General features: G+C 46.3%; 2 protein-coding genes across 3 annotated transcripts; both read right to left on the minus strand.

Moving 5' to 3' along the window:
• Window positions 1-26,668: 26,668 nt before the first annotated feature.
• On the minus strand, window positions 26,669-36,236 carry GNAT1 (G protein subunit alpha transducin 1). Its single transcript, XM_051977066.1, has 8 exons — window positions 36,131-36,236; window positions 32,176-32,218; window positions 31,802-31,943; window positions 30,855-31,012; window positions 29,560-29,688; window positions 28,605-28,734; window positions 27,920-28,073; window positions 26,669-26,859 (listed from the first exon to the last, which is right to left on the minus strand). Exons 1-8 carry the CDS (start codon window positions 36,234-36,236, stop codon window positions 26,669-26,671), a joined length of 1,053 nt encoding a protein of 350 aa, XP_051833026.1.
• Window positions 36,237-46,756: 10,520 nt separating this feature from the next.
• On the minus strand, window positions 46,757-107,618 carry SEMA3F (semaphorin 3F). 2 transcript variants are annotated; one of them, XM_051986207.1, is made up of 19 exons: window positions 107,537-107,618; window positions 100,423-100,583; window positions 60,975-61,135; window positions 60,480-60,542; window positions 59,971-60,090; window positions 58,841-58,936; window positions 56,023-56,116; window positions 54,182-54,301; window positions 53,943-54,082; window positions 53,662-53,776; window positions 53,493-53,562; window positions 53,248-53,392; window positions 52,491-52,713; window positions 50,721-50,809; window positions 50,086-50,127; window positions 48,990-49,147; window positions 48,688-48,755; window positions 47,839-47,972; window positions 46,757-47,363 (listed from the first exon to the last, which is right to left on the minus strand). In XM_051986207.1, exons 2-19 carry the CDS (start codon window positions 100,544-100,546, stop codon window positions 46,929-46,931), a joined length of 2,397 nt encoding a protein of 798 aa, XP_051842167.1. In that variant the 5' UTR covers window positions 100,547-100,583; window positions 107,537-107,618; the 3' UTR covers window positions 46,757-46,928. The 2 variants fall into 2 exon arrangements, with proteins under 2 accessions (XP_051842167.1, XP_051842175.1); XM_051986215.1 differs by lacking the exon at window positions 58,841-58,936 and having other exon boundaries at window positions 46,758-47,363.
• Between the last annotated feature and the right edge of the window lie 35,831 nt (window positions 107,619-143,449).

The raw sequence follows: 143,449 nt of genomic DNA on the forward strand, positions 1-143,449 counted from the left end.
CCCTTGCAGATCTGAGTTTCTGAAAAGTTTTCAGAGTCTGTGTGGGTGGTGGGACTGGCTTAGAATCCTATGTTTCCTCCTCCATGCTCCTGTAGTCAGGGTACCCAGAAAATGGTTTGCCGGTCCTCTTGGCCCCCTTCCTTCATCACCAGACAGGAGATGATTCCAAACATCAGGAAATACAAAACAGATCTATATTGACTTAGAAAGGTGTTATTTGATTAGGACTTGTTTTCTGGAGGGAAAATGAAGGTTGAGATGGGGGAGAGATTTTTGTTCTGCCTCTGACTGATGACACCATATGTTTGATTTCCCTGAGTTGACCAGGAACTGTGTGAGTTGGGAAAATCCCATCCCCTTTCTGGGCCCTCATCTACAAAAGGAAGAGACTGGACGTGATGGACTTTAAAGCATCGAACATGGTAGGGATGGGGGAGAGGCAAAGGGAGGATGGGGAAGTCCTTGGTGAAACCCTTTCTGCAGATGGAATAGTTTCTGGACCAGTGTTGCTGTAGTAGAGAGCAGTAATGGGTGGGACATCCCACACCACACCGTGCCCTGGCCGCCACCTGCAGAGCCTCCCAGTTCCAAATGCCAAAGGTCAGGTACCACAGTTGGGCTCCAGCTGAATGACTGGGACCTCATAGAAACACCCTGTACCCTCCCCCATCCTGAAGGGAGGGTTCTGGGGATAAGAATAAGGGTGGGGCCACTGTGGCCTTGACTATATGGGGATTGGGGAGTAAGGGGAGCCTCTATCCACTGTTCTTTTCCTGAGAAGTTATTTAAATCTTCAAGCTACTAGACATGTTCCTTTAACAGGCAAACTGGGGCCCTACACTTGACATTAGGAAGGCAAATTTTGTGTTGGACAATTATTAGCCATCAGACTTAGAGAGGGTCATTTAACCATATTGCCTCAGTTTCCTCAGCAGCCAAATGAGGTAGAAGGTTGGACTCGATGGCATCTAGGATGTTTTCCACCTCCAAATCTATTATCCTTTTAGTACCTTGTGACCCTCTCTGGGCCTTAATTCCTCATTCATAAAATGAAGGGGGTGTATATGATAGTCTCTACCTTGAGAGCCTCCAGCTTTGTGGTCCTATGGTGCATGAGCCACCTAGGAAACAGGAATCAGGAAAGAGCCAGGAATAAAAACAAAACCTGTTTCAGGATCTGGATTTTTATCATGTTGGTACCTGTCACATTTGGTGGAACTTTGTAAGTTTTAGTACATAGTTTTCTTAAATCGTCACAGCCAACTTAGCGATGGAGCCCTCAGGAATCAGTTAGGCTAGCCCTCAGATGACAGATGTGCATCATCTCTGATGGCATGGTCAAGATGGAGAATCTTTCTGCCTAAGAAGGGCCCACCAAAGTTTGTCTTTAAAAATTGGTTTCTGCTTATTTTGGAAAAAAAACATTCCAAAGAGGTAACAGTATGATCCTGAACTTGAGAAAGATAGCTCAAGGCAACAGAGTTCAAAAGGTAACTGACTGCAAGACTTCAGGCCTCAGGAAGGCTTCACTATGGGTTATCACCATGGGTCTCCCTTTCCTTGGACTGACCCTACTATGGTGAGGAATATATTAGTACTGAGAAAGGTGATCACCTCAAAAAACGCAGAATTTCTTGATCTTCAAGGAATACATTTTAAGAAGGTCTCTTCCTCATCAATCAGAAATGTAATAAATCATCTCATACCTGGGGTAGATGGAAAGGAGCTCTCAGTTAGAAGCCAAGCTAAGAGTATTACCAAGAGCCCCCACAAGAGGATCGCTTCCTGATGGCGTCAGAAGAACTAAAAAGTCCAAGAAAAGGGAAACTGTGAGCAGAGGTGAGAGTTTATGGCATTGATCAGAAGGACCATTTCCTTTTGGGATCTCTTTCCCAAGGAATGCTTTAGGGAGTAAGGAGAAGCATCTCCTGTGAAGACATAATCTTCAAGAATCCAGGGTTTGAAAAGCTTCTGCACAAACAAAATTAATGCACCTAGGATAAGAAGAGAAGAGGTCAAATAGGGGGAAATCATTGCATCTAATTTCTTAGATAATGATCTGACAATGAACAGAAATATCTAAAATGAAAGTTCATTCCCCAAAAGTTAGGTGATAAAAGGAGATCAACAAGCAGTTCTCAAAAGAAGAATTATATTAAAACTGTAAGGAGGAAGAATTCCCAAATCAATAATATTAATAAGAGAATGCGCAACAAAATAACACTAATGTTTTATCTTATACTCAGAAAAATTGACAAAGCTAACAAGGGATGAGAATATTTCACAACAACTCAAATGAAAAAATAGAAAGTTAAAGTGATTTGGCCTTGGTGAAATGATTGTCTTGGTTCCAGAATTTATGTCAAAGAGCCCAAGTATTCATGTTAGAGCAGTATCTATACCCATTCTCCTGTCCTTGTGGTCCCAAGATTAGATGAAAGAGCTAATATCCAGCCAAGGTGTGTTCCATTTCAGAGTCTTTCCAGATCAAGCTGAAATGAGATAAATCCAAGCTCTACCTTACATAGCACAGGAAGATTTTAGGGTTTTTTGGTTGGGTTTTTTTTTTGGAACTTGGATGCATATATTGGTGTTCCTTTCTCCCCCCATCTCCTCCAATCTAAGCAGCAAGCTGCCCTATGAGAAAGGGATATTGGTCTGTTTAGCTGCTAACCCTCCCCCATGCTCTAGGAATTACCCTTATGCTGAATTCTATGTTGGATATAGAGCCCTAATGGAGTCTTGGACTGACCCTTGCTACTAAGGTAACCTGGATGAAGGCAGACAGAGGGCCTGTCTTAAGTCTTTTTCTTATTATAACCTTTAAAGTTTTCTTAATGATTGGAGCTATTTAAAAATGAATTCAGCTAGAGACTTCTGGAAGCCAAGATGGCAGAGTAAACAGTAAATTGCTATAACTCTCCCATATTTACCTCCAAAAAAACATAAAAACAGCATCCCAAAATAAATTCTGGAATAGCAGAACCAGCAAAAAGATGGGGTGAAACAATCTATTAATCCAAGAAACTTGGAAGATCAGCCAGCAAGGTCTGTCTCACTCAGGGAAAATGGGAGAACAGTCCAGGGCCAGAAGTATCCACCAAGTCCCGCCTCAGCAAACTAGCAGGAGATCTTGAGCTCCTGTACAGTGGAGCAGGCAAACACCAACAACAGGACCCTTTTATGTGCCTCATCATGGCCAGGGGGATTGGCAAACTCTAGCTCTGAGAACCACCAAGTGCTTCCACATAGCCCCAGGCAAACAGGCATCCTCTAGCTGCTAGATCTCCATTTGCTTTAGCATATCCTGGGGCAGACAGGCAATAGCCAGTGGTCAGAGCACTATGTGCTTTGGTATATCTCTGGGAAATGCAGAAACACCTCAATAGTCTTAGTATACTCCAAATACCATCTTTACAACCCCAGCTCAACACCAGGTAAGCTGCCGACCCCTACAGCCTCCAGCAATGTCAGTCATCTCAGCACAGCACCAGACACAAGGGTCTCCCATGGACCTCAGGGCAATATCAATGCAGCACTAGGTAAACATTTAGGGCCTGCAGCTCTTGACACAAGAAGCCTAAGACAGTGACCCTTCCACCCTGGGAGCAGAGCTCAAATTTAAAAGAAAAGAAAAAGGTCAAAAAAGATAAGCAACCCCCCCCACAAATAAAATCTAACCACAGAAAATTATGAATGGCGATTATGATGCTGACAGGGAAGATCAAAACACAAACTCAGAAGAGGACAACAATGTCAAAACACCTATGGGCAAAACCCCAAAGAAAAATGGGAAGTGGTTTTAAATTTAGAAAGAACTCATGGAAGAACTCAAAAAGGAATTTAAAAGTTATATAAGAAAGGAAGAAGAAAAATTGGGAAAAGAAATGAAAGTTGATACAAGAGAATTATTTTTAAAAGAGTCAACAGTTTGGAAAAAGAAAACAACTGCTTAAAAAGTAGAAATGGTCAGATGTAAAAGGAGACACAAAAATCTACTGACAAAAACAACTTAACAAATACAATTAGCCAAATAGAAAAGAAAGTACAAAAGTTAATTACGGAAAATTATAATTATAATATATAGAATTATATATGGAATATATAGAATTATAATTGGGGGTAAGGACAGCTAGGTGGCAAAGTAGATAGAGCACCAGCCCTGAAGTCAGGAGGATCTGAGTTCAAATTTGACCTCAGATACTTAACACTTCCTAGCTGTGTGACCCTGGCAAGTCACTTAACCCAATTGCTTAAGCAAAAACAAACAAAAAGAGAATTTTAATTGGGCAAGTGGAAGCTAATGAGTCTATGAGACAAAAACAACTGACCTGGAAAATAGATCCAGGAGATCTATTTTCTCAGAATGTCAGAATCATTAAACTGTCTAAAAGCCATAGTCAAAAGGAGGACTTGGACAGCATCTTTCAAGAAATTATCAAGAAAACTGTCCTGATATCCCAAAACCAGAGAGCAAAATAAGCATTGAAAGAATTCACTCATCACCTCAGTAAAGAGATCCCCAAATAAAAACTCCAAGGAATATTATAACCAGATATAGCCAACAGAACCATCAGATCAAGAAAAAAATACTATAAGTGGACAGAAAGAAACATTTCAAATATTGGAAGTGCAATCAGGATTACCCAAGTATAGGGGCAGCAAGATGGTACAATGAATAGAGTATGGGCCCTGGAATCAGGAAGAACCTATGTTCAAATCTAACCTCAACACTTAATAGTTGTGCAACCTTAGGAAAATCATTTACCCCCATCAGGTTCAAAAAATACATACATTTATCATACTGTATATACCACACAAGTTGCTTTGTGATCAACTAAGAAAGACTTGGTTCTTCTCAGTGGTTCAGAAATCCAAAGCAATCCCTATAGACTTTGGAGAAAAAATGCCATTTGCATCAAAAAAAAAAAAAAAAAAAAAAAAAAGAACTAAGGAGACTGAATTTAAATCAACACATGCTATGTTCACTATGTTTCTGTTTTTTGGTTTTTGGTTTTTTTTTTTTAATCCCTTCCATGGTTCTTCCCTTTTGCTCTGATTTTGCTCTCCCAACATGACTCATAAAGTTAAATGTATTAAAAAATGAATAAATTTACCAGAAAAAAAGAGATTACCCAGGACTTAGCAGCTACAACATTAAAAAAATTAAAAGAATGGAATATCCTAGAACATGATATTCCAGAAGGCAAAGGAGCTAGGACTATAACCAAGAATCTACCTAGTGAAATAAGCATAATACTCCAAAGGGAAAAAATGTTCATTCAATGAAATAAAAAAATTTCAAGTTTTCATAAGGAGAAAACAGAATTAAACCAAAAATTTGGTCTCCCATATCAAAATGCAAGAGAAGCCTAAACTGATTAAAAAAAAAAAAGGAAAATAAAATATAATAGATTCAATGGAGCTAAATTATTTATATTCATACATGGGAAGATGATACTTGTAGTTCTTAAAAATTATATCACTAATAATACACCTAAAAGAAATATACATAGACAGAGGATATGGATATAAGGTGAATTTGAGGGAGTGATATGAAAATAAATTAAAGGACAAGAAAGAGGAGTACACTGGGTGCAGAAGAAAGAGAGCAGTAGAATGGGGTAAATTATTTTACTTGGAGAGACACAAGAGATGTATTACAGTGAAGAAGAAGATAGAAGAGTGAGTTATGAGCATCAATTGACCCTTACTTTCAGCAGTATTGACTCAAAGAGGGAATAATATATACAATAAATTGAATATAGAAATCTATTTTACCAGAGAGGAAAACAGGAAAGGAAGAAATTAAGTAAAAGCAGTGGGGCTGGGAGTGTAAGGATTGGAGAGAACTGACAGAAGAAAGGGCAGCCCAGGGGAGGTAGTTGACAGAAGCAAAATAGAAGCAAATGGTGAGGAAGCAAGGAGTGAAAGGAGAGAGAGGACACATAGGAGGGAAAAATAGGATGGAAGGAAATACACAGTAATCATAATTGTAAATGGAAATGGGATGAACTCTCCCATAAAATGGAAACAGATAGCAGAGTGAATCATGATCCAGAATTCTACAATATGTTGTTTACAAGAAATTCACTTGAAGCAGAGATACTCAAGAGTAAAGAGTAAAGGGACTAAAGCAGAATCTATAATGCCTTAGCTGAAGTTAAAAAAAAAAAACACCCAGGGATACCAATTCTGATCTCAGAAAAAGCAAAGCAGAAATAGACCTAATTAAAAGATATAGGGAAGTAAAGTATATCTTGTTAAAAGGTACAACAGACAATGAAGCAATATCAATACTAAACATATGCTCCAAGTGGTATAGCATCAAAATTCTTAAAGGAGAAGTTAAGTGAGTTACAGGCTCATGACCAAATATGAGATAGAGAACATTACAAAATGTAAAAAAATTGTTTTGATTATATTAAGTTTAAAAGCTTTTGCACAAATTAAACCAATACAACCAAGATTAGAAAGAAAGCAGAAAGCTGGAAAACAATCTTTATAGAAAGTATCTGTGATAAAGGCCTCAGTTCTCAAAAATATATAGAAAGAACTGAGTCAAATTTATAAGAATACAAACCATTCCCCAATTGATCAATACTCAAAGGATAGGAACAAGCAGTTTTCATATGAAGAAAGCAAAGCTATCTAAAGGCATATGAAGAAATGCTCTAATTTTTGAGTAGACTTTCAAATGAAAAACCTCAGAAGTACCACCTCATACCTATCAGATTGGTTAATTGACAAAAAAGGAAAATGATAAATGTTGGACAAGATGTGGGAAAATTGGACACGAATGCAACTAAATGTTGGTAGAATTATAAAGTGAATTTGGAACTATGCCCAGAGGGCAACCAAACTGTTCATACTCGTAGATCCAGCAATACCAGATATCAAATCTATCTCCCAAAGAAAACATTAAAAAGGAGAAGCACTTACATGTGCAAACATATTATTAACAGTTCTTTTTGTTGTAGCAAAATAATGAAAATCGAGGGGATGGCTATTAATTAGGGAATGGTCAACTGAACAAGCTGTGCTATATGAATGGAATACTTATTGTTCTATAAGAAATGATGAACAAGGAAATTTCAGAAAATCCTGGAAAGACTTGTGTGAACTGATACAAAGTGAATGAGCAGAAGCAGGAAAACATTGTATACAGTATCCACACCATTGTGTGATGATCAACTATGAATGATTCAGCTCTTCTCAGCAACTCTATGATCCAAGGCAAGTATAGAGAACTCATGAAGAAAAATGCTATCCACATCCAGATAAGGAACTGATGGACTCAGAATGCAAAGAGAAACACACTTTTTTTTCATGTATAACATTCTTTTTGTGTGTGTTTTATCCTTTTGATCTGTTTCTTCTTTCACAACTGTGACTAATATAGAAGTATATAGCACAAACATGATCAAATCATTTTCCATTTTATGAAGAGAGGAGAGAAGAGAAAAAGGGAGAAAAATTTGAAACTCAAAATCTTGTATAAATAAATGCTAAAAATTGTCTTGACGTATAATTGGGGAAAAACACTATTAAAGTAAAAAAAGAAAAGAAAAGAAAAGAAATTGCTACAGCCATTTCCTCCAGCAACTACCACCCTGATCAGCCTAGCAGTCATATTTCATTGAGGCAAGACTCTTCACTAATAAAAAAAATTATGATTTGCTGAAGGCTCAGGTTATGAGTTAGTATTTTTTAGCATGAAATTATTATTTTTTAATTTTTTCTTTTTTAATTAAAGCTTTTTATTTTCAAAATATATACATGGATAATTTTCAACATTCACCCTTACAAAACCTTGTGTTCTAATTTTTCCCTCTCTCCCCCATCCCTTCCCCTAGATGGTAAGTGATCCAAGGTGTTAAACATGTGCAGTTCTTCCATATATATTTCCAAAAATATCATTCTGCACAAGAAAAATCAGCTCAAAAAGGATAAAAAGAAATGAGAAAGAAAACAAAATGCAAGCAAACAACAAAAAAGAATGAAAATGCTATGTTGGGGTACATAGTCGATTCCCATTGTCCTCTCCCTAGGTGCAAATGGCTTTCTTCATCACAAGGCCATTGGAAGTGGCTTTGATCATCTCATTGTTGATGAGAGCCATGTCCATCAGAAATGATTATCTCCCCACCTTTGCTAGCCTCATCTTATCTTTTGGCAGACAACCTTGTCTCCTACTTCACTGAGAACACTGAAGTTCATTGGGTTATGAGCTTCTTATTCCCACTCCTTCATACCTAGAATGCCCTTCATATCTTTACCTGTTCTCTCTGCCTTTGCTCTGGTCCAGAGGATGAGATGACACTTCTCTTTGACCAAACTAACACTTGTGCTCCCATCTCCTTCAGGAGATTACCCCATCTATCATGGCTTAAGCTTCTTTCTCACTTTCAATTTCTTCTTATCTTTTGTTTTTCCCTACTGTATCACCCCTCCCCCCCATTCTTAAAAACAGCATCTTTTAACCTTTTCAATTCCTACACTATCATTCTGAAACCTGACTCTTGAGCAGGCCTAATTTGCCTAATGTGGAGCCTGGGTGGGGGGGTGGCGGGGAGGGTGATAGGGGATACCATACTGTGTGAGTGGACTAGCCTTTGATTGGCTTACCTGCATCTTTAAAAGTGGATAAGACTCCTCTGAAAGACTCCTAGTCCATACCATGAACTGAACCAAGTGAAAGGTGAGGGATTCATCCTTTCTCTGCTTACCTCTCTTATATCCCAACTCCAAGAAATGAATCCAGGGGTACTTATTCCTATTTTGTGTTGTTGTCCTGGAGATATTGTCAAAAGACCAGAGTTCCACCTTGGATCCAGGATTTCAGGTGAGGTCATACAGTAGCTAGCTTGGCACTGGAGCCCTTAAAACCAGGAAATGGGTGGTACAAGAGTGAAGGGGAATTATGTCTCCCATGTTTTGGGGAGTATATTTGTATTTTTGTGATTATGTTGTTTGGAAGCAAATACACTCCTTTCTTAAAACATCACTGTATTACACTCCTATATTTCTACTACTCAACTCTACTCTACCTCTACTTCATTACTAGTTGATCACTCCTCCACATTCCCACTCTACACAATCAAAGGTTAACTTCTTAATCGCTAAATCTCAGTTGATATCCCATGAGATCTTCCTGCAGTATTTGACATTACCCCTCCCCTCTCCCCACCCATATCTTGAAAATATGTCTTCCTACTAACACTGCTCTCTCCTGGTTCTTTCCACTTGTCTGTTCTTTCTTGGCCTCAGTCAATTAGTCAATAAGCATTTATTAAGTTCTAATCAGGTATCAAGCACTATGCAAAATATTAGGGACACATGGGACCTGGGCTCAAAGAGTACATATTTTAACAGAGGAAACAAAATGCAAAAATTTGCAGAATCCTGGTTCATCAGCCCCCTAAAGATGAATGTCTCTAATACTGTTTTGGCTTTCTTTTTTTCTTTATGCTATTTCTTTTTTTATTGAAGATTTTTATTTTCAAAACATATTTTCACCATTGACCTTTGAAAAAACTTGTGTTCCAATTTTCCCCTCTTCCCCCAATCTCTCCCCTATATGGCAAATAATCCAATATATGCTAAACACGATAAAAATATGTGTAAATACAATATAGGCACACATATTTCCACAATTATCATGATGCACAAGAAGAATCACATCAAAAAGGGAAAAAATGAGAAAGAAAATAAAATTCAAGCAAACAACAACAAAAAGAGTGAAAATACTATATTATGATCCACTCAGTTCCCACAGTCCTCTCTCTGGGTGTAGATGGCTCTCTTCATCACAAGATCATTGGAATTGGCCTGAATCATCTCATTGTTGAGAAGAGCCATATCCATCAGAATTGATCATTTTATAATCTTTCCTGTTGCTGTGTACAATGAAATCCTGTTCTGCTCATTTCACTTATCATCAGTTCATGTGAGTCTCTCCAGGCCTCTCTACAATCATCCTGCTGATTGTTTCTTATAGAACAATAATATTCCAAAACATTCATGTACCACAATTTACCCAACCATCCTCCAATTGATGGGCATCCATTCAATTTCCAGTTTCTAGCCACTACAAACAGGGCTGCCACAAACATTTTTGCACATGTGGGTCCCTTTCCCTCCTTCAATATTTCTTTGGGACATAAGCCCAGTAGTAACACTGCTGGATCAAAGGGTATGCACAATTTGATAGCCTTTTGAGTTCTATGTTGTTTGTTAATTATTCCATCGATTTTACTATAGATTCAGGGAACTCAGGAAACTCAGGGAACTCAGGGAAGAATTTATCCTAAATCTCTATATCCAGCACCAATTTGTGAATTGAATTCTAATGCCATCTCAACAGCTGCCTGTTAGACATCTCCAACTGTCTTGCCAGTTCAATATCAAGTTCAGCATATCAGTATCAAATTCTATATATTAAAAACTGAACTATTTCATCTACCCTCCCCAAATCTGCCTCTCCTCTCAATTTCTCTGTCTAATAATATCACTATTATGTTCCCAGTCATTCACTCAGCCTAAAACCTTGGAATCCTCCTTAATTCTAACACTGTTTGATATCCTCACCCCCATATCCAACTAATTGCCAAATCTTTTTAATTCTTCCTCTACACAATTCTTACATCTATTCTCTTCCCTCCATTCACACTTCTACCATCCTCTTTCAAGTCTTTATCACTTCTCCTTTGGACTGTTGAAGCAGCTTCCTAAATTGGTCTCTCTGCCTTCAGTACCTTGCAAGTCATCCTTGAAATAGCTGCTAAATTAATATTTTTAAGACATAGCTCTGACCATGTGATTCTCTTTAAGATTTTCAGTGGCTCCCACAGCCTGTAGGATAAACTATAAATTCTTTAGCCTGGAATTAAAGATACTCCATAATCGGGACTGCAATCTCTCCAGTTTTATTTCACTGAAATCTAGCACCAAAGGAGATTGCCCCTGAGCTGAATCTTGAAGGAAGCTGAGGATTCTAAAAGAGTGGGGGCAGATAAATCACAGTGATTCTAGAAACATCAGAAATCATAATATCATCTGAATTTAGCCCATTGAAAATTTTGTAATAAGAGTGATATGATCAGATATGTGCTTGAAAATAATTTATTTTGTCAGTTTCTTAGACAATAGGTCAGAGAGGGAAGAAACTGAAAGCAGGGGGACCAATTAGGAGGGTACTGCAATGCAATTAAGGCAAGAAGTGGTAAAGACCTGGATTGTATGAGAAGGAAAAAGACTTGGGAAATGCTATGGAGGTAGAAATGACAAGACACTTCAACTGACGGGGTATGGGAAGTAAGAGAAAGAAAGAATCAAAGATGAAGTTTTCAACCTAAGTTATTGGAAGATGAGTGGCTCTCCCCTGCCTCTACCAAAAATGAGGAATTCTGGAGGAAGAGCAGGTTTGAGGAATAAGACAGTGAGCTCCATTTTGAACATTCTAGAGTTTGAAATAATGGTAAAACTTTCAGGTAATTTGTAGTGTAGGGTGAGAGTTTCCAGAGAGCTGTTAGAACTGAATACATATTTTGGGAAGACATTAATAGAGATAACTGAATCAAGTGAAAACGAAAAGATCACCAAATGAAAGTAAATAAAAAGAGAAGAAGGGAGACATGAAGGAACAGAACAAAAAGGAAGAGAAGAAAAAAGTAGAGGAGGAGAGAGAGTTTCAGAGACAAAGAGAGACAGAGAATGGGAGGGAGGGAGAAAGGAGAGGAAATGGAAAAGAAGGGAGAAGAGAGAAAAGAGAGATAGGAGAGAAGGGATAAGAAGGGAAAAGGAGAGGAAGGGAGAGGAGAGGGAAAGAGAAAAGAAGGAAGACATAAGAGGAGAGGAGAGGAAAGAAGAGATGAGAGAAGAGAAAATAGGAAAGAGGAAGGAAAAGGAGAGAAGACAACAGATAAGGGGAGAAGAGAAGTCCTTGGTAGACAACTATAGTTAGGGGATTGGAAATGGATGATGATTTAGCAAAGAATGAGAAACAACTTTTATACAGATGGAAACAACCAGAAGAGAGTAGTATCATAATTGCTAAAGGAGAAAAAAGCATCCTATAGAAGTAAGTGTTTATAATGTCAAAAGTCACATAGAAGTCAAGTAGGATGTGGATAACTATAAAAAAGCCATTAATTAGGCTGACCAGTTAGAGAGTTTTCATCACCTTGGAGAGAGCAGTTTCAGTTGATCTGTAGGGGTAAAAGCTGGATTGAGTTTGAGAAGTGAATAGGAACTTAAGGAAGTGGAGGCAATGATTTTGATTGTGAAAGGAAAAGATATAGGATAGTAGCTTGAAAGGATGGCAAGATGGAGTGAAGGATTTTTTAAGGAATGGAAAAATCTAGGCATTAGTGGATGTGTAAGAAATAATTGCTCTTCCTGGACTATCCACTAAGCCATCTAGCTGTCCCTATTTTTTTCCTTAGAGAAGAGGAGCATGAAATAATAGGGAACTGGAATGGGAGAAGGGGGGTAACCTAGGAGGTCAGAAAGAACTGGATTCAAATATTGCTTAGACTTACTGGTTGTATAACTCAGAGCAAGACACTATCTACTCTGTGTCTCCATTGCTTGGTTTATAAAATGAAGGGGTTGAATTCATTCACCTCAAAGTCAAAATAGCTTTTTAGTCTCAATCCTCCTTTACATTTTTAAAAATCACATGGATTCTATCTACAAACATTTATCAATTAACATTTTATAAAAAATTATTTAATTCACTTCAAACAACAAAAATAAATTCATTATTTAACATAAATAACATAACATTGTTATGAAAATATGCATATTTTGAAAAAATTGCAAGAAAAGTAGCATTGTTTTACAAATTTTTTTCAAATATTTCAAGTCTGGCTTAATAGAAGTCAACCGTATTCTCATATCTGCTTCTACATTCAATCTGTTAGGTCTGGTTATTTTAAAGGGGAAAATTCCCAGATTTTTCCTACAGAATTTTAACCCATGATTATTTTGAAGTATGTGAAAAAAATCTACCTTCACACAAACATGTAGTTAGAAAAGGGAATTTTATAGCAAGCAAATTAGTCTTAGTATTGCTATGAAAATAGTCCTTGGACTCTATTTTTACAATAAATACAATAATAAGTAAAAAAGTGAAAAAAGAATAAATAATAGGGGTCCTCAAACCATGCTTTGAAAACCACAGGTAGAGCAGATGGAAGAAAGGACAAGGATCAGAAGATAAATATAAAAGGTATGCAAGAAGACTGTCAGTAGTGTTAAAGTTCAGAATGAGCTGGGGGTGATTAGCAAGAAAAACTAAGGACAAGCTAACCATTGGAGAAAAAGATGAGGACCAAAGAAAGGAGAAGACCTCAGCTCAGAGCAGATGGGATGGTGATAACTGGTGATCAAAAGAAGGTAGAAGAGATCAATTTTTATTGACTTCTCTTCTGCTTAAGGAGAATGACCTTGGACTAGAAAGGATAGAACAGAAGGAGTTCAGAGGGATTTAAAGCCTAATATAAAAGAGGAGATGGTAAGAGAGCCCTTAGCTACTCTGAATAAATTCAAGTCACCTGGCCCACATGACCTACACTCTTTTTTTTCTTTTCTTTATTTTTTATTATAGCTTTTTATTTACAAGATATATTCATGGGTAACTTTTCAGCATTGACAATTACAAAACCTTTTGTTCCAACTTTCCCCCTCCTTCCCCTCACTCCCTTCCTCCATCTGGCAGGTTAACTAATATATGTTAAATATATTAAAGTATATGTTAAATACAATATATGTATACATGTCCATACAGTTATTTGCTGCACAAGAAGAATTGGACTTTGAAATAGTGTACAACTAACCTGTGAAGAAAATAAAAAATGCAAGTGGACAAAAACAGAGAGATTGGAAATGCTATGTAGTTCAAACTCATTTCCCAGAGTTCTTTCACTGAGTGTATCTGGTTCAATTTATTACTGCAAATTACTGATTTGGTTCATCTCATTGTTGAAGAGAGCCACGTCCATCAGAATTGATCATCATATAGTATTGTTGTTGAAGTGTATAATGATCTCCTGGTTCTGCTCATTTCACTTTGCGTCAGTTCATGTAAGTCTCTTCAGGTCTTTCTGAAACTATCCTGCTGGTCATTTCTAACAGAACAATAATATTCCATAATATTCATACACCACAATTTGTTCAGCCATTCTCCAATTGATGGGCATCCACTCTGTTTCCAGTTTCTGGCCACTACGAAAAGGGCTGCTACTATTTGTTTTTGTTTTTTGTTTTTTATTTTAAAAACATTCCTATCAAAATACACAGTGAGCACAAATGTGAAAAAACATTTACAAGTTATTCTGATGAAAGTCTAGTTTCTCACATATGTAGAGGATTGAGTACATTTATAAAATACATAGAAATAAGATAGTCAAATCTTAGCCCAAAAATAGCCCAATTGATAGTCAAAGGATATGTGAATAGGCAGTTTTCAGGTGAAATAATAAAAACTATAGTTATATGAGAAAATTCTCTAAATAGCTAGTATTTAGAGAAATGCAAATTTTAAAAACTCAGATACCACCTACATCTAACAGTTTGGCTAACATGACAGAAAAGGAAAGTGGCAAATGTTGGAGGGGAAGTGGGAAAATTGAAGCATTAATACATTGCCAGTGGAGTTGTGACCTGATTTAATCATTCTATAGAGCAATTTGAAACTATGTCCCAAAGGCTAGAAAATCCACTCATACTCTATGACCCAGCAACAATATACTACCAAATTTATATCTAGAACTACATATACACAAATATTTATAAACACTGTTACTGTGGTGGCAAAGAATTGGAAATTGAGGGGATGCCCATCAATTGGCGAATAGCTGAACAAATTATAGTATATGATTGTGATGGAAAACTATTATACTAAAAGAAATGATGAATAGAAAAAAACCAAGGAACACATGAACTGATGCAAAATGAAATAAGTAGAACCAGAAGAACATAGTACACGATAAAAATAATACTTTACAATGATTAACTGTGAACGACTTAGCTATTCTCAGCAATATAATAATCTAGTATAATTCCAAAGGACTTATGATGAAAGATGCTATTCACATGCAAAGAAAAAATGGATAGAATCATACTTTAAAAAAAACTTTATTTTTCTTGTTTGTGTTTTTTGGCTAGTGTTTTTTTCATAACATGAATAATTTGGAGATTTTCAAGACTCTACATATATAACCTATATCAAATCACTTGTCTTCTCAATGAGAGAAATGAGGGAGAATTTGGAAGTAAAAATTTTTTCAAAAGAATGTTAAAATTGTTTTTACATGTAATTGGGAAAAATTAAATATTAAGTAAATAAAATTTTAAAATTAAAAAAAATCCTTATTTTTCTTTCTGGGCTGGCAGTGTAGGAAGGGGCCAATCACTATTCTGATTAGTTTTGACCTGCTCTGTTTCTAACTTGGGCCAATTTACCCTCAGTCAACCCTCCCAGGGGTTTACCATATTAATGCCAAATTTTGCTTATAATACAGTTTGTAATTTCCAAACTCAAGAAATCCACCAGCTTCAACTTCCCTGACAGCATGAATCAGGGCATAAATTGGCCTCCTGATTCTGCTCACTCCACTCTGAATCAGTTCATACAAGTCTTCTTAGAACCTATGCCTTTCATCATTTCTTTTAGTATAGCAGTATTCCATTACATTCCTATAGCATAAGTTGTGAGTACTCTCTTAGTTTCTAGTTCCTTGCTATGATACAAAGAGCTGCTACAAAAGATTTTCCTACATATAGGAGCTTTTCTTTTTCTTTAATCTTTTTGGGGTATAATCCCAGTAGTGAGTTAAAGGTTTTGCACAGCAACTTTTGGGGGATAGTTCCAAGTTGCTTTCCAGAATGGCTGGACCAGTTCACAGCTTTACCAATATCAAGGTATTCATTTTTGTGAAGCTTTCCCACAATACATCAGGTTCCTTTTTTTTTTGTCAACTTTGCTAATCTGAAAGGTATGAAGTAGAACTTCAGTCTTGTTTCAATTATTAGTGATTTAAAGTATTTTTTTCATATGGTTATAAATAGCTTAGAGTCTCCCCCTTAAAATGCCTATTTATATCCGTTGACCGTTTTACCAATTGGGCAATGGTACTTATAAATTGAACTAGTTTCTTATATATCTTGGAGATGAGACCTTTATCAGAAAAACTTGTGGCAAAGATTTTTTTCCAATTAAATATTTTCCTTCTAATCTTAGCTGCCCTGGATTTGTCTGGGCAATTTGTTTTGATTTTTATGTAATCAACATTTTATCTTCTGGCATCCTCTATATCCCTTGATTGGTCATGACCTCTCCTTAGATCTGAAAGATAATTTTTTCTTCACTCCTTTTATTTGGTTATGATGTGACCTTTTATATCTAGGTCATATATCTATTTGGAGCTATTCTTGCTATTGGGCCTGTTTCGATGAGTTTGGAAGCCTATGAAGCACAGGAGCAGTTCTACAATACTGGAGAAAAGAGAATGCCCTGATTTTTTAAAAATAGGAAGATAGACTCTCCAGTGACCTTGGCTGTGATCCCTGGGAGAATTCTAGAAGGGATTATTGAATAGATGAAAGGGAAGATGTAAGCAACAAACCAGGAGGGCTTCAGCAGAAAAAGTCCTACCTATCAGATGAACCCCATTTTCTCTGTTGTCACTGTACTAGATTGATAGATCAGGTGAATGTTATAGATGAAATTTACCAAGATATTAGCCAAGTGTTTGATAAATATTTGAAGATGGAAAGATGAGAACTAGATGATGGTATAATTAGACATTATAGAATAGCTATAGAATAGAATAGCTATTATTCCATAACAACTAGAAAGAAAGTCTTCAGTAGAGTACACAAGGAATCAGTCTTTATCTTGGGCTATTTACATTTCTTTTCAATTGTTTATATGAAGATATAAATGTTATACTTTAAAATTTTTCACATGATAGGAATCTAATGAGGTTTAAACAACATAGTAGATTATGATCTTGTGTCTTCTCCTTCTCCTCTTCCTTCACCATCTCCTTTCTTCTCCTCCTCCCTCCTACTCCTCATCCTCCAACTCTCTTCTCCTTCTCCTTATTTCTTTTCCTTCCTTCCTTCCTTCCTTCCTTCCTCCTTCCTTCCTTCCTTCCTCCTCCTCCTCCTCCTTCTCCTCCTCTTTCTTCTTCTTCTTTTTTTCTTTTTCTTCTTCTTCTTCTTCTTCTTCTTCTTCTTCTTCTTCTCTTCTTCTTCTTCTTCTTCTTCTTCTTCTTCTTCTTCTTCTTCTTCTTCTTCTTCTTCTTCTTCTTCTTCTTCTTCTTCTTTTTTCATGGTCATTGAGCCCCCTTTATTCCCCGAGCCTTCTACTGCACTCCTGATGAACTCAAGCAAAGTTTATAGCTTAGATGACTAGGAAGATGGTGGTGTCCTTAATGGTGCTAGGCAAGTTAAGAAAAGGGGAAGTTTTGTATGGAGCAGGGAGACAATGAGTTCAGTTTGGGACATATTGAATTTAAGAGGCAAATGGACACCCATTTCAAGATGTCTAGTAGTCATTTGGAGATGTGAGACTGGACATTAGAATTGTCTAGGTAGAACCCTAAGCATAAAGATGATCATCAGTCTATGGGGGTTAATTGAGATATACAAATTATAGTAGTGTAGAAGGAGAAGATAGGAAAAAGTAGCCAGAACCCTGAAGGATACAGTTCATAGTTAGTCTAGATGAAGATCCATCAAAAGAGATTGAGAAACAGCAATCGACAGGTAAAAAAAAAAAAAAGAAAAGAAAAGGGTAGTGTCATGAAAAAAGGACTACAGTAATATTTCAAAAAAAAGCATTGATTATGTTCTTATTAGATTCATATGAAGAATAAAGGATGATTCAACATAGGGAAAATGATTAATATAATTAATCATATTAAAACAATAAGATTGTATTATTAAAGACAGAAAAAGATTTTGAAAAAGCACAATATGTATTATGCTACCAAAAAAACCCTCCATGTCGCACAAGCAAAAAAACCCACCTTTTAAAAATATTAAAAAATATATAGAAAACCAAAAGATAGCACTTTATATCAGGGAGCAACACTAAAAGCGCTTAGTAAATACAGGAGTAAAGCAAGGGTTCCCTTTTCCCTGTCATTTGTCTTAGTTCTAGAAGTGCTAATGATAGTAGTAAGTGAAGAGTAAAAACTTAAAGGCATAAAACTAGTCAGAGTTTGGGTTAATTGCCTAAAGACACACAGCTAGGACATAACTAAGCCAGAATTCAAACTCAGCTTTTCCTGACTCCCACTCTAGCAGTTCACTCCACTTTGCCACTTTTTCTTTCTTTTTTTTTTTTTTTGCCAATGTTTTCTCTAGGGAAAAGAAGACTTGCTTTATAGTTGTCCTGTATACTCAAGTGATCATGAGGAAGGGTGGGATGCTCAGCCCATGGCATTGGATCTGGCTTCCTGGAGACTTACAACTGGCTGGCCCCTCTGGGCTTATCTTCTTGCTTTAGAAGTAATTTAGTTCAACAGCACCCCCTCGATTTATAGGAAACAGCCTGAGAGAGAAGAAGGCATATGAGTAAGTCGCGCAGCTACTGGAGACAGAACAGAAATTAGAACGTGCTTTCTATACAAAGCCACTTAAACAAGTTGTTTGGGGGTTTTTGTGAGGAGGAAGGAAGAATAGCTCTTTCTTGGCTCAAAAAAGGCTTTCCTCAATGTCCCTGACTTGCAATTATTCAGATTCATGAGAGCCTCAGTGGAAGGAGCAGCAGGAGGGTTCAAAACACTTTTGCCATTCTTCCTCCCCCTCCCCCCTGTTTTAGCATTAATTCCAGCATTAATGATGGTAAATACTATTAATGGTAATGACTTTTGGCTTAAGTAGGTCAGAAAGCCCAGCTTGGATCTGGGGTCAGATGGAATCAGAGAGGCTGCCACTGCTTGCTTCCTAGAGTCACAGTAGGGAGATGAGGGAGGAAGAGGCCTAACCTTGACCTCAACCCCACCTTCCCCCCTCCTCTGTCTTTTCTGACCATTCTTCACTTCTTAACTCAGTTCCCAGAAGTCCCTGTTCCTCACCTCCCAGAACACAGTCAGACACTCCTCCCCAGCCTGGTCCCCACTGAGCTCCTTCCTTCTCAGAGCATTAGAATTCCTGACATTCTCCCACCCCCCATCCCCTAAAAAATGTAAAAGAACTTTCCATGTTTTTCTCCCTTCCTCCCTCTCCCTCTTCGTTTCTCTATCTCTCTTTCTGCCTCTTTGTCTCTCTCTTTCTGCCTCTGTCTTTCTAGATCTCTCTGTCTCTCTGGTTCTGTCTCTGTCTCTTTCTGTGTCTCTGTCTCCTCACTGTCTTTGTTTCTGTCTCTGCATCTCTCCCTCTCTCTCTTTTTCCCTTTCTCTCCCTCTCCTTCTTTCTCCCTCTCCTGTCTTTTTGTCTCTCTGTCTCCTTCTTTCTCTCTGTCTGTCTCTCTGCTTGTCTGCCTTCCTGTCTATCTGTCAATATCTCTGTCTGTTTCTCTGTCTCTGTTTCTCTCTGTCTGTCTCTCTCTCTCTCTGTCTCTCTTTCTCTGTCTCTGTTTCTCTCTGTCTGTCTCTCTCTGTCTCTCTCTCTCTCTTTCTTCCTCTCCCTATCTTTCTTCTTCTGTCTGTCTCTGTCTCTGTCTCTCTCTCTCTCTCTCTCTCTCTTCTCTCTCTCTCTCTGTGTCTGTCTCTCTTTCTTCCTCTCCCTATCTTTCTTCTTCTGTCTGTCTCTGTCTCTGTCTCTGTCTCTCTCTCTCTCTCTGTCTCCCTCTTTCTCTCTGTCTGTCTCTCTCCCTGCCTGCCTGTTTATCTCTGTCTCTCTCTGTTTCTCTATCTCTGTCTCTGTCTGTTTGTTTATCTCTGTCTCTCTCTGTCTCTCTGTCTCTGTCTCTGTCTCCCTCTCTGTCTGTCCATCTGTCTCTTCCTCTTTTCCTTCTGCCCCCACTCTTTTTCTCTCTGTGTATCTGTCCTTCTCTCCTCAATGAGCCCTGAGCCTGTAGCTCACAAGAAGCAAAGCCGATCTGTCACATGGGCAAGGAACCAATGGTGCCCTTTTCTCTCTTCTCTCTCTCCCCTCCCTTCACCAGAGGCCATAGCTGGGAGGGAGGGCCCTTCATTGGGAGTTAGCAAGGTCAGGGCCTTGCCAAGGTTCTGCTTAATCTCTCTCATCAGCCTAGAGGCTCCTGGGCCCCTGGGGTTTCCGCTGGCAGGCTCCGGAGCCACCTGGAGTGTGGGAGTATGTGTACATCTATGAAGGTGACCTTGAGATCTGGCCTGGAGGAGCAGGGGGGTCCTGCCCCAAGGGGCCATGCCTGGCTAGGAGGGGATTGATACACTCAGGCCCATGGGAGGACAGTCTTCTCAACGTCTAGGGGCTCAAACTCTAACTTCTCCTTGTCCTCCTCCTCCCTTCCATCACCCACTAAGGAGCCTCACTTGACCCTCTGATGTTTCCCCTTTGATCCCACAGACCAGAGCACATAGGCTCCAGGGCTGTGAATCTGAAGTTACTTCCTCATTAGTGCCTAATTACATGGTGAGGACGCAGGAAGAGATGAGTGGGAAGCTGCTTTGAGTTTGTGACTCAGGCTGGTGTTGGAGATCAGGGTTCCAGGCCCTGTCCCCAACACTAGGGAAATCATTTACCACATCCATAGCAGCATTTAACCTGCAAGATCAAACCGAACCTCTGTTTGGCTGGAAAGCTCTTCCCCCTCTCCCCAGCCCAGTAGCACATTAATCTCTTTACCTCTGGGCCAGCCACACTGGCCCATGTGCTGGGTTCCCCAGGGTTCCATCTTCAGACTCCTGCTTTTGAACGGACCCCCATGCTTGGCAAGTTCTCCCTCTTGACCTTAAATTCTCTTCTGTGGCTCCCTTCAAGACTTAGCTCAAGGCCTCCAGGCCTCAGGACTTGCTAATGGCCTCTCCTCTGAGACTACTTCTCATTTGAGTGTAAAGATTTTCTATGAATCCAGTTATTTACATGTTGTCTTTACCACTAGAATGTAAGCTCTTTGAGGGCAGGAACTGGTTTTTTTTTTTTCCCTTTGTATCCCCAGTGCTTAGCTCAGAGCAGGAATGTGGTAAGTACTCGATAATATTTTTTGACTGTTTGTATGTACTGATTTTTGTATATTGACTCCTCATTTGGTTAGAATGTGAGCTCCTTGAAAGCGAGAATTATTCTTATTTTTCTTTATATTTCTGAAACTCAGAATAATTCCTGGCATATTATATGTGCTTAATAAGTGCCTCTTGATTGATTTCTTTTATCATGAGTGATTTGGAACAATATCCCATAGTCTCAATAGTAGATGATTTTTCTTTTGGGAATTGTTTTGTTCAAGGGGAAGCTCTGGAGTCAGGAGAACCTTAGTTCAAATCTGGCTTCAGATACTTGGCACTAACTCTGTGTTACAGATACTGTGGCACTAACTAACCTGGACAAGTTATTTAACCCTGGTTACCTTAAAGGAAAAAAAATGAACGAGCACTATTTGTTTATACCTTTGAGCCATGATAACATGACTTTTGGCTTTGTACATTTGGTTTTTTTGGTTGTGGTGTTTTGGTGGGACTTTTGAGGGGTTATGATTTTATCTATGTAGGGAATTCCTGGTAAGGAAAATCCCTCCTCCTCTGCAGTTCAACAAGTGCTCTGAAACTAAGATAGTTTTAGTCATGTGGGGTACTGAGAAATTAAATGACCCATGCAGAGTCACACTTAGTGATGTGACAGGAGTGGAAGTTGATATCAGGTCTTCCAGACTGGGAGAGTAGCTCTCTGTCCTTTGTTTATTCCACATCTGCCTCTTGATGGCTTGGATATCAGACTCTTAGGCCTGATATGTTGTGCAAAGAATCTTTGCTCCCTTTATTCTAGTTGAATTGATTTTGTTCTTACAAAGTCATTTTAATTTCATGAAATTTTGAAATAATCTATTTGTCTTTTATGATTATTTCTATTCCTACTGGAAACTGAATAGAAGCCCAACAATTGGAGAATGGCTGAATAAATTATGGTGTATGAATGTTATTGAATATTATTGTTCTGTATGATTATTTCTATTCCTCCTTTAAGAGCTCTTCCTTTCTCCATAGTTGAAAAAATATCTCAGTTGGTTCTCTTCTTCCTTTTTTTAACCACATCTGCAGAATAGAAATGTTACTTATATGACCTACTTCATAGGATTGTGAGGAGAGCATCTTATAAGGCATAAAGTGCTATGGAATTACAATTATTTAATATCATTAATGATGCTAATTATAGGAAAGGGGAGACCTTGAATGATCTAGGCAGTTGGCCCAATATTGGACTTCCTAAGAGATGGATGTGACCTGCTCCTCAAAAAAACCCATTATCCCATCAGCCCAAACCAAGCTTCTTTCTCCAGACTTCCTCATCTCCTTTGAGGGTACCACTATTTTTTCAATCACCAGGGTTTGAAGCCTTAGAGGCTTTCTCCCCTCTTCCCCTTCTCATTTTCACCTCATCCTTATATCTCATCAGTTGCCAAATCTCGTCCATTATACCCTTGGAATCAGCTCTCACATTCTTCCCCTTCTCGCCATTCGCAAGCCTCTCATCTACATTTTTTTTCAGGACCTCTCCTCAGACCCCCTCTCCTCATCTTCAATTATCCTCTACACTACTGGCCTCAAGCTCAAATAGAAACAGAAGCCACTTATTCACATCTACAGATTCCTATGGGATGTATTAGTTTTCAAATGTGACATTATCTATATTTTTATTTATTTTGTTAGATGTTTATTGTTGTTCAGTCATTTCAGTCATGTCCATGACTCCATTTGGAGTTTTCCTGATAAAGATACTGGAGTGGTTTGCCATTTCTTTCTCCAGCTCATTTTACAGACGGGGAAACTGAGGCAAATTGTGACTTACCCACAAAGCTAATAAGTGTATTTCATAATTACATTTTAATCCAAGTCCTTGCCCTCTGGAATGTTGCAGGAGAGCTGCTTGTTTGCCTCTGCTCTGTGAGGTTGCCAGAATAATCTTCCTATAGCACCAGTTTCACCATGGCACCTCTACCTCCATTTACCTCCACCTACCCCTCATGGCTCAATACCTCCTTGTTGCCTCTAGAATAAAATAGAGACCCCAGGGTAAGGCCCTTCATAGCCTCCTGCCTACTTCTCTACTTTCCTTCCCCCTCCTTGCTCCCTTCCATATTCCAGCCAAATTGGCAAATTGGTCACTCCCCAGCCTTGCCTTTGTAAGACCAGTGGGCCATTCTTCCCGACCTCACCTCTTGGAATTCCTAAGATGTCTTTATGTTTAGGCTAGCTGCCACTAGCAGTCATTTCTAATTCACTGAATCATTAAGATTCCCCTTCCCTTTCTTTCTTTACTCTCCCCATTATTGATGTTTCATCATGCTTCTCAAAATTCTCTCGTATTGATCTTTTTACACTGTTGTATCGGCTCATAGGATGCAAGATCCTTTAATATAGAGTACTTTCCCCTTTCCTTCTTGAGTCCCAATGCTAAGCAAAGTGCTTGCGGATAGTAGACACTTAATAAAATGACTTTTGGATTAGATTGAAATCTCAGAGCCGACTTGAGGGGGTCACCAAATCCAACCATCACATAACGTAGGACCTCGTCCTCTCTTACAGGTCCCCGACAACCTCTGCCACTGATAGCTCATGACTTCCCATGTCACCCATTCTGTCTTTGGGCATCTGGGGTTCACAAAAGGTAATTGTGTCTGTTCTCCTCTGACCCCAGTCTCTTCCTTACCCAGTCAGGAACCCACCCTTTTTCAAAGAGCAAGCCAGGTGCCAGATAGACTATTTATTGTTGATTGCTGAGAAGGAATGGTTTAGTCTCTGCTTCCATCTTATTTGGGTTTCTAACTGTGGTGTACTGTAGATTCCTCTACCTGTTTCCCCCCTTACAAGAGGTGCTCTGTGTAGGGAGCTCCCCTCGACATCTCCTGTTTCTTTGGTCTGCTGAGCTGGGCTCAATACAAACCTGGGGATGGACTGACAGGGGATTGAAGTAGAGGAGCTGGGGTTCCAGTCTTGCAGCACTAGATTTGGGTTTTCCAGAATAAAGATTGGTCTAGAAGGAGAGGGGACAGCTGTGGGACTGGGAGATTAGTTACTCAGGCTCTATTGGAGTAGGGAACTCACTTTCCTCCTTTCTCTATTCTAGTAGCAGAACGTCCTAACACTTAATGTGTGTGGAACTCGAGGCTCTTGTTTCCAGATCTGAATGGATCGATGGAAGCCAGTACTCTGCCCCAGCCCGCCCCTCAGGGCCCAGCGGCCATTGGCCAGGCCTTCTATCACAGGGCTTTGGTCCCAGGGATTGTCAACACTAACCCATCCTCCTACTCCTTTTCTGGTCCTTCACCCCTGCTCTGGCGCCTATCTGATGCCCCCATGATAGCTCTACTGGAACAAGCTGAGGCCCTGAGCGGGCCTTGATGTGAGGGCTTTGAGGGGGCAGAGGCCAGTTGGGAAGAACGGGGGGGGGGTCTTAAAAAAGAAAGTAGTTCCGACTCATTAGCTGCACCCATCCCTCTTGGGAACTCTCTTGACCACTTTGAACCCTAAAGAGTGGTCCAGAAAGAAGGGATCCTCTTAAACTCCTTATTTCTGACTCCCATGCCCCTGAAGTAGAGGCAGAAAGTGGGGTTTAGTTTGAACTAGGGAGTCGCAAAGATCTCATGCTTCCTCCCCCAGGATGCCCTTCTTTCAGGAGCTGGGGGATGAAGCCTTTCTACATTAGTTTGGGTTTGGGTTACCTGAAATTCCCTGGTGAGTGAAGGCCTTGGAGCTGGTCAATGCCCCTGCCAGGCCTGGGCACACCAGGTGCTAGTTCTCTCACATGGAGGTGACAGAGTGGGGTGGGAAAGGGGTGGGGCAGATTGTGTTCCTTTGGGAAGCTGGGGAGAGGAAGTTGAGTGCCCTCCCCCACAGAGTCGGCCCTAGGTGGAGGCCAGATTTGAAGGGCTATTGGTCCTAAGGGGAGGGTGGCACAGTTATGGCCTTGGGGATCCTGGAGGGAAAGAACCAGTTTTCCTCACCCTCTCCCTTCCCCCAGCACAAGGGTCTTTGTCTTAATCTGTAGGGTAGAGGCTGTGGACAAAGTTGAGTCACTCTGCTTCATTCCAACCAGCAGCCTGGCTAGGGCCGGCCTGTGTGGGGCTACGGGGACGGTGAGAGCAGAGCCGTGAAGGGCAGGACTGGGAGGGAGGGAAACCAGCATATCCTCCCCCCAATCTTGTCCCTGGGCTGGCTGGCTTGAGGGAGACTCAGCTGGGAGCCTGAGTTACGCTGTGTGACTGGGAGAAAGGGAAGGTGGGGCTTGGAACTGAGGAAGCAGTTAGAGGTAGTTCCCTGGAGCTGGGGTTTGGGGGGGGATAGAGAGAAGGTCCTTGATGGGCCTTTTCTGGGGTCTAAATCCCTTGGACAGTGGCTATAGGAATTTGTCTGCCTTGATGGACCAGTTGACTGCAGGAAGGGCTCCCCAGTCCCTCAATCCCATTTCAGCTCTTATTTCTCACTATTCTTTGAACAACACTATCTGGTTCTTGAAAGGCTGTCCTTAGGAAGACCTAGCTCCAGGATAGTCTAGAAGTCTGGTACCTGGTCTTTACTCTGCTAAACAGGAGGTCTTGATCAAGCTGGAGAAGAATTGGGGACTGAAAGATGGAGCCCCTGGGGTTCCCAATCCTTGGGGAATAAATGAGAGGTATGGAAAAGAAAATGGGAGGAAAAAAAGACATCAAATCAGAGGATTACCTATGGGACAGAGCAGACTCGGGGCCAGGAGAACTGGAATCAAATCCTGCCTCATATGTACTAACTGTGTCTCCTGCAAGTCTCTTGAGTTCAGTTTCTCTGAATGTAAAATGCAGATGATCATAAATTCACTACCTACCCCCAGAACTGGTGTGAGCAAAGTGCTTAATGCAACTCAGACTGAAATCTTAAAGAGCTATGGACATGGGAAATGCGGATTCCTAGACAGCCTAGCTGAGACCAAGATTCTGGCTTATCTATAGCTCTCCAGCACACTGCTCTGCACACAGTAGGTTCTCTGTGCACAATCCTGATGGAATGAATGAAGGAGCGCTGCAGGACACTTCCAAAAGCTAGGCAATCTGGGGAGGGAAAAAGGGAAAGAGTCAGGTGTGTGTGTGGGGGGGGTGGGTGGGGGGTGGGTGTGTGTGTGTGTGCACCCACCTATTGGGGGAATCTCCTGGCCCTGGGGTCCCATGATGGGGGTGGCCCTGGAAAGGGAGACACATGGGAACTAGGAAGCTGAGGGATGGAGTGGTCTGAGAGGGAGAATGAGGTCGAAGTCTGCGACCTAGTCCGAGGTCAGTATCCAGGGCAGGATCACGATGCAGGGGTGTGATCGAAGTCTGGATGGGGAAGGTGAAGACCAACTTACCCCTGACCCAGCTACGGAGAGGATGGAGCTAAGGTGGACAGGGGCGGGGCTTGTTGGGGAGGAGGATGGGCAGGTTGGGTCCAAGGTGGCGCCTGCGAAGAATTGGAACGAGGAGGGCGGGGAGGGCGGCGCGGGCAGGGGAGGGACATGAGGACCCGGACGGGGGCCAGCGCTGGTCGGGCTGGTCCTCACCGGCTCAGAAGAGGCCGCAGTCCTTCAGGTTCTCCTTGATGATAATGTCGGTGACCGCATCGAAGACGAACTTGACGTTCTGGGTATCTGTGGCGCACGTCATGTGCGAGTAGATCTCCTTCACGTCCCGCCGCATGTTCAGCTCCAGGAACTGTATCTTAATGTAGTTCCCCGCATCGTCGTAGGTGTTGGGGCCTGCGGGGATCCAAAAAGGGAAGGGGCCGGGCCTGCGGACTCTGACCGGGCTCAGCTTCTCGGCCCTCTCCTCCAGCCCCTCAGCACCCTGCCCCTACCTGGCCTACCCGACTAGGCTTAGGTCCCAGAGAGTTGGGGCGGGGAGGGAGTGAGGGGAAGGTGCCGGGCATGAGGAGGCAGAGTCGGGGATGGAGGATGCGCAAGGGCGATGCAATGTCGGGGGCGGGGGAGTAGGAGTCGGAGGCAGTAGTCAGGACAGGCTAAGGATAAAGAGTTAGTAATGGAGGATAGTAGTGTGTGAGTGTGAGTGTGAGAGTGTGTCTGTGTCTGTGTGAGTGTGTGTGTGAGTGTGAGAGTGTGTCTGTGTCTGTGTGAGTGTGTGTGAGTGTGTGTGAGAGTGTGTCTGTATCTGTGTGTGTGTGAGTGTGAGAGTGTGTCTGTGTCTGTGTGAGTGTGTGAGAGTGTGTGTGAGTGTGAGTGTGGGTCTGTGTGTGCGTGTGTGAGTGTGTGTGTGAGTGTGAGATTGTGTCTATGTGTGCGTGTGTGTGTGTTGAATGGTCAAAGACTGGCCCCGGAGAGAAGTAGGACTTGAAATGGTGCATGAGCGCTGGAGAGTGAGGGAAGGGGTCAGAATCAGAGGCTCAGGGAAAAAACTTGTTTCTGGGATGGAGGTGAGAGAGTTTGGGCGAGGGATGATTAAGGTCTGGGAGAAGGATGGGTTCAAGACGGAGGTTAAGAAGTGGGAATGAGGCTCTCCATTCAAAAACGGAAATGTCACAGCGCAGGTTCAGGAATCGGTAGGAGGCTTCCCCAGAAGAGCCCCATTGCCCCTAGAGAACACCTAGAGAGATGGCTACAACCTGGTGGGATTTGGGTGGGGACGGGCTGCCACCTAGTGGTCATTGTCGGAACCAAGGCTCCTGGAAGTGAGGAGGGAGGAGAGAGAGGGATCCCGGCAGATTGCGTAAGTTAGGAGCTCCGCCATGTCCCGGCTGCCCCGGCAGGGAGAGCGAGGCTAAGGGTTTGGCAATTGGGCAGGGCCAATGCGGGCTGCTCTCACCGTCATAGTCAGGAAAGCAGATGTTGAGGGGGGCCTTCTTAATCTTCTCTGTGAAGACGTCCTTCTTGTTAAGGAACAAGACAATGGAGGTCGTGGCAAAGTAACGGTGGTTACAGATGCTGTTGAACAGGTGGAGACTCTCGTGCATCCGGTTCTGGGGGCGGGAGCGGAGAGAAAGCAGAGCCATAACTAGGAATTTTGGAGCCGAGGGAAAATTCATTTGACAGGAAGAGGGAAAACCCTAAATCCTTGTGAGGGAAGAGAGCTGGGAACACTGGCCATTGTGGGTGGGTGGGGAGGCAGCTTTCCTTTTTCTAAGCAGGAGAAACGTCAAGATGTGCCCCATGGAAGCCATGCCGTGGGTTTCCAGGACAATCGTGCTGGGAGATAGGGGGGGTCCATGCCCCAGAGTCTGGTCTACTCCCTCCTGCTTGCCTGATGCGCAATCTCTGATTATCAGAGAGAGGGCACCAGATGAAGGGGCCATTAGGAGCATAGTTGTAGGTCCTGGAAGAAGGGCTTCGTGGCAAAGGGCCAAAGGTGAGGGACAGTGAAAGACCACGAGAGGCAGGGATGTCCAGCAGGGAAGAACACCCGGATACTACCCATTGACTGGACTCCCAAATCTTCTCCAAGGTTTCCCCCTTAGGCTACGGGCTTCTTTAAGATCAAAACTTATACCCACCACTTCATCATCTTCCACCAACACCATGTCGTAGGCGCTGAGAGCCGCAATGAAGATGATGCAGGTGACACCTTCGAAGCAGTGGATCCATTTTTTCCTCTCTGAGCGTTGGCCTCCCACATCAAACATTCTGCCAGAGAATAGAGCAACTCCTGGGACACCACCCCAAATCTCCTGACCCTAGACCCCCTCCATCTTCATCAGAGAAGGAAGGGATCTGACCCATCCCCCTTGGGGAAAAAAGCAAACAGTAACTATTTAGTGAACTCCAATTTTGTTTAAGAAATCTCAGCCTGGGACAGCTAGGTGGTGCTGTGGATAGAGCATGTAAAGGGCTGAAACTTTGAATAGGTGCACTGGAATCAGACAACCGAGCACATAAAGCTAATTACCGACTGGACAATATTCTATTGCCTTGAAAATGGCCCTTCTCACTATTCTGTGCTGGCTCAATCTTGTGGTGTATACAGATAATTGTAGGAGGGATTAGGGGGTGGAGTAAGACAAGCCAGGGTCACTTTGGAGGAGAACAAGGAGAAGGGAGGTTGGTGGTGAACCTCAGGAGGTTTGTCTGTCTCCTTTACTTCTCCCCCTAAAGACCAAGGACTTTTGCTAATCCTGACTCTGGCTGATCCTGAGGTCAACAGAGAGCTAATTCGGACTTCACAGAGCCCCAGCCCTGAAGTCAGGAGGACCTGAATTCAAACCTGACCTCAGACACTTCCTAGCTGTGTGAATTGCCTCAGCAAAAATAATAATAATAATAATAATAATAATAATAATAATAATAAAAATTAAAGAAAGGAGAATGAAGGGTTAGAGAGTGTTTTGATCTTAGAGAGGGTTGGATAACTAGGAAGGCGGGGGTGGAAGTTCAATGAAGAGAGGAAGGGCTCAGGAAAGGAACAGGGCCTCAGGAAGGGGGATGGAGGCTCAGTGAGTTTGGCCTCCTTACCTGAAGTGGAGGTCCTTGAAGGAGAACTGGGTCTCAATGATACCTGTTGTCTTGACTCGGGACCTCAGCACGTCCTGCTCTGTGGGCACGTAGCCAGGGGTCACCAGCCGCTCCAGGTCTGAGAGGTAGCTGATCAAAGGGTACAACCAGATGGGGTTGTGAGCAACTCCTAGAAACAGGTCTGGGAAATATTCTTGACTCTTCTTGGAGACTCAGAGGAGACTTCAGGGAAACAGCTGGGTAGAGGGATAGGGAATAGGAACTGGGCCTGTGATTTTACTGGTATTTGGAACTCCCTGGTGAGCAATGTATGGGTGGTATATGGGTATATGGGTAGTATCCTCTGAACAAGGAAGACCTGAGTTCATGGCCAACCCCTGAGGAGGTGTCTCCTCATACAGGGAGGGAGGAAAGATGGTCAGGGTGATTCCCAGGTAATGGAGCATGTCTCCAAAGGTTCCTTCCTGGGGCTCTTTCCCAGCAGTTATTGAAATGGCCCTCTCCCCCACCTACTCACCTAGATCCCTTCCCCTATTTTCTCGAGTCTCCCCTCCCTATAGCTCTGGCCCAGTCAGTTTTCTGCTTGGCAGCTTCAGGTGGTTTCCCTCTTGCCTAGGGCTCAGTGTGGCTCACACTCACCCTGCTCTTTATTTCCGGCACCTTTCCTTTTCTGGTGCCTTCCTTAGCTTCCCTTCCCCACCCACCTTCTTTCAAGGCCCATTCTCAGGTGTCATTTCCCCCTGAAATCTTTTCTAACCAACTCCCTTAAAAGTGAAAGGGATTTCCCACTAGCTTGCTCTGCCCAGCTCCCTCTTTTTCTGCTTTCTCTTAGCTATTTACATATACCTTGTATTCCTTTGTTTGACTGTCTCTGTCTCCCTCTCTGTGTGTCTGTCTGTCTCCCTATCTCTCTGTCTCCATGTGTGTGTCTGTGTGTGTTTCTTCATCTATCTGTTACTCTCCAACTCTGTCTCTCTTGTCTCTTCATCTGTCTCTTTTTCTGTCTCTCTCTCTACCTGTCTGCCTTTTTCTGTCTCTGTCGCTTTCTGTCTCTTTGTCTCTCTGTCTCTGTCTGTTTCTGTCTGTCTCTGTCTCTCTCCCTGTCTATCTCTCCAAGATATAACTGGGTCAGTGAAATGTAATCTTAGAGGGCAGGCACTAGCAGTGGGCATTGAATTGATTTGAGGCAGCAGCTAGACTTGAGCCTTGGGTTCCAGACCTGTGACATCCTTCTGTCTGGGGGAGCCCTAGCTTCTGTGCCTCTCATCTGGTCCCTGGGGTGCCTGAGAACTCACTATCCCGCAGAGTCGTTTAGCTGGTATTCAGAGGCTCGGTCAAAGCAGGCTTGGATGCCCGAGTCCTTCCACAGTCGTTGAATGATGTCGGACATCTCTTTGGGCATTGTGCCCTCCTCGATAGTGTCTGCCATATGCATTAGCTTCCTTGCATCATCCTGGGGGGTAATTAAGGTCATGGTCAATACATTCTGGGGTGGAGGTGGGGGGAAGACAGGGAAGGAGAGAATGAAAATCAAAGTATGGGGATGATAGAGCCAGGGGCAAGGATTAGAGGTGGGACAGGGAGTTAATGATAGAAACCCACTCATATAGACATATAGACTTCACTTGCTTAACTCAGTGATACTTGTCCTATCCTCCCTTTCTGAATGACCTTGCTCCAGAACTCTAGGTCCCAAGACTCCCAGACCAATCTCCACCTTGACTCGTGTATCCCTGCTTCCCTCCACTTCCCAGTATCCCTGCCCCCATACTCTCTGAGCAAGCCTATCCTGTCCTTTTCTGGGGTTCTTATCTGACTTATGGTCCTATCAATGTTCTTCCAAACCTCCTTGATCCATCTGGGTGACCAGATCAGAGGTCTCTGCATCCCCACAAGGGCATTTAACCCCCATCCTGCCATATTCATCCCCAGTGATCCAGGTCCTACTTATCTGACCAAGTTTCCCTGCTGGACACCTTTTTGAGTACCCAGGGCTCAGGACTCCCCCCATATTGGTAAAGTAAAAAGAATACTAAACTTGGGTATGGAACTGGATGTGTCCCCTCTCTCGAGACCTCAGTTTCCCCTCTGGAAAATGGAGGGCTGGTCTCAATGACCCCTATGGCCCCTTCTAAACCCCAAATTATGATTCTACTAGTTAAGTTCAAGGCTTCCAGTCTGTGAACTTCCACTAGTAACTCTATCTTGCCCATACCCTATGCCTGCTAATCCTGAGCCTTACTTGTCTGGCTGAGTCTCCGTACTGGATGTTGAGGGTTGTCATGGCTCGGACAATGGCTAGAATGGATTGTAGGGTGTTGCCATAAATGATGGCAATAAACTCTAGGCACTCCTCCAGGGAGTAACCATCTTGATGGATAATTCTGGGGACAACCAAGAAAGAGAAAGATCAGTAACAGGTTGGAGTCATGCTCAGTATGGAGGTGGGGAGGGGCAGGACAACGGGACAGGGGCTCTGGTTGTTGCTGGAGGTGGTTGTGGGAGCAGGATGGGGTACATGTGTCTGTGCAGACAGACCCGGCACATGTGGAGTCTTCCATTGTACCATCCATGGGGTAAGGAGGAGAGGGAAAGTATATAAAGAGAAACACTCACTTCATCTGCTTAACGATGGTGCTTTTTCCAGATTCACCAGCACCTAGAGACAGAAATACAAATGTACTGTGAACCTGAGGGCTTGCCCTCTCTGAGGACTGTGTTACCTGTATTGGATAACATCCCCAGTGCCGGGCACCCTCAGTGCTACTTGAGTGAATAAAGGCCTATGAATAAACTAATGGGCTGAATGGAGTTAAAAACACAATTGGAAAAAGAATGGTAAATGCTAGACCTTGAGACAAGAGCTGTCTCTTAAGATGAGCCATCTCCAAGAGTCCCATGGAACTCAAAGAGTATTCCTTCTCCAAGGGAAGGATATCCAGGGCACCACCCATCCTTCTATCCTCCCTCTAGGGAAGAATAGGACCTGGTGCTCCCCCATTTATCCCAATGGGTCAAGGTATGTAAGGTGGGATGTCTGAGCAAGGATCACCCTGAGAGGCTAAGAAGGAATTAACTTCTTTCTGGGTTGGGCCTTGGGATCCATGTAGATTGAATATATGGGGGCAGGGAAAGGAGGAAAGCAGGAATTAGAGAAAGAAAAAAAGAGACAGAAAGAGGGAGGGAGGGAGGAAAGGAGGAAGGAAGGAAGGAAGGAAGGAAGGAAGAAAGGAAGGAAGGAAGGAAGGAAGGAAGGAAGAAGGAAGGAAGGAAGAAGGAAGGAAGAAGGAAGGAAGGAAGGAAGGAAGAAAGGAAGGAAGGAAGGAAGAAAGGAAGGAAGGAAGGAAGAAAGGAAGGAAGGAAGGAAGAAAGGAAGAAAGAAAGAGAAAGAAAGATGGAAGGAAAAAAGAAAAGAGGAAACAAGGAAAAAAGAAAGATAAATAGATAGAGCATTTATTAAACTCTTAGTATATGTCAGATAGGATACTAACCCTAGAGTATAGAAATACAAGCAAAAAAAAATGTAGTTTATATCTTTACTTTTAAATTTTTAAAATCTTTATTTTTAGAGGCAATCATAGTTAAGTGACTTGCCCAGGATCACACAACTAGTATATAACTGAAGCTGAATTTGAACTCAAGTCCTCTCCAACTTCAGAGCTGGTACTCTATTCACTATGACCCCTAGCTGCCCCTGCCCTTATATTTTAATGGAATATTTTTTGAAAGGGCATGGGATGGGAGGGGGAATTGGGAAAGAGTTAATGGGATCAGGGATCAGGGATCTATCCCTGAACTTTCCCTTTGCCCCACAGAGTATTTTCTGCTATGGCCCTAAGGAAACACTGAGATTCCCCATTATTCACCTAGAGAGAGGCAGGTAAGTGATTTAGTAGCTAACCATTGGACTTGGAGTTAGGAAGAACTGAGTTACAATCTTAAATCATACTCATACTAGCTTTGTGACCCTGAGCAAATCATCTAACCTCTGCTTTAGTATCCTCATCTGTCAAATGGGGATAAGAAAAGCACCCACCTCCCAGTGTTGCTGTGAGGATAAATGAGATTATAATTGTAAAACTCTTACTTGAGTTTCTGGCACATAGTAAGTGCTACATAAATTTTAGCCATGATAATGATTAAAATCACTTTGCAAATCTTAATAATATTGTTGTTATTGTTTTTAATCCAAAATTCTATTGTACTAGACAGGAAAATTTTGGACAACCTCATTCAATTCCCATCTGTGGGCATTCCACCCAGCTGAGTGATGTCCTTGTGGCATTGAGAGGACCTTGGGTTCTCAGGGGCTATGCCAGGGGAAGGATAGCTCTAGCAATTTCTGCCACCACTAGGTGACAGACAGATCTTGCTATCCCAGACAAACCCTGCTAAGAAGGGAGAGGCTGATATGAGCAGGCTGGCCACTAAGTGATGAATTCTCTGGCCCTGGTGACCCATGAAACAATACAACAAACATGCTCTGGGAATGTGTGTGTGTATGAGCCAACCCTTTGTAACTTAATACCCACCGCGTTTTAAATGTCCTTGGGGAGTTGGGCTAGTTGAAGAGTCCTCAGGGGACCACAGTGAAATGAAGATCTGAGACTCCTAGGAGCTTAGGGCTGGAAGCGACCCTAAAGGTCTCCTTATGTTACTGAATTTGAGTGAAGGAAAGTGACTGCCTCAAGGTCACATGAAGATCAGGGACTGGGATCCCAAATCCAATTCTCTTCTCAATCCAGTAAGTCAATTCTTCTCTAAGATCTTGGCTAGCTCTGATATGAATTAGATTTGTTGTTTATTTTTCAGTCATATCCAACTATCTCATTTGGGGTTTTATTGGTAAAGATACTGGAATGATTTGCCATTTTCTTCTCCAGATCATTTTTCAGATACGGAAACTGAGGCAAACAGGGTTAAATGACTTGCCCAGAACCACACAGCCAGTCTGAAGCCAGAGTTGAACTTGGGAAGATGAGAAAGAACTGAGATGAAGCCCAATATTCTTTATCCACTGTACCACCTACCTGTCCTGGATTACATAGATGGGATTTGCATAGAGCGAACTGATTTTTATTCTTATTACAAAAGTATTCTTCAGTCTACAAAAAGATTCTCCCAGAGCTCCTTCTTTTACAGAGTGATATCCCAATGGTGCATTTAATTACTTATTTATAAACAGAAGACCAGAGAACTGTCAGGTTTTAAGACTTAGCCTTGTTACTCGATGTGTGACCTCTTGTAGTTCACTTAATCTCTCTGTGCCTCTCTAGCCTCTTATATAAAATTAAGAAGTTGGACTGGAAGGTCTTTTGGCTCTACTATGCTATGATTTTCAGGATTTCCTCACCTGTAAAATGGGGATGATAATCCCTGCCCTGAGTCCCACCTTGGATAGAAATGAGCCCCAATGGAATAGCCATCTGAACATGTTTTGTAAACTGAAATGTCCCATACAGGCATGGTAGCTTGGTATTACTGAATTATAAGCCTGATTTATGTTGAGGTCCTAAACTAAAAAGCCCCTTATTATTGTAGTATGTTACCTATATGTTGTCTCTAGATCCTGGGCTTTTTTTTTCTTGCTGGTGTGGGAAACTAGGAGATTCGATTTATCTCTAAATTATTTGAATGGTTGACTGACTTTCCCATGGTCACATAGCAGGGAAATATGAGAGGTGAAATCTGAATCCCATTATTCCCATTGCCAACCAAGTCTAGCACATTCGCCACAAACTCCTGTCCCCTTCCATTTTCCATATGCTAAAGACTTAATCCATGTTTATTGATTTGAATTAAGTTGAATAAAAATGGGAGTCTTAGAACACAGAAGAGGTGATCTAGGCTGACCCTTCTCACTATGCTATGAGGTCAAAGAGAGAAAGGGAGTTAACTGCCTACCATTCCAGTCTGTTAGTGATGGAATTAGCACTTGAACCCAGGTCTCCTTAATTTATATGCATTTTCAGGAGCTTGGAGATGACCTCAAGCAGAGCCCGTGGACCTCTCAGCACCCCCAGAGAAAACATCCAATCTTTGGGAGAAGAGCCAAGAATGTTAGGGACCATCAGATTAAAAGGGTACCTCTGCTTTCTCCATCTATTCATTTGTTGATTTAGTCAGTGAACATTTGGGGTTACCTGTTCCATACATAATCTTAAGGCTGAATTAGTCTACACTCACCAGATAGTATAAAGAGTAATTATTTTCTTTGCAAAATGCCCTCAGGCTAGAGGGAATGTAATTATCTTCTTTAGAAAAGCTTCTCTGCTTAGGGGCTATTATTCATTTTCCAAAAGGTTTTTCCCTTTCCAGAAAGAGTGCTTCAGAACTCCCATGTACAATATTGTACCTAAGGTTCAGTGGTCACCACGCTGTGTGGGTGTTCACCAATCATATAAAAGGAAGGGACCTCTGTAACTCCTGCCCAGTCTATCAGGAAAGGGACAGCATCCCTTGGCCCAGATTTCCTTTCCTTGCAATGGACTCATTTCTTCTCTATCATTACTGCCCATTCCCACTTCACCAGGTCTGTGGAAGATCCCTGCCCCAGGGCCCCTTCATTTACCCAGCAGAAGCAGCTTCACTGTCCTAGCATCTTTCTCAGCATCTTCCTTCAGTTTCTTTTCCAATTCCCTTGAATGTTTCTCCTCAGCACTGGCTCCAGCCCCCATCTTCCTGGCAGGGCTGGAGGGTGAGTGAAGGGTGGAAGGTGTGGACCAAACTCTTCAGGAGATGGGGACCTACAAACCTCGGGCTTAGCCCGAGGCCTCTGGCCCTCTTCCCTGAAACCCTCTCGGTCTTCGGAAGTTTGAGCACAGAGTGTTGGGGCCCTTCTACACCTCCTTCCCGCTGGGGACTGCTTAGCAGGATTTAGGGGCAAAGGGGCTGCTTGGGAACCAATCAGGGCCAAGGACAGGTGAATCCGGCTCAGGAGAGCCCTTGTCCCCTTCCTCCCCCAGACATAATCAGGCAATGCCCCTGTCCCCAATCCCTTACAAGCTGACTCTGTGCTTTCCCCCTTCCCTCCAATCTGGGGGCAACTTCCTTCTCAATCCTGGAGAGAGAAGAAGCTTTCCCCACTGACAGAGGGATTGTCTTTTTCCATTCATATCCTGAGCCTTTAGCATACTGCTTTATACATAATAAACGCTTAATAAGTGCTTTTCCCCCTTCATTTGTTAGGAGAAGCCAAAAATATCCTTGAACCTGGAGATTAGCTCCAGTTCTTTTTTTGGACCTCTCTGGAACCTTGTGGACGAAGGAACAAGGAAAAGCAATGCTTGAACAATGATCCCTCCCCCCCATCAACAACAGAACTCAAACTCCAAGACATCCAGGGATGAGGAGGCCCTGGGAGGAGTCTGTACCCCCTACCCTACATCTTCTCTTCCCTGTAGTGTTGGCAGACAGAGCCTTCCCCATTGCTCCAAGATGATGGACTTGGACCCCTTGCTCTTGGTCTCATTCCTGGGGATGAAGAGAAATGATTGGGGCTTGAATCCAAGGACACCAGATCCTGGGATGCCTTAGGTATAGGGGTAGAAGGGGAACATCTATGATAGAATGGCCGCAAATGAGAATGCAGTGATTATTTATTGTGCCCCTGAGTATGTGATTGGGTACGAGAGCCATGGCGGCATCTGTAATGTTATTGTATGTCTATATGTGGCTATATTTTGGTGTGTGCACATCTATTTGAATCTTCAGATATGCATGTCTCTGTGTGTGTGATTCACTAGCTCTAGAGTTTGTTAGGATTGGGTAGGAAAGAACCTACTGTGTGCCAGGCAGTGTTAATGCTTTATAAATATCATCTCATGGGGCATCTAGATGGTGTAGTGGATAGAGCACCAGCCCTGAAATCAGGAGGACCTGAGTTCAAATTTAGCCTCAGACTCTTAATACTTCCTAGCTGTGTGGCCCTGGACAAGTCACTGAACCCTAATTGCCTCAGCAAAAAACAAAAACAAAAAAAAACATACCTATATATATAAAATCTCATTTAATCCTCATAACAACATGGGAGCTAGGTGCTACAATATCCATTTTTCAAACTGAGAATACAGTAACTTGTCCAGGTCACATGGCTACTAAGTATCTCATGTGAACTCATATCTTCTTTTTATATATAATAGTTTTTTTTTATTTTTCCAAATACATGCAAAGATAGTTTTCAGCATTCACCGTTGCAAAATTTTGCGTTCCAAATTTTTCTCCCTCCCTCCCCTAGACTGTAAGTAATCCAAAATAGGTTAAATATCTGTAGTGTTTCTAAACATATTTTCACATTTATCATGCTGCTCAAGAAAATCATATCATAAAGGAAACAAATTAGAGGGGAAGAAAAGCAAGCAAACAACAACCACCACAAAAAGGTGAAAATACTATGTTATGATCCACATTCAGTCCCCACAGTTGTCTCTGGTTGCCTGAATCATCTCATTGTTGAAAAGACCCAAGTCCGTCACAGTTGATCATCCCATGACCCTCAGGTCAGCTATTCCAACCTGATTATTTTACAGAGCAGTAAACTGAGTCCCAGAGAGAGGAAATGCAGAACCACATTTTCTGAGCACCTCCTCTATAGGAGGTCTAGGCATTGCAGGGGAATACAAAATGCATAAGATTCCAGATCTGACTTCAGGAAATTGGAGTAAGTGGGAAGTGGCTGAGCCTCTGTAGACCTGAGTCCTGCCCTTTGGGAGCCCACACATAATCTGGAGAATAGTAGCTGGAAAGAATAGCCCAAATGCCATCTTCAGGAAGTTCCAATCTTGGGGAGGGGGGAATGTTACACAGAGAGAAATATTTCCATTGGTAGCTCCATGATCCTCCAGGATGGGCAGACTTTTAGCTAATCCAAACTGAGCCCCCCCACCCCACCCCACCCCCAGCCTTCTTATTCTGGGAAACTTCCATCTACGTTGTCCCCAGAATATCAAGGATCCACACAGTAAGTGGGAGGCTTCCTCTGGTTCTTTTAATATCTTGAGGGCTCAGCAGTTGGCCAGTCCATCTGGAGTCTCTCAGTCTTGATACATGCCTTTTTCCCAGAACACAAGTGTTAGGTATTTTCTTTAACCAACATTTCTCTGATTCAATTTTTCCCAACACAGCAAACATTTGACACACATCTCCTTCGTGCAGAGCACCATGTTAGGTGCAGGGGAGATCTGGAGTTGAGCTCAGATATGATCCCCACCCTCAGCGAGTTTGCAGTTTAATAGCAGGATATGACAAGTACACAAATTTAATACTTTGATGGACACTGATGAATGTGACCTCCTCACTGTGAATATTCCCACCAATGAGGCAGACCGAAACATTCTTGCCTTCTCATCCTGGGGACTCTTGTCTCCGTCCTCCCATTGAGGAAGGAGGAGAACGGAGGAGAACCCTTCTCCAGTTCTTTTGATGTTGTATACACACTGATGGAGTTGGCCATTGGTTCACAACCAGACCATCTTCTTTCCTGGTCACGTCTCTCTAGGGACATTATGTGGCAAAATTCTTGGCAATAAACAGATCTCGGACATGATGGTATGGCCAGCCCCTCTGTCTAAATGCGGCACGGCCCTTCCCTTTGCCTTTTGGCATGGTTGTCACTTGGATGCCCCCCAGATGGAGACATCCTAAGATTTTTGGAAGCCATAAAACACGATCATTTTGGCAGTAGTAACCAGGGATCATTGAAGGTCCCAGCGTTTTCCTAAATGGGATCTCGTCCCATCTCCTGCAGCTCAAGACAAGACTATAGGCTCACGTGCTTTAGAGCTAATGTCCGATTCCCTAGTTTTACAAAGGCCAGAAGGGAAGTGACTGGTGTAAGGTCACGTTGGAAATAATTGGCAAGGCTGGGACTCTAATGTGGATCCTCTGACTATATAAATCCATGTCTTGTTGTCATGACAGCGGGCTTTCTTCCAATCCTTTTTCTGTCACTGACATTGCCATGAAGCATGACCTTGAGCGAGCTTCTTCTCCATCTGTAAAATGAGAAGTTTGTGCTCATTCTTTAAGAGATGATGTTAGGCTAATTTCCCATCATCACCTACATGGACTTGCAATCTGGCCACTAGAGGGCACCAAGTGCTCAGAGACAGAGTGCTCTAGGAGGCTCCAGTTCAGGTGGAGGCCAGGCTAGCCTCAATTTCCACACTTATCCCACTTTTACCCTAGCAAAGTCGGCCATAAACTGAAATTTCGGAAAATCGAATCTTGCCTTTTTTCTGAAACTCATTGGAGAGATGCCCTCGTTTTCTTATTCTTCTCCCTTTCCCCTCATGCTTCCAGAGGGCTTTTCCTCCCATGTCTTGTTGGCTCATCCCAATAGCAGGCATTTATAATTAAGAAATCTGAGACTCTGAAGGGTTCATCATCCACAGCTAGAAAAGACAGAAGAAGACATCTAGCCTAACCTTCTCGTTTTACAAATAAGGAAACTCAAGTCCCAGAGAAAAGTTATTTATCCAAGGTCACAGGACCAAATAGGATTGGGATGCATCTCTGGGCCTTTTGGCTTTAAATTCTGGGTTCTTTCCCCAGAGTTCTCTGCTCGCCAGAGTTTCTAGGGTGGCAGAGAGGGCTTCCTGATTCTGTCCTTCCATCATCACTTCCAGCCCCACTCGCTCAGGTACATTGGGGATAAGTTTAGCTGGTACCACTCAGGAAGGCAATGTTAAGCTGGCTCTGACTAGAGCTTCATGATGGGTGGGGGACTGGAGCTTGGACGACAGCCTGGCAATGCCCATGAGCTCCCCCCCCCCAAGCACAACCCAAAGGAGGAAGGACACCAAGGCTCACTGACCCTCTAAAGCAGACGTTCTCAAACTTTTTAAAGAGGGGGCCAGTTCACTGTCCCTCAGACTGTTGGAGGGCCGGACTATAGTAAAAACAAAAACTTTGTTTTGTGGGCCTTTAAATAAAGACACTTCATAGCCCTGGGTGAGGGGGATAAACGTCCTCAGCTGCTTCATCTGGCCTGCGGGCGTAGTTTGAGGACCCCTGCATCTAATCCCTTTTCCCTTCAGTACTCTCAGCAAATATGTCTCTTCCCACCGCGGCCTCCAAATACATGCTCTGACTCTTCCTTGGGCTAAATCACCTCTATGTGCCTCAGTTTTCCTATCTGTAAAATGAGTAAGTTAGACTAGATGGTGTTTAAAGGGCTGAGAACCAGGCTTTAAATTTCTGCTGCCTGAGCAAATCCCTCAATATTCCCTAGCCTCAGTTTCCTTATCTGTAAAGTGAAGGAGTTAGAATAGGTAGAGTAACTTCCAAATCTCCAGTCCAGGCAGAGGCTCAGCTGAGTCCCTTCCATTTATACCAATGATCTTGGAATTCTAGTCTGACTTGACTGCCAAAGAGAGCTGGACACTAAAATGAAGTTTTGAGTCTTCTTCCATACTTCTTTAGGGAAGAAAGTTACCTTACATCGAGGCACGGTCCGAGAGTATCTTTTTCTGCTGAAAGTCTGCCCAGCCTCCAGAGAGCAGTTTCAATGGCCTTGCGTGCAGAACCTTCCCTGATCTCCCTCCGGCTCACTGCCTTTCCCATCAGACCTCACATAGCACTGGAGGCAAAAGCTTTGAACGCTCCTCCCCTTTTTATTTTTGGACCAGACTAGTGATTTCATTGATCAATGGGGACTTCTGGTGATAAACTTCGTTGACAATTTGGAGTCTCAGAGAGCTGCCTATGGCCCCTGTCTAGGGCAACCACAATCAGTGGGAACAAAGGGAAGACCTGTACCCAGCTTTTCCTTAGCCCAAAGACAGCTCCATCCACTATGCAAAGGAATGTCCCTTCACTACCTTTATTCTGTGCTCTTAGATGTCAGGATCTAGGTATAGCACTCATTATTTGTGTGGAAGGAAAGCTGGATTTGCCTTCCAATATTGTCTCTGGGGACGTCATTTTCCACATCTGGGCTTCAGTTTCCATTTTGAAATAAGATTGGACTCAACCCAACTTAAGGTTTCAAATCCCACGATATCTCCACCCCCTTTCCTAGATTACAAACTCTACCAGGTCAGAGATTATTCTACGTTTCTCTGAAATTTGTTGCTCTCTATGCTTAGCACAGGACAGCAAACAGTAGGGATTTAATAGAGGTTCACTTAAGTAAAATCTGGACTGTTTTACACACACACACACACACACACACACACATACACACCCCATCACCACCACCGCTGCTGCCCTGCTGCTGACTTCCTTCCTATGACCTGGTCATCCAAAACATTGCCTGGGAAGTGTCCCCAGCACCGGCTTCTCCTTGCCTCAGTCTCCAAAGAGTTCCTCCTGCCACTTCCAAGGCATCAATGATGGCCCTCTGCCTGAGGTGGTCCACTTCTCTGCTAGACTGGCACTGAAACATTTAGCTTCTCTGCCCTTCTTCGGGCCAGGGGTGGGGGTGGGAGCAAGTTAATGACTTACTGTAATGCATCAGTGCACATGGTGGGGGTGGGGGTGGGGAACAAACAGAGACAGAGACACAAAGAGTCAGAGAAAGAGAGAAAAGGAAGGAGGAAGGGAGGGAGAGATAGAGAGATAATGATGCACAAAAAGAGACAGAGATACATAGAAACAGAGAGGACAGAGAAAGACACAGAGAGAAACAGAGACAGAGAAAGTCACAGAGACAGAAAGAGGCACAGGCAGACAGAGATAAAGACAAGAGAGACAAACATACAGACATAGAACAGAGAGGCAGAGAAACACAAAGACAGCCATAGAAACAGAGAGAGACAGAGACAGGAAGAGACAGACAGGCATTCAGAGGGACAGAGATAAAGACACACAGAGAGACAAAGAGACAGACATAGAACAGAATGACAGAGGCGGAAAAACACACACAGAGACAGAAAGAGACAGGCATAGGCAGGCAGACAGATAAAGAGACAGAGAGACACAGAGAGCCAGAGAGAACAGAGACTGAGATAGACACAGGGAGACAGAGATAAAGACACACACACAGAGATTCAGAGACACACACAGAAACAGAGGAGAGAGAGATCAAGATACAGACATATACAGAGAGAGACAGACACACACACACAGAGACAGAGACAACATGCTGTCTTATAAAGGAGCCCCATAGAGACTTCTCCCAGGAACCAGTGGCCAGGGAGAGAGAAAGTTCAGAATAAGGAGCTGAGAACCTGGTGTCAGCACACCTCGATTTTGCATCTTGGCTCTGAACATCCCAGGTGTGAGACGCCGGGTATTTTGCTTCTTCCCTAGACTTCCCCTCTTCTGCTCATCTGATAAAGCCGATGAAAACAAATGCCCTACCCAGCCCCAGAGGGACCTGCCAGGTGAAACATTTTGTGAAGCTGAATCTGCCAAGCAGGAAAGCAGCCAGGTTAGGGAGGGAGACCAGAGTTCAAATTCTCCTGCTCCTCCTGGCTGTGATCCCAGGAGAATCAGGTCACTTAAATCTCACAATACTTTAGATATCTCTCTTAAGATGACTGATTAGATCTTCCTTTACGACATGACCCATGTGGAAGTGTGTTTAATATGATTATACATGTACCAATCTATATCAGATTGCTTGCTGTCTTGGGGAGGCGGGAAGGGAAAAAATTAGGGAGAAAAATTTTAGAACTCAAAATCTTATAAAAGTGAATGTTGGGGGGGAGGGAGGGAGAGCAGCTGGTTAGGATAGGGGTTAGAGCACCAGCCCTGAAGTCAGGAGGAGGACCTGAGTTCAAATGTAATCTCAGACATTTAACACTTCCTGGTTGTATGACCCTGGGCAAGTCACTTAACCCCAATTGCCTCAGCAAAAAAATAAAAAGTGAATGTTGAAAACGCTTTACATGTAATTGGAAAAATATTATTATATAGGAGGAAGAAATATACACATCTATAAGATTACTTAAAAAAAAAAAAAAGATGATCAGAGGAGTAAATACTGACCAGCATTGGTAAGAGGTCCCTACCACAATAAAACCAGAGACCCAGTCCTTAATCCTTTGCATTGTCCCCTATTGCATCTGCCATGTGAGTGTGCCATTTGTGTGGCTAAATAGACTGCTGTCTCAGTCTAAACCGACATGGGCAATGGCAAGTAGGATAAAGGATTTATTTTTAACCCAGTTCCTTCTGGGCCTGACTTATCTGGGAAAGATACTGGGAAACAGTGGGTGCAGAATAAAAACACCACGAAGGAAGCAAGTTTCATGATACAGTGGAAACAATATTGAATTAAGGGTCAGAGAACCCGGGTTCAAGTGCCAGCATTGCCACATACCAGTTGTTCAATAGGTGCACTGCCTTCTAGGCTCAGAGGCAAAATTGTGCTGGACAAAGATCCTTTCTGCAGCCTTCATTTTGGTTTGATCATTTGTTCAGAGTTTACCTATGCCGGGTGCTGGAAATAGAAAGAAAAACAAACAGTACCTGTCCTCAGGGAGCTCACACTTTGGGATGAATGAGCATCCAGGTTCGATTCGAAAGATTTCCAAGGAGGCAGCCCATTGCACCATGGGACAGCTCTAATCACTAGGAATTTTTTTTTAACTGAAATCTACATTTGCCACTTGAACCCAGCTCCAGGTTCTGTTCTCTGGGGCTGAGCAGAATAACCCTAATTCTTTTTTCATAAAGCAATCTTGCCACATAGCTAACCTGACCCCTTTAAATCTTATTTTCTTCAGACTAAAGTACTCCCTTAACTCAAGGGCGGTCGGTCTCTCTGGGTCTCGGTGCCCTCATCTATAAAAGTGGGGTTCCTGCCAGCTTTGAATTCTACTTTCCTAAATGTGAATTCTAAAATCCTCAAGGAAATGGAGGAGCAAGTTGCTTGAGTGGGAGGCGGGCCCCTGGACTCCCTTCTAAAGGTCCACAGGAGACCCCTTTGGTGTACCATTCACCCCAAGGTTGAGGCCTGATGGATGGAGAAATGCCAGCAGGGAGTCCCAGGGACTGGGTGGAGGAGGCTGAAAATACCACTTTGGACTTAGAATGGACAAGCCCTTCCTCAGACAATTTAACCCAATTCCATATAAGGAAAAAAGAGCTATTAGTTTCATCGAAGTGGGATGGGTGCCCTTGAATTCTACAGCACTGGAGGTCTTTAAGTGGATACTGGATGACCACTCATCGGGGAGGGGGGGGCTGCAGAGGGAGATAGCGGACAATCTGAGGATTGAACTCTGGAAGACTCCTCAAGAGTCCCGTCTAGAAGCATTTATTAATCATAAACTGGGTTCGGGGCACTGGGATAAGCACTGGAATACCAAGACAAACATGAAGCCAAATTGTAGGCCAGATCTTCATTGACAGATGGAGAAAGGGAGGCCCAGAGATTTTATCCACTTGCTCAGAGTCACATAGGTTCTACGTTGCAGAACAGAGCTCTATTTGTCCAATTCTCAAATGTAGTCATCACCTACATCCTGCCTCCTAAACCCCTACTGCTTTGGTACAGGTAAAATTGGGGGCAGCTAGGCAACATAGATTGCTGGGTCTACATGCAGGAAGATCCCTCTTCCCAAATTTAAATCTGGCACCAGATATGGCAAGTTTCTTTGCCAAGAAATCTCCCAAAATGGGGTTAGGAAGTGTCCGACACGACTGGAAAATGACCAATCAAGGTCACAAGTGAAGAATTTCCTGGCCTGAGCCAATGAAGGGACATTTTATAACAAGGAAAGTAGAACTTGGAGAGTAAGGGGCTTGCGCTGCAGGGTGGGAGCTCACCCATAGGGATATATTCATACACGTATGATCAGAGAACATGTGTAGCCATTGCCCCCGTTCCCACCAAGGAACACTCCAGAGTCTAGAATCAGAACCAGTGTTTATTAGCGCGATCCCATCCACAGGAACTTCCCTTGACCCCGTGGCTCAGGCCCCTTGTCTCCCATCTCCCCCCCTCCCCACAGTCTCCCTGTACAACTATTTACAGCCCCAGGGTGGCCCCCAAGGGAGGGGAGAAGGGGTTCTGATCTTCCATCCCAGTTCGTCTGGAGTTGCCCCCCCACCATGGCCACCGCCTTTGGGGCTGGGCTTCCCAGGAGAGAAGTATTTTTGTAGGGCAGGGAGATGGGGAAAGGCTGTGGCTGACAAATGCTGGCCCCAGCTAGTAACTGGATTCTCCAAGGCCCCCAGGTGGAAGGAGTCCAGAGGAGATGGCGGGCACCTGGGAGAGGGCCTGGCGTGGACTGCCCCTCTTTTCTCCTTCCCCCAATAAATAGAGAATAAATATCCTAAAATGCCCACTCTGCACCTTCCCACCAGCCCCTCTGCAAGACCCAGTCCTGGGCTCTCTGGGGCCGGCCCTCTGGCTCCCAAGCGTAAGAAGGGGCTCATCCCAGCATGGTCCAGGACCTCAGCCAGAGTGGGAGGCACAGACTCTTAAAACGCTCCCAGCTGCTCTCCTCTGCTCACTGCTCCCTCGTCCCTTCTCTTCGCATACGGTCCAGTCCTATGGCTTCCTCCTCTACCTCACCCTGGTCCCCTGCTCTCCTCTCCTGCCTAGAGATGCTCCTCCGGTTTCCTCTCAGACCAGGGGTCCCTCGTCCTGCTCAGGCCCAGACCCTGGCCTCCCCATTCCAGCCCCAGCCCACAACACCCACGCTGTATTGGCCAACCATCAGCCACCAGCCCCCTACCCTGACCCAGTCCATCCCTCCCTGTCTGTGTCCAGTCCTCCACCAGTCCCCAAAGTGGTTTGGCCCCTGCCTACCTGCCCAAGCCTGCTCTGCCCTGCCCTGCACGTGCTTATTCTGTGCCTGCTCCCATGAAACCTGCGCCCCAACCTGAGCTGGGGGAGGAGAGACGGACTCTCCATCCTCAGAAGTTCGGTCTCCCCAGTCCCACCACCCGTTTCCCGAGATGCCGGCCAGGGGCAGCTCTGGCTCTGGCCGCGGCCGGACCTTCCCCAAGCTTTTGGGTCTTCTCGCAGCGGACCGGTCCAGGGGATGTTCATCGGCTGGGGAGCCCGCCACCTTGGGTCCTAGTCCAGGCTTGCTCCCTTCGTGCAGACCAGGGCACCCAGTCCTTGTCCGAGGTCCTGACCCCACTGCCACAAGGAAGGACCAGGAAGGGGATGGTCCTGGGCTTCGGATCCCAAGGGTCTATGTAGGACTTACCAATAAATACTGATAAAAGGGATGTGGTGTGTGTGAGTGTGTGTGTGTGTGTGTGTGTGTGTGTGTGTGTGTGTGTGTGTATGTCTCTCTTTGTATATATATATAATATATATAGATATTTATATATATATCTTTTTATATTAAAATGGGACAGGGGGTAATGGCCTGGGGATGGGGGATGGTGGGAAAATAGAGATGTGATGAGATAGTTTCTGGCCCCCCAAGGTTTCAGGGGACGGGGCAGCAGCAATGGTGGTTTCATGTGTCCGGCTGGTGATTACGACGGTTTCGAGGCTTTTTCTGGTCCGGGAGCTCAGGGGTCTTGAGCCCCCCAGGGGCCTCTTTGTGGCTTGGGGGCGCATGGCGCCAGTATCCCTGACAGTACTGGTTGATGAGTCCCATTTCGGGCTGGGCCAGGAGCTGAGCCAGCTCCTGGTAGGGGGGCGTAGGGGACCTGAGGCCGGCTGTGGCAGGGTCAGCCCCAGGGGGCTGCAGGGCAGCCACGGCGGCGCCCGGCGGGAAGAGCACAGCATGAACGGCTTCTCGGCTGAGGACGTGCAGCTGGACACGAGTGACCACGTGCTTGAAGTTGTTCTCGGTGGCGGTACAAGTGTAGAGGCCGGCATCGCTCAGCTGAAGGGCCCGCAGCAGCAGGCCGGGCTCGGTCCGCAGCATGCGCTCCTCTGCTCGAAGCTGGAGGAACCCAGAGCGAGATCCTCAGGGGAACGGCCGGTGCTGCGGCCTCCTCCCCGGGGTTCCCGCCCTGACCTCGCCTTCCTTCTCTTTCCCCTTTTCTGAGGATTCTCACCTCCCCCCGGCCTTACAGGTCCACCCTAGCTCAGGCTCAGCCTTCCCTAAAAGGCCATGGGACAGCTTTGAGGGGAGATCTTAAAAGCCAGAGCTTTAACTTTAAGGAAGCTTCCTCATCTCTATCTTACACATTCGGAAAAATTGCCCAGGAATCCCCGGCTGCTCAACGCCAAACTGAAACCCAGCTCGCTGGTTTAGAGTTGGGCAGTGCCTTAGAGAACAGCTGGTCTAAACTCTTCCTTGGACTGGGGCAGGAGGGAGGGGCCCCAGCTGGGATTCCAAGACCAGGCTCTTTCCAGAGCACCCTATGGCTTCCGGGAGGCGGGGGCGCTTCTGGGGAGGGACCCCCTTGGCTCACCTCCTTTCTCCGGTCACTGGCATCTCTTTGGAAAAGCCACTTGATGGTGGCCTGAGGGGATCGGGGCTGGCACTCCAGGAAGGCGGCGCTGCCCTCAACCCCGTACTGCACCGACTCCACGGTGTTCTTATTGACTAGGAGGAAGAGCACCCAGGGCATTTCAGAATGCAGACTTACACCCTACGCATGCTTTCCATGTGTTTCTACATCACCTTTCTCCTGTCATTAAGAGCTTCCATAGGATATACCAAAAGAGGTGTCCCTTTTTTTCTGACATCAGGGCCCTCTATAATCCCTAGTCAGTCTCATCTCAGAAGCCCTCTTCTTCCTTCTGCTCCCATCACACCAGACTGTTCTCTTCCATCCAAAACGTGTTCTTCTGTCTCAGTGCCTTTGCTCAAGCTGCTTCCTATTCCACTTCCTCACCTGCTGAATTCCTAACCATCCTTTAGAAGCTAACTCAAACACCATTTTCTCTGGACGTGTGCCTTGACTCCTGGCCCCTTCCCCCGACTGTGGAATATTGTGAAGGATGTGAGATATTCAAAGGAAGTTAGAGCAGAAAAGACATTATAACTCATGGTTAAATGTCTTAATTTATAGGTGAGAGTGCTGAGGTTCAAGTCTCTGTGACTTTGCAACTGGCTTGCTCCAACTTAGTTTTTATTTCTTTAAATCAATAATCCTCTTCTACAGAAAGGAGTAAGTATCAAATAACAATAGCCTGCTATGACTTCCCAAAGACTTAAAATCATTATATTTGATAGTACGTAGAAGTTGGTTGACTAGAGGTAAAGTTTGTGTGTGTGTAGACGAATACAAAAACTTTACATTATATGCCATACTTACCATTGGAATTGAAACCTCTGCACTGACGAATGGGGTTGCCATGGCGGATGTCTTGGCGGCGGCTCCGTCTAGAGAAGAAAGGAAAGACTGACTGAAAGGAGTCCCGTCCACTCTACTTCCCCATCCTTCCTAGCATCCCTCTGACCCAGGGTGTTTAAGGGCTCCCCTCAACTCAGGGCCTCTGTTTCTTTCATAGACCGGTCCAGGGGCTCTCTGAGGACAAGAGTGTGGGCAGGGTGGGTTCCTGCTCAGACCAGGCTGGTGTCCCCGCTGTCCCCTGCCCGTCCCCCTCTGCCTCTTACCTTTTGGAGGAAGCCGAATACCGGGAGCAGAATTTGCCATCCCAGGCGCAGTAGGGGTCCCTGGCAAGGCAGCAGTCGGCACAGGCGGCCCCATAGGTGTGGCAGCGATGCAGGCCCAGGTGGGTTACGCCCACGGCAGAAGCCACATACAGTTGTTGCTGGGAAGGCACCAAGGGCTGGGTCAGAGTTCTGATCCCACCGGTGTCCCTCAGCATGTTAAGGACCTCTCTCTGTGGACGGGCCCCTGATCTCTTAGAGTCAGGAAAACCTGAATTCTACGTTTCAAACACTTTCTAGCTGGGAAAGTCACTTAAACCAGTTTGTCCCATTTCCTCAATTGCAAAATGGGAATAATAACCTCCCAAGATTGTTGTGAGAATGAAACACTTGTAAAAAGCTACAAAAATGCCAGCTCTTTCTCCTCCTAAATGCTATTATTCGGCCAGGATTATGGAAGAACCTTTCCTATGTTCAGTTTTCCTTTAATAATCCCATCTGCATACTACAAAGAGCATGGGACCTTTTATAGACCCAAGGTCAAGGTGGAAGTGGAGCATCTGTGTGACCTTGAACAACTCAAAGACCTCAGTTTCCTCACTTGTTGCAGTCCACAGTTTCTAAGGTCCCAGATCTGAGTACCCGTCCGGTCTCAAATTCTGCTGCCTCAAGTTTCCTCCACTGTTAATGAATGGGTGGAAGGATGCAAAGTCTCCCAAGGTCCCTGGCTCTAAGTCCATGATTGTATTATTCTTTTCCAGAGCTAAATCCCAGGAACTCATGACTTGCCAAGAAGCCCCCAGAGAGCACATGCACTAAGGAGTATTTCCCCAGCTCAAACTCCCACCCTCCTGTACTCAGGGATATTGTCTCTAAAAAGCTTTGGAGAAAAGAGTCTTGGGAAATTCCAAAAAGATGAGTCTTTGAAAAGAGGGATGGGATGAAGATGGCAAGAGAGGAACTTCCCGTCTTGGAGGAAACTCTTGAGACCTCTGTACTTTACAGAGGACAGGTTCAGGGGGATGGACTCCTGGCTCTGTCCTGCCTAGTGCTGGAGTGGGGACGAGAGGTATACCCAGAGAGCTGAGCAGGCACTCACCCGCTTGGAGGAGATGGTCATTGTCTTAATCGGAGCTGGAACCTGGAAAGAAAAGTCAAGGGAGGTGGGTAAGAGGAATGGGGATTTCTCCGAGACTCTGAAAACTATTCCCAGTCCCCCACTCTCTTCCCTCCCCCACTCTCTCCCTCAGTCCCCCAATCTCTTCCCTCCCCTACTCTCTTCCCTCCCCCACTCTCTTCCCTCCCCCACTCTCTTCCCTCCCCCACTCTCTCCCTCAGTCCCCCAATCTCTTCCCTCCCCTACTCTCTTCCCTCCCCCACTCTCTCCCTCAGTCCCCCAATCTCTTCCCTCCCCTACTCTCTTCCCTTCCCCGCTCTCTCCCTCAGTTATGGCCACTTTTCCCATCACTGTACGGGAGTACAAGCGACTCCCTTGTACATGTCACCGGGATGTTAAGTAGGGCCACCGCTGAGCAGACTCAGGGGTCCAAGTTGAGATTCTTCGATTAGGGTTAAGTTTAAGGGTCAGGGCTTGGGAATGGATAGTTTGGGATGATTGGGTTGAGATCATGAATCCCTGAGTCAGGGCAGGCAAAGAAATGCATGCTCGGGTCAGGCAGTCCCTGGGTTAGGGAAGGGGCTGGTAGGGGGGTCTCGGAGCAGGGAGGTTTCCACCTTGAAAACTTCAACCTCCTCCAGCATCAGCTCCTCTGTCTCCATGTCGTCCTTGGGCAGCACAATGACTTTCTGCACAGTGCCTCGGTCTGGAATGAGGAGAAGGGCCCTTTAGCAGTGAGGGATGGAGCAGGGAGGGGGGGGCGCTAAGGGGAAGGGGTCCCTGGCCTCTATTCCACATTCTAGTCTGGGGGGTCTGATCCTGCGCCAGCCTGGGAAGTGAGAACTCAGGGTTCGGGAAACAGAAAGGCAGAGGGAGCCTTCCCCCTGTGGACCCCGGGCACTGGAGGGGGGAACTGAGGAGGCAGCGGAGCTGCTGGACTCTTCCCAGCTTTGGACCAAAGGTAGCCCCCAAAGGCAGCAGAACCTAGATCCAGAATGAAGTCACACCACCAGCCTGCTCGCAGAAGCCACCTACGTGGCCCCTCACCCAATGCAAGGTGTGCAAGTGTCCCCACAGACACATGCACACATATCTTTATATATATATGCACTCTCATGCTTTATTATCATATTGATACACACATAAATACACATACTTATTTTATATATAGACACATATACATACATATATAGACACATTTATATATGTACATATATGTATTTATATACACACACATATATACACATTTATATACATATACACACATATTTATATTTTTATATATGCACATATACATGCACACACACACACATACACACACACACACACACATATATATATATATTTATACACACGCTTATCTTTATATACACATGCCCATATATTTATATATGTACATACTTTATTTTCACATGTATACACACATATTTTATAAATAGACACACACATGTATGTACACACCTATACACACACACAGAGACACACATTTATCCACACACACACACACACATGGGAAGGGATGCACTGGGCAGAGTTCTAGACCTGCAATCAGGAAGACTGGAATCTAATCAGACCCCGGATCAGCCACTGCACTCTGCCTGCCTCAGTTTCCCCAGCTTTAAAACGGGCACTCAGCTCCCACGTTGTTGGGGCGGTTACGGGGGCCCTGCCCGGTGCCTGGCCCTGTGCACCCTTTCATAAACGCTGACTTCCTTCTCTTCCCCTGCTCCTGAGCGTGAGCACGTGTGCTGTGTGCGTGACTGGGCAGTAGCTGGGGGACTTTGGTCGATGGCCCAGGGGCATCATGATCTCCGCCTTCTGCCCTCGGAGCCTCAGTTCCCTTACCTGTATAATGGGGGTGAGGACCTTACAGAGCGTTACTAAGAGCTCTGCAGACTCTGCAGGGCTGGGGGACCCCCTCAGGGGCTCTCACTGACGTGCAGGATTCGGGGGCGTGTGAACGTGTGGGTTTGTGGGTGTTTGCGGCCCCGCCCACCACTAGCTGGCGCCGGGCCCCTTTGCCAAGCAGACACAACAGCTGCTCCGCAGGGGAGCCTGCCAGAATTGGGGGTGCCCACTCCCTGTCCCAGCTGCCGGGGGGAAGGGTGCTCCAGAGCCCGGTTCAGGAATCGCTGGGGGGGGCGGGGGAAGGACTTTCCCCTTCTACTTCAAACACTTGTGGGAAGACAAAGGAGAGCTGCCCCTCCCCCAGGGCGCCCCATCCCCTCTGGACTCCTATTTCCCCCCTCAAAAGTTGAGAAGGGAACGGGCGGCGGCGGGCCCCTCCTCGGGGGGCAGAGCTCAGAGGAGATTCCCTCCCGCCCCCTCACCCCTTCCCCAGGCGGCCCAGTGTGTCGGAGGGTGCTGGTGGGTGTGGCGGTGGGTACCTGTGCCCAGGAAAAGCACCTCATAGCGCCCGTCGGCCGCGTCCACCTGGTCCACGGCGATGGTGGTGAAGCGGTAGCGGGCGTTGGTCCTGACCACCAGAGGCCGCCGCTGCAGGGGGTACACTGCATTGAACATCAGCGGGTGGGTGCGCATGAAGTTAATGACCTCGTCCGGGTAATCCTTGGTTGATTTCATCGATGGCGTGAAGGTGCCCCCTGGACACTGGAGTCGCCAGACACGGGGCCAGTTAAGAGGATGGGGCGTCCTGGGCCCTGCCCCCCCCCCAGCCCTGTAACCCCCCGGGGTTTCCCCAAGGGTATCAGCAAAGAGATTCCTGGGATCTGGACAATCCTCGGGAGCGCTATCAGGGTTCTAGATAATCCTCGGGCTCACTATCAGGGTTCTGAACAATCCTTGGGCTTGCTATCAGGGTTCTGGACAATGCTCGGGCTCACTATCAGGGTTCTGGACAACCTTCGGGAGTGCTATCAGGGTTCTGGACAATGCTCGGGCTCACTATCAGGGTTCTGGACAACCCTCGGGAGTGCTATCAGGGTTCTGGACAATGCTCGGGTTCACTATCAGAGTTCTGGGCATGAGGTCAGATTTTCAAGCAGAGGATCCGGGAGTGGGATCCAAGATGGAAACCACACCCCCACTTGTGGGAGTGGGCACGGGGGTGAGGAAGGTGCCCAGTTCTGAGCTAAAGAAGGGCCCGAGGAGCTTCTGCCCGCATGCACCACACATACAACTCACAGTGCCAGGGCGAGGATAGGGCATCTTGCCCGTAAAAGGCATCCACTGGTAGTTGGGCCCCTCCTTATGGGCAAAGGGTCCGTTGAAGACCATGCGGATATCAGCCATGGAGTACACGCAGACTGCAGAGCCCCTGAACACGGAGCTGGAGGAGGGAGAGGTGGGGCTGGTACGGCGCTCCTCCCCGGATCACCTCACCCCAGAGAACCCCCGAGCCCCCGAGCCCCGGCCACCGCATCCCTCACCCTGACGACGTGAAGACGGCATAGATGACGGGGTTTTTCACATCCTGGGTTTGCTGCACAAACACATCCTCTGTGCAGGAAAAAACAGGGAGGAGGTGACTCCCGGGGCCCCCTTGGAGTGGGCCCGGCCGTGGGGCGCCCCCTTCCCACCCCCTGCACGGGCACTCACGCAGCTCGTCAAAGTGGGTCTCAATGCCATCGGGGCCGGGGACGGAGCAGATGAGTCGCGCCTTCAGGAAGGTGCTCCATTTGTTTACCAAGCAGCAGTGACCCCCATCGTCGTTCTGCGGGCACAAACCGCCCCCTGCTGTGAGACTCCCCTCCCCGAGTCAGTCCCCTGCTCTGTCCTGGCGGTGCCCCCAGCCTCCAAACCTCCCGCAGTTAGCCCAGAGTGAGAGATGGGGGGTCTGCACCCCGAAGAGCCCACCCACGGCTCCCCCGGTGCCCTACCAGGCAGATGCGGCCGATGCGGGCGTAGACGGCCGGGCTCTGGGGGGCCTCCGTGGACTTCTCTCGGAAGAAGAAGTAGAGCTTGTCGTCATTCCGCTCGGCGCTGTCCGGGATGAGCTGCGCGTGCACGAACGAAGGATCTGAGATGGCGAGAGGGACCGGTCAGTCGGAGGCAGCCAGGCAGGATCCTACGGACGCGCCCCCACCCCTCGTCCCCCTGGGCCCCGGGGCCATCTCACCATTGAGCCAGCGAGAGTTATACTGGTCCGTCCTCATGGCCGTCTGTTTGCCCAGGGTCCGGAAGATGGCTGCGTCCGTGCCCATGAAATCTATGTACACGCCGGCATATAATTCTTCATCTGCAGAGAAAGGGGCCTTTGTGGGGTACTCGTGTCCGGGCCCCTTGGAGAGCCAGTCGGGGAGCCCTCTGCTCCCGACACCCCGAGCTTTATTGCCAGGCTCCTTCCTGCCCCTGCCTGCAAGGTGCTCCGACCCCCAGTGCCTCCTCAGGGACTTGTGGGCTCAGGCCGCTGAGGCTCCCAGAGAAGCCACAGGACCACGGGACTCTCCTCCTTCCTCGACCCCATCACAAGGACACTTATTTGGGGCATTTATTTCTTCCAGGCCAGCTCCAGCCACCCCGATCTACATCTGGCCACTGAACCCGGATGGCTCTGGAGGGGAGAGTGAGGAGTCCTCCCTCCCTTCAGCCCGATCCGCTTGCACGTCCCAGGCCCCCCTCCCTGATGTCCTTCGAGAACGAAGGCCGGACAGCATCTGTGACCATGCTGTGTGCCCCTCCCCAGGAGAAGGCAAACCCTTTGAAGGCAGGGACCCCCTTCGCTTTCGCCCGTGTGCTCTGCCTGCTTAACGTGGCTCCCCGTAGACATTTAATAAATGCTTGCTGAATGAACAAATCGGCCGATTAGTTCCTGGTACTGCCTGGCAGTGGACACCTCCCAGGCTGCCCAGGGGGAGGCTCCGGGAGGGGGGCAGCTGCCTTCGCCCTGGGCTTTCTCAGGCTTCTCCTACGGGCACTGGGCCTAACAGCTGTTCCCAAATGAATAAAGCCTGGCAGGACATAGCCTGGGAGCCAATGCCAACCTGAGGGAGGGCGTCATGGCAGGCTGGTCTGGATGGGGTGCTCAGACAGACAACGCCGTGAGGGAGGTCACTTAGCAGTCACTCGGGGAGCTTACTGACGTAAAGCACCTACTGTGCTGGTATATGAAGCACCTACTGTGTGCCAGCTACTTTGCTGAGTGCTAGAGATTCAAAGAAGGGCAACTCACACTTTAATGAGAGAGAGAACTTGCAAACAATCCCGTACTAAGGAAATAGAGGCGGGAGAAACTACAGACAAAGCTCAGAGGGAAGTCGCTAGGCTTTAAGGGGGATCAGGAGAGGCTTCCTGGACATAGTGGGGTTCTAGCCTGGAAACTATTCCCCGTTCCAAGTGTCTCAAACCATAGGAAACTGTGGAATTTAGAGCCAGAAGGGGTCTCACAGGTCACGTGAGCCGGTCCTCTTATTTTACAGATAAAGAAATTCCATTTCAGAGGGGAACTGCCTTGCTCAAAATCAGAGCCAGTACGAAACTGGAGCTGAACCTCGGGCACAGACGGAGAGCTTGAAAGGAACTTTGGAGTCATAGGTCAAAGAATTAGGGCTAGAAGGGATTCCAGAAGTCACTTTATGGATTAAAAAAACCCAAAACTGTAAACCTAAAGTGAGGTTAAGTAGTCACTTAATCTCTGTCTAAGACTTGAACTCAGGACCTCGGACTCCTGATCCAGAACTCCTTCCACTGCACCGGAGAGGATGCTACACAGCAGCTGCCCCCCATGCTGCCTACCTCAATCATCAGACATCAGACTGTCATTCAAAGCTCCTTCCAAACCGAAATTTTGCATACGGCTCCTCTCCCACTCCCTCAGCCTCTCCTGGTTTAGAACCCAGCTCAGGGTTCCTTTGAAACCCTCCCCGACTTTCTGATCTCAGTGGAAATCAGCACAGGCTAGGGGGGATCTGGGAAATCGTTGGGACCCGGCCCCTTTCCTTGGGAGGAGAGGACACTCACTGATCAGGGCAGAGACGCTGTCCACTTTGGGATCATAAGGACATTTGCCTTTTCCTGATTCCAGTTTCTCCGGCTCCAAGTAGAATATATAATCCTGCCGGGGAGAGATGGGGATTCAGGCGGTTAAGGGAATGGGAAGATATTCCACACACACAACCCTCCCACTGCGCCTCCATCAAATGCCTCATTAGAAGATGGAACCATAAGAAAGGATGGTAATTCCTGACAAAGCTCTGAACGTATTGTTATCCCCATTTTATAGATGAAGAAAACTGAGGCCAGAGAAAAGTGTCTTGCCCAAGATGATCTAGCGTCACAACCTGGCTACAAGGTCACAGCTCTCTTCGATGCCCATGGGAGAGACTCCCTGACTAGAGCCAGTAGCCAGTCCTCGAGCCAGAATGGATCTTACCCCATGTGCCCCCCGCCCCCAGTACTGAAAGGCTGGCTGTCAAGGGAAGGTCCATGCTAAGGACGAGGTGGACATTGGCCCAGCCACGGTGAGAGCAACTTTGGGAAGTGGCTTCCTGGGTTCCAGGCCCAGAGAAAGGCGCTGAGAGGCGACTTTGGGGGGGACCCTGCTGGTGAGGTGAGGTTCAGGAAAGTCCCAGCGGGACAAAGGCAGAACCTGGGAGAACGGGGGGTGGGGAGGGGACGCAGCTCTATTCCAGGCCTCCTCCTCAGTCCCCCCTTTCCACAAACCCTCGGAGGCCCAGAAAAGGCAGACACAGAACAGCGTCATTGGGGCCAGGCAGTGAGGAGGGCAGACCTGCCCCCAGAAAGATTCTTCAGGGAGCTCCCAAGCCAGAGAGGAAGCGGCATCAGGGATTCCCGGCTGGTCCCGAGCTTCCCTGCGGGCTGGCCTGACCTTTCCCTGGTGAGCCCGGGTCTCAGGGCCCCCAAACGCCTGCGTGCGGGGGGCAGCCCTACCCGTCGGTTCTCGTCTGTCCAAGGCCCCTAGCTAGGCTGTCTCTGAGAAGCTCCAGCCCGGCCGATCCCTGCCTGTGAGGAAGGCTCTGGGCCGGAGGGTTCCTGGCCCCTCATCTCCCCCCTCCCAGCCCTTCCCGCCGTCCGCGCCGGCTCACGTTAGTCCCAGACCGGCCACAGACCGGCCAGCGCGGGCCGGGAGGAGAAGCCCAAAGGCCGGGCCCCGAGCCGCAGCCCAGCCCTGGTCGCTACAGCCTCAGAACCCTGGGATTGCCCCAGGAGGGGAGGGAGGGAGCCTCAGTAAGACCAGGCAGACCAGGGGGGAAGTGCCACAGACCCAGCCTGGCAGGGGCGGGAGGGGGTGCACATGGTGGGCAGGGGAGGAAGGGGGAGGGGGGAGGCTGCGGCAACAGAGGAGCGGAGGTGCAGGAGCGGAGAGCAGCGCCATGGATGGTGATGGGAAAACACACGAGTGGCCCGCCCAGACCCGCCCAGACCCCCGCACGCACGTACAACAGCCGGGCCCAGCCCTCCACACACCGCACACCACGCCGTCGGCACGCCCACACAGGCCCACACCGCACACGGACCACCACGCTCTCACCTGCCCCCGGCTCGCCCAGGGCTCGCAGCAGCCCGAGCCGCTCTGAGGAGCCTGGGGCGCGCGTCCCGGTCACCCTGAGGCAGAGTGTGAGTGAGTGTGAGTGTGAGTGTGAGCGAGAGTGTGAGTGTGAGTATGAGTGTGTGAGTGAGTGTGAGTGTGAGTGAGTGTGAGTGTGAGTGAGTGTGAGCGAGAGTGTGAGTGTGAGTATGAGTGTGGGTGTGAGTGTGAGTATGTGTGTGAGTGTAAGTATGTGTGAGTGTGAGTGTGAGTGAGTGTGAGTATGTGTGTGTGTGAGAGTGAGTGTGTGTGAGTGTGTGTGAGTGAGAGTGTGTGAATGTGTGTGAGTGAGAGTGTGTGAGTGTGAGTGAGTGTGAGCATGAGTGTGAGCGAGAGTGTGAGTGTGAGTATGAGTGTGGGTGTGAGTGTGAGTATGTGTGTGAGTGTAAGTATGTGTGAGTGTGAGTGAGTGTGAGTATGAGTGTGAGTATGTGTGTGTGAGAGAGTGAGTGTGTGAGTGTGTGTATGAGTGTGTGTGAATGTGTGTGAGTGAGAGTGTGTGAGTGTGAGTGAGTGTGAGTATGAGTGTGTGTGTGAGTGAGTGTGAGTATGAGTGTGGGTGAGTGTGAGTATGTGTGTGAGTGTGAGTGTGTGTGAGTATGAGTGTGAGTGAGTGAGTGTGAGTGTGTGTGAGTATGAGAGTGTGTGAGTGTGAGTATGAGTGTGAGTGAGTGTGAATGTGTGTGAGTGTGAGTATGAGTGTATGTGAGTGTGAGTGTGTATGAGTGTGTGTGTGAGTGAGTGAGAGTGAGTGTGTGTGTGAGTATGAGTGTGAGTGAGTGTGAGTCTGGCTGCCTGCATGTTGGGGGGCACAAGGTTTGGGGAATTGTGCTGTGGGTGCAGCCCTGCAGTGAGCCCCGTGTGGGCTCCCAGTTGATGCAGGGGTGAGCCTCTTCGCCTGTGCTCAGGCCTTGGCAGAATGGGGGTCCCCACGGGTTCTTGCCCCCCCAGGTGGAGTCTTGGGGGGTCCTGGGAGCACCCACTGGGACAGGCGGATCAGGAAGGCCGGGGACGAGGACGGTTGGGACTCCCGTGCTCCAGGTGGGATGGCCCGGCTAAGGGGTGAGAGGGCCCGCTCTGTGTGGAAGGAGAGGGAAGATGGGAGAAGGGGACAGGAGGAAGACGTCCAGGGCCCCCTCCGCTGCTGAGCGCTCCAGCGGGGCTCTCCACGGCCCTGGGGGGAAGGGAGTCAGGACGCTGGGGCCGGGGAGGCTGAGGCCTGGGTCCCACCTGGTGCTGGGTGGCCACAGTTGGGCTGACAGCGGCGGCATCCGTGGCTCTGCTGCCCCGGCCTCTGGCCTGAAGGGTGTGTGTCAGCTCCACGGCCTGAGGAGAGGACAGAGTCGGGTTAGCCCCGGGGGCCGCCCGCGGGGCAGGGAGGGCGGCAGCAGGAGCCCGGACACACACACTCTCCCAGACACACTGGCCCGAGCTCCTCGGCACTCAACGGCTCGGCGCACGCGCACTCCACGCAGCCCCCGAGCCTTCTCCACGCGCGCTGGCCCAGCATCAATCTACCAGCCTCACGGTCTCACACGGGGGCCCCCCGGGAGCACACGTCTGCCCCAGGAGACCCCACGGGGGGCACACACATGTCGCCGCGGGCCCACCCAAAGCCCAGATGGAGATGAGAGAAAGCGGAAGCAGGAGGGTGAGGAGAGACAAAATGGCAGGTGATGGGAGAAGGGAGGAGGCATCCCAGGGTTCCCTCCCCCCAAAATCCCCCTCATATACTGACATGAGAATTGATGAGCTCCTCTGCATCCAAAGTAAGTGCTTGTTTTAGAGAAATGTCTTTATCCACCCCCCCCCAAGACGGGGAGTGAGGTAGCTCACACAGGGAAACTGAGGCACGGCCAGTCCGATATCCCCTCCTTCCAGCCAGCTGGAGGCAGTGGCAAAGGAGAAAACCCAGAACCTACCATTCACTGCCCACGGCTCCTGACCCCTTTCTTACTGTTGATCTGTCTGTCTCAGGGGCTACTGAGCCCCTCTCTTCCAAGGTCTGAGGCGAGGCCACGCGGCCCCTGGGCTGGCACAGAATCAGCTTGGAACAGTCCTCAGAATCTCAGTCCCCAAAGCCCTGGCAGTCACGGAGGAGGAGGAGGTGCTACCCACCCTCACCCAGGTCAGGAGCGTCCAGAGACAAACCCAAGATGGATCACAAGGGCAGAGCTAGGCTAGGATTCACGGGGTCCGGGAATTCTGGGCAGACCCAGGGTCACACTTGGGAGAGTGGGAAGGGGGAGAAAGGATCAAGGAAAAGAGATTCAGGGGTCTAAGTTTTTTGGATCGGATTCAAAAGGTCAAGGGCCAAGAATCAGGAGTCAGAGTTTGGGAGTTCAGACCCTGGGCTGTACCTGTGCTTTGCGCCCTCGATTGACATAAGTACACACGGGGTTGTAGGCACCTGTCCCACACACATAGAGATGTGTCCGATTCCAGGGCTGGATGAGCCGAATGAAGTTCCCACATTCCCCCTGATCAGAGAGAGAAGAGCGAGAGAAGCCTGTAAATCCCTCCCTGCCTGCTCCTCTTTCCTAGCTCCTCCCTGCTTACTCCTAGAACGTTAGGGCTGGAACTGCTCAGAAATCTAGTCTACATTCTCATTTTACAGAAGGGGAAACCGAGTCCCAGAGAGGCAGTTCTTGAGGGTTCTTTGCTTTCAAAACTAGCCTTCAGGCATCAGATATTAAATGAATGGCTAGTTGGCGGATTTGGAAGATGGAGCAAGATGGAGCCTTGGGCTCTGTCTTGGGCTGTGTTGTTGGGGATCGAAGGATATGAAGTTAGGAGGCTGAGATTCAGGGGCTTCCTGGCTCAGGGTGATGATCGGGGACCCATGCCCCCTCCCCTCCCCAATACTTACGTTGCTGTTCTTCCCCGAGAGCACACACTCCTCGATCCTCTGAGGGGAGGCCGCCCAGTGGATCTGCCGGCGAGAGGGGAGAGCAAACATCAGAGTAGGATTCTAAAACTCTCATTCATCCCAGTCCCAATTCAGAGACCCCCGACCGACCCCTCAACTGTTAACGTTTGTAATGTGGCAGGAGTCTGGGGACAGGGGTTGGCTCAGGAATACAGGAAATCTCCCTCTCTGCCTCACACACACGCAGATTGATGGTGTTATGTTGGTATCAATCCCAGCTATACACTATATATATTTATATACACACAGCTATACATTACGCAGCTGTCTGTCTGTCCTGCACATGGCACCCATAACTCTCTCAGGCTAAAAGGGCAGAGGTTTGTAGGGGGAGCCGGTGTGTGCTTTCCAAGTATTATTTGGGGAGTAAAGGCCTGTCTCCGGTAGTCCAGAGGCTGTCTCCCCCTCCCCTGCCCCACCCTGCCCTGCTCTTACGATGAGGGGCTCTCTGTTGATGTCATGGAGATCCAAGGACAGGATGTAATCCTTGCTGCCCACATACATCCGGTCGTGGTCTTCATCCTTTAGCAGGATCCGATAATCTGTCGTGTTCAGCAGGAAGTTGAAGAAATGAGCAGTGCCCGTAGCCTTCAGTTCTGTAAGATACAGGACAGGGAAGGGGCCAGTCTTTAGGAGAGGGGCAAAAAAATGGAGAGGGAAGCGCAGGACGGTCCACCCTGCCTCTCCAAGCCCCAAGCTGGACGATTCCTGCTCCCAAACCCGCCAAGAACCAAATCCCTCTCTTTCTTTCCACCTGATTCCTGGCAAGATTGGCAAGAGCAGGGGGCTGGGAGGGTCTATGCCCCGTCCTCCCCATAGACGTCCTCCATGCAGGGACGCCAAGGGGCCTTCGAGCCCCAAGGACACGGAAGGCATTTCATCAATGTGTAGTTGAATTCACAGTTGTAATTAGGAATCTTAGGTTGTGGCTATTATTGAGTCATTTCACTCATGTCCAACTCTCCCCGACCCCTTTTGGGGTTTTCTTGGCAAAGATACTACAGTGATCGCCGTTTCCCTCTCCAGCTCATTTTTACAAATGAGGAAATTGTGACTAAGAGGAGTAAGTGACTTGACCAGCGTCACACAGATAGCAAATGTCTGAGGCTGGATTTAAACTCATGAAAAGGAGTCTCCCTGATTCCAAGCCCAGCCAGTACTCTAACCACTACCCCCACCTAGCTGCCCCAGGAATCTTGGGACAAATTTGTTTGGGTGGAGACAGAGGGAACAATTCCCCAAAGAGTCTAGCCCGTCTCCTTCAAGAGTTGGAGAATGAAAGCAGGCCTTGGGCAAGACATCGTCACCATCACCATCATCATCAATCAGGATGGGGATCATAGCTGGCGTTAGATAACATTTCACATGTTATCTCACTCAATCCTTGCAACAATTATTATCATTAAAAAACTATTATTTTCCCAACTTTATAGATGAGAAAAGTGAGGCTGACAAAGAATTATTGTCACTTGCCCACAGTTAGTAAATGTCTGAGAAAGGATTCGAACCAGTGCTTTCTGATTCCAAGTCTAACACTATCCACTATGCTACCTAGCTGCCAGTTGAACCACGAGTACATTCATGGGAAGGAAAAGGGTGGGTGGCTGGTCCCATGTACCTCCTCCCTGGCTTCTACTGACATGGATTCTGCTCTCTTGACCTCCCTAATCTTCGGAGAAGAATGCCTTTCCCTTCCATTCCTCTCTTATAGGGGCTTGGACCAAGAGGCTCTAGGTGCGGGGCTTGGAGTCTCCAGATCAGTTGGGATGAAGGACATCCTTCCCCTTAGATGTCAGTACATGGGACCAAAGCCTCAGTTGTCCCATTCTAGTTACACTTTTGGTTCCTCTGAGAAAACTAGAGTCTAAGGTCCAGGGTACCAGACTCCTCTCCAGTCTTAGGGCCCAAGGAAACCCATGACCCTTATAACAGGATCCAGACATCAATGCTTTTTTGGGGATAGGGAGAGAACAATTTGACCTTCCCTCCATTTTTCAGGTCCAGCCATCCCCAGGGGCTCCCCAAGATCACTGTTAAGAAGCCCCTTCTTCCTATTTTTTCTCAGGATAGGGATTCAAGGCTCCCAGGGCCCTTCTTTCTGGCCCTTCATCCTCAGCTGGGAGGAGCCCAGGCTTAGAAACTGCAGCCTCCCCTAGGACATCAGCATAAGGGAGGCTGTGGCGCCGGGGCTGGCGAGGGAGAAGGAAGTTGGACTGGGCAGGGCCACACCTCCCGGCCAAATCCTTGATTCATCAGCCATCTCACTGAGCCAGCAGCCCAACAACCAGCTCCTGGAAATTCAGGATAAAAGGGCTAAGGGTCCCCACCCCGGCCTCGCAGCTGCATCAAAGGTCTTTATGGGCATTCAGGGGTTAAAGAGCAGGTAGCCCCACGCCTACTGCCCCATCTCACAGGCACTGCAAGCCAGAGAACTGAAAAGGATCTTGGAGATCATTTAGTCCAATCTTCTCTTTTTACAGATAAAAAAACCTAAGGCTCAGGGAGATGAAATAAATTGCTTGCCCAAGGCTACATACACCTTTTCACATACAGTGAAAGGAGAGGGCAAGATGGGCCTGGGAGGGGATCGCAGCTGAGGAAAAATCCAGGAATCCTGACCCAACTATCTACTTTTAGATGAGACCTCTCTGGATCCAGAACAGCCCTCAATAGCCCCAGAGGCCATCGGGAATTGGGGGAAAGCACAAATAATGCCTGAGAGTTGGGAGATGTTTCTGCAGAGAAAATAGCCAGAGAAAGAGCCCTGGACCTCTGTTTGGGCCTCTGGCCTCCAGGTCTGCCCCCTCCTCTGCCAGGGCTATGGGCATCCGTCAGGATTGTGAAGCAACCAAAAGTTGAATCCAGCGGAGTCAGGGTATGGTGGACAAGAAGCATCTTCCTGCCCCTTTGGGAACTGGTATACCCGCCAGCTGCCCCACACTGGCCAAGGAGCCTGGCAAGATCTAAGGCTCCCACATACTTAGTTTACCCCACTCTCAATCAGTCACTCCATAAGCAATTATTACTATATACTAAGACAAAACTTCTTAAACTGTGGGTCAGGACTCCATATGGGATCAGTAACTGAAAATGGGGGTAATGAAAAATTTGGCCACAGTAAAAGTGAATCAAATATACCTCCAAGATTTAATTCTTTATGTAAAAATAAACAAGTTCAGCCATCTCATTAGTATGCAAATTTGCTCTAGTCCTTAGTTTAATGTAGATTTCCGTATACCAAAGAAATCTCTTTAAATAAATTTTCTTTATGCCTTATTCTCAGTAAATGTTTGCTCAGTATACCTATTTTATATACCTACATACAAGAGATCATGTAAAAATTTTTCAGATGAAAGGGAAAAAGTGGAAGAAGCCTTGTGTTAGGGCACTGTGAAAAACACAGCACATACAAAAAGAGGCAAAATCTCACAATCCTGACATTGATGCCTTACAACCTAATGGAAGCGATAACAAGCAAATAAGTATGTACAAATAAGCCCTGAGCAGCTTGTTCTTTCCAGGTGTCCTTGGATGGCACTGAGTGCCAACAGGTCTCTCTCCTCCCCTCCTTTCCCTGAGTCTCTGCCACACCTAGAATAGCTGGCACCCCACGGCCGCTCTTACCAGCTGGCTCGCTTCAGTCTTCCCCCAATGCTGCCAGACCTGTTTCAACAACTGGGGAGCTTACGGCACCCCAAGGACCACCTCCCCCACTCCCCATCCCAGAGTCTGGTCTAACAACTCCAACCAGTTCTTCTCCCAGACAGATGCCCAAGTGCGAGGCCCCCAAGGCAGGGGAACTACTTTTTTCTCAGCCCGCCCCCTGAGCTGGGGCTTGTTCCCAAGTCCTTCTCCTTAGCCAGTGCTGAGCACTGAGGAAGAACTCTGTCCCAGGTTGGCCAAGAAGAAAGGGCGGAGGCCTCAGCCCAGTTTGGGAATCGGCATCACCTCCAAGCTGGGAGCTGACGAAGGCTCGAAGCTCTGTGAGAGCTCTGTGGGCATGACCTCATTTAAGACCCACCTAATCCTGAGACAGGCACTGAAGCCATTGTTAAGTGTTATTATCCCCCTTTTACAGGAAACTGAGGCTCAGAGCTTACGTGACTAGTCCAGGCCCCTGCAACTGCTAAAGAACCAAAGTCAGCGCTCTACCGAGCTTTGCCTTCTGCCCGCTAAAACCCTCACTCCAGTGACCTCCTGATGCAGTGGAAGTCAGAAGTTCTGAGTTTGAATTCCCATGATGCTCCTTATCACCGGGCAATAGTTTTAGAGGCAGTTAGAGTCCTATATATCTAGAGTCAGGAAGCCCTGAGATCCATTCCTGTCTTAGACACCAAGCAAATCACTCAGACTCAGTTTTCCCCACCTGCAAAATGGAGACAACAGGACCCAGCTCATAAGGTTGTTGCTAAGATCAAATGGCATTTATTGGCGAACCTTAAAGCGTGCTACAAATGTTAGCTGCACTTTTCTAGTCTAATTTCATTCGCCTCTCTCGATCTGATCACTCATGTTTCAGGCAGGACAGATGGGTTCCCTACAACTTTATCGTCTCCCCTCCTGCTACAACACACTCCCTCCACTTCTTTTCAAGGGGGGCCTGGCTCAAGTGTCACTCGTCTCTTCTCTGATGCTTCCAGTCAACATAGTGCATTCTCCCACCTCGCATTCTGCCTCTCCCATATTCCCATCATTCCCTACCTTGTGTCACTCACCAGAAGCGATGTCACCCCCACCCTCCAAAAGCAGCCAGTTCCATAAGGGTTCACACTGTTAGGCAAAGAACTCTGTCAGCAAAAGATTAATTAACTCTGTGACCTAGGTCTGTGACCTAGGTAAAGAACTCTGTGACTCTGCAAGTTACATCTCTCTGGCTCTCAGTTTCCCTGTCTGTAAAAAAAAGTTCTCTAGAGATCCCTCCAACTGCTGTTCCTATGATTTTGTGACGATACCAGGAAAGGGCAATGCTTAACGCCCAGAAAATCCAGGCGCTAGCGAGGCATGTCTAGGACAATGGAACAGAAACCAACTGGCATTTATTAAAATGCCTACTCCGCACCAGGCAGTGCAGAAACACAAAGGAAAAAATGAAATAAATCCCTGCAATCCTGCATTTGACTCTTGCTGGATGTGTGACTCTGGGCAAACCATTTTACTTGCTCAATTTTAATTTCCTCATCTGTAACATGGGAGTAACAGAAACACCTGCCTATGTGGAGTGCTTTCCAAACTTTAAAACTTAAAAAAAAAAAACCACTGTGTGTGAGAGAGAGGGAGAGACAGACAGAGAGAGACAGAGAGACAGACAGACAGAGATGTGTGTGTATGTGTGAGTGAGTAATATTCCAAACATCTTGGTGGAATTTTAAGCTTTTGATGGCTTTAATTCCACTAAGATTTTAAAAAATGTTTCACATATATATGTATATATAATACATGTTATATGCATATACTCATGTGTAAGTATATTATATAAAATTATTTGTCATAATTAGCCATTAGTAATTTCATAATACAATATAGTATGTTTGTAAATGTATACATACAGGAAAATACAAAATTGATAGCAAATAATTTGTAGTCAAGAGTATTAGCAGCCTGGAGGGATCAGAAAAGGCTTCTTGGCAGAAAGAGTAATCATGGACACCCTTCTGAGCGTGGTTAAGTGTCCCAAGTAAAGCCTTGTTTGATTGAGACCACTGGCATAGATGTAGCAGAAAAAAAAGATAGCCTGAGTCAAGAGCATTGTGTTCTCAAGCTAGCTCTGCTCTGGACACATTGTGTGACTCTAGAAAAGTCAGTCTCTATCGCTGGATCTCAGCTTCCTTTTCAGGAAAATAAGAACAATCATAATTGCACTAACTGGACTCATAAAGTGAGTTTTTTGGAAACTACATCTTGTTCCAGAGAACTCCACAGCCCAGAAAAGACAGGAGGACAGAGAAGGAAGTAAAGGAAGACCCTCCAAAGGGCTCTACATGGACTATCAGGACCTATTCTTGCTCTTTGTCCCATGGCGATCCTCTCCAAGTAGACCACTAAAGACTTCCCCTTTGGTGTTGGTTCCCTGAGACCTCAGGGGTTCCACTTTGGGAAAAGGGACAACTTCAATTCTTCCCCATTCCCTGACCCGTTCCCCCTCAGAGACCTTAGAAAGAAAAGCACAATGAAGGTCATGAATATTCGAGGGCCAAATGAGGTCAGAGCCAGATGGGAGCCAGGAGTCCTACAGATGTCCAGTTGGGAACACAGCATACATGTAACCGTAGTGACGTGTGCACGTACACAGGTATGTCTCTTGGTCGAGGGAGGCCCTAACCTGAGGGATGTGACCGTGGCCTTCCTCTCTGGCCAATGTGACAGGTGGAGGTTTCAGAGGATGAGCTCAGTGATACTTGTTGAACCAGGAGCTATACGCACTTAACTGTGGTGGAAAGAGTGACAGATTCAGACCCAAGTTTGAATCTAGATTCTGTGTGACCCTGGCCAAGTCCAGGAATCTCTCTGAGCCTCAGTTTCCTTCCCCGTTTGTATTAGATGGGTCCTGACATTCCTGACTACTCAAAATCCCACAGACCCTGAGACAACAGTGTCTACCCTAATCCTTTGGCAGCCACCCCACTTTATAGATGGGGACCTAGACCAAGTCCATGAAGGTAATCCCGGACAGGGAGGCCCAGAGGTCCTGAAACTGCTTCTTAAGCCCATGGGTCAGTGGCCCACCTCAGCTGCATGGGGCAGGATTCTGGAGGGCTCAGAAACCTGGCTAAACAAGACAGGCTGCCAACTTCAGCCTCTGGATTTGGGCTTTGTAGTATTTGTTTAAAGGAATGAGGGTGGGCAGGAGCATTGCCCCTGAGCTCCCGGAGCAGAGTAGGTCCTGTCTTATCTCTCTTCATATCCCATGCCATCATTCCCCACTGCCCAAGGTCACCCTTCCTTGCCAGGCAGCTGTCCCTTGGGCTGGCCAGTATCCTGCCCAAGCCTTCTCCACCCCCATTCTCTCTGCTGCTATCAAGGGGATCCCGAGGGTAAGGACCCTGGGAGGTGGGGCAGACTCTTCCTGAGAGCCAGCTCAGAAGAACCAATCTTCAAGGTCATTTACACAAACTATTACGAAACCTGTTCCCCCTGGCATCCAGAAGTCCCAGAGGTAAAGATGAGCGGGGAAGAAGAGTTGACTCAGTTTCCCTCGCCCTTGGAGTCTATATCTCTCTTTGAGAAGGCCAGCAGCCAAAAGCTACAAGGTCATGGAGGGTAGGCTAAGGCAGGGGAATGGACAAAATGACCTGGATCTGGGAAAGGGATCAAAAATAATCTTCCCCAATTGAGGCCTCTCCCCTGCCCAGCCAGTCGGTGCCTCTGAAGTCCCAGCCAGTCACCTGTTGGTCAGCTGGACCAAGCTTCTCCCGGGACCAAGCTCTTTCCCACTCCCACTCTCCCTCATGACCCCTCCCTAGTCAAGTTTGTGGTGACAAGAAACTAAATAGCCAGAAATGGGGAAGCCGCCAGAGGAAGCCAGACTTGCCAGCTGGAGGTCACCCAGGAGGCGGGAAAGCCAGCCCAGGCTAGACTATTTATAGACAGGATGGGAGAAGGTCTCCCTCCCACCCCCCATGATACCTCCCTGCCCAAGCCTGCAGGGCTTGGAGCTATTGCTGGGATTGGGGTTTACTGGGAGATGGGGCTAGTGAGGGACATTTCATAGATGGGAACTTGCATCTGAGACACAAACAGGATGGACAGATAGGTGAAGGGATACAGAGACACACGGATGGACAAACATGGGGGATACAGGACAGATGGGTGGACGTACAGGTGGAGGGATACAGACACAGATGGATAGGATAACAGATGGAAAGATACAGAGACAGACAGAAAGACAGATGGAATGATATAGAAACAGACTGATGGACAGACAGATGGAGGGATAGATGGACAGACAGAAGGAGAGATACAGAGATAGCTGGCTAGATGAGAGAGAGATAAATGGAGGGATATAGACAGATGAAAGAATAAATGGACGGACAAACAGATGGAAGTAATACAGAGGTGGATAGATAGATGGATACAGAGACAGACAGATGAATAGAAAAACAGATGGACAGACAGGCAGATCGAGGAATAAAGACAAATAAATGGCTAGACAGACAAATGAAAGGATACAGAAACAGATGGAAGTATAGGTGGATAGACAGACACACAGACAGATGGAGGAATATAGAGACACAGATAGATGGACAAACAAGATAGAGCCACAAAAGCAGTCAGAAAGAATCTCAGAATTCATCTAGTCCAATGAAAATGAGGGAACTGAGGTCCTGGGACTTAAGTGATTTGGATAATCACATAATAAATGTCAAATGTCAGCAGTAAGACTTGAATCCAGATTCCCTGATTCCACACTAGTATTCTTCTCAGGGCTCTGTGTTACTTCCTTCCTGATTCAAGCCTTCAACTTCCCTCAAATGAGTTTAACAGCTTCCTAATTGGCCACCCTGGCTCACCATAATCCATCCTTTATACAGTCATCAAAATGATATCAAAGTACAAATCTGATTATGTTGCTCTCTCACTCAAGAAGGATCAGTAGCTCCCCATTGCCTCTGGGATAAAATGTAAACCCTTCTGTTTGCCATTTAAGACAAATCTATTTTTATAGACTGATTTCATATGACTCTCTATTGTGAACTTTATGTCCTGGCCAAACTAGTCCACCCTGTCCATAACTTAGCACTTTGAACCTCTGATAGAAGCCCAAAATCTCCTCATCTCCATTTCTTGAAATTCTTGGCCTTCTGTAAGGCTTAAACACTACCTCCCGTACAAGGCTTTTCCTGTAAGTCTTTCTACCTCCAAAGCTACTTTATATTTATCTTTGCTGTTCCCCTCCAACAGAATATAATTTCCTTTTTTTTAAAGCTGTTTATTTTCAAAACATATGCATGGATAATTTTTCTTTTTTTTCTTTTTTTTCTTTTTTTAAATTTTTATTTAATAATTACTTTATATTGACACTCGTTTCTGTTCCGATTTTTTTTTCCCTCCCTCCCTCCACCCCCTCCCCTAGATGGCAAGCAGTCCTTTATATGTTGGATATGTTGCAGTATAGCATGGATAATTTTTCAACATTGATCCTTGCAAAACCCTGTGTTGCAAATTTCCCTCCTTCCCCCTAGACCACAAGTAATCCAATATATGTTTAAAAAAATACATGTTAAATCCAATATATATATATATGTATATACATATTTATACAATAATTTTGCTGCAGAAGAAAACTTTTAAAAAAGAAAGAAAAACAAAAGATCAAAAAGGAAAAAATGCAAAAGAAAACAAAATTCAAGCAAACAACAAAAAGAGTGAGAATGCTATGTTGTGATCCACACTCAGTTCTCATACTCCTCTCTTTAGGTCCAGAAGGCTCTCTTCATCACAAGATCATTGGAATTGGCCTGGATCATCTCATTGTTGAAAAGAATCACATCCATCAGAATTCATCACTTTATAATCATCTTGCTGATCGTTTCTTATAGAACAATAATATTCCATAACATTCATATACCACACTTTATTCAGCCATTCTCCAATTGATGGGCATCCGCTCAGTTTCCAGTTTCTGGCCATTACAAACAGGGCTGCCACAAACATTTTTGCACATACAGATCCTTTTCCTACCTTTAAAATCTCTTTGGGATATAAGCCCAGTAGAAACATTGCTGGGTCAGACCCTTTAGGCATGGTTCCCAATTGCTCTCCAGAATGGTTGGATCAGTTCACAATCTCACCAACAATGTATTAGTGTCCTAGTTTTCCCACATCCCCTCCAACAAAGGATCTAAGTTTCTTGAGGACAGGGACGCTTTTTCACTTAAAAAATGTTTGTTGAATTGAACTGAATTAATAGAGTCACAGCCAAGACAGGTGAAGAAATCATAGGTAAATCACACACATTTTCTCCTTTCTCTGTCTCTCTGTATCTCTCCCTGTATGTCTCTGTCTCTCTTCCTCAACCCTATCCTCCTCTCCTTTCCCCCCTTCCCTATCTGTCTGTGTATCTTCCTCTTTCCCTCCTTCTCTCCCCTTTCCTCATCATTTTCATCCGAAGGCCAATAGCTAGAATCCAGGCGACCCCTGACCCCCTCAGGTCTTTGGAATATGGGAGTCATATGCCAGATGCAGGCATCTGGAGTCATGAGACCACATCCAATGAGAGCTATCCTACCTACTGTACTCACAGGGATCCTACCAGGCCCTTTACACTCATTGGTGTCTTCTCCTGCTCCTGTTACTCAGACAGGAAAACTGGGGCCCAGGAAGAGCAAAAAACTGACCACAAGCCCCCCAGGAAGCCCAGATGAATAACATAGGCGTCTCTCTTTTCCAGCTGCCCCCTCACCCTAAGTGGCCATGTGTCTGCCCAACTAAGCCAGCATCAGTCTCCATCTGCTATTCAGTGACGCTGAAACCAGCCTGTCCTCTCCCTCTGTACCCGCACCCTAGGCCTCAGAGCCCTACATTATTAGAATTTTCGACATTTCACTGGACTGGGGTACAACGGGTCCTGCCATTAACTGCCTGATTGTTTTCAAAATCGAGCCACCTGGGAATTGTGAACTTATGGAATCTTTTTGGAGAGAATCTGTCAGCACACAGTAAAAGTTACAAAAATAACCATGCTCCTTGACCTAGTAACGCTATTGTTGGGACTATTCCCTGCACGAGTATTCAGAAACCAAAAGAGCCCAGCTTTTCAGACCAGCATCACACGTAAGTGCAAAAACAAAAATAAAAACAAATGGGAAACGAGCAGCCCGAGCATCTCAAAATAGAGAAATGGCTCAGTAAGCAGTGGCCCAGGAGTGGAGTGTAACACCATATCTAACCAGGACTAAGAATACAAAGGCATCTGGAAAGAGCTTTATGAAATAATGCAAGGGGGGGCAGGAAGAAAGGAGTTCACCCCAACTGGGCCCTAGGACAGGAAGAGTGAATAGGAACAAACGGGACAAAGATTCCAGAGGGAGACGGGAAGTAGTGTTACGATAATTGATATGTTTAAATGAGCTGAAATGTAAATAGTTACTGAGCAAGTCTGGTGGTTGGTATCGATGTCCAACTGTTAAAGTATCAAAGAAAACTTTAAACAGCCTATTAAAAAGAAGCCCAACCAACTGCTTGGGTCTCTGGCTGGCAGCTGGGAGGGGTCCCAGTTTCTCGGGGGGCACTTCCTGCCCATTCCTGGGGGCCTCCCTGCATCATCCTCTTAGGAGTCAGAGGGGTCCCTGCGGGCAAATGGGGCTGGCAAGGGGTTCCCAGGGAAAGCCACAGAGAAATGGAGAAATCCAAAGCCTTTCTCCAGAAGCAGTTGTGAAGCGCTGAGCCAGCAGCCACTTGCAGGCTCACAATGGGGTTCCCCACGCCTTCAGCCTGATACAACAGACAGGACGGGCAGAGGTAATTAGATCCATTTTTACCAAAACCCCAGAAGGAAGGGATGTGTTCAAGGTAGCTCAGCAAAATTGGGACTAGGTGCAAGATCTCCTGAGCCAAAGTCTTCTCTCTCCCCTGGCCCCTCCACATAAATGGCAGCCTCCATCCTGTCCACCCTGCCTGTACAAGCCCTGGTGGAGGAAGCTGAGTGTAGTGGGGACGTCAGGAGAGGGTGACTCACTGGGATGGGAGCCCCTCGCCCCCCTGCCTATGATGTCAGTGGGTATGTCACAGGATATGATGCCATGGATCGCAGTGGAAGCCCTTTCCCCAGGGGGCTGCTTTCCCATGCTTAAGAGTCTGGGCTGTTTAGGGGTGAATTTAATCCAGGTTATACATATCTCCTCCAGGGAGCCTGGGGAAGCCAGGGCAAATCCAACGGCTTTGTTTATGGTTCCCGGCTCCTGACAAGATGTCGGTGACATTTCTCAGGCCTCTGAACCCCCTTTTCCTCCCACCCCATGCCTGGAATGTTGCTGACCTGGTATTCTGGGGCTAGGGCAGGCAGCCAGAGGGCAAAGGTAGGAAGGAAGACGGAGACCTTTGGGCCTAAGTGGACAGCACTGCTAATTTTCCTCAAACTGGAACCCTGGCAGGAGGGCCTATAAGCCCAGGTACTAATTCAATCTCTTCCGATCTGGGACAGCCCCTCCACAATTAAGAAAAAGCCCCAAACAATCACCACTAATAAGGTCAAGTCCTATTTCAATTACAAAGTACTTTCCTCACAATTTCATGGGGCGGGGAGTGCAGTCTTTTTATGACCATTTTAGAAGTGAGAAAATTGAGTCCAAGAGGTAATGACATGTCTACCATCACACAGTTAAGTGTCACCTTCACCACTGAGTTCATGAGTCCAAAGCTCTCTCTACTATCATGAATCTTCCTGGCACAGAAGCTGATGATGATGATGATGATGATGAATGATGCTGGGGAACGAGGGGGCAGGAAAGATGACTCCTTAAAGCAGCCCTCAGGGACCAGGAGGAAGCAGGGAGAGGCTTACTGCTGTTGACTCAGCCCTGCCCTCCCCCAGTATGATTGCCACCGCACGTCCCCCTCTCCTACAGCCTCAGGGACACTGGACTGCATCATGGTGGAGCACAGGAGGAGAGGGATGTCTACTGGACCAGACCTTCCCTAAAGTGGGCCAAGCTAAGCGTTCAACCTCCAGGACTCAGGCTGCCTCTCCCTGAGGGCCCCAGGGCCAGTCCCACTGGAATACTATAGAGTCCATGGTTGGAAATAACTCTTTAATCTCCTGAAATGAGGTTGTGAACCGAGGAAGAGAAGACTCCTTCAGAATCATGGAACTGCAGAGTTGGAAAGACCTGCAAAGCTCCATTGTCCACCATATCCGTCTGGAAATAGGAATCTGTTCTCCCCCCCAACATCTTTTCTTAACCCCTTCCAGTGATGGGGAACTCGATACTTTGTGAGGCAGCCCTAGAGTCTTATAACTCTGGGATGCCAAGCATCCTAGACATCATGTGGTTCAATTCCTCCTTTAACAGATCGGGAAACTGAGACCCTGAAAGGAAAAGTGGGGGTCAGTGTAGTAAAGTGAAAAGCATTTGGATTCAAAAAACTCAATTTCAAATTCTAGCTTAGCTATTCACTAACAACATAATCAGGAGCCAGCCCCCTAATTATAACATGAAGAATTTCTGTTGTTCAGTCATTTCTCTATTGTGTCTGATTCTTTATAACTCCATTTGGAGTTTTCTTGGCAGAGATTCTTGCAGTGGTTTGCCATTTCTTTCTCCAGCTCATTTTATAGATGGGAAAACTGAGGCAAACATAGTTAAGTGATTTGCCTGGGATCATATAGTCAGTAAGTGTCTGAGGCCTCCAACCCCAGTTTCTTAATTTTTAATGTGTCATCAGCCCCTCACACACACACTTTGACAATAGACTGAAGCCTCTGGACCCTTTAGAAATAGCTAGATGGCTCAGTATGAATAAACACTAGACTTGGAATCAGGAAGACCTGGTCTCCGATGTTTACTAACTGTACGATCCTGAGCACATCACTTAACCATACTTTTCTCGGTTTTCCTCATCTATAGAATGGGAATAATAATAATATGACTCATCTCTACCCAGGGTTGCTATGAAGATAAAATAGTTGTCAAACACTTAGCAGGGTGCCAGGTAGGATATAATTGTTAGCCGTTATTATTATTTATTATTCTCTTCAGAATAATGCACAAAATAAAATATATAGGATTCAAAAAGAATCAAAGATCGAAATGTTTTCACAATATTAAATTTACAGACCTTAGGTTAACCAGATGGCATCTCATATTCTTTCCAAGCTCCCAACTCTCTAGAATTTTGAACCTTCCCTGGGCCTCAGTTTCTCTATCTATATATAAGGTCACTTCCAACTCTAAATCCTATCTTGCCATAACTGACCTAAGGTCATAGGGCAACCCAGGCCTCTGTCCACAGCCGGGTAATGAAAGCAAATTTTAAACAAAATTGAAAGTGAAAACTTGTGTGACTTTTAAAGGTAACAAACAGAAAAGGGACAGGCAGCGAGAATCTAGGCCTGGGCCGTCAAGGCCGCGGGAGGCCAGGGGGATCTTCGTCATCAATGGAAGGAAAGGTTCATTTCCACTCATCTGTGCAACACCTTTTCCGGCCCGGAAACTTTTTTTCTTCTTTATGAATGGTACCTGCCAAACAACCTTCTCCACCCATCCTCAGCCAACTCAGTCTGGCAGAAGCACCAGCTTGGGCGAGCTTCTTCCTCTCAGACAAGCCTTTGTCCTCTCCCCCTACCAACCAAGTCGGGTCCAAACTTCTCCAGGCAGTATCAGGGATGTCCTAAACAAGGACCCAAGAGATTGGGGGCACTGCCTAGCTGGGTGACTCTTTTTTCCTCTTTCTGAGCTTCAGGTTGCTCCTGGATAATAATAAGCATTTGAAAATGACTCAGTGGCAATGACTTCTCCATTGTCAATAAGGATTTTAAGATTTACAAAGTAGTTTTTCTTCCCTGTGAAACTAGTAGTACAAAGATAATCCCCATTTTTACCAGGGAGGACACTTACGTATAGAGAAGGGAAACAGCTTCCATAATCACACAGCCAGTTCTGACATCAAGTTTCCTTACTCCAAGAGTAGGGTACTGCCCACCTCTCCTTCCAGTCACCCTGCCCCCAATTTCTTACCGCACAGGATCCACCGAGGAAAGGGCTTTATAAATACTGATGAAAACAAGCTCTCATTTCCGTAGTACTCTGACATTTTGCAGAGTTTTCCTCACAATAGCTCTTGATAATTATCTTTATTACAGATGAGGAAACAGGCTTACAGACAAAGTGCCTTGCCCAGAGTCATATAGCTAAACATTATAGCAGAAGCTTAATTTCAGTCTCCAGGCCCCAAGTCTAAAAACATTCTTTTCACTGCCCCATGAAAGTTATAATTGTTGTTGCCTGGGACCATCACGGGAGAGATGTGACTCCCACACAGGAGAGTGTAGATGTAAGGGTGAGTGAGGGCAAATGTTTGAGGTACAGGCTCTAGCTATTACTGCTGGGGCTGAAAAGAGAGAAAGAATTGTGTGATGATCAACTGTGATAAACTTAGTTCTCCTCGACAATGCAATGATAAAAGACTAGTCCAAAAGACCCATAACGGGAAATGCCATCCACATCCAAAGAAAGAACCATTGAGTTCAATGCAGATCGAAGCAAACTTTTGAGGTATTTTTTTCTTTCTTGTGGTTTTTTCCTTTTCCCCCCTGATTCTTCTTTCACAATACGACTAAAGACAATTCCAAAAGACCCATAATGGGAAATGCCATCCACGTCCAGAGAGAGAACCGTGGAGTTCGGATGCAGATCAAAGCAAAGTATTTTCACTTTTTTGGTATTTTTTCTTTCTTGTGGTTTTTCCCTTTCTTTTTTGCTTGATTCTTCTTTCATAACATAACTAATGTGGAAATATGTTTAAAATGATTGCACATGTATAACTTTTATCAGATTGCTTGCCATCTTGGGGAGGGGTGAAGGAAAAATATGGAACTCAAAATCTTTTAAAAGTGAATGTGGAAAGTTATGTAAGTGGGAAAAAAATCAAATACTATTAAAAAGGAAAGAGAAGAAATATATACCAGGGGGTTAAGGCAGTATGAGAAAGTTTCCTAGAAGAGGTGGCACTGAACAGGGCCTTGAATGAGAAGCAGAGAACCCAAGGGCATTCCAGTTGGCTGTGACCATGATAAATAAAGGTAGAAAAGTCAGAATGAACAGAATTGTAGGAGAAAGAGAGGAGACAGACAGGTATAGGGGAAAGAATAGTTGATAGTATTAGAAGGCTTAGATTCAATTTTCTATTCAGCCCCTCTTCTGAATCTCATTCAGTTCAGCTCTAAATTCTGATCCTATGGGACTGGCCTGATTGGAGCAAGGGGGTGGGGGGGAGTGGGAGGGTACGTGTCTAAGAAGGGCAAGTGGATGGAGCTTAGTCTGCTCAGCTACATCTTGGAGTTTGGGTTTGGATCTTGCCACCATATGTGAGGGAAAATGCCAAAAAGTTGGACCTTGTTCAGGAGGGCAACCTGGATGTTGAGGGAATGGGGCTTGATGATTTTAAGAGCTAGTTAGGGCATGGTAGTTGTTTTCAAACACATGAAGGGTGCTACCATGTGGGAACTGGAGGGATTAGACTCACTGATTTAGTTTGGCCTCAGAGGGCAGAGTTGAGGTCAATAGATGGAGGCTGAGGAGAGGAATATTTCAACTCCACCTAAGTAAAAACTTCCTAATCATCTGAGTTGTCCTAGAATGGAACTGGCTGCTTTTGGAGGCAGCCTGGAAGCTTCCAAGCGCCCACAGGAGGACCACAGTAGGATTTTGCAGAGGGGATTCTGAGCTTCTGCGATTCCACGAGGGATCTGAATAGTCAATTAAGTTGTAATTGAGCCTTCTGGGATGGACGAGAGATGGGAACAATAGAGGTGGAAAGGTTGGTTATGAATCTAGAAGGTGATTTTTGCAGGTGTTTTGGTTTCCTCGTTGGCGGATTGGGGGGACCACAGTTCCCAAAGCCAAGGCTTGTGAGAAGAGACAATGGGATGGATGGCAGATGTCAGAGAGAAAGGATGTGCTCCCACCTACCCACCCATCCCATAACAAAGGCTGCCCTCAAGGCCAGGCAGGGGCCCAGTGATACAGCCCAGTCCCTCCCTCTGCTGCCTCTTTGCAGGATAGAAGGGTGGAAGCCTCCTGGGGAGAGGACAGGGAAGGAGCTCAGAAACCACAGGGAGGAAGGAGCAGAGGTGGGCGGCCCCACCCCCTCGCTTAAAGGACCACAAAAGCCCTGGAGAGGCTGGCTGGCCCTGATGGACAGCAGTCACTCCCCCTCAGCCTTGAGGCTGACAGTCCTTAAGCATGATGGACAGGCCCTTGAAGCCCACACACTGACCCCTGACCCTCTCCCCAAAGTCTCACTCTCTCTAATCTCCAGACCAGAGAGAAGGGATTTGGAGAGGGAGGGAGAAGGACTTGGCTATGTATGACCTCTGCCCCCAGTAGCTGAGGAGGGGGTGGATTTGTATGTGACAGACATGGAAGCAGGTGTAGAGATGAGGAAGGGAGGAAGAAATAAGTTTCTATCACAAACTAGGAAACTAGGGCTGAGTGGTATCATCCACATAGCTGGGAAGAGAACTCTGAAACCTCAAATCTCAGACCTGAACCAGGGTCAATCTATTACAGCCAGAAGGAACCAGAGAGATGATGGCCACCATGCCCCTCTCATTTTAGAGATGGGAAAACTGAGGCCCAGAGAAGGGAAGGAACTAGCCCATGTCACACAGGAAGTTAAGTGTGTTGAAGCTGGGACGAGGAACCAGGTGTACCGAGGCTTGGCCAGCCCCATGCCACATCTGTCTGCTCAGAGTCTCAAAGCTCCATCTGAGGAACTATCGGGAACTCCTCCGCTGGGGCTGATCTGGCCCAGTTCCGCTCCAAGGGCCTGGGAACTGTCTCCGCAGGCTCCCTGATCCTCCTACCTTTGTCAGGATCCTTGGGGGGAGAATTTTGGCACTGCTGAGCCCCCACTCCCTACTGCCCTAAGGAGCCAACAGCTCATTAGGGTCTGAGGCCCCTAACAAGGCACCGCCCCCAGCAGGAAGGAGCCTGGGATGAACCCCCATCACCCCCACTGGCCTCCTGCCTAATCCCTTTTTAATGAGCTCCACAGCCCGGAAGGTCCCTGCCCCCCTGACCAAAGCCTGGCAGCACCGAACCCCTTTCCCTACCAGAGGCCGGCACCTTTTTGAATGGGGAGGAGGGGGGAAATAGAGGCTTCCCCACTCTGCACCTTTCTCCCGACTACTCAGGCCAGGTGAGAGCAAGGCTGAGGTCAAGGGGTGGAATCAGGTTCTATGTATCTATCAATCACCCCACTCTGCAGAGAAGACATGTTCCCTCCCTAAGCCCTAGCCATGGGAACTCAGGTACCCCCCTACCCCTGAGGGTTGTAAGGAGAGTTTAGAGGCAAACCACAGATCATCACCCCACAGGGAGACTCTGGGAAATTCTTCCCCTAGAGATTAAACTGGGGCTCAAAACAGAGGCAGGCTCAGGGAGGCCCCTGACAATTCCCTACAGTATGTATCCTCAGAGAGGGACCGTGAAGGGTAGCCTAGGCTCTGTATATTCAGGACACAGTACATCTTAGAAGGCAATTTTTCCTTCCTTCCCATCTCCTTCCCCCCCCCCCCGCCCCCGGCAAACCCCCACTTTACCTGCAACTATCCTTCAAATGTCCCATTAGAAGCAGCATCCTTTCTGAAAGGATGAAGGGCCTCTGTCCCTAGTGGCAAGGCTGATGGGGCAGGTTAGCCCCCTATGGGAAATGGGGTTCCTGACCCCGCCCAACTATTGCCATCAGCCCTACATTAGCTAGAATGCTAAAGGCAGTAGACTAGGCAATACCTCCATATCTGGTGAACAGGGACAACCTAAATCTCAAATGAGATTAACTCAAATGAGATAACACTTGTAAAGTGCTTAGTACAGTGCTTGGCACCTAGTAGGTGCTTAATAAATCCTTGTTTCCTTTTTCTTCCCCTTATATAAATACCACCCTCTGCTATTTCCAGTGCAGGACAGGGAGAAGGACTCTTGCCCCGACTCTTTACTCTTTCCCAGACTGCTCCTTCTCTGTCCCCATCAGACTAAGAAGCCCAGGGCTCTCCCTGCCTGCTGTTCCTATCACATGCACTTCCCAAGGGTCACCTCCTCCCACTCCTTCATGGAATGGAGCTCCTGACCACCACATCCCCACTGGAGGGATGGAGTGAAGAGACCCAGGTTCCTGTATCTCATACCCAAGCACACATTTACTAAATGTGAATGAACATCTGCTCAAAGGCAGTTTGGAGTCTGGACAGACAGTAAGAGTTGGGTTCCAGTACCAACCTGGGCACTAGCTTACTATATGACTTATGCAGATCCCTTTAATCCTCTGGGCTTGAACTAAACTGGACCAATATTCATTACATATTATGTGCAAGGCACAGTTATAGATTCTGTATACAAAGAAAAAAAATCAAACAAGTGCCAGCCTTCAAGGGGCTTAAATTCTACTGGGGAATGGTAAGGGAAGTTCACACACACACACACACACACACACACACACACACTATAACCAAAGAATTTAAAAAGAGAAACAGTTTTTTTTTGTGGTGGCAAAGAATTTGAAATTAAAGGGAAGCCCATCAATTAGGGAATGGCTGAACAAGGTATGGCGTATGATTGTAATGGAATATTATCATGCTGTAAGACATGATGAGCAGAATGGTTTCAGAAAAAAGTGGGAAGACTGACATGAACTGATGCAGAGGGAAGTGAGCAGAACCAGCAGAATATTGTAAATAGTAATAGCAACATTGTATCATGAATGGTGAATTACTTAGCTATTCTTTGTGATAACAATACATTGTAAACAATAGTAGCAACAATGTATGATGAACAGTCAATGATTCAGCTATTCTCAGTGATAATGATACATTGTAAACAGTAACAGCAATACTGTATGATGAAAGGCGAATGACTTAGCAATTCTCAGTGATAAGGATACCTTGTAAACAATAATAGCAACACTGTATGATGAACAGTGAATGACTTAGCTAATCTCAGCCACAACAATGATACAAGACAATTCCATCAATGCTATCCACCTCCAGAGAAAAAAATGATAGGAGGGTGAATGCAGATTGAAGGATACTATTTTTACTTTATCTTTCTTGCCTTTTTTTTTTTCCTTTTTGGAGGACTGTGTTTTCTTTTCTAACATGGCTAATATGGAAATTTTTACATGACTGCAGTGTATAATCTATATCCAAGTGTTTGCTTTCTCAAGGAGGAGGGAGGAAAGGAATTTGGAACTCAAAATCTAAAAGAAAAAAAAAAAAAACCCAAACCCAAATGTTAAAAAATGTTTTAATATGTAATTGAGGAAAAAACATTCTTTAACAAAAGGGGGGCTGTTCTAACAAGTAGGATGGTGTGTGAAAGCTAGTTTCTCAACTGTGTCTTGAAAGAAGCAAGGGATTCCGTGGGCTGTGGAAAGAGCGAGTGCATTCCAGATGTGAAGGGCCACCTATGCACATTCGTGCAAATATTAGTGGGAGAAGCTAGAAAACCCGGCATGGGGAACAGCTAGACTGACTAGAAGAGGCAATATATAAAGAGGTATAATATGAAATATGACTGAAGAGGTGGGTGGGACCCCAATTATGGAGGACTTTAAATACCAAACTGAGGGTTTTATATTTGATTTCAGAGGCAATGGGGAGCCACTGAAGTCAGGTAGGGGAGGTAAAACATCCTTCTTTTAGCAATATCAGTTTAACAGATATATGGAGGATGGATTTAAGCAGGCAAGGGAAAGCCAGGAGATTTCCTAGCAGATGTTTGTAATAGTCCAGGCAAGAGGCGATAAACACCTGAATTAGGGTACAGACTATGTGAGTGGACATAAGGGGAGGGATACAGGAGAGGCTATGAAAGCCTCAGCTTCCTCCTCAGTGAAATGAGGGACTAGGTGACTTGGAAAGGCTCTCCCAGATGACTTTCTGTAAAAGAGAAGGGGGAAGGGGAGGGGCCTGAGCAGAACTTCCCAGAAAGCACCAAAGCTCTCCCCAGAGCCCATCCTCCTCTGCCTGACCCTGGCTGGCTCCAGACAGCCCTGTACCTCAGGAAAACTGCCTTCCTGCAGTGCTTTGGAAGATCCCTATGCCCTTCTCCATCCTCTCCTTCCTGTTTCCCCCTCCCCCAGTCTCCTGGTTCCGTGGGTGTTTTTAGTGTCAGAAATGTTGTGTTTCCTGATTGCCTATATAACCTCTGAGCTCTGTCAGGAGGGCAGAGGAATATGAGAGTGAGGATGAAGATGGAGGTTACAAAAAGGTTCCCCCTGTGTCTACTCTTCTTTCTCTATCCTTTAGAATTTCAGCCTCTTAGCTGTATAACTGGGCTTAAACTCGGTGCCTCAGTTTGCTCTTTTGTAAAATGAAGGAGCTGGAGTCAATGGCCCCTAAAGCCTTCTTTCAGCCTTTGGATTCTCTGACTCTCCTCATACCTCATGCTTCTATTCTTCCCCCTCAAGCCCTATCTATACCCCAAAGCTTCCAAGTCTACACTGGCCTTCCTTTGGGGCTGGGGAAGGAAACATTTGCTGACCTGGGAGGCAGGCTTCCTGGGTTCTAGTTCTCCTGCCAGCCAGTAGGCCCTTTGAGCTTTCTGAGCCGGAGGGGAGAATGCCGAGGTTAGAGAGGGGACATTAGTCATGCTCTCCTGAGGAGCTGTGCCATCTGTCTTCCTATACCCCAGAATGGCATGTTAGACCTTGATAAGGGGAGACTCATTAAGCAAGAAGAATCAATTGGATAAGGGATGGTGAAGGGGGGAGGGGAGTCAGGCAGGTACCTCTAGTCTTCCTGGGGCCATCAAAGTCAATAACAAGGGCTCCCAACCAATTATCACCACTAGAGGCCCCAAGCCCAGGCCACTTAATTAACATGTAAATGAACCTGTGTGTTTATATTCAAATAGCCCAGTTAGGCTGTTCTCCTTAGCCCAGTAGGCCAAGTTAGGTTGGAAGAGAGCCTTAGGAGGGAACCAAGGTCAGTCCAGATGCTCATTTGGTAGTGTTGAAGACCAAATGTCCCTCCCTGGATTAGGCACTGGTGATAACCTGGGGTGATAGGGAGAGGGGTATAGAGCAGGGCAGGGAGCAGCGGCAGCAAAGATCAGAAAGACCAACCCCATGGCCTAACTCATGCCAGACTGAGCCCTGACCTTGGCTCCAGGCTGAGTTCTAATTCCCCAATTATGTCACAAGCCCATAGAGCCAATCATTGGATTATGGAGCAAGAGTATGTGGATGGTCCAGTTAACCTAGCATCATGGCAGGGGATCGAGTCTTACAGTCCTACTCTGGGGAGGGGATGGATCATCAAGGGCACTTATTCTGCAGTCAGGTCACAGCCAGTTATTCATAGAAGGTGGAGGCAGGATAGTAGTAGAAGGAGGCCCAGGTTGTGGAAGAGGACCAGAGGTTAGAAGGCACTGAGCTAATCCCAGTTTCTGGCCCTGGCAGAGGCTGGCCATGGTTGGAGATAATTGAAAGGCCAATGAGAGGGAAGGAAGAGAAGGGGATGCAGGATGGGACTAGACTGAACTAGACAGATGGGGGAAATTGGCTATGGAGAATCATCTCTTGGCAAAGGGGATGTGACTGCCCAGCCCCCTCAGCCCCTGTAAACATTCAGGATGTTCCATAAACACTCTGCAGGAACACAGCTGGAGAGGATAAACCTACCACCCAGGAGATGCTGCCTGCCTCCTGAAGGAGGGGGGCACAGGTGATGGGAAGGGGGCGGCTGAGTCAGCCGCACTGGGCCCCAGTGCCCAGCTCCAGCAAGATGAACTAGACATTTCTGAGCTAGACCTCCCCTTTCCCAGAGATGGCACCAGATTTGCTTCCTGTTGAACTGGATTTTGGCCCTAACAGTGTTGGGACTCCTCCCTACACACATTAAATGTTCAAACATTGGCCTTAGAGAAACATTACTTTAGCCAAATCGCTTTCATTCTTGGGGCCTCAGTTTTCTGAGCTGTAAAATGAGGGGGTTGAACTAAATGAATCAAAGTTTCTTCTAGCCCTGACAACCCATAATTCTATGAAACGGTGGCTTGTCCAAAAGGGGCTCATAGGCAACCTTTACCCTGTTGGGATGGGAGGGATCAGGCCAGCATCAAGGCCTCCCAGATACTTAACCTGAAGACCCATGACCCTTTGGGAAGGATTCAACAAGAGACTTATTAGGCACTTTTGTATAGGTCCCTATGCCCAGATGGGAGGCATTCAAAGACAGAAAAGGAAGGGTATGGCAGGTGCCCATAAAATCCTCATACAAAGTCTGGCATGATGGGTAGAAATAAAAGATAAATCTAAATGAGGTCACTGGAATATCTGAAAAGAGCTAGTGGGGGGCCAAGGCCTAAAGAGTTGTGAGAACAAGGGCACTAGCCCTGAAGTCAGGAGGACTTGAGTTCTAATGTGACCTCAGATCACTTAAAACGTCCTAGCTGTGTGACCCTGGGCAAGTCACTTAACCCCAATTGCCTCAGGGGAAAAAAAAAAAAGTTGTGAGAGCAGACTTCCTGGAGGAGGCCTGGACTAGGCCTTGAGGACAAAAATTTAAGGATTTTTAAGGGAGAAAGGACACAGCAGAAAGAGGCCTTGTTATTGTTCAGTTGTGTCCTTCTCTTTGTGAACCCACTGAGTTTGTTTGCTTTAAGCAAAGATAATGGAGTGATAGAAAAGGAACACTGGGAAATGAATGTGGACTACTTGCATTTTTGTTTTCCTTCCCAGGTTATTTTTACCTTCTGAATCCAATTTTTTTCTTATGCAACAAGAGAACTGTATGGATGTGCACACATATATTGTATCTAAGATATACTTTAACATGTTTAATATATATGAGACTTTCTGCCATCTAGGGGAGGGGGTGAAGGGAAGGGAAAAGTTGGAACAGAAGTGAGTGCAAAGGATAATGTTGTAAAAATTACCCATGCATATGTACTGTCAATAAAAAGCTATAATGATAATAAAAAAGATAATGGAGTGATTTGCCATATCCTCTAACTCATTTTACAGATGAGGAAACTGAGGCAAAAAAAGGTTTTTGGTTTGGACAAAACATAGTACATGAAGGGCAGATTAAGTCTAGATAGGAATACAAAGCCAGATTACAGAGGGCCCTAAAATCAGAAATTGAGGTGCTTTTTTTTTTCCCAGTTGAAATTGTAAGTCGCTGAGAGCTTTTTGAACAGGTGAATGACACAGTAATAAGAACATTTCACATGTCTATGGAGCTGTAGGCCTGGTAAAGTGCTTTACATTTTACATCTAATAAGCTTTACATATTTCATATAATAATGCTGGGAGGGAAGTACTATGGCAACCTCCACTTTACAGATGAGGAAACAGGGTTCAGAGGAGTTAAGTGATTCGTTTGAGCCAAAAAGCTAATTGCTGGTAGAGCTGGGATTAGAACTCAAGTCTTTGTCTCTCCAGATTCAGCACCCCTCCCCGATAAACCACAAGCCTCTGGAAGTAGGTGTCTATTAGGGAGATGATCAAGGCCGTGGAGAAAGACTGGAGGCAGAAAAAGAGCAGCTAGCCATGGGGGATGAGGGGCTGCTCCATCATCTCCCACCTGCCCCTCCCAAAAGCTATCCAGATCATAGACTGCCTCAAGCTTTGCTGTTTGTTCCATCCCAAAAGAGACAAAACTGATACTCAGGAATTCACCCTCTCTGGGCTGACCCGATCACTCCCACAGTGCTCACTGCTCCCTGTAACCCAGGACAACGGCTCTAGGCTGGCCAGGGTGCCTGCAGTCAACGACCTTTGGCCTTTCCAGCAGAGCAGGTGAGGGGGCGGGGAAGGACCCCCTTCCGGCCTCCTTGCTGACCCATTGCCTCTGCCTCCCACGATCTCCCCTGACCTTTCCAGATCACTGGAGATGGCATCAAACCTGTCTCCACCAGCCCAGACAGGACTCGTTGGCCAAAGGCTTCAAACACAGCACATGTATAGCTATATGGGCATGTGGGCTCATTTTTAAAACACATTTCAGTTGAACATCCTCAAGCTTGCACATATACCCATACCTCCCAGAAAGAAGGATTATAAGTATGCATACATGGACCCAGGATGGGGGTGGGTGGGTGGGAAGGGACAAGCCTCGGGGTCAGAAAAACCTCTGGTCTGGACTCAGTCATGATTCAGTATTTGGGAAAGTTTCTCTTCCATTTAGTGCCTCAGTTTACCCACAAAAATGAATAGAGAGGTCCTGTCTTGCTCCAACCCCAAAATGGTGGCAGGAGACAAGGAGGGGAAGAGATAAAAATAGACTAACAGACACAGAAAAACGGGGGGCGGGGGAGGGAAGGATTAAGGATGGAAAATGAGGGAGGGAGCTGGAGAAAGAAAACAGGTTGAGTGGCAGGAGGATCAGAGCACAAAAGTCCCAAAGGAAAACAGCGAGTTGGGGAAAAGAGTGTTGAGGGGCCAGTGGTTCAGGCATGTGAGTTGCTCTGAGCAGAGGTTAAGGTACGCTTTGGGCTTGTCTGTGCCCATTTGTCTCCATGCGGACCAAACAGGGACACCCAGCCTTCAGCTGGGCTGATGGACCATCATGGCCACCCAGGCAATTCAGAGTTTGACTTTGGGGGATTGAAAGGAGCCTAGCTTCTGGCCCCATGAGCTTGAGTATCAATGAGCAGGTAAGGTCTGCACATACATGTGGATAGGTGTACATGTATGTGTGGAAACATGGGTATACACACACACTCCTGGATTCACTGGCATGACTTCTGTTGTGTTTATGGAGCCCTTTAATGCATACGGAGTAGCAGGTGGACCTTCACAGAGGTAGAGGATGGGGCTGTCGTGGGGGCCCATCTGTACCCAATCACCCCACTCCCCCTAGCACTAAACCCACGCCTCCCCTGCATCCAGAGTCTTTATCAAAAAATTTGGAAGAATTATTGGGAAGGAGGGGAGAAGGGAAGAATTCCTGAGCTGTTTCTGAGGCTGAATTTAGAGAGTTTTTTTCTCCCTCCACCCCTGCCTGTCCCTGGGGAAGGAGAGAAGGAAAAAATCATTGCCTGGAACTTGGCAGGCTGGAGGGGGAAGAGTTCTGGCCTAGAATCAGGAGACTTGAATTTGGGTCGGTGAACTGCCTTCTTCACCACCAATTGTGTGTTGGGCAAGTCCCTCCCCCCACCCTGTGTGCCTCAGTTTCCACTTCCACAAACTGGAGCTAATAGCCCCCACCCTTCCCAAGTCATGGGAACACGGTCAGCAGGTCAGCACGAGTAGTTGGTTATAAGATAGGATTTCATAGATAGGAAAACTGGGCCCACAACAGACAACTGGGACTTGGTGAGAGGCAGAATAGAGTTGGCTCCCAGGGGAAGTGGAGACCCTCGGTCCCTAGGGTTACTTAGCTTTTCTCCCCCGTGTCCCCCTCCCTGCAAACAAACATTCCAGGTCTGCCCGGAAACCCCTCACCCCTTCCTCCCTGGCTCCTGGTGGGTCTCTGCACAAACCACAACAAACTTTCCATGGCTCATTTACACCCATAAATCACCCTCACTCATCAGTTGGGGGGGGGGTGGCAGGGAGGCAGATAGATGAAGAGGAATCTCTTCTCCTTCCCCAACTCCCACCCCCAATTCTGTCCAGGCTTTCCTTGACTCTGAGTGGGACGGGGACTTCTGGCTGAAATGGGATGTAGGGCCCAGCCCCCTGCATTGTGGTTACTCATTAACTCCTTCTTGGGTATCATTTCCAAAAGGCCCAAAGGGGTCTGGCTTGGTTGGCTCCTTCCAGGAGGGAGAAAACAGCCAGAACCGAAACTTTTCAATGCTCCACTTGGGCCTGGCCTTTTGGAGACTGGACTGCCAGATTTTCCACTTGGGGCTCCTCCCAGAACATGAGTCTCTAGCCCCAGCTCCATTTACTTCAAACATTGATTAAATACTCCTACTGTGTGCAAGGCACTGGGGGAAAGGGGGAGGGAAGGACCTCAGAGACTCTCTCACAATCTCACAATCATAATTACAATCCAATAAATGGAAGAATTTATCAGCAGAAGAAAGTTAGACGGTCCTGGGAAAGGATGTTAGGAAGACAGCATGAGGGAATGGGGGTGGGGAAGAGGGTCAAGAATGTGAGTTTTATCCCTCACTGGGGGGCTTTGGGCATCTCTGCTCACTCCTCAAAATGGAAGGCTTAACATCTAGGGCCCCTTCCAAGCTCCGAGGATCACAAAGCATTCAGCCAAAGTCACACAAATGGCAAACCGGGGGCAGAGCCAGGGCTATGGCTGACTCCCAGGTTGGGTCCAATAGCCCAGACTGCCTTCCCCACGTGAGTGAGCCTTCCTGATGATGGGAGTAGCAGGAACAGGAAGCCCGGGCTGGGGGAGGGGAGAAGGGGGAAGGAAGAAGTCTAGGCAGGGGGTATGAAGAGGAAAAACATTGATCACAGGCTGACAGGACTGTTGGCCCCACCTTGGAAGCTGCTTTGGGAACAAGGGGCTGGGCTGATTTAGAGCTTACTCAACCACGGGCTGGGGCAGGGAATGTGATGCTCCAGGACAGGCCTCCTGCGTCACTAATCCAGCCCGAAGACCCGACCTCAAATCCCAATCCAGCAAATTTGTTGAACTCGGAACCAGTTTGGGGTAATTACCATTTAGGGGATATTTTACCTCAATGGACCTCAGTTTCCTCATCTGTAAAATGATAGGTTTATCCTAGATGACCTAAAAGGTCCAGCTCTAAATCTGAGCCTCGTCCAAAGCAATCCCAATAGAGTTTGGACAGAAAATGCCATCTGCATCCAGAAAAAGAGCAGAGGAGACTAAATGTAAATCAAAACATTCTCTGTTCACTTCTTTCTTCTGTTTCTTTTTTTTTTTATCTCTCCCATGATTTTTCCCTTTTGCTCTGATTTTTCTCTCCCAACATGATTCCTAAAATAATGTGTATTATTTTTAAATAAAATAAATTTATTAGAAAAAAATAAATCTGAGCCTCAGCCACTGACTCACTCACTCTTTGATGATGGAAGAGTCACTTCCTTTCCAAGGCCTCAGCTTCCTTCTCTGTAAAATGGGGTAATAATAACTTCTAAGTCATTTCCCAGAGGCTCTTTGAGGGATGAAATGAGATCTAGGATTGGGAAAACATTTGAGGAAGGAAAAATTGGACCGGATGAGTGTGAGAAATAGTTCTAAGCTCTCAGGTCCTCCTGGGATGGGGACCCAGGCTTCCTGCCTTCCAGTCTTCCCCTGCCTGGGGCATTTAGACTTTGTTCCAGCCTCAGAGGGTGGCGTGCTCCATCTGCTATTCTGCTTTGGGGGACAACAGGCCATAAATAATTCTGGAAAAAGATTCAAATACCAGGCATACAATCCCCCGACTCCCAACGCTGCCAGTACTTTGCTGCCAAAGGGTTTGAGTTCTCTCCCCTCCCTGAACCGCTCTGGGTCCAGCCTTCTTGATCTGGACCCCAGAGAGAGACATCGACCTTTCCTAGATCACACAGCAACTAAGAGCTGGGAATCAAGCCAAAGAGCCCCGGCCCAAACGCTCCCTTCAGTCCAGACTCCAGCCCTGTCATACTAGGCCAGCTTCAACTATGGATGGGCCAGCAGTCTCCAATGGGAGTCTTTATTGATGTTATCTCCTTAACTTGAAGGACCCCCCCCATTCCCCACTTAGCCCTTTTGGGCCCAAAAGAAAATGCTCAGTAGATGGACAATATATGTAATTTGCAGTTAGAAAACCCAGATTCAAATCCTGTCTCTCTCCCCTGCTAGCTGTGTAATCTTAATTAAGCAAATCTCTTCCTTCCCTGAGGTCCAGGTTTCCCTGCTGTAAAAGAGGGAGCCAAACTAGACAAGATTCCTTGAAGCTCTAAATCCCACGAACTGAAGCGTCTGCCTTCCCTAATTACACCGATGGAGGAAGCCCTCTGAGACTCAGGAGGCCAAACCACTCGGGTCGCTTTTGGCCCAGACATCGGCCAGGGAGTTCCCTCCAGCAAGGACCAGGTCCCCTTAGGCACAGTGTCCTTTCCTCTGTTTCTCCCAGGGCCTCGGTAGAAAGCTGGGACTCAAGGAACCCCTTCCAGGTCCAGGAAGGCTCCGTTCTGGGATGATCTCACCCAAGCCCAGCCCTCCTTTCTCCCCAGAGCTGCTAACCATCTTTCACTTTCTCAGAGAGGACCAGGAAAACTGAAACTATCCATGCAAGGGAAACTCCCCACCTGTCAGAATGCAGGTCTGCAGGCCAAACCCCACGTCCATAAGGTTGGCAGCATTTAGGTAAGATAAATGGAAGCCTTTCTCTGGATTTATCGAGGGCCTCCTGGTCATTTCTGATCCGCTGGGCCAGTTCTAGGGCCATTTACAAAGCAAAGATGGGTTAAAAAAAAAAAAAAAACAGGAATACTTGGGTTCAAATCTGAGCTGGACAAACAGGCTGCGTGGGGACCCCAACAAATCAGTTAACCTCTCAGCACTCTAGGCAACTCTCCAAAACAATGTGCTGACCTGCAAGGGAGGGGGGAGTTTCCTCACTCAGGAGTCCCCTAAGTCAGTGAAATCATAGGACAGGTCCCTCCCCTTCCTTGACACAAGTGAGGTAGAGAGGATAATCATGCCTATTTAATGGATCAGGAAAGGGAATTGCAGGAAAGCAGTGACTGGTCTAAGCTCCTACCGTGTGACCAATCAATCCTGTGTTAGGAGCTGGGAATGAAACAGTCCTTGTCTTCAAGGATTTTATACTTTAGAGAGTACCCACATGCCCACATAGAAGACACAGATCAGGATGTGGACATGGGCTCTCCACCTCCCAGGATTGCACAGCTCGTGGACGGCAGAGCCAAGTATCATCTGGGTTCAGAGCACGTGGGAAAGAGGGGGGCAGAAAGGAAGAGCCCTGAGACTTTGGCTGGAGATGGGCTTGCTGGCAAGGCCGGATGCCTGGCTGCCATTTTATCTGGAGGATCTCTGTCCTCCACTTGCCCCTCTGGAGAATGGAGAGCCCTCGCCCAGCTCCTCCCTTTGCTCTGTAAGCCCTGGTCTCTCTGTTCTGGCCAGCCAGAGGCCAGAGGCCACAGCTTCCCCTCCTACGTGGACTGGAGTCCTGGGGAGGGGGAGGAGGAAAGGGGGCACAAGGCCAGGGAAAGACTCATTGGACCATGTGGGCTGTGCCGCTGGGCCTAAATTGGAGCCTTCTGGCATCAGAGTTCAGAGCCTCCTGGAAAAGGTTTCTTCCTATTTCTAAGAAATATGTAGCAAGGCTCTCTCATCTTCTCAGAGGCTCCAGGCCAAGGGGCCAGGATGCCGCCCCCCCTCCACTCCTGAAGGCTTTGTAGGCAGGAACAAAGGGGGGGAGTAGGGGGAGGGAAGGGAGATTGGATTCCTTTCTCTCTCCAGGGCTTGGGGTGGGGAGCCTTGGATTTCCAAATGCACACCTCCTCAAGCCCCAGAAAAAGGGGACAAAGCAACCGGATCCCAGCCCCACTTCAACATTTCTGGAAGGAAGATGAGGCAAACTCTTGCTTTTGCTCCACTGAGGGCTCCTATCTGAGCTACAGGAAGCTGAGGCTTTGGTGGAAAAGAACATGACTTATGAGCCCAGAGGCTGGGCAGGAGATGACCTTCTTTCAGGAGCCCATGCTACAAGGGAGGAGGATTAGAAAGTTTTTAGAAACACCGGTGATGTCGGAAAATGGAGGGAAATGGGGGAACAGGAAGAAGAGCTGAATCTTAGGGGGCACTGCCCCGCAAAGGGGCTTAGGAGCACCAAGCCCATTTCTAAAGAGATACCACATGGCCAAGCCTGTCTACCCTTCCTCCCTTCAGACACTAGAATTACAAAAATATAGGATTTAGGGCAGGAAAGAACTTTAGAGACCAAAAGAGCTAATTCCTTTGTATGACACAGGAAAAAATGACACACAAAGCTAATGACTTGACCAAGATCACCTAGGCAGTAAGGAATAATAGAGCCTAGAGTTGAATCCAGATGGTGACCCCAGAGACAAGGTCTTTTGTTGGTCTGTCTTCCTTAACTGCCTTGGGCTGAGAGGGCTGGAGATCCCAAGTCAGAGACTCAGCTTCAAACACAAAACAGGGTCCCTCAGGCTCCCAGGGAGCTGAATTCTGAAGGGGGGAACAGGGCAGCCCTGCTGGTAGAGAGGCACAGGTGGAGGCTTTAGGGGCTCTCTAAGCATCGAGGCTCGATGAAGGAAGCCAATATAAAAATCTCATCTCAGCGGTTTTCCTTTAAATTCTTTATGATTACTAAGAGGCTGGGAGGGCCAAGAAACATGATTTACTTAGTGAGTATGCACTAGTGACTCTGGATGCCAATGAAAACCCGCTGGATGGGAGGAGGGGGGCCAAGGGGGAGAAGCCTCCCCGTTCCCCGGCAAAGCCAGATCCGCAGAGGTCCCAAGGTTAACCCTCACCAGAACCTGCCACAGTGTCGGAACCACGGTGAGGTTCTCTTGAATCCTCCCCTTGGCTCTGCCCCTGATTCTTGGGAGACCCGCAGGACCTGCTCTGAGCTGAGGGAGGAGCCCCATCCCCTCCTTAGAGAAGACTTCCCCATACTTCTCATTATAACTTAGTCCCCAAGCTTGCCTCCTAGACCAAGGGAGGGGACAGAGCATCTTTGATTTGATGAGGAAACTGAACCCCTCAGAGGGAGAGGTCAGCCTCAGACGGTCCTGGGTTCAAATCCCATCTCTATCATTACCGGAGTGACTGTGGGCAAATCATTTGATCTCTGTGGATCTCAATTTCCTTATCTGTAAATGAGAAGGTCTTTAAGGTCCCTTCCAGCTTCAAATATAAGATACTGTGATTACTATTTCTCATCCTCCCAAGACAAATCCAGGCTACATTCTGTTGAAGGCAAGGGAAGCTGGTTCTCACCCAAGGTTATAGAGAGAAATAAGGTCTATGGGACAGTACTTAGATTACCATCTCCTCCAAGCAATGGGGAAGCCCAAGTGAGGAAAACAGGGCCAGGGAAGGAAGACTAGATCCCTGTAGTCTGATGGATCAGGATTTGAATTGAGGTCTCCAAAGTCCAAATTCTCTGATATCTTTGAGATCCACTTCACTGCCAGCATGAAAACTAATGGTTCCCTTCCTAAAGCTCTTTGGCTTTGCAAAGGGATGCCCACATAGCAGCCCAGGGAGGAGGGAAGAAGTAGGTGGGGAAATACCTTTCCCATCTCCTGCACCACTTCTTAGAATACCTCTGAGTCAGGAACTGAGGTTCCCGAAGCAGAACAAGCTTCTCCTGATCCCCTATCCCTGAGGGAAGAGGCTGTTGACCCAATACCACTGGTTAAAGCCACTCATTGTACCTCAAGAGAGGCTCCCGAGGGTGGCCAAACTCCCCACTTAACTCATTTCTAAACCATTAGCCTAATGGCAGTGAAGAGCCATTAACTCAATCCTTAACATAAAACACTGTTCCACTGAAGACCTCTCCTTCCCCCACAAAAGCTAGCTAAACCAGGGCCCCCAAGCCAGAGGCTATAGCTGCTGCCTTTCCTCCAGGTCACCTCCCAGCAGACTGGGGGCTCATGGCCGGGGCAGAGTCCAGAGTCATGGGCTTTCAGGTCTTCTACTTCTAACCTGCCCTTCCAGCTCCTATCCCCATAATTCTGTTCCTTTATTATTTTTGTAGACCTAGACAAGTCCCTTAAACTTTTTCAGCCTCAATTATAATTACCTGTAAAATGGGGATAGGAATATTTTCACCTACTTCACAAAATAAAAGAAATTATATATGTAAACAGCTTTAGCAATTTAGGCTTTATAAATGTCAGCTATTAGGGATGGGGTGGGAGGGAGAAAAAAAGAATGTCCCTAAATCCAGTGGGAGCAGGGGCTGAAAGAAAGAGGTATTTTTATCTTGAAATCAAATAAAAATAGTTGCTTTCTTGTTTAGGACTGGAGAGGAGGCTGGCCTGGTGGAGGCTTAGGTCCAAGCACACAGCCCCACCCCCTGCCCTTTCCTTGGGAAATTCGATGGGAAGGAAGGCAGCAGAGCCAGGAATCAACTCTCGGAAACATCCTTTCCCCTCCAACCTGAGAGCCAGCAGGCAAACTCAACTCTTATGTCCAGGAACTACCCAGCGACGGAAAGGCTCAAGATTCAGCCTCCCTCCGGGCACCACAGGGGTCCTGATGGATGGGGCCTGCTGGAGGGATGCAGCCCTTCCCCTCTCACCTGGCTCTCCCTTACTGATCCTATCTCTCCCCATATAGATCTGCCCCCTGGCCAGTCAGCAGAAGCTGAGCAGGTTCAGGGGTGCCCCTATTCATCATACTCCTTCAGGGTCCTTTTCCAGTATCAGGGTGGGCAGCCTCTCCACTTCCAGAGTTGTGGTGGCAGAAAAATTCTCTCCAAACTAAATAATAAGAGTTTTTATCTCTTTAACAACGGGGTAGACAAAAGGGTCAGCGAGGTGACAGAATGCATAGATTTGCCAGTCCTAGACTGGGGACACTTACTAGGGGTGTGAGCTTGGGAAAGTCACTTAATAGTGTTTGTCTCCATTTTTTCCTCTGTCAAATGAGCTGCAGAAAGACATCGCGAACCATTCCAAGTATCTTTACCAAGAAAATCCCAATATGGAGTCATGAAGAGTCGAACAAGACTAAGAAATGACTGGTCAACAACCATGCAAAAAGAAAAAATGCTTTCATCAACATTTTGGAAGAAGGGGGTACAAGAAGTATCATATCCACTTTGCAGATCAAGAAACTGAGACCCAATGAGATGCCAGGATTTGGACCTGGTCCCAATCCAGTGCCCTTTTTGGCTGGTATGGGGATATTTTTTCGGCTTCAGAGTTTCCTGGCGGGGAATCTGGCCTCCTGTGCATATTTGTTTTCTAGCTGTCTCTCCCATTACATTATGAGCTCCTCAAGGCAAGCTATCTACTGCCCGGTATCCCTTTGTATCCCCTTGTATCCCCAAGTGCTCAGCACAGTGCCTGGCAATAGTAGGCACTTCATAAATACTTATAGACTGTCTACAGGGTCCACTTTAACTCAACAAATATGTATTAAGTACTTATTGTTTTGAAGAGCCCATCACTAGAGCAGATTTCATTCCCAGTCCTGTTATGATCCTCCTAAGGGAAAGTGGGAGACGACTTCCTGTATCGAATCTAGCCTCAAGTGCCTCAGTTTCCCCATGTGAAAAGCAGTTCCCTAGATTCTACCCCAACCCCATCAACAGACCTCAGGAGACCTCCTCCCTGCCACAACACAATTGTGAGTTCACAGCAGGGACAAGGGGTGTGGGGGTTTACCTTCCTGGAGGAGGGTAAACATTTACAAGGACAGAACAATGGAGACGTGGGGCCTTCACACCTCCCCTGCTGCTTAATGGGCAGGTCCCAAAGATTGAGGCTGAGGCTGGGATGGCTCCCAGCTAAGTTAAGTGCAGGGGTGGTGGCAGCTTTTAAAATCCCCATTTAGTGTCTCAACCACAAGGAATTTTAAATGCTCCAACCCCTGAGTTATCAGAGCATGTGAAGGAGGGAGGGAGGGAGGGAAGGACAAGGGCTTCAGGGGCAATACCCATAAAGAGTGCCGGACAAGTTGTCCTGTAGTTCCTGATTTGCCCAGACAGTTGCTAGCTCTGGGAAACCACCAGCAAGGCTTTCAACCTTTGCAGGCTTCCCAGAACTTACTAGATGAGGTATTCTGGACAAATCAGTAAAATTTCTCTCAGCCCCAGATTCCTTATCTGTCAAAGGAGGATCATTCCTTCAGTAAGTAAGAATCCAGGTTAACTAGTTAGATGATACAATGAATAGAACACCACTCCTGGAGTCAGGAAAGCATGAGTTCAAATGAAACCTCAACCATGTACCAGCTGTATGACCCTAGGCAAGTCATTTAATCCTGTCTGCCTGTTTCCTCATCTGTAAAAATAAGCTGGAGAAAGAAATGGTGAACCGCTCCACCATCTTTGCCAAGCAAACCCCAAATGGGGTCATGAAGAGTGAAATAGGATCGAACAATAACGAGTAAAAGTGAGAATCAAGACAGATAAGCTATATAAAACTACATGGACCTCCATGTGCAGTAGCAAAAACTGAAAATGAAGTAAATGACAACTGATAGAGAATGGCTACCCAAATGCTGGTACATGTATGAGAAAAGATAAATATAAATAATCCATAGAAGCAACAGAAGATTTATATGAATTGATACAAGGTGATAGAGGCAGAACCAGGAAAGCAACATATACAACGAGGGCAATATGCAAAAGGAAAGGAACAATATAACTAAAAATTAATGTTGCAAAATGATTTTGCTTAAGCTTGATCCCTTAAAAATTCATTTACCAACTTTCTCTTCATTGCTGAGATAGGGGACTATGGAAGCAATGAACAATAAACAGGGTGTCCCAAAAGTCTTAATGGAGTTTTAAGCTGCAATAGTCCAATTCCATTACTCTCCTTCATATACTAGCAAGGTTCAATAGCTTAAAACTGCATTAAGACTTCTGGAACATCATATATATATATATATATACATATAAACTTGAAAGATGTGGTGAGTAGGTTAACTGTCAATTGTTTCTCTCTGTCTCTGCCTCTGTCTCAATCTCTCTCATATCCTTTTTTTTTTTTTATGCTGAGGCAATTGGGGTTAAGTGACTTGCCCAGGGTCACACAACGAGGAAGTGTTAAGTGTCTGAGGTCACATTTGAACTCAGGTCCTCCTGACTCCAGGGTTGATGCTCTATCCACTATACCAACTAATTGCCCCTTCTCTCTCTCATTCTTAAGGAGTCGAGGAGGGATGTCTTAGGAAATGAAAGTGATGAAAAACATAAGATATCAGTAATTTTTAAGAAAATTTGAAGTGCTATTTAAAGCCAGCTATTATTGACGTTATTATTATTATTATTATAGTCCATCTGCCCCCTCTTCTCTCTAATCTTACTTATAGTTCAGCCCTCATTTCTTCTCTCTTTTCACTTATGAGAGCCTGTAACCCACCTATCTGACTCTAGTCTTTTCTCCCTCCAATTCACTAACAGAGTAATCTTCTTATCACTGGTTATAATCAGGATATTGAAAACTGAAAGGAACTTAGGATCATATATTCTCACCTTCTAATGGGGATTCTATCCCTAGTCATTTCTGATTACAGAACTTTTCCCATCAAGACTCAGTTCAGGGGCCACCTTTCCTACATGAAGTCCTAAAACACACACACACACACACACACACACACACACACACACACACCCATAAAAGGAATCTCTCCTCTTGGGAAACCGCTCACTCTTCCTGGACCTCTCCTCCCTTTGGCATCCAGTTCAATCTCAGAACACATTAAGTGCCTACTGAACAACAAGCAAACACAGTGCTCAGGCCTGAGGATGCAGACAAAAAAACAAGACCATCCCAGACCTCCAGAAGCTGGCATTTCATAGAGAAAATGTATCTAAAGGGCTAATAAATACAAATACAAACACACACACACACAATGTCAACACCAATTACTTTCAGGGCAAGAGACAGTTGTTTGAGGGAAAGGGATTAGCAAAGGGCCCAGGTAGGAGCTGAAATTTGAAGAAAATTAGGAAATATTTCTAAGAGGTGGAGATGAGGACAGAGCACATTCCAGACATAAGGGATGGCCTCCCCAAAGCCTCCTAGACAGAGACAGAACATACTGAATAAGGAACAATCAGTGGGCCAATGACGGCGGGCCTCGGGAGTGTGGGAAGCAGAGTAATGGGACATAAATCTGGAGCCATACTGAGAAGGGCTTTAAATGACAAACAGAGAAGTTTTCCTTTGATCCCAGAGGCATCAGTGATGGTCAACTCTTATCAGAATTATTCTTGCACATAGCCTTCACACTGGGGAATAAGCTTCTTCAGAGTAATATGCTACTGGATCTACCTTTATACTATCCCAATATTGTTTGGGGACTTGCATATATTGTAAGAAATGCTCATTAAATTAAACTGAATTTTTAAAAAAAAATGTTAAAATTTTGTATATGCAATTGGTGAATACTTAATGAAATAAGTAAATATTAGTTTTTTTTTAAGCAATAAATTAAATTGGGAAGGAAGGCACACCAAAAGAACTGAGATTGGAGAAATGATTTGCAAAGATTTTAAAATTCTGATCAAAATGCAGTTCTCTCTCCCCTCCCCTCACTGCTGCCTAAATAGCAATTAACTCTTTGTTCACCCACTTCTATAGAATCCCTACATTTCAAAGTTAGGAAGGACTGTCAGAGGCCATCTAGTAAGACCCAATTCTATTTTGCAGGTGGAGAACTGAAACCCGTTGTGTTCTATTCACTAATAATTCTTTTCTTTCCTGTTATGATCTGCCTTTCCCCTCAGACCAAGGAGCTTCTTGAGGATAAGGGCAGGGGGAGAGGGGGGTGCTCCTGACTCTTAGCTCACTGAGGGGCAGGGTGCTTTATATTTTATCCTCCTAGTTTCTCCCACAAATTAAAGGCTCCATCCAGGGTGGGAATAAATCTCCATTCTTTTTTCCCTGTTTTTTTCCCTGGCACAGAAGGCCCTAGCCAGGTTCTCCCCCTAGAATGGGGAGGAAAAGTTGCTCCTGTTCAATCTCAGTCCAGGTTCCTGCCTTTGTTTTTTATCTACCCCCCAACACTGATCTGCTACCTCCTTATCAGGGCCAGACTGGGTCGGCCCCTTACTCCATCATCTCCTGCCACGGAGAGTCCGGCCAGAGATGGACAGGGGTTCAGAGCACAGAGCCAATCCCTCTCACCTCCATATCAGCTCCCCAGTTCCCACCCCAGACTCAATTCCCCAGCTTTTGCTGACCACAGAAGGATGTCTCTGGGTGTTCCTGGAGATGCCCTTTCCCGTCAGGAAACAACACATTTCTGAGCAAATCAAACAGAACCAACTAGAGCAGCCTCTGAGATTATCTTGTCCAAATCTCTCATTTTCCTGAGGTCTAGCATTACCCGCCTGTCTAATCGCATAAAAAAATCAGCAGAACCGGGGACTTGGGCTGACGTGACCTCATCCCAGGTCCAATCCTTTTGTAAAATGTCATTCTCCTTTGCAAGGAACTCAGGAGATCAAGGTCCCAGGCTATTATTTTGATGGGTAGCCAAGTTCTAAAGGCCTTAGATTTCCTGGATATGGGAGCATCGCTGTCCTTAACTTCCTGTTAAAGGGCAGAAAAAGACATGGGTTCAAGGAATCCTCCCACCTTTTCCTCCCAACCTCTGGTGTAGGTCTGCCTCGAATCCCTCTGATTAAAACTGTGGGAGTGGCTTCCTTTCCCTTGGGTCTGCCTTAGTACCACCCTGCCCCTGTTTCCAGATGAAGTATCCCTGAACATTTAGGCTCCAAGGCACTGCCAGATTTCTGAGTTCACCCCTTGACCTGTGACCCTGAGACATGGATAAAAATTCCCATTTACAATACTTTGCAGCTTACAGAACGGATTTCCAACAATCAGCTCGCAAGGCTGGTATGATCACTTTTCCCATCCCTACTCCCCATTTTACAGATGAGGAAACTGAGGCACAAAGATGAAAGCCTTGTTCCTACTTGCATGGTTTGTCAAGTGTTCTGCTTCTAAATATAGGGTTCTTCCCACCAGACCCTGCAGAAACATAAGGTCATTCTTTCCTCCACCAACACGGGCTGAGGAGCATTTCGTGGTTCAGGCACCAGCCCGGGACACTTAAGCACGGCTGTGAAGGGGCAGGAAGGAGGAGAATGAGGGGTCGCCCAGAGCTAAAAGCTGCTATGTAGGCAGGAGGCAGGAGGAAGAAAGGGGGCGGCCACATCTCTCCTATTTATTAATCGGCTGCTGTGTAAAAGTGGGGCCAAGGGGGCCGGGCAGAGGTGTCAGCAGAATAAATCTCTCACCTTTTGGGGCCTGGGCTGGCCATTGAGGAGGCGGGGGAGTTGAGGGGATTTCACAGTCCTAAGCGATTAACTCTTCCTCCTCCCATTTCTCAAACCCACAGCTCAGCAGTTTCCCTGGCTCCTGGCCCCTGCCCCCCACCCACCCCTGCTGAGCCCCACCAGAAGGAAAGAGACTCCACACAAAAGTTATCGAGGCAGAAAAGCTGATTAAAGACAGCTCACTTCCCTGATCTGTTGGCAATACCAGCTCAAGGGGAGCCTGGAAATGGTGCTGACCATGGAGGACTCAGCCCGGGCCCCCCGGGAATCTCCATCCCCGCAAATAAAGGACTCGCCCTGAGGTCCATGGCTCACTGGTCCAGCTAGGCCCCTCTCTCTGGGCCCCTCAGTTAGGGTGACCACATCTTTCCCAGCTCTGGGAGTCTCAGTCCATAGATACCAAGTGCATCCAAGTGTCCCTGGTAAGGGGAAAAATGTCCTGACATCTGCATCTCTTAGAAAGTCTTTAACAAAGCCAGCCTGTGTGAGCACACACCCACCCCACTGGTTTTCATGGACCATGATTCCCACCAGGTCCCGGTGGGTGGGAATCCAATCCACTCCCACCCCTCTAAGAGGGGTCCCCTGATCCCCCCAGCTCACCTTTGACCTCTGCCCTCTCCCTGCCATGGCCCTTAAATCTTAATCATACACCTAGCCATGAGCACGATCACGGAATCAAGAAACCCAAGAGAGAAACTACAGAGAGGAAGGAAAGTGACCCAGCCCTTCGTTCCTGGTCCAGTTCCTCCCACTGTATCAGCACCTCTCGGCATTGCTTCTCTGAGCCTCCCCAAGCCAGACTGTGAGCTCCCGAAGGCCCAGCCTCCGCCTGTCCCGTCCCCTACAATGAACTGAAGCAACCGGGGGCTCTGCTCGTGCCCATCGAAGGACTCCCTGACCACTGTCCCACACTACCCTCTAGCCAGGACAAATGAGAGACCCAATGGACAGAGAGGGAGGTCAAGCGAGGTAAGCCCGTCCACCACAATCCTGACCTCCCAAACGTTAGCCCACTGTGTCCGAGGACCCAGGACAGGCATTCTTCTCCCGCCTGGCTCTCAGGGGGCGCAGACTGACCCTATCACCGCTTAATCCTCCATGTCCGAGAGTGGGGACAGCGCCATGGGAAATCCCAAGCCTCCACACCGCTGGCAGGGAAGTGAAGTCACTCCTTCCTGCCTGCTTCCGGGTCTGCCTTGCCAAGGCCCGTACACATACAGGGGAAGCCTGGGATTCTAGTCCTAAAATGGCCAATGCACAGGGAAGGACGACCGAGAACCATCTCTTACCTTTGAAGGAGAGCTGGACCCTGGGGGTGGCAAAGAGGTAGTCCTTGGTGAGGGCAGCAGGCCAGGCCCCGGTCAGCAGGGAGGCCCAGAAGAGGAGGACAGCGGCGGGCATGATGGGGTGCATCCGAGGGTGAGGGAGGCAAATGTGGCCCTCGGGATACCTGGAGACAGAATCTGGGTCAGGATGGATGGACAGCTCCCACCCGAGAGACAAATGGGTTCTACCCCCATGACTACCGCCACCAGGGGACCAAAAAGGATAATCTCCCCAATGGTTTTACTGGGGAGAGCCCCGACCAATAGGGCTGTCTTAGTCTGTCCCCTCTGGACAAAAGACCCTTGTGAATATCCCCGGTATTCCCCAACTTGTTTACCCATCCTCACCCCAGCAAACCTAGTCTGGGGCTAAGGATCTGGGGTCTGAGTCTCTCTAGAAGGCCCCCGGTTCTCCCTATCTTCTCCACCTCGAAATAAAAGGAGGGTCTGGCCCTTTGTGAGAGAAGCCCAAACCATTCTTATCAAACCAAAGGAATCAGGAGGGTCCCCCTCCCCCATCCTTGACAAAAGGGGCTGTTCCCCTTCCAGCCAGGAAAGAAAAGGAAGAGAGATGGGGCCATTCTCGGCCACCTCAGCCAAGCATCTCCTCCCAACTCAAAAAACCTGGATTTGATTATTGAAGGGAGTCGGGGAGGGGATGGAGAGGAGGGAGGAAGGGAGAGAGACAAGCAGTAGCTGGGGGCGGGAGGAGGCACAGAGAGAGACAGACTGACAAAGATACCCGGTGAAATCGAAGAAGGGGAGCAGAAGTCAGAGCCCGAGAACGGGGGAATCGCCTCCAGCTGCAGCAAGAGAAATGCAGATCAGAGGCAAAGGAGAACTTCCAGGCTAGGTCGGACTCTCTGGGCACAGAGAAGAAGAAGATGGACTGAAGGAGCAGGGGCCAAGGACGGGCTCCCACTTGCCATCGAGCACCTGCTCTTTTCCCAGAGCCATACCAGCCAGTGGCCCAGCACAGCTTTCTCCCCGGCTCATCTCCCCCACTCCCCAAACCAGCCCCACTTCAAATCTGTGTTTTTCAAATATTGTCTCCCCAGCAGGCTGGCTGTTTGGGGAACACCGCCCACACCAGGTGTCCAAGCAGACTGCTTCCTAACCAGACTGTGCCGATTGGCAGAGGCACTCGTGCCAACTCCCTCCCCCTGTGGGGAGGGGGCACTTGGCATGGAAAGCCAGCCCAGGACTGGAGCCTGCTCAGCCCCACGTTCTCCTGGCAGGACTCCAGGGATCAGACCCTGACCCTCAGGGTGACTGCAGGGAAACCTATGAAGAGAATTTACAGCTCGGAAGGCAAGTCGTGCCCCTCACTTTACAGATGGGGAAACTGAGACCCAGAAAGCTGGGTCAAATAGATAAGAAACAGCAGGGATGGGGGATTTGAACTCAGATTTTCAGATTCTACATATGATGAGCTTTCTTGACTACCCTAGCCTTTTTGCCCAGCTATTAAATGAATGAGGCGTGAGGAAGGCAGCTCCCTGCACCCGTGTCTGTTTTAATCTTCACTCAGATGGAGGGGTCATCTACTGAATTGCTGAGTAATGAGCTGAGGACCAAGAGGGTAGGGTGGAGCACCAGTGGGCACCGCCAAGGCTGGTAGGGTCGCCAATAACTTGGGTCATACATGTGTTCCCTCCTTTCCAGCCAGCACCCAGTGCCGGGTCTACCTCTTGCCAGAGAACTTTAATTCAGGATTAGGTTGCCAAAGTGCCTGTTCAGGACTGTGTGACCTCAACTAAGTCCTTTTCCTTCTTCCAGCCTTAATTACCTTGTCTCATAAAACAAGGGGCTTAATAATCTGGCTTCCACTCCTCCCCTTCATCCAGCTTCGGTAATGAAGTTTCTGACAAAGTGTGTCACTGAAACAGAGCCTTTTAATTAATTAAATTAATGAGATGTGAGGCATTCTACAAATGCCCCAATTCTGGTTAAGAAAACAAACAAGAGGGTTAGGCTAGATGATCATTAAGAGCTCTTTATTCTGTTGCAAGGGCACTCACTGGCATTGGGGTTTGAAAACTTGGGATCTGCCACTCACCAGCTCTGGGCGACTCTGGGCAAATCACTTCTCTTGGAGCCTTGGTTTCCTTCTTTGTCAAAATAGAGGATGGATAAAATTGAAATCTTAAAGATGATCTATTTCAAGCCAGAAGGGGCCTTGTGTTGGCCATCCAGGTAAACCCTCTCATTTTACAGATAAGAAACCAGGCCCCCTAAAGCATAACTCTGTATGCAAGCCCTGAATTGTCAAGGTACATGACGCTGGCCTGTCCTATGGAGTCCTTCCTTGTGGCAAAGGGAAGGAAAGAAGGAACAACAGGAACCTGAACTTTGGGCTCCTGCCTCTTAGACACAAAAGATTCAGAACATTATAGCTGGAAGAAAACTCTGAAACTTAAGTCCTTGGTTTTACAGGTGGAGAAAATGAGGCCCAGAGACAGAGCAGAATCGGCTTAAATTCAGGCATTGAGTTGGCAGAATTGGGAATCCTCAAATTCCCTAAAATATCCCTAAAAATGACCCTGGCTTATCAAACTTCCTCTTCCCTGTTCTCTGGGACACTACTCCCCACAAAAATATATGCAGGGAATCTCAGTTCACCATGGATCTATTTGCTGAAGCGATTGCCTCAAGCCTTTCCGGAGCTGGGTGGACGAGAGACCGCCCAGCAGAAATCAAGCAGACAAATATCAGATTGTAAGTGAGGTGGGTCACTGGCTCCCTAACCGGCCACAGAGCCATTTTATACCTCAGTTTCCATGACTGTAATCTTCCTTTCAGCAGGGATGGAAAGGGTTAAGATATACAGAAATTCTTAGAAAGATCAGAGTAGAAGAGGTGAAGACTTGGGAAACAGAAAGCCCTACCACCCTTCTCCTAACCCCCACCCCACCCCTCAAAACACATACTCCTAAGCAGCTCTGTCCCTTTAAGCAGGGTGGAGGGAGGTGGGATGGGGCCACCCGTTCCAGAGCAGGGATTCTGTGTGTTTCTTTAACCTGTCAAATTGAGACAAGTTGATGAAGCTGCATTTTATCCTGGGGCTGAAGCCAGGGGCCCTCAGCAATCCTGACAGGGACACCCCTACTCCCCCACCCACTGCACTGAACAGGCTGCCTGCCCAGCCCCCACCAGCCTGGGTGGAGATAGGGGGGGGAGAGAGAGAGAGAGAGAGAGAGAGAGAGAGAGAGAGAGAGAGAGAGAGAGAGAGAGAGGAAGAAGGGAAAGAGGAAGAAGGAGGCATTGTCTGCTGTCCCTCTTCCTCGCTTGCTGTTTGTCTCCTCTCTCCATCTCTACCCCCTTGAACCAAATCAGGCCCAGATCCATGCCTGCCCCTGTTCCAAGGCCTCCCCCTTTCCCGCTGGACCCGTTAGGTTTCCCCAAAACCAATCCAGTTAGGTGGGCTGGGGCCAAGGATGCTCTCTCTGCTCCTGCCGCCACCGCCTGGGAGCCCGCCTGAGCCCGCTAGCTAGTAAGTGAGCGAGCGAGCGGGTGAGGGAAGGAGGGAGGGGAGGGAAGGGAAGGAGGCAGCAAACAAAGAAAAAGAGAACTGAAGAGCTGGGGGAGAGGGGGCAGAGGGGAAAGGGGGGCTAAGCCCAGGAGGAGGAGGCGGAATCTAACTAGGCACACACAGGGGCCAAGGATGGGACTCAACAGGATGGGCTGGCCCAGCCGGTTCCTGGAGCAGCCACCACTGCCCCCGCCTTCTCAGGTGTGTATGGGGGGGGGGGCAACAAGGTTAATGGGAGGAAAGGCCCAGCTTTACCAGGGCACTGCCATCTTAGGAAATGCCCCCTCCAGCTTGAGAAGGTTCTCTGAGCAGATCGACCAGCAGAAAGTCAGAAAATCATGAACCACCACTGGGTGCCAGCCTGTCCTTTCACCCTACCTCACCAGACCTCATTGGTGATAACCCAGTGTTGACAAACTACAAGCCTAAGACAACCTCTGGAGAAGTTATCTGGCTGAGACAGAGGGTAGAAGCAAAGGACAAAATCCAAGCATCTCTAACCTCGTACCCCTTCTTCCCCAACCAGTACCAAGAATCTTGATGGGGATCCAGGATTCTCCAAAGAGGCATTGCCCAGCTACGCAGGGAATTCTCCCCATTTCTCACTCCCCATCTCCTATTCTGCTCCCAACTCCTACCTCCACCTTACCCACTCCCTCCTCCTTCAGAATCTGCAGCCTAGAATTCAGACCTGAAATCCCAACTCCCTGCGCTCACCCACTCCCACACAGGTCCCCCTAAGCCTGGGCAGGACTCTCTCCCACAGCTCTACTTTAGTCTGGCAAAGGCCCTATTCAGCCTCCTCAGCTCTAGGGACGCATTCCAACATCTGCAAGGACCCTTGCAGGAATTGGAACCTTGGAGTACTAGGGAAGAAGCAATCTCATGTACCTTCCTGTTCTCTCATCCCTCCACAGAATATACCTTCCCAGCAATGGCAATGGAACCTCAGAATTGCCTTCAGTCTCCCTCTACACTCCCCTAAACTGATGGCAGCATCCCCAAGTTAAATGGCTGGACACTAAGAACCCTATTGCCTCCCTATTTGTCATGGGGAGAGTTTCCCACCAGCTTAGGGTCTTCTTCATTAACCCCTTCCTCAAACTCTGAAAACTGACCAAAAAAATTAGGTCTTCCCATCTGCTCAGTGAGCCACTCCCAGCTTCTTCAAACCTCAGTTATCCTATCTGTAACATGGGAAGAAATAGCCACTATTATCTTTAGGCTAACCTTGGATTGTACCAAAGGATAATTTCTATACTTGTAGCTAACTGCTATTATTGAAGGTTTAGCATCTTTCTCAAATCTTCCTCTTCCCTTCCCCCCAAACCCCTCCACAATCAAATCCTTGAATCTAATCTGCCCTGGCCCCACCCAGAAAAGAAATCAGTGTGGTATAGCAGAAAAGAGTTGGTTTTGATCAGAATACTTGGGGTATAGGTAAATCAATGCATCTTTTTTTTTCTTAACCTCAGTTTCCTTAAATCTATAAAATGGAGACCTTAGACTAGATGAGCTCAAAGTCCCTTTCAGCTCTCAATTCTATAAGAGAACCACTGCTCAGACCAGCCTCACATTTCAGTGTTGGAAGGGACCTCAGAGATTAGCCGATTCTACTCGCTTTGGGCTCTTTCCCCCTCTCCCAGGCCCAAGGCCATCTTGGGCCCTTCCAAGTTTCTGGGGTCTTCCAGAGATGGGTCTGGAAGTCCAGCATGTCTGAGTCTCTTCAGTTTTACCTACCCCTCTTCTGACCACCATTTCTCTCTCTGCATGTGGGCATGATGTAGGCAGGCAGGATGGAGATGGAGTTATGAAGGAGTTAATTGGCCAGCAGTGAAGCTATTTGAAGAATTAAGTGTTATTTACCCAGCCGGCCTGCTCCTTCTCCAGCCCTCCCCCATTCTTTCCTTTCCCTGACTGATAGAACTGGGGTCTGTTGAGCTGTCTGTCTGTCTCTCTTTGCTCCTTCACTCCCTCTTCTCATCTTCCTTAATCAGACTGTGGACCCTGACTTTTTCAGGAGTCCCAGGCAGGATATTTTCCTCTTCCCATTTCACAGACTGGGCCTCAAGCTTGAACAAGCAAGCAAGGGCTCCTGGGTCATCTTCCCAAAGATTCCACCATCACCACTTCACTCCTTAATCAGCTTCTTCCCTGAAGGTCTGGATTGTGAGAGTCCCATTCCCTCCATATCTGGATTCCTTCCCCACTTAGCACCCCCTCTCCCATTGATAGAAATAGCCTTGGTCTCCCCAGCCATGGGGTCTCCCACTAATTATACAGTCACAGAAATAACAAACAGGCAGATGTGGGAGCAAAATTGGCAGAGATGTTCAGGAAGTCTGTTGGGGGTAGAGTGTAGAAGGGATTCTCCCATCATTCCCACCTCCCCCCACCAATGTATACACACACACACACACACACACACACACACACACACACACACACACATATATCATAGTGCCTAATACCCCCTCCTTTCTAAATTAAGTCTGGGGTGTGTGTGAGAGAGGAAATGGAGACAAGATGTTTTAGAGCTCTCCCCCCCACTACCATCTTTTTCTGATGCTCAAACTAGGTCCCTTTTCTTTCCCCAGTCAGAGAAAAGAGAAAGGGATTGCTTAGGGAGGTCCCAAGGAACTGGGCCAAAAACCCTGTTATAGTTTCAATATCTCTCTTCTTCCATTGTCATCGATTTCCCCAACTCTTTTTTTCTGCCCAGGTCTTCCTCACTTATCCCCCTTTCCTACTACCTAGTAAAAGCCCTAGTTAGTTTCACCCAATGTCCCCCACTTTCCATGGTCACCAATTTCCCCAATACTTTTTCTACCCAGATCTCTCCCACACATCCACCGTTCCCACTACCACCCCATTTCACAAGAGGAAACTGAGGCACAAAGTTGATGAGTTCCCCAGGAAGATACTGGGGATGTGGGGGAGGTGGTGGAGAGTGGGACAAAGATTTCACCAATAGGGAAGTGGAGGTCTACACTGGGGGAAAATATTCCGCCCCTTGGGGTTCCTTTCTCTCCAAGCACAGGGCTAGCCTGGATGGGGGAGGGGCTGTTAGAACCCACAGCCCCCAAGATCCTGGGTAGAAAAGTTGCTGCTTCGGTACCCAATCACGCAGAGACTAAGACGCTTCTGCACTCCCCACCCCCAGCCCCAAAGTCCACGACTGAGGTCCTCAAGGAGTTAACGATGCCTCTACTCTGGTTTAAATGAGGGGAGGTTCACGTCACGCCCCCCTCAAAGGGCCCACCTGGTCGAGCCCTTCTCAGTTCAGTGAGTGTTGGGCGCGCGGGGTCTGTCCCAGTCAGTTCTTCCTTCAGAGTCCCTCACTCTCGCCTTTAGTCCTACCCCCCCCCCCCCCAAGCAGGAGTCCTGGCCCAGTACTTTCCCCGACGCAAGCCCAGAAGGGGGTTGGGAGACAGACTCAAAGGACTTCAGCAGAGTTGGAGCGGGAAAGGGGCGCAATTAGCGGCCCCCCAGTCCTGCCTACTTGGGGCGCCTGCAAGAGCCTCCCCCGTTTCTGGCCCCACTCACCTTTCCCGAGGCGCAGGCGGCGGCGACGGCGGCGGCTCCCGGGCTCGGTGTCCGGCCCTCTCAGCCCAGCCAGGGCTCCCCACCAGCCCCCACCCCCGCCGAGCCCCCCGCCCTCCCCCCAGCAAGGCCCCGCCCCCGCACCTAGCGGCCCCCCCGGGCCATGCCCGCTAGGCGCCCAAGTGCTCCGGCCCGCTTCGCTCCGGGCTGCTTTCAGTGGCTGCCCCAAGAATCCATGCGGGGCGCGGGGCACTGGCTAGGGGCGCGGGGCAGAGTCAGGGACAGCGGCACGAGGCTGGCCGGCCACGGGAGCCGCCTCCCCCGGGACGGGCTGACTGCGCCCCCTGGACCGCGCGCCTGGGGCGCATTCCACCTGGGCGCGGGCGGGCGGGCGGCTGGAGCCCCAGGCGGGGCGCTGGCGGGCCACCCGGGGCTAGGGCTGGGGCCGGAGCTGGGGCTGAAGTCGGAATCGGAGACGGGGCCGGGCCGGGAACGGGCCGGGGCTAGGGCTGGGGCCGGCCGCGACGCTTTCCTGCCTGGGCTGCCTGACTGCCTAGCTGCCTGGCGAAAAGCGAGCGCACTGAGCCCGGCTCTCGGCGCGCAGGCAATTGGCCTCTCAATGCGGGAATTTGCATAGCCCGGCCCAGCCCGGCCCCACCTCCCGGGGCGGGGAGCCACCCGGCCCGGCCCGGCCCCGGCCCCGTGCTCCCCGCCCCCTCTTCCACCGCCCTCTCCACCTGTCCGGCCCGGCCCAGCGCCCCGCGCACCCACCGCGGAGCTGCTCAGGGGGCCGTCGCCACAAAGGCGCCGGGTGAGGGAGGGGCGGAGTCGTGCCCTCCCCCGGGTCTGCATCGGGGGAGGGGAGCCCAGGCCTTTTTTTTTTTTTTAATTAAACACACACACACACACACACACACACACACACACACACACACTTCAGCTTTTTAAATATATTTTAAACCACGCAAGCCCCCTGCCCACTACCCCCGAGCTAGGGGCCTGGCCCCAGCCCCGAAAAGGGGTGGCGTCCCCTCCTCCCCTCTATCCCAACCAAGCCCCCCAGCCCCGCGACCGCTTTTGTTCGGCGATAATCATCCCTTAATCTCTCCCTTCGGCTTTGTCTCCCTTATTTATATACTTGAGTCTAGTGTTTATCCAGGGTCTAAACTCCCCCGGGGAGGGTGCGGGAGGGAGGAGGGGGAGGAGCAGCGGGCTGCAAGGGGAGGGGAAGAGGTGAAAAGCTGAGGGCTAGGTGTGAGAGAGGGGGGGAAAGGCGAGAAGGGGAGGAGGGAAAAAGGGAAGGAGGGAAGAAGGGAGGAGGTGAGCTGGAGGCGGAGGGGGGAAGGGGAGAGAGAAGAGAGGGAGAGAAAGGAAGATTGGAAGCAGAAAGAACGGGGAGGGAAAGAAGAGAAGGAGATGGAAGAGACGAGAAAGAATGAGAAGAGACGAGATGAGGGAGGGATAGGCAAAGACAAGAGGGGAGGAGAAGGAACGGGGAGAGCTGTCGCTACCCCCTTGTTCCCCACCCACCTTCCTAAGGAGGAACTAGATGTACCCTTGGGGGGAAAAAGTAGCCTCCTTTCCCCCGGTTTATTCCCTGAACTCCAGTGGTTAGCAATGGGGAAGAGTAGGATTGGAAGGCTGAGGGCTTTGAACTAATGCCTCCTGGGGCTGGAGAGAGGAGGATGTCCCTTGGGCTCTAGCCTCGGCCCGAACGAGCCTGCCTGAGGGCTCTGGTGTTCAGTAGATGGCAGTATTCGCCCTGCTTCCTGGCAGGCCCTGGGTGGGGGGGAATGGTGGGGGGGGGGGGGGAAGCAATCCGGGACAGGCCAGAGGGGAATCCGGGTCTGGACTGCTCTAAGGAAGAGAATAGCCGGAGCCTCCCCTGTGGCCTTGCGCCAAACCCAAAGAGATTTCTAAGCCCCTTCTCTGATGAACCCTTCCCTGGCTTTGAGTTCTGGGTTCAGATTTTTCTTTTTGGCCACCTTGAGAAATGTTCCTGGAGATCTCAGCTAACCCATCTGTTAAACAAATCCATGATCTTTGGCTAGTTTCTCCGGCAGAGTCTAGGAGGAAGGGGAAAGGGGTTCTGAAGTAGAGTGAGATCGTGTGTTCGCTCTCCTCTAGGGAGAGAGGGAAAGTGAGAGCAGCAGGATTGGCAAGACTCTTATGTTATTATAACCCCAAACCAGGCGGGACTCTGTTCCCTCCTGTTCAGAGCACAAAGGCCCAACCCCCCTCCCCTTCAGCCCCAACTCCTTGGCTCCAACCCCCAGATCCCACCAAAGGGAAACTGGTTTCACTGTTCAACTCCTCCAAGGGTGAAGAGGAGACTGCTGAACTGCCCCTGAGTAAACAGCAGAATCACTTCTCCCCACTTTATTTACACTTTAAAGGTTGTATGGGGTGTTTCAAGGAGGTTCAAGGAAGACTACTATCTCTTTTCAGGGTTTCTCATTCATCTTTTGTGGTGCCCACCTGTCACTCAATTCTTACCAGAGGCTCCAAAAATCCAGAGTATGGGCAGCAGCCACACCACAGTAAACCTTTTGGGTAAACTGGCTAAATTAGGCTGAGGGTAACCAAAGGGATGGTCAGTTAGGGGAATGTCTACCCTAAATTTGTGAAGACTTCCCCTGGCAAAACGGGAGGATGAGAACAATTCATTCCAAGTGCCTTTAGGGCAGCTGGGAACCTCTTACAGCTTATTCAGACATCAAAGATGCCCAGGTCATATGCTGCATCCCAGACATTGATTGGCATCTTGCCACTGGACATAAATGACTCTGGAAGAGAAAATGAGGCTGATGACTATAGAATTCTGCCTCCCTTAAATCCAATTCACTGAAAGTCAAGACATTGTCCTCTTTGAAAATGGATAGACAACAGGAGAGGATGAAATGGTCCATCTAGCCCTGAGACTGTTTGTTGTTTTTGACCTAAGGATTCATTGATTTTCCCATCCCAGAAGCTGAAGTAAAGAGTAGCATCTCAGTGATTAGCTCAGAGCCCCAGACACCAGCCCTAACCAAGAATTTGTCTATCCATGAACCCATATCCAGCCCACAACTGAAATTGTGCCTCACATCAACTACGTTGAGTTCCTAAGATCCTATGGAACAGAATCACCTCATTCTTTGGAAGCTTGGTTTGGGGATGAGCTATGGGAGGAAAATAGGAATATTGAATACCAGCCAATCAGAATGACTGATCCTGTGCTCTGGGTCTGGTAATCTGATCTCAAACAAATAACTTCTGCTCCTTTGTGCCAATCTCAAGGTCACAATGGCACTGGAGCAGTTCTGCCCATAGAAACCTAGGATGAAGGGACTGGTCATCCATCATACCTAAGGTATTCAGGGGATATTTCCCTCTTGGGACCCTCTCCAGCTCAGGGCCCTTTAAAGTGGTAAAAAGAAAATTCTGACACCTTATCCCATGACACAACAATGAGCAAGGATAGCCAGACAATTTTTGACAAAGGAGAGATCACCATCACCACCACCATCTGCACCATTATTCCCCATTGCCTTCATCATCGCTGTTCCCTTCATTGCCACCATTCCCTGTGCTTCGTTTCTCCCACTTACAAAATGGAGTCATAGTAACACCCATCTCATCTTTTCATTGAGGGAGGATGTAAGGGCTCAGGAAACCCCTAAAGGAAGCCAAAGGATCAGAGTGTGACCTAGATGTTCAAGACTCAAATAGATCTCTGATCTCATCAATATGGTAGCTCCTGGCAGGGCCAAGTATACAGATCATAGCCCAGCCTTGCCTGCTCAACCTATAAGTTCACTCCAGGAGTTAGTATTAATCTTCTTCCTTTTCAACTATCCCATCTGTTCCCTACCCTTCTCCGGATCCTTATCAGCGTTAACCTAGATTATTACAACAGTCTCCTAATTGGGCTTCTCCCTTCCAATCTCTTCACTTTCTAGTTCATCTTCCACTCAGCAAACAAAATAATCCGTGAGTAGCCACATTACTTCTCTGCTCAGGAAGTTTCAATGGTTCCCTGTTGCTTCTGGAATAAAGTACAAACTCCTTTGTTGGGCATTTAAAAGCCTTAATTTCTTCTGCTTACATCTGCAGACTTATTCCATATTAGTCTCCCTCATTGTTTTAATTGCATACAACTCTTCATGGTCTCGTTCGGGCTTTTTTCTTGGCAGAGATACTGGAGTGGTCTGCCATTTTCTTCTTCAGCTCATTTTATAAATGAGGAAACTAAGGCAAACGAGATTAAATGACTTGCCCAGGATCACACAGCTATTAAGGTCAGATTTGAACTGAGGAGGAAATCTTGACTCCAAGCTTGGTGCTCTGTGCACTATGGTGCCACCTGGCTGAACTCCTCTTGTAATACCAGCAAAACTGGCCTATTTGGTTTGCTTAGTTTAATATTCCCCATATGACACAGCTCATTTTTTTTTCTTCTGAACCTTTACCTTTGTACTGGCTACCCCTTTCTGTACCTAGAATGCTCCTCTTCCTCTCTTAAGATCTTTGGCTTATATAAAGGCTCAGCTCAAACGGACTCTTCTCCAGAGGCTAGGACTTTCCCCCATAAGGCTGCCTTCTAACTACTCTGTATGTATCTTGTGTGTGCTTGTTTACTCATGTATTACACCTCCCACTAAAATGTAATCTCTCTGAGGGCAGGAGATATTTTTGCTTTTTTCTTAATGTCCTCAATGCTGGGTACAATCTTCAGGCTGTTTCAGCCCCAGCAAATTCAGCAGACAGAAATCAGTCCCCCCGCCCCCAGTAGATATGATCACCTTAGATCTGACATGTCTTCCTGGAATAGGGGGAACAGTGGCAGCTGGAACCTTGGGACATTAAGAGGATTAAGGACCCCAGGCTCTACTCTCATTGAGATTGTCAGGGCCTGTTTTCCTGCTCTATGGGGCTGAAAGGATAATACAGCTGTAATGAAGGCTGGACCACCCCCAACCCCAGCCCCAGCCTGGCTCTGGGGATTCCCATTGATTTTTTTTCTTCAAGACTTCAGATGTGTAAATGATGGTGGAATGGACAGCCTCCTTCTCTCTGGTCCACCTCTCCTTCCCTGCCCCCTTCCTTTCTGGCCTTCAAACCTCTCTTTTTTTTTTTCCTGGCAGCTGTGAAGTTCAGAGTCATGGAAATGCCACAGGGACCCCAAGACCCTGACTAATGATCCCCCTCCAAAGTCCTCCAAAGCCCTGAGGAGAGGTTGTAGAAAAGTAGAAAAGGGGTCACATCAGAGCTTCTGCCCTGACTGCTCCCCTAGCCCCCCCTCCCCACACAACAGGAATGGGGAGATCTGATTTCCCCATCTGAGTGGGTGGCAGTTTCTCCAACAGACAGGACTAGAGACACCCCCCCCAAATGACAACTAGCCCATCTCTCTAGCTTAGGGTGTTCCAAGCCCCACCTGTACTTTCTTGCCACACAAGGAGTCCCCTTGCACTTAAGCCATGAGGCTCATAAAGGGTGGAAAACCCAGGTGCCGGGGATGACCAGGCTGAAGTCCAGTTCCATTACCCGTGGTCCAGCCTTCATCCGCTGAAGGTGAAAAATTGTCAACTACCTCTCAGCCGGCCTCCTAACCTCCCCCTCCCCCGTTGTTCCTAGGCTTAGGATATGAGAAAGGATTCAGCTGAAAACTCCTTTGAAATGTCCACCAAGCACACAGTGGGGCTGGGTTTTTTCTATCTCTTCCTCTGTGCTGTTATTACAGCTGGGGAGGAAATGACAGAGCCCCCATCTTTCTCTCTCTCTTTTTTAATAATGTGTGAACTTTCAAAGTCTTCAGACAGGCCTTGCTGACCTGCTGCTCCCAGCAGAGACAGGAGAGAGAACTGTACTAGACTCCCGAATTCAGAGGGGAAGGACTGTCTCCAAATTCCTGAGTATCCTCTCCAAAATAGGAGAAATTACAAAAGCTCTGGGTCAAGTGAGCAGTCAAGGGCCAGAATAAAAGAAGAAGCTGTTGGGAGCTGGACAGCCCCTCTCAATACTAGCTTATTTACAGAGAGAAGTTGCTTTATCATGGTAAGAACCTATATTGAATCACATTTTACAGTTAGATAAACTGAAGGTTAGAGAGTTTAAATGACTCATGCAGAATAATGCCAGTGAGTAAGGGAGACAGGATTCCCAACAGGATTGTTTTCGATTTTGTTTTTTGAGGGTTAAATTACTTGCCCAGGGTCATACAGCTAATAAGTGTCTGAAGCCAGGTTTGAGCCTGGTCCTCTAAACTCCAGGGTGAGTCCCCGTACTCCCTAGCTACTTCCACCATAGTGTTCTTAACCTCATGGTTGGATAGAAGGAATTTCAGCAGCTAATTCATATACAAAAGGAAGCCCAAATGTAGTATATCTACCTAACAGTCATCCAGCTCTGCTTGAAGACTTGCAAGGAGGGAAAACCCACAAAAAGTCAGCTCTAATTGTTAGGGAGTTTTTCTTGAGCCTCCTTGTAGCTTTCTTTGCTCTTCCTTCCATCCACTGGGACTCAATGAAACAAATCTAGACCCTCCTTCCAGTCCTTTAGTTACCTGAAGACAGTTATGGAGTTCCCCCTTAAATCATCTCAGATTGAACATTCATGGTTCTTCCAACTGCTCCTCCCATGGAATCAAGGTCCTTCATCATGATGGATGCCCTCCTCTGGAAGCTCCCCAGCTTTTTGGCCTCTTTCCTAAACTAAAACACCCAGAACTGAACACAATTCTCCAAATAAGATCTTTCTAATGTCATGACTCTTTCTTTCCTTAAAGACTTGAAGGAGAAGAGAGAGGGCCATACATCCAGAGGAGATGAGCATATCAGGATCATTCCTTCCTAATTCCCCAAATTCTAAGCACTTTCCCCATTCCCTAATTTAGGATTTGAGATAAGTAATGGAAAGAGTCTTGCCCTAGGAGTTCCATCACTGTCCTTAGCTGGCTCAATTTCAGTTCCATGTGTAAAACAGAGGATTAGACTAAGGTGACTCTCTAAAACTTCCTCCAACTCTGATACTCTGTAATCTTTCCATATGGAAATGTTGTTCTTGGCGAGCCTTCCTCTTTCCATCCTCCTGTCCTCATGCTCAGGGTGCTAAGTGTGATGTCCCAGGGAGTAGGGATGGGTGCCATCTGGCCATCTTCCCGAGCTTCGTTCTTCTGGGTTATGTCTCCAGGAAGAGTGTTTGCAGGATGGTCTATTAGGGACTACTCTCGCTCTAGACACTTCAACGTGCTGAACTTCTCAGTAAGGGTATGAGTGAAGCCAGAGAGAGTGGGAAGATCAGAAAGCCTCTGGAGCTCTGAGCTTCCCCCAGGATTATAGGATCATAGGATTTGGCACAGAATAGAACCTTAGAGATCATAAATTCCTTCAGGGTCAATCTGGAAAAGAAGTAGCAGGTCTGAGAATTAAATGGAGCTCTGATTCTAAATCCAGTGTTCCTACAACTTCACATAGGGGAGAGGAGAAAGGAAGGGTGAGGAAAAAAATCCTGATTCTACGGAGGCTAAGGAAAGAAGGTTAGTCAGCCCTCTCTCCACAACTCAGTAAGAGAGATCCCGCTTAGCTAGGGTGGGCTAAGAAGGCTGCCTAGAAGAGAGGGGACTCAAAGGGCTTCTCAGGCTTAAATAGAAAATGGGGTAAAGGTGTTCTAGGTCAGGCAGTCAGCATGAGGAAAGGAAGGAAGGCTGGAATGAGTCTTGCCAGAATATTTAAGAAAAAATAAATAAACCATCCGGACTGCATTTGGGACATTATGAAGCCTAACAGTGGAACACCATGTTGGGCCTAGGTAGACTTAGTCACATTGTCAAAGGCCTTGAATACCAGACTAGGGAGTTGGAACTTCCTGCCTCAGAACCTGGGGACACTTGAAATTGCTTTCAAGCAATTCAGGGAAGAATTGAGAAATACTTAACCAAGTTCAGAATTCCCCAATCATCTTCTTCCATCTATCCCTCCCCCAGCATGCATCTTGGACAGAGGAAGTAGCCAGACCAATATGTCCAGGCTCTATAGAGGGAAATGAACACATGCACACTTTATCTCTGCTTTGCCCCTGCTTACAGGTTGGGGCAAACCAGCTTACCAGGGGTCATTGGAGATTTCAGCTGTAGGCCCAGCTCAGCACGCAGAAACAGGCCCTGGCCTGCCCAGCATTCTCCAATGCTCAGAGAAGGCTCATATTTCCCTGTTCTTCAGGTTTTTCTGTCTCACCTGCCTTTAGTTTCCCCTCCACCTTCCACATGGCAGAGCAAGCTCCACCCTTGACACCCTGAGCAACCACGGATGCTAAGATCAGGAACGGCTTGTTGGCCAGTGGTTGATATGTTCCCAACAAGGAGAAAAAGGAAGAGAGAGAGAGAGAGAGAGAGAGAGAGAGAGAGAGAGAGAGAGAGAGAGAGAGAGAGAGAGAGAGAGAGAGAGAGAGAGAGAGAGAGAGAGAGAGAGAGAGAGAGAGAGAAAGGGAGGGAGGGAGAGAGGGAGGAAGAAAGAAAGGAAGGAAGGAAGGAAGGAAGGAAGGAAGGAAGGAAGAGAGGAAGAAGAGAGGGAGGAAGGAAAAGGTGAAGAGGAGAAAAGAAGAAAGAGGAGGAAGAGGAGAGCTATTGGAAGGGTAGGGGCAGATCCTTAATTCAGAATATTATTGTAAGGAAAAATTGGGGATGTCCCACTCTCACTCCAGTTAACCTACTGGCATCTGCTGGAGTGGACTAAGTACAGAGCCTCTAGTCAAATTTTGCCTTCTTCTTAGGGAGAAAACCCACAGAGTTGATAACTGGCTCTGAAGAGCCCCAATGAGCTTAGAATAGAGTTCTTAGAATATATGAATTATAGACTATCAAATCTAGATCTGAATTAGACATAGAATGTCAAAGCTAGAAGAGAGAACATCAGAGCTTGAAGGGCTCAAGTTTGTGCTCTCATTTTATTACTCCTTCCACAAAAGGAGGCTGATTTGCTCAAGGTTCCAGAAGGAGTTAATAGCAGAGTCAGAACTAGAACTCAGATCTCATCTCCCAAATTTAATCAATCATTATAAAAAATTTGAATTGAACTTGGAAAGAATAAGTCCTGATAAGGAGAAACTGCATTCCAAGCACTTGGGCCAGTCAGCCAGAATTGAAGCCCTGGGTTCATGGGACAGCAAGAAAGCCAGCTTGACTGGACCATAGAGTGGGGAAAAGGGGAGTCATGTGTAATAAACTCAAGATGCCTCCTTTCCATTCTAGAGCAAGTCCAGCAAGCTTTATTTTTTAAATTTTTTTTGCAAGCTTTATTTTTTAATAGTATTTTATTTTTCCAAATACATGCAAAGATAGTTTTCAACATTCACCTTTGTAAAACCTTGTATTCCAGATTATTCTCCCTCTCTCCCATTATTCCCCCTTCCCAAGACAATAAGCAATCCATATAGATTAAACATGTGTAATTCTTTTAAACATATTTCCATATTCATCATATTGCACAAGAAAAATCAGACCAAAAGGGGGAAAAAAACAGGAGAGAAAAAAACAAACAAACAAACAACAACAAAAAAGTGAAAATACTCTTCAATCTAAATGCAGTCTCTATAGTCCTCTCTCTGGATGCAGATGGCACTTTCCATTCCATGTCTATTGGAATTGCCTTGAATCACTTCATTGTTGAAAAGACCCAAGTCCGTCACAGTTGATCATAATGTTATTGTTACCGTGTACAATGTTCTCTTGGTTCTGCTCACTTCACTCAGCATCAGTTCACATAAGTCTTTCCAGGTTTTTCTGAAATTAATCTGCTCATCATTTCTTATACAACTTATATTTATATATCACAACTTCTTCAGCCATTCCCTGGGAGGGTCTTTAAATGTGAAACAGGTGTTTATACTTGATCCTAGAGACAATGATAGGGACCCATTGGGGGAGTTTGTTGAATAAAGGAGTAAATTGTCAGCTCAATGCTTTAGCAATATCACTTTGATGGTTGCATGTGGGATGGATTGGAGAGGACAGAGACTTTAGACAGTTCCTGTAATAATCCCCGTAAGAGAGGTACTGAGATTCTGAACTAAGGTGGTAGTCATATGAATAGAGTGAAGGAGACCTGGGCATATGGAAGGAGAATGGATAGGGTTTAGTAACTGATTGCAAATGAAAGAAAGGGAAAGTGATGGGTCAAGGATGACTTCCAGGTTGCAACCTGAGTGAATGGAAGGATGGTGTTACCTTAGAAAAGTCAGAGAAAGGAGCAGATTGGGAGAGGTCTTTGGGGACATATTTCTAATCACCCCAGCATATTATCTCATTGGAGAGAGTATGGCATCCAGCCTGCAACCTGTCATGTGACTTAGAGAGACTGGAAAATGAGGGGGTTTTGAGGGAAATGAGGGCAGATTTGAGGTAGAGAGGAAGGGGGAAACCTTTCCCCTTTTCTTTGAAAAAATTGGTAATGGGAATAGTCCAAGCAAAGTTTTCAACCTTTCTCCCTTTAAGTTGGATAGAGGAGAGAGGACTAAGCCTGGAGTCAGGAAGATCCAAATGCCAGTGTGACCTGAGTGACCCAGGACAAGTCCTTAAACCCTGTTTACCTTAATTTTCTCATCTGTAAAATGAGGATAATAATTACAGACTGTTTGGGGACAAAATGAGATGATATTTGTAAGCTTTATCTACTTGCTAGCTATTATTAAGAAGAAAAGGGAGATGTTCTGCTAGATGTACAGAGCAAAACATGGGAATTAGGATGGCTGGTCTTTACAAGATGATTTAAGATTTAGGAAGAGCACTCCGTTCTCTATCTCTTTTGAATGTTACCATGACCCCATCGGATAGACACAATAGGCATTTTTTATCTCATTTACACAGATGAGGAAGTCATAACTCAGGGGGTTAAGTGACTTACTTGCCCACAGTCACAGAACTAGTAAGTGTCAGAACCAAGGTTTCTGACTCCAAGCCCGCTTTTCGATCTTGAATGTTGATGGGGGTGGGTGGAGGGAGTGACCCTCCAGTGACCCTCAGAGCCCCTCTGTGTCTCTAGCCAGACTGGGACTTTGCTCCTGCTGGGAGGGAGGCAGGAGGCTGGGGGTGACCTGTGTTGGTTTTGCAGTGACCCGGGACAGAAATCGATGGCTGAGAACATCCTGTTTAGAGAGAAGCTAGGAGGGTTGGCCCCATATTCCTTCATTTCCACCTCTGCCCTGATCCTTGTGGGAGGGCAGTAATAGGAGGAAGCCTGGCTCATATTATTCCTCTTCATCACCAATCCTAGATTCCAGAAATTTTCAGTCTATCTTCCCCGATGGGATGGCTTCCAGAACTTGGTCCTTAGGAGAGGTCTGGCACTAGACTTACCTCCCTAGAGGAAACAGAGACTGAGTCTTTGACTCCTGAAACATTAGTCCTGTGTTTGGCATTCAGGGCTCAAGATCAGCCTGCGGAGATGGGGGGGAGGGTCCAGGAGGGAGGATGGTGAGAAATCTAGTCAGGCTACCTCAGGCGCCAACCCCAGACAGAGGGACAAGAGGCCTTTGTCCCCAGAGCAGCCGGCTGGGGAAGATGCAGCACAAATCATTATTCCAGCCAGTGAGGTGGGGGTCACGGGGTGTCAGGGTTTGGCTACACATCTGGCGGGACTGACCTTAGGCTAAGTGTTTAGAGTTTAATATCTCAGAGCAGAGTGAGGGGACCCCCCCAGTGGTAGGAGGGCTCTCATGTCTGACCTCCCTCATGTGGGCTTCCTAGCTGGAGCAGGAGTTAGAGGCTCCTCCTGGGGTGGAGTTGAGGAGAATGGAGACATAGTAAACCAGGTCACAGCTCATAGGTGAAGGAGCTAGAAACATGATCCAGACTCATTCTGGAGCTAGGACCAGAGCCCATTCTAGACCCCATGCCAGAGCTCATTCTGGATCCAGATTCTGGATTATAAGAGCTCCTTCTGGAATCAAGTCTGGGGAATTCTAATTCTAGGGATAGGTAAGGGTTCAGCCTTGAATTAGGGTTAGAGCTGAGCCTAATGCTGGGGCCAGTTTCTCTGAACTTTTTTTTTTCTCTTTCCTTTCCTTTTCAAGTCCTAATGAATTCTCCTGAATTCCCCCTGTAGCTGATGCTAGGCCATACATCCCCAAGGATGGTCCCTGGATTTGAAAAGAAGGGAGAAGGTTATATTAGTGAGATGCTGTCTTGTTAGATGGTAAAACTTTATAGATGATGAGAGCCATTAGCTGATAGGAGTGATTAAAGGTGGTTATGGACTCTCTGTGCCATTTGACAAAGGATTGATTTCCTTCCTCATCCCATGCTACAATGCCCTGGGTCTGGTGTGGCCCTCAATTCCATCAATCTTGAGGAAGGGGGAGCCTGTGAGACTCTGCATCTTCCAGGAAAGGGGACAGGACTTTCCCAAGTTCACACTCCACTACCTCTTCTCCCATCATGCTATCTCAATTCTTTCAGTTTATATGGTTTTGAAGTCTTAAGAGTGAGGATGGAAAGAGGGAAACTTCAGAAGCCCATCAGAGCTTCTAGGGTGGGAGGGAAGGGGGGATCTGACATCTTTTAGCAGCAAATGACTGTGTTCCATGCTGAGGATCACAGATTCACTGGGAATCTATGAGAGGACTAATCAGGAAAAGAATTGGAGGCCCAAACACCTAGCTTTTCCCTCTTTCTCTTTTTCCTCTCCTACCTTACCATTTCTACCTCTAGGCTAAATTACAGTTTACTCAACATTTTCCTTTGCTGTGCTCATTGAATCTTCACATTATCCCCAGATAGCAGGCAGACAGACAAAACCATCCCCATCTTACAGATTGGGAAACTGAGACTGAGAGAGGGGAGGCAGTCACTCGCTAGTAAGTAATAGAAGTCAGACTGTATCCAAATTTTCTAACTCCCTATTACTTATCAGACAAAATGTAGAACTCCTCAGTCTGACATTTAAAGGCCTTTAGAGGATGGCTTCAGCCCAACCTTTCCAGGGAACTGATATGTATGTAAGTATGGAAAGGTTGGTTGAAAGAGGGGAAAGGAATGAGTACTGAAATAGCACCTAGTATGTGCCAGGCACTGTGCTAAGCCCTCTACAAGTGTGATCCCATTTGTTCCTTACAATAATCCCGTCGGGTAGGTGCAGGTATCATCCTCACTCTATAATTGGGGAAATTGGGGCAAATAGGATAAAATTACTTCCCCAATAGTAAATGTCTGAGGCCATATTTGAACTCCTGGAGATAAATCTTCCTAATTCCAGGCCTGGTGCTGTAAACCACTGTTCCACCTAGCTTCCCTATCCACTCTGTAGAGGTTAATCAGTTCAGCCAACAAACATTTATTAAACACTTAATAATAGCAAGCCAAACACTTGCTAAATATGGGAAATCCAAAGAGAGAGAGAGAAAAAAAACACCATGGTCTTGCCCTCAAGGAGCTCATCTTTTAATAAGTGAAACAACAGGCAAAGAAACAACTATGTATCTACAAAATAAAGACAATGTAAAAGGGAGGAATCTTAAAGCAAAGTCAGCTGAGAATTTAGATTTCTTTCTACTTCTCCTTTCTACCTCACTTCTGTTTGCTCCATGGGGGTTGGAGGAGGGCTGCTGCTTTCTGGCACTTTGCCTCAGTTTATAATTCTGAAAAAAAATGGAAATGAAGCCCCCTAGAAAGGATCCTGCTAAGAGACATTTGCCTGAAAGAAGCAGGAATATTCCATCTTCCAAGAATTGAGGACTCAGCCCAGTCTTGACTAGATCTGGTATGATCTAGTAAGGCAATAGCAGAGCAGAGAAAAGGTAGCAGGAAGGAGACATGGACCCTTCTTTCAAGTTCCACCTCCTTGAGCTTTCCAGTCCCTAATGACCAACTTTTCCTGAAGCTCCATCCAGCAATATGAGCCTGAAGCAAAGAGGACCTGGGGCTGTTCTCCCTCTGTGTCCTCCAAAACTCAGAAGGCTGTCTCCTCTCCCTCCCTTTCTGCCCCCTCTTCCCAGCCCATAGAGAGAACTGGCCAAGGGGATCCCTGCCGCAGCCCACTGTCTGACCGCAGCCCACTGAGGCATGCTGACCATCCGGATAGCACTTTAGAGTATTAATAACTAATAACCATGCTTAGGCAGAAGACTAAAAATACCCCGGACAGCCCTTTTGAGCCACCGCAGCCGCTCAGGCTCCGCTCCGATAAGCCTCTTTATTAATATTAAGTCCCATCAACAGTGGCTAATAACACTAAGAGCTTCAAGGGCTACCCTGGCTAAACAAAGCCTGTGCTTGCAACCTGCTCACTCATCACCTGCTTGGCACCTCACGGGCACCGCTCAGCATGGAAGCAGGAGCACCAAGGGGAGAGGATTCGGGAGGGAGGATCGCCAGTGCTGAGGGACACGGGAGGAAGGAGGGGGCCGGGCTACTCAATAACCTCGCTCTGCTTAGAATGAGAAGGGCTCTATTTCAAAAGACAAGACAGGATGTTTATTATTCATAAAACTGGCTAGGAAGAAGTAGTATGGTTTAATGTACAGAGCACTGGATCTGGAGTCAAGAAGTGCTAGGTTCAAATCTCCCTTTGGCATTTCCCAGATGTCTGGCCACGGCTAAGTGTCTATGTGCCTCAGCCAGCCCTCTATAATTTATGTACAAGTCATAGGGAGGTTGGGGATTCCTTCCTGAGGAATTACTTCATAAGGAACTTAAAATCCTCATTTCATATATGAGGAAACTAAGGCACAGGAAAGTTACTAATTTGTCTAAGTCACCGAGAAAGAAGTGTCAGTGGCAGGATGTGAACTTAGCTCCTATTTCTCAAAGGCTGCTTTATTCAACTCCTACTTGTCAAGTTAGCAAAGAGGACATAAAATGGAAATGACTAGTGTTGGAGGGATTATAGAGAGACAGGCAGAGTATATATGCATATATACAAGTGGTAAGTAAAGCTATGAATTGATCCAACCACTCTGGAAAGCAGTGCTAAGAAAGTGACTAAAGGGGCAGCTAGATAGTACAGTAGATAGACCTCCCTGGAGTCAAGAGAGCCTGAGTTCAAATATGGCCTCAGACACAACACTTCCTAGCTGGGTGACCTTGGGCAAATCCCTAGCCATATTGTGGAGGCTTCTAAATTGATTGGCGATCAGTTCAGCCAATAAGCATTTGTAAAGCACTTAATATGAGCCAAACACCTTGCTAGGTATGGGAGATCCAAAGCAAGAAACCAAATGCCTCACAAAAAAACAAGCAAACCAACAAAAACCACAAAGAAAGTAACTAAAATGCCCATATTCTCTGACAGAGATATTTTGTGCTAGGCAAATGTCCCAAGGATATCAAGGAAAGGTCCACACATGCCAAAATTTTTATAGCAGCACTTTTTGTGGTAAGAACGGGCTGGAAAGAAACCCCCACTAATTGGGGGAATGGATCAACAAATATAATTCTGAAGCAAGTAATTGGTGTAATGGATAGAGTACAAGCCCTGAAGTCAGGAGGATCTGAGTTCAAATATGACCTCAGACACTTGACATTTCCTAGCTGTGGCAAGTCACTCAACTCCAATTGCCTCAGCAAAAAATAAAAATAAAAATAAACTATGATTCCTGAATGCAATGGAATATAGCATGAAATGGAAATAGATTCAGAATAACACAAGACAATTTGTATGAACTGATGCAGAATAAAGTATGCAGAACCAGAAAACCAATATACATAATGACTAAAACAATTCTCTATACTGGCTAATTAGAAATGTAACAGCAACACAATCAAAGCTAAAGGTAGGAAATTTTGTTGATGAAGCTCAGTCCCGGGAAGACCTAAGAAAACACACCTCCCTTCTTTGCAGAGGTGGAGGATTACTGGTGTGGAAGGTCGCATACACTACCGGACTCATTTGATGAAGCAGTAAATTTTGCTGGATGGCTTTCTTCTTTTTTCCCAACTTTTAATTCTTTGTTAAAAAGAATGACTCTCTGGGTAGGGAAGAGATGAGATGTGTGTTCAGAATGAAGTTAATGTAAAAACAAAAGATACCTATCAACCTAGTCCAAACTTTACAACCATAAACTATACCATTCAGTAGACAAAAATTTTTAGTAATCTCCATGTGACATTATAACTCTTCTTTTATAATTTGTCACAGAGAGGACAGCTAGTGCCAGAAGTGGGTTTTGACTTTAGGTCTTCCTAATTCCAATTTGGAAGATGCCTTCCAAAGCAGGCATCTGCTTTATTATCTTGACTCCTCCCACATAGGGTTCTATCACTGTTGCTGTTTTTGAGGTTATTATTATTGTTTTAGTGTTGATAGTAGATCAAATAGATAGAGTGTTGGCCAGTAGCCTCAGATACTTACTACTTAATCTCTGTTTACCTCAGTTTCTTCTTCTGTAAAATGGGGATAATTATGGCATCTGTCTCACAGGGTAGTTGTGAGGATCGAATGAGATCATTCTAAAGTTCTTAGCAGAGTGCATGGCATATAGTAGGTGCTATGTAAATGTTAGATATTATTATTATCATAGTTAATGTATATATCCTTTTTTGTTTATTCTTTCTTCACTCAATATCACTTCATAGGTCTTCCCGTATTTCTTTGTAATCTCCAAATTTGTGGCTCCTAGAAGCATAATAATATCCTTTTAACACTTTGTCCGTGGACTCAGAAGGACCCAATTTTCCACAGAAAAGATGAATCATCCCCCCAAAAGCCCACCTCCTCCTCCCTGCCATGAAAGTGCCAAGGAGACGAGCCCAGGTGCCCGGCTCGCTTTCAAGACTGCTGGCACCATGGTGGACTCCAGAGGGGAAACTCTGATAGGCCAGAGCCCCCGGCCTAGACTTAATTATTTTCAACGTGGAGCTAATCAGGTCATTCCTTGTGAAAAGAATGGATCTGAGATCCCAGGAAGGGGACACTGGTCGGTGATGAAGGCAAGTTTGGAGGGAATGAGGGCAGATGATTCGGGAAAATGTGAAAGGAAATGGAAGTAATTAGGAGCAAGGCAGGATCTTGTGGGGTAGGGAAGTGGGGGGGACCCATCTGTACTGATTGGTAGCCCCATTATACAGATAATAACAATAGCAGGCATTTATACAGGGCCCGAGGGTTGCAAAACACTTCACCTAAATTATTTTAGTGCAGTAAGAAAGAGCTGCTATTATTCCAATTACAGATAAGGGGAGTTCAAAGTTCCTGAAGAACTTCATATACATGACCTCACTTTACTCTCAATACAACCTAGGTACCATTAAGCCTTACCATGCCCATTTTACAGATAAGAAAACTGAGGTTGAAGAGAAATCCTAAGTGCCTTAGAGTTTTCTAGCATTCTCTATACTCCAGATACCTCTCAAGATAAGGAAACTAAGACTCCAGAAGAGTAAATCAGGAGGCACCATGGAGTAATAGAGCCAATTCTGGTTTAGGAATTGAGGAATTTAGGTTTATAGACGTGACTCTGGTCCCAAATTCTTTGTTCCTTTTAGCTAAGTTTCATTTACTCTCTGATCCTCAGTTTTCCCATCTGTAAGATAAGTTGGATTTGACCACAAAAATCATAGATTTAAGTCTGGAAGGGACTTTAGAAGATTTAGTCCAATGAGGAAACCAAGCTGAGAAGGGGAACTTTGCCCAAGTTCCTTGGGTAATAAAGGGCAGAATTATCAGTCAACATATCTTTTCTTGGTGAAACAAATCAGACTTAAGTGACTTGTCCAGGATCACACAGCTAGTAAATGAGTCTGGATTTGAACTCAGAACAGCCTGACTTCAGGCTCAGTGCTTCTAGCTGCCCTCTCAGCTAACATTTGCCAGACATTGTGCTAAGTGCTGGGACTATAGTAAGCAAACACTTGCACCTGGATTCTCTGGTCAAATCTTGTACCTTTTTATTATTCCCACACAGTCTCCTATGACCTCCATGAGCTCTTTGGACTCCAGTTCTGAAGGTTTACATTTTAAGGACTTTCTCAGCCTTTCTGTTTGTTTGTTTTCCACATTTGCCCAAAGTCCCATAAAACATCGGGGCAGAGCTGGAACTCTATCTACTGAGTCCAAATCAGCCACTTAATTATTAGCTTTCCTAAACGTTCTGTGTGCCCAGCCCTGTGTTCCGCACCTCAGGAAGGGGCAGCCAGGAGAGAGCACAAGACAGACCAGGGGAACTGTAGGCACTATTGGAGAGCTCCCAACTAAGGGAGGCAGGACACCCCAGAGAGACTACGAGTGGGTTTGGGTGCCCCTGGGAAGGAGAGCGTGGGGAAGCCAGGACTGCTTCCTTGAGGAGGCTGGCATTGAGCTGGGTCTCATCGGGCACACCGGAGAAGGAGGCATATTGGAGCTGGGTAAAGAACTGCATTTGGAGAGGTTTGGGTTCATTATCAAAGGACTAAATTGTTAAAGGTAGAATGTCAGGGGAAAGTATTTTGGGGAGAAAGAAGAGGTCACAAGCATTAAACCAGGATGTAAAGGTCTTTTTCTGCAGGTTCCCCTCTAGCTTTTCTCTATCTCCCCCCCAAATCCTTCCGCTTTTCATCTCAGCTTTGAGGGGGAGGCCAAAAGGATGCCACAGTGGTCCCAGGGAGGCAGTGGTTGGCAGCGATCTATCAGGGGCAGGGATGTATGAAGCCCTCCAGTCGGCTCAGCGGGGTGGCAGCCGAGAAATCTAATTGAATTGTACTAACATCATTAATCCGCAGGGCCCCAGAGGAGGGAGGCATCTAAATTGGCATCAGGATACATGCCGAATCACTCCTGCCGTTTAAGTGGTTACAGCCCTCTCTCGTTACAAATGAGGGCATTCTGGCTGGGGGCCAGGACGCCTGAGTTCTGCTCCTCGCTGGGCCTCTAGATCGCTGGGCCGCTTTGTGTCATGAGCCTACCCTCTCTGCACCTCTGGGTTCTCTGCGCTTTGCTGAGAGGGGGATGGGGAGCCTGGGAGGACTGGGGTGGAGGGAGGCAGGAAGGGGGGAGGCACAAGGCAGAGCTCGAGGTTGGTTTGGGTTTTGTTGATGGGGATTTTATTTCCAAACAACTCTGGGGAGTGGTGGGCAAAGCACTGTGGTTTGGTCAGGGGGGATCAACTTGAGGAACTTGGCTGCCCTTAACAATAACCCCATTGAATGAGTTTAGGAGGCTCTGGGGGCCCTGACCCCAGTACGGGCAGAAACCTGGTCTCTGGCTCCTGAATGAACCCTTCCGGAGGATCTCCCTGCCTTTTCCTTTATTAGAAGAGCTTCACAATGCATACCCTTTGATCCAGCAGTGTTTCTACTGGGCTTATACCCCAAAGAAATACTAAAGAAAGGAAAGGGACCTGTATGTGCCAAAATGTTTGTGGCAGCCCTGTTTGTAGTGGCTAGAAGCTGGAAAATGAAAGGATGCCCATCAATTGGAGAATGGTTGAGTAAATTGTGGTATATGAACATTATGGAATATTATTGTTCTGTAAGGAATGACCAGCAGGATGAATACAGAGAGGACTAGCGAGACTTACATGAACTGATGCTGAGTGAAATGAGCAGGACCAGGAGATCATTATATACCTCAACAACGATACTGTTTTAGGATGTATTCTGATGGAAGTGGATCTCTTTGATAAAGAGAGCCTTAATTGATCAAAGATGGACAGAAGCAGCTACACCCAGAGAAAGAACACTGGGAAATGAATATAAACTGCTTGCATTTTTGTTTTTCTTCCCGGGTTATTTATACCTTCTGAATTCAATTCTCCCTGTGCAACAAGAAAACTGTTCGGTTCTGCACACATATATTGTATCCAGGATGTAGTGTAACCTATTCAACATGTAAAGGACTGCTTGCCATCTGGGGGAAGGGGTAGAGGGAGGGAGGGGAAAAATTGGAACAGAAGTGAATGCAAGGGATAATGCTGTAAAAAATTACCCTGGCATGCTTTCTATCAATAAAAAGTTATTTAAAAAAAAAAAAGAAGAGCTTCACAAAACACTTTACTTACATTATCTCCCTTCATCTATCAACAATTCTGTAAGGTAGGGGCTATTATTATTCCTATTTTACAGATGGGGAAATCGAGTCACAGATAGGTCATGATTTAGGGCTACACAGCTAGTAAATGTCTAAGGCTAGATTTGAACTCATCTCTTTCCGACCCTCTTCTGAACCCTCTTAGCTGAGCATCTCTTAGCTGCCCATTTCTATACTCCTTCATCCCCATGCTTAGGAAGGAGAATACAGAGCCCCGTGTAGAGACATAACAAGAATTAGAAGGTACAGCCACTTTGGGAAATGGTACTCCCCCACCCCTGACCCCCCCAGGCTCCAGGGGAGCCCTGTCCTAGCTTAGTGAGGCGAATGTTTTCTTCAGGAAAGAGGACACAACAATGAGGTGGAGAACTCAGCAGGCAGTGCTCTCTCTGCTATGAGAGGTAATATCAGAAACCTAATGACCAATGGCCAGGGGTGTTACAGAGAAGATTCCTTTTCAAGCAAAGATTCAGAATAGATGTACTCCTCTATAAGCTTTTCTCTTTGAGCTGGTAGTATAATTCGGTCAAAAGAATGCCAAAGTTTGGAGTCCGGGGACCTGGATTCAAATCTCAGCTCTACTACCTCATTAGTTGAGTGACTTTGGGCAAGAGATTCCATTGCTGTGGGTCTCACTTTATTCATCTGCAAAATGATGGTTTGAGGGTAGACTAGAAGACCTCTCGGTTCCCTTCCAACTTTAAATTCTGTGAATCAGTGATTCTGCATCCACACCCTTGGCTACATTTCCCTCTAAAGTTGCTTTGTTCTTGGCAGCAAAAAAGGTGTTCTCCCCCCACCCTCACCCCCACCCCCACCCATCTTTCTGTTTTGGCCCTGGAAGGGATAGGGCTGGTGCTATGCCATATTTTCCCAAACTTCTCCGGGTGCCCATATGGGCGCCACATTCCAGTGTCTGGGTGAGAGCCTCAGGGGGACGAGGGACCTCATTCTCCTAATCCAGCTCTCAGCCTCTCAGAGACCCATTCAGGTCAGGCTCAAAGTCCAGCATCCAAGGATCAGGGTTCTGAGCTTCGGTTCTGGCCAAGTTCTTTCTACCCTCAAAGCCCACAGGGCAGAGACCCCACCCTCCCCTTTTGAGTGACTGGTTGTTTAGTCTTGAATACGAGGGCAAGCTCTAACAGGGCCTTTATTTCCCAGGAGGAAGGGAGAAAGAACAGGGAGATCAAGGGATAAAGGGAGTGAAGGAAAGGAGGAGACGAGAATGGTTTAATATCTACAAATCAAAAATGCCTTCATGGGACTCCAAGGGTCATCTCGCCCATCCTCCTGCCTCCATGAGTTAACCCTCTCAAACATGTCAGTACTAGTAGGGTAGAAGAGACATTCCTGTCCCTAAAAGCTCTCTTAGCAGAGCAAAAAGAGCGTTGGACAGAGTGTGGATACCTGGGCTTGTGTCCCAGTTCTGCCATTGACTATATGATCTTTCCCCTTCTAGACCTTAAATTTTTCTTTCTGCAAAATGTGAGCTTTGAACTCTTTACTCTCTAAAGACCCTTGTAGTTTTGGGGTTTCTGATTCCACATCCAATGGAATCCAGTGATTCCCCTTAATATTACAGATGAGGAAATTTAAGATCCAAGCATATGACTGGAGTCACACAGCGAGGAGGTAGCAGATTTGGAGATTTGAGTCCAGGTCTCCTGAATTGTAACCTAGTCATCTTTCTATGATACTATAATCCCTTTCATTATGAGGACCAAGATAGATCTCTAAAAGTGCTCTCAAGCTTCTGAATAATGGTGGACTTTCAGTGGAATCTTCACATTGCACTTCATAAATTCCCTTCATCAACCCACCCATCCCCTCTCTCTTCTGACCTTGGAAGAAACTGACATCTAGAATAAGAACTAGCCCCACTCCAAGGTGGGGGTGGAGTGGGGATGGAAGACAAGGGACTCAGAAGGGAGCTGCTCAGCCAGCCAGTTCTGAACCCCAATGTCTCCATACCTATTCCAGAAGAAGGTTGCCTATACCCCTTCCAGTCTCAGGAACACATTCCTCATTTCAGTCAGGTGAGCTCAAGATAGAACCATTCCTTCTGCTCTATTCTAGCATTTCCCATTATAAGAATTTGTGTCCCATCAGGTTTGGAAGCAGGAGACTCAGGCTTCCATTCCTGCTCAACTGGTGACTAGCTATGGGAAGACACTTTTCTTTACCTCCTTTCCTCAGAATAAAGAGTTTTAGGATTAGAATGACCTCAGAGGCTACCCAATTTCAACTTGTCTCTGATCAAGAATACTCCCTAGAATTTGTTGGGACTGTTGTAGGGGATGATTCTTGCTCAAATACAGGATGGACCAGGTGACTCTGACACTGAGAGTCTGAGGTCCCTCACAAGTGCTCATCCAGTTTCTACTCAAAGACCTCCAATATACATACATACATACATATCTATATATCTATATGTTCCTTTGTGATTTCCAACCATTGGTCATTGAACTTTTCTTCATCAAACATCTGTTAAGCATCTATGGGTGGATCATGCTCAAGAAAGGAAGATATACCAGACTTAGTCCTATTCCTTATAGTCTGGTTGTGGGTGGGGGAACAAAACACAAGTATTCATAGCAATAATGTACAATATTATTTCTCAGGAAAATGAAGAGCTTAAACTAGATGGTCTCTAAGGTAAAATCCAAGTCTAAATCCCATAGTCCTTTTGTCTGTATGACATAGCTTATGGAGAAGTTCACCCAACTCAAGGCAGGTAGGAATACTGTGTCTCAGCCTACCCATGTACTCTCCTCCTCTTTCTCAAAGATGCTATAGACAGTGAAAGCATCGTCTGTCTTGCCAGGAACACTTTCTTCTTATTGACTGGATTTGTCCCTATTTCCATTTGTGGCAGAGGGTTGGGCCACCTCTGCAAAGAAGGGGATGAAAGGCATTTTCTCAGCTTTCCTCCAAGGCCAATTTTAGTCATTGTAATAGTACAGCCTTAATTATGTCAGCTTTGAGATTCTTTCCATTATAAGGTTATAATATTATATATAGACCCCTTTCCTAAGTCTGCTTACTTTATTCTCTATCCATTTATATATTCTTCCGGTGCCTCTCAGAATTCTTCCTATCATTGTTTCTGACTGGATGATAACTCATTGAATCCATGTGTCCTTTCTGGGTATCATACTGGTACTAGCCTTTAGAGAGCTCCATAGTCTGACTAATCTGCCTTTTGAACTTTTCCTTATCTTTTCCTTCATGTATTTATATTCCAGGAAAACTAGACTTCTTTATTTCTTTTTTTCTGAGGTCACATTTGAACTCCTGACTTCAGGGCTGGTGCTCTATCCATTGAGCCACCTAGCTACTCCGTGGACTTCTTTCCATAGACAGTTCTGCTTTTGTCCTATCTTAATCCTTAGGATATGATAGCAGCCCTCAGCTCCATTAGTTGCCATCATCCTACTCTTTATTCAAAATTCAGGTGCTAGCTCCTCCCCAAAGCCTTGTCTGATCCCTCAGCAGATATTTCTGACTATAAATATGAATTCACATTCCAAACCTCTTCCCTCTTTGCTGGTCTCTTTCAGGAGAACCAGAGAGATGGATGTTCAACCAAAGAATGCATCTCAAGGGCACCTCCAAGGGGTAGGAATAACAGGCCTTGCAAGGAGCCTAAGTGGGCCAGTTTAGATGTGGGGACAGGTAAAGGAGAACTGTAGAGTTGGAACTCCTGAGCTAAATCCTAGCTTCTTTCTTTGGCCAAGAAGATGGATATCTACATTGCCACGGAGTGGGGATAGAGCACCAGAAGACCTGAATTCAAATTTGCCCTTAGACATTTACTAGCTGTGTGACCCTAAGCAAGTCACTTAATCACTTTTTGCCTTATTTACTTCAACTGTAAAATGGGGGTAATAGTAACAAACACCTACCTCCCAGGGCTGTTTTGAGGATCAAATAAGATAATGGTAGGAACTATAATAAATGCTTGTTTTCTTCCTTGTCTTAATTCTTTTATTCTATGAGATCTTAAGCCTGCCCATAACTTCTCCTTCGTTTGTTAATTGCACCACTATCTCAGTCATTTAAGGCTCCAAATCTTTGATTCTTCCCTGTGCAGAGGCCTTCACATCTGGTCAAGTCATTGACCAAATTTTGTCCTTTCTACTTTTACAACATCTGGCATCCCTCTCCTTCCCCCTCTTTCCCATGCTTTACCATCCTAATTCAGAACTGATCACCTCTTTGGCTTGGATTCTTTTATTCTATTCATTTAAATTTTTTATTGCTATTTTTGTTTTTATATCACCTTCATTTCAAAACACGGAATAAGATAATCCGTAAAGTGCTTAGCATATCATATCATAGGCACTTAATAAACGCTTGTTTCCTCCCTCTTCTGCTAAATAAATTCCTCCTTCCTCTCCTACTGAACTAGCTATTCTTGTAACAAAAAAATTTTAAAAAGAAAGGAAAAAACTCACTTCAGCAAAAATAGCCAACATATCAAGCAAGTTTTACAATGTGTGCAATGTTCCACACCCACAGTTCCCCACCTCTGCCGAGAAGAGAATGAAGGGCACTTTCTCAACTTCCTTCCAAAGTCAGCTTTAGTCGCTGAATTGTACATCTTTCAATTATGTCAGCTTCTAGGTTCTTTCCATTATGTGATGTAATTGATATGTATGGATCCCTTTCCGGATTCCGCTCACTTCTCTCTGCATCCACTCACATAAATCTTTTAATGCTTCTCAGAATTCTTTCTATTCATTGTTTCAGATTGGATGTTAATATATCTCTTTGCATCCATGTGCTCTTTTTAGTTACTATGCTTTTTTGACTGATGCTGACCTTTAGAAAGCTCCATAGTCTGACTACCTACCTTTTGAAGCCTTCCCTGGTCTTCATGTACTTATGTTCCAGGCAAACTGAACTGTTTTCCATGGTCAGTTCTACTTTTGTCCTATCTTAATTCTTAAGATAGACTAGCACACACCTCACCCCCTCAACCCCCGCCCCAGCCTCATCAGTTGCCACCATCCTATTCTTTATTCAAAATCCAGGTGCCATCTCCTTCTTGAAGCCTTATTTAATCTCTCAGCATAAAATGTGCTCTCTTTTCTCAGTCTTTCTTAGAATACTCTGGTTTGCTTCTTTGTCCCCACTATCATGAATTGTTTATGTAAATTCCAATTACCCCTTAATAGATTATAATATCCCAGAAGATAAGTACAATTAGTCAATCTTTTTATTTCCAAATGGGCACAGTGCTTGGGTACATCAGGTTCTTTTTCCTCCAAAAAAAGTATTTTATTTTTCCAAATACACGAAAAGATAGTTTTCAGCATTCAGCTTTGCAAAATCTTGTGTTGTAAAATTTTCTCCCTTTCCTCTCTTCCCTCCCCAAAACTGTAAGCAATCTGATATAAGTTAAACATGGGCAATTCTTCTAAACATATGTCCATATTTATCATGCTACACAAGAAAAATCAGTTCAAAGGGAAAAAATCACAAGGGGGGAAAAATCACAAGCAAACAAACAACAACCAAAAAAAAGTGAAAATATAATACTTTGATCCACATTTAGTATCCTTAGTTCTCTCTCTGGATCCAAGTCTATTGGAATTGTCTTGAATCATCTCACTGTTGAAAAGAGCCAACTCCATCACAATTGATCCTCACATAATCTTGTTGTTACTATGCACAATGTTCTCTTGGTTCTGCTCATTTCACTCTGTATCCATTCATGCAAGTCTTTCCAGACTTTCTGAAATCAGCCTGCTCATCATTTCTTATAGAACAATAATATTCCACTGCATTCATATGCCAACTTATTCAGCCATTCCCCAACTGATGAGCATCCCCTCAAATTTCCTTATCCCAGGGATGCTACAAACATTTTTAACTAACCCCCCCTCCAAAAAAAAAGGTGAAAATATCATGCTTTGATTCACATTCAGTCTCTGTAATTCTCTCTCTGGATGTAGATGGCATTTCCCAACCAAAATTTATTGGAACTGACACATTAGGTTCTTAATGGATGTTTGTTGAATTGACAGGCAGCTGTTAAATGGCTATTGGGGTAGGACATAGGATGTGTAGTCAGGATGTCCTGTGTTCCAATGCTGCCTCTGATATCTACTACCTGTGTGGTCCTAGGCAAGGCCCTCGACCTTTCTCAACTTTGTTTTCTTCATCTGAAAAGCGGTGGTAATATTAGCCCTTGCTTCATAGAGTAGTTGTGAGGATTGAATGTATATTCAAAAAGCTTTGTAAGTTCTATGTAAATAATTGTGATCACTATTCAGAACTGGAAGGAATCTTAGGGGGCCAGTCCAGTCCTCTTATTTTAGAAATTAGGAAAGTCAGGCCCAAAGTCACATAAATAGATGATCTGTGGCTAAGTTAAGTCTTGAATCAGGTGCACTTGAATTCTTTCTTCCCTATACTAAGCTAAATCCCAAAGGCCTCCCAGCCCATCTCCCTGTCATCACTCTGCCTCTACTTTTCTCCCTTTCCGCTACTTAGCTTAATGGTGGCCAAGCCATTGACAGCCTTCTCCTTTATTAGGAGGACTCAGGACAGTCTAGCTCTTTCCCATATTTCTCTTTCCCCATCTGTCTGTCAAATAGACAGTGGGTATCCTGATAAATGGAGATGATCCCCTGGGCTCAGGGGTTCCCCCATAACATCAGGAAGGAGGAGGGGAAGAGAAGGCTGGGTCTAGAAGTTGCTGTGGCCTCAGGGAGAAAATCTCCCTATCAAGTTCATCCCTCCCTTTTCCCAAGCAGAAAAATGCTTCCCTTCAGGGTAAGATTGGGCTGGGCTGGGTTAGAATGGGGGGAGGGGGGGAGGAGGAGGGAGAAAGTTGGCAGGAAGAAGGAAAGAGGGGTAGAGGTGGGAAGGGTGGAATCCTGAACTGAAGGGTGGAGGAGGGAGCCAGCGGGATAATGTCCAAAGAAAGGGTACATCTACCCCCCCTCTCCCATCTCCTCCTGGAGCCTCCCTTCCCTTTCTTGAATTTCCCTCCCCTTTTCTGAGTTTTCATTTTTCCCAGAGAGTTTTCAACCTCTCAATGAATGTGAGTCTCAATCTGTCACAGAGTCCTTATCACCTAACTGAGCCCCTCATCACCTCAATGAGCTTCCTAGACCTTTAATGAACATCCAACCTCAATCTTCATCGAGTCCATGTTCTGACTCCCAAACCCTTCCCGAATGCCTGTGCCCACTGAGCTCCTTCTTCCTGCCCACCTCCCACCCCCATCAAAACCTGCTCTCTGCTCAAAAGCCCTAGGAGAAGAATCTGATGAAGGAATTCACACTGAGGCGTTAATGTGCTATCTCTCCCAAGGGTGTATGCACTTTAACAGCTGGGAAGGCCTTACCCTACAGGAACTGTAGTCTGATGGGGGAGTCTCAGGCAAAGACTCACCCAGAGAGAAAGAGAGAGGGTGGAAGAGATGTCAGCTGCCTGTCAGATCCCAGGCACTCCCTTGGCCCTGGATGGCTTTGGGGGAGGAGTGGCCTTTCTGGTAAATGTCATGGACCCATAGACCCATAGGCTGAGGGAGACTAGGAGCTACCCTGACCCCCCAGATGGCCACCCATTTGGCAGGGAGGCTGCCCGTGCTGATGAACTGGCCCGAGGGAGGGGATGACTAGGCTGAGGTGGGGATGTTGGGTAGTGTAGGGTTTTTTCGGCCTCCGCTCAGCTGCTGCTCAGATCTTGGCTGAAGCTGCTTCTCGCATCTTAGAATAATAAACCAACATTAAGAAGGCATTTGTCACTGAGGAAAGGAGGCAGCCGGGGCCCAGATGTCATAAACATGTGTGAGGGGCCAAGCCTGATGGGGAGGAATTTAAAGGGGCAGGGGAACCAGTTAAAGTGAGGGGATGAAGGAAAGAAGGCAGGGAGGGGAGGAGGGGATGAAGAGGAAAGGATGGGCAGTTCTCTGCTTTTCTTCCCGCAAAGGGTGGGTGGTCCAGTGGTTAAGGAGCTGAGGAACACTGCTTCTGCACAGCCTCACTGTTTTACCCATCCATCCCCATCCCCCCAGTCTGCCTTGTTCTCCCCAACTGCACAATGGGGACATCTGGTTCTTGGGTTGGAAGGGAAAGGAAAGTCTGGCTTGCTTCTTCAGAAACACATGTCTATTCTTCTCTGGGGGTGGCAGGCAAGCAGGGCCATGGGCGGCTTTTGATAACTTTATTGATAGTCAATAAGGGACTCCAGACCCTCCTTCCAAAGCCCTCCGGCCACCAACAATATTCCCCTCCCCTGGAGCCTTTAGATGCCAGTTTTAGGATTTAGGATTGGTAAGAACCTTAGAGAAAAGCCCTGAGCTCTGGCATAAAGAGGACCTAGAGGTTTCTTAGACAGGATTTAAGTCCTCCCTCTAGCACTTACTACCTATGTGATCCTAGGGTGCTGCTTTGAGTGTCAGTTTCCTGATTAGTAAAATGAGGGACTTGGCATCCATGTTCTTCCAAGGTTCTATGTTGTTTATTTGGATCTGACTCTCCTTGACCCTATTCAGGGGTTTGTTGTTGTTTTTGAAAAGTACTAGAGTGTTTTGCCATTTCCTTCTCCAACTCATTTTACAGATGAGGAAACTGAGTCAGACAGGATTAAGTGTCTTGCCCAGGGTCACCCAGCTAGTGTCTGAGGCGAGTTTTTAATGGACAGACATGGGTCTTCCTGACTTCAGACCTAATATTTGATGCACTGAACCACCAAAGTATTACAAATTCTAGTTCTCTGAGCTTCAATCTAGCCCAACTTTACGTATTTTTCAGGTGAGAAAGCTGAGGATCAAATGAGGGAGCAGACTTCCATGTCACACAAGTATAAAGTAGCAGAGGTAATTAAGGGGAGACTTGATTTACATAAACAATTATGATATAAAGGAGAATGTAATGGAGCAAAAGGGAGGTGCAAAAGGTTTTGAGGAAATCTGAGAGGAAAAAGGCACTTTGGGCTGATCATAAAGAATTTCATGGAGGAAGCAGCATCTGAGTAGATAGAGAAGCTGGGGTAGATTGAGACTGAAGAGAGAACAGAGTCTTGGGGGATAGTTATCAGTACAGTTCAGGTGGAATGGTCAAGGATAAGAAAGGTCTAATATGGATCATCTTTCCCCAACTATACAAGTCTGAGGCCCACTAGCCTTTAGACAGAGGATGAGAAAACTTCAGGAAGAAGGGGAGGAAGAAAAGGCTAAAAAATATCATGGATTTGAGGAAGCTACAACAAAAGAGAAAGACATAACTGGGAGTGGAAGATGGGGGAGAAATGGGAAGAACAATTGACCCTTGGGGATTGCTGGAGTTGGGAATAGGGGGAAGCCAGCTCAGGAGAGAATAGTACATATACATATTCCCCATTCCAGCCCAAATGGCCCTCTAACTTTCCCTAAATATGGCATCAATCTCCCACTTTCAGGCCTTTTCGTAGTCTGTCTTCCCATGCCTCAGTGCCCTGCTTCTTCATCTCTGCCTATGAGAATCCTACAAATTCTTCCAAGTTCCTTGATCCCACCACAAGTCTATAAATTACTTTGTATACATATTTATTTACTTATATCTGCGCAAATTATTTCCCTGGATACAATGTCAGCTACTGGAAGTCAGGAACTGGTTTTATTTTTTCTTTGACACTGTAACCCAACTCCTAGCTGTGACATGATAAATGCTTGTTCGTTGATTGGATTAGAACAGGACTTCTTGTTATGGTACATAAAGGCAATGGAATATTATTGTTCTATAAGAAATGATGAGCAGGCTGATTTCAGAAAGGCCTGGAGAGACTTACATAAACTGATGCTGAGTGAAGCAAGCAGAACCAAGAGAATATTGTGCACAGTAACAACAAGATTATGTGATGATCAACTGTGATGGAGTTGGCTCTTCTCAACAATGAGAGGAATCTGCTAATTCCAATAGGCTTTTTTTTTTTTTTTTTTTTTTTGCTTTGGGGATTTTTTTTTTATTATAGCTTTTTATTTACAAGATATATGCATGGGTAATTTTTCAGCATTTTCCAATAGACTTGTGATGAAAAGTGCCATCACATCCAGAGAGAGAACAATGAAGACTGAAAGTACATAGTATTTTAACTTTCTTGTTGTTTTTTGTTGGTTTGCTTGTTTTTTTCTTGTGTTTTTTCCCTTTTGATCTGATTTTTTTTTTTGCTTAGCACAATGAATATGGAAATATGTTTAGAAGAACTGCACATGTTTAACCTATATCAAATTGCTTGCTGTTTTGGGGAAGGCAGTGGGAGGAGGAGAGGGAGAAAAAATTGGAACACAAGGTTTTGCAAAGATGAATGTTGAAAACTATCTTTACAAGTATTTGGGAAAAGAAAATACTATTAAAAAAAAAAGGAAGGGAAAAAAATACTTACATGAACTGATGCTGAATGAAGTGAGTGGAACCAGGAGAACATTATACACAGTGACAAGATTATGTGATCATCAACTGTGATGGACTTAACTTTTCTCAACAATATGGTAATTCAAATTAATTCCAATAGACTTGGGATGGAAAATGTCAATTGCATACAGAGAGAAAACTGTGGAGAGTAAATGTGGATGAAGAATAATATTTTCACCTTTTTGTTTGTTTGTTTTCTTTCCTGTGGGTTCCCCCCCTCCCTTTGGTGTGATTTTTCTTGCACAACATGACAAATACGGAAATATATTTTAAAAGATTGTACATATTTAACCAATATCAGATTGCTTGCTATCTTGGGGAGGGGAGGAGAAAGAAAAAATTAGAACATAAATTCTTTAGTCTTTTTTTTGAAGGGATTATAGTTGTTTTCTTCTGAAAATCTTTTATTGACATTCAAATTTTTTAGAATAATAGCCTTTTAAAAATACATGCAAAGATAATTTGTAAAACCTTGTGTTCCAAATTTTTCTCCTTCCCTTTCCCCTATTCCCCTCCCCTACATAGCAAGTAATTTAATATAGGTTAAACATGTGCAATTCTTCTAAACATGTTTCTATTGATGTTCTTTTTTAAAAAAAATCCATCACAGTCAATTTCCAATGACTACCTCTACCCAATCCTCCCTTATAGGGGTAGTAGTTAAGCAAAGCAAACCCACGTATACTAGCTATGTATGAACATATCTCTCTGTGCTTATTACAATCTATTACCTCTGTATAGAAGATGTTTCACTGTCAGTCCTATACATGGATTAGAGTTCTGAAGTCTTCCCTCATTGTTTTCCTTTATATTACTGTGGTCATTATGTAAATAATGCTCCTGGTTCTTCTCATTTCACTAGACATCACTTCATAGAAGTGTTCTCAGGTTTCTTTGAATGCTTCCTATTTGTCAATTCTTGTGTTGCAATCATATTCTATTAGATCTCTATCTCTGTTCAACTCTTCCCCCTAATCAATGGGCATCTGCTTTCATTCCAGTTCTTTTTAAGTATAAAAAAAATTCTTGGCCTGGCACAATCTGGCTGTAACTTACATTTACAGACTTATTTGAAAGTGATTCCCCTTCACAAACTCAACATTACAGAGGAATTGGATGGCTGGAGCTGTTCCCAGATCTGATCCTACATTCTCCCAACTCTATGTATTCTCAAAGACCTCCCCCATCTCCACCTCCTGGCTTTCCTGGCTCCCTTCAAGTCCTAATTAAAATCCTATCTTTTACAAAAAGCCTTTTCCAATCCCTCTTAATTCTAGTGTGTTCTCTTTTATTTTTTTATTTTTTTGGTTTATTCTATAGCTTATTTGATTATATTTATTTGTTTGTTGTCGTTCCTCCACCCCACCCCTTTCCCCATTCGATTGTAAGTTCCTTGAGGTTGAGGACTCTTTTTGTATCCCCAGCACTTAACACAGTACCTGGTGCTTAGTAGGTGCTTAATAAATGTATATCGACTGCCTGACTGACTACATGTAGAATGGATTGTCTCTTCTCCACTTTTTGGAATCCTCTTTTTTCAAGGCCTAATTCAGGAGTCAAAGCCTTTGATCAATCAATGTATATTTGCTTTGTTGTTTTGTATTAAGACTGGGGATACAAAGAAAGGCAAAAAACAAATAATTCTTGCCCTCAGGGAGCTTACTTTATTATGAGGGAGACAATATATATCTAAATAAATTTATACAAGATATGTACAAAGTTGTTGCTCAGTAATGTCTGACTCTTGGAAATCCTTTGAACCATAGCACATCAATACTGACTATAGGGTTTTCTTCCCAGATACTAGAGAGGTTTACCTTTTTATCTCCAGGAGATTAAGGCAGAGATTATACAGTTAATGAGTGTCTCTCCTTTGCTCCTGGCACTTTCTTCTGTGTCCTAGTTATGTTTGTGCCAGGCCTCTCTCCACTTTCCCATTGGATTATAAGCTCTTTAAAGACAGGGCCTGTGCTATTTTTATTTTTATATCTTCAGCATTTTGCACATAGTAGGTGCTTTGTTGCATTGAATCATGGGAGGGTAAGGGTGGGCTGGACCTCTGCTGGCCCTCTAGTCTAAGCTGTAAATAAGCTGATTCCCATTCAGAGAAGCCATTTGTCTATCCCCAGCCCAAGTCAGTGTGACTGTTCCCAGGGATCAGACAAGCCTGGAATGTCCAGGGGCTTGATGTTGAAGAGGAAAGCCTCCAAGCCCTGTCTGTATACACTTCTGAGAATATAGATTCAGCCCTACAGACACGCTGCCCAGCCCATCCATGTGACTTGGCTGTGAAAAATATGTCCAACTCTATCTCTGTTCTTCCCCTATGACTCCAAGCTGAAGGTCACATTTCAGAGGAAGTGGCCAAGAAGGGCTTTCCTAAGGATCTCTATTTAGTGCCTAAGGGATCCCTCAGTTCAGAGCAAAGAACATGGACTGAAGAAGGCTCTGGCCTGAGTTCTTCCTCTTCCCTCAATTTCAATTCAACAAACATCTCTTTAAAAACAGCTCCAGTATCTGCTGAGATTGGAACATGTGTATAATATAGCAAAAGGAATGCTGGATTTGTTATCATGAAACCTGGGACCCACTTGTTCCACTTGCTAGCTGGGTGACCAAAGGCAAGTCCATCAGTCTCCCTAAACTTCAATTTCTTCATCTATTAAAAGAGGATAATAAGGGGACAGCTAGGTGGTGCGGTGGATAGAGTACCAACCCTGAAGTCAAGAGGACCCGAGTTCAAATCTGATCTCAGACATTTAACACTTCCTGGCTGTGTGACCCTGGGCAAGTCACTTAACCCCACTTGCCTCAGCAAAAAATTAAAAAAAAAAAAAGGATAATAATGTGCATATTACTCACCTCAAGGGCAGCTAAGTGGTACAGTGGATAGAGCACTAGATTTGGACTCCAGAAAACTCCTCTTTATAAGTTCAAATCCAGCGTCAGACCCTTATTAGCTATGTGATCCTGGGCTAGTCATATCACCCTGGTTGCCTCAGTTTCCTCATCTGTAAAGTGAGCTGGAAAAGGAAGTGGAAATCCACTCCAATATTTGCCAAGAATACTCTAAATGGAGTCATGAAAAACCAGGCATGACTGAAATGATTGCACAATACTAGTACTTACCTCAAAGGGTTACTGAGTCTGGAAAAGGAGATATTTAGACTAGATACTCTCTAAAGATACTTTCAATTCTCAATCTTCTGATCCTATGATGTGTCTGCATTTCAATTCTTTCATCTGTAAAATGAGGATAATAAAAGAGAACATGAAGACTGTAAAGAACTAAGCAAATGTTATAAACAAAGGATTAATTGTGTGAATCTTGTTTCTTCAATTAGACAGTGATTTCCTTAAGGGCATGAGCCAGGTCTTCTCCAGTTATCATCACCACTACTACCAACCCCATCACCATCACTATCATCCACTACCATCAGCACCATTACCAACCAGTACCACTATCCCCAGCCCCACCACCATCAGCCCCATCACTATCCACCAGCACCACCTTCATTATCAACTGGAGAGCCATTTTAGCACAGTGAAAGAAACCCTGGATTTGGAAATAGAGTAGCTGGGTTCAAAGCCAGATATTGTTATTAATATCCATGTAATCGAAGATATATCCTGTCACTTCTGGCTTCAGTTTACAAATCTGTTAAATGAAGGAGTTTGGGGGAAGGAATAAGAAATGCTTCATGCACAAAATAAGCATAACTACCATTTACATAGTGCTTACTATGTGCCAGCTTCTATGCTAAGCAATTTACAATTATTTCACTTGGTCTTCACAACAATCCTGCAAAATAGGCACTTATTATTATTACTATCTCCATTTTACAGATCAGGAAACTGATGCAGAGAGAAATTAAGTTGCTTCCTGGGGTTACACAGCTACTAAGTGATAAAATCATATTTGAACCCAGGCTTTCCTGATTTTAAGCCCAGCAGTCTATCCAAATGATCCAAATGCAAATACCAAAAGATAGGGTATTGTCATGTGTGAGGAACAGAGAGGGTCCCAGTTTGACTGGATTACAAGATATGGGAGGGTAGTAATGTCCAATAAGACTGGAATCATAGGTTGGGCTTGTGAAGAGATTTTAAAACTCCAAAGAGCTTCTATTTTCTCCAGGAGAGGAGAGGAAGTCACTGGAGTTTATTGAGTAGAGGAGTCAGAGCCTTGCTTGATACTTGGGAAAATTACTTTTAGTAGCAATGAATAGAATGGATTGAAATGATGAGTCTTGAGACAAGAAGACTAATTAGGAGGAAGGTCTCAGGCTGACCTAGCAGTGTCAAATCAAGTCAATAAGCATTTAGTGTGACTGAATGGTACATAGTTAGTGCTTAATAAATGTGTGTTGATTGATTGATTGATTAACTTGAGACCTTTTATCAGAAGGGGCCATCTTCAGTACTGAGAGGTCAGAAAGGGTGTGGTAATTTAAAAAAAGAAAGAAAGAAAGATTCCAGTTTTCCTGGATCTTCTTCAGAGAGGGGGAACTCCCGCCTTCTCTTGGCTCCCTTCTCTGTGCCCCAGGCTGGGCTCTGCAGGGTGGGGTAAGGGGTGCTGCTGACTCATTGCTTGGCCTGCTCTTTCACAGAATGGCCCTGGGGGAATAAGGGAGAGGAGGATATAAGCTGTGAGTGCCTGCCTCTCTCTCCCTAGGGCGCAGGTGTTAGGGAACTAGTCATTTGCCCACTTGGCCCCCTCTCTGAGGCATCATCCCCATCCCACCTGAATGTATGGAATAAGGCCGAGGAATGGGGAAAGAACAGAACTACAGAATAAAAATACTATCAGAGTTGGAGGGCCCTCAAAGTCTATCTAGTTCAACCCACACCTGGTGACTGAGAACTGATTGCAGGGGATCATATAACCTTCATTTGAAGAATCAGAAAAGAATATATTCCTTCCCAAAGTAGCTGGGAAGGCACTTTTGCACAGCTCTAGGAAGTTAGGAAGTTTTGTTAAGCCTAACTTAGATCTAAATTTGTCTCTCAAATTCCAGTTTCTACCCTCTGGGACCAGGCAGAATGTCTTATATTTTTTTCCATATGACAATCCATCAAATAGCTTGAAGGTGGCTCGGCCCTCATGTCCCCCTAAATGTTCTCTTCTTCAGGCTAGGGATCTCCGGTTCCTTCAACAAGTATGATCTCCAGATCTTTCACTCTTCTGTTCATACTCTTAGGATGTTCTCCAACTAAAAATGTGGTACCCAGGACATAGAGTAGGACTCTGGGTGTGGTTTGACCAGGACAGAGTACATGAGGGGCTGTCATCTCTCTCATTCTGGGAAAAAAAACTGGAGTCCTTTGACTCTTTGGTAACATCTTCCACTCAGTTTCCTCATCTGAAACTTCAACCTCAGTCTAACTCTACTACCTAGCTGATCAAATTGGCAGATTGATATGGGAAAGAGAGGACGCAAGCTCTTTAAAACCAGGGGTCATTTTGGTTTTGGCTTTGCCTTTCTAGCATCTAGCACATTGTTGTTGAGTCATTTTTCAGTCCGGTCTGTCTA

This window comes from Antechinus flavipes, chromosome 1 (genome assembly GCF_016432865.1).
Source record: "Antechinus flavipes isolate AdamAnt ecotype Samford, QLD, Australia chromosome 1, AdamAnt_v2, whole genome shotgun sequence".
NCBI classification, from domain to species: Eukaryota; Metazoa; Chordata; class Mammalia; order Dasyuromorphia; family Dasyuridae; genus Antechinus; species Antechinus flavipes.

Bases quoted from the DNA above. Each gene is read 5' to 3' on its own strand.
- GNAT1 (XM_051977066.1), bottom strand. From the start codon at position 36,236: ATGGGGGCTGGAGCCAGTGCTGAGGAGAAACATTCAAGGGAATTGGAA. The intron at 32,219-36,130 runs GTAAATGAAGGG...TTCTGTCTCTAG, and splicing joins AGTGAAGCTGCTTCTGCTGG to GTGCTGGTGAATCTGGAAAA. The intron at 31,944-32,175 runs GTGAGTGTTTCT...GGTTGTCCCCAG, and splicing joins ACCATCGTTAAGCAGATGAA to AATTATCCATCAAGATGGTT.
- SEMA3F (XM_051986207.1), bottom strand. From the start codon at position 100,546: ATGCACCCCATCATGCCCGCCGCTGTCCTCCTCTTCTGGGCCTCCCTG. The intron at 60,091-60,479 runs GTAAGTATTGGG...CTCTCTGATCAG, and splicing joins TCTCGGGGAAGAACAGCAAC to GGGGAATGTGGGAACTTCAT. The intron at 47,973-48,687 runs GTAAGTATGGCA...TCTTCCTCCTAG, and splicing joins CAGAGGTTTCAATTCCAATG to TCAATAAGAACACCGTGGAG.